This window comes from Armigeres subalbatus, chromosome 1 (genome assembly GCF_024139115.2).
Source record: "Armigeres subalbatus isolate Guangzhou_Male chromosome 1, GZ_Asu_2, whole genome shotgun sequence".
Taxonomy (NCBI): domain Eukaryota; kingdom Metazoa; phylum Arthropoda; class Insecta; order Diptera; family Culicidae; genus Armigeres; species Armigeres subalbatus.
This window is the reverse complement of record NC_085139.1, coordinates 199140376-199284554: the sequence shown is the minus strand read 5'-3', so window position 1 is coordinate 199284554 and position 144179 is coordinate 199140376. Positions and strand designations below refer to the sequence as shown.

At 39.0% G+C, this 144179-nt stretch overlaps 2 protein-coding genes across 6 annotated transcripts; both read right to left on the bottom strand.

Moving 5' to 3' along the window:
* Positions 1-3949: 3949 nt before the first annotated feature.
* Positions 3950-6598, bottom strand: LOC134209748 (uncharacterized). The gene is made up of 3 exons (XM_062685765.1): positions 6223-6598; positions 4480-5192; positions 3950-4419 (listed from the first exon to the last, which is right to left on the bottom strand). The coding sequence occupies exons 1-3, from the start codon at positions 6591-6593 to the stop codon at positions 4226-4228; spliced, it is 1278 nt and encodes a 425-aa protein (XP_062541749.1). The 5' UTR covers positions 6594-6598; the 3' UTR covers positions 3950-4225.
* Positions 6599-24117: 17519 nt separating this feature from the next.
* Positions 24118-138559, bottom strand: LOC134205659 (armadillo segment polarity protein). 5 transcript variants are annotated; one of them, XR_009978173.1, is made up of 8 exons: positions 138404-138559; positions 121608-121668; positions 43474-45104; positions 42754-42957; positions 42273-42545; positions 40847-40940; positions 39738-40626; positions 25387-25484 (listed from the first exon to the last, which is right to left on the bottom strand). XR_009978173.1 is itself a non-coding variant. In XM_062681144.1 (7 exons), exons 2-7 carry the CDS (start codon positions 121636-121638, stop codon positions 25219-25221), a joined length of 2499 nt encoding a protein of 832 aa, XP_062537128.1. In that variant the 5' UTR covers positions 121639-121668; positions 138404-138559; the 3' UTR covers positions 24118-25218. The 5 variants fall into 5 exon arrangements, 3 of the variants coding, with proteins under 3 accessions (XP_062537128.1, XP_062537129.1, XP_062537130.1); XM_062681144.1 differs by lacking the exon at positions 39738-40626 and having other exon boundaries at positions 24118-25484; XM_062681145.1 differs by lacking the exons at positions 39738-40626; positions 138404-138559 and adding an exon at positions 137034-137345 and having other exon boundaries at positions 24118-25484.
* Positions 138560-144179: the final 5620 nt, after the last annotated feature.

The following is a 144179-nucleotide window of genomic DNA, read 5'->3' as shown; positions in this document are numbered from 1 at the left end:
GCTCGAGCCAACTTTTATTGTCGAGTATGCAAACGAAATCGTGCACAACGAGAAATAGATGTGCGTGAATATCCTGAGAGTTTCCGTAGTGTAGAAAGCTACTATTTATATTTATATCTAGGTGATGTTTCGATGACCGTAATCAAAAAAGATAGTATTTTTAATCGCATTCCTTCGTAGCATGTCGCATTGAATATATATTTCGATTTAATGCACGATTTGTGGGAGGGTGTGTGTGTTTATGGACTTGCACATTGTTTGAAGTACTTTGTTACAACAAAAAAAAAGTTTTCACTAGATGAACTCAATGCAAGAAAGAATCTCTTCGTTTTTGGTAGTTTAAATAACTCAAATATTCCTAACGATATTAAAGACGTTAATATAGCTAAAAGTAAAATCAAATTAACAGCTAGCGAGATAAAAACACTGTTGACATTCTTCCCGCTTATTGTGGGAAAAGCGGTTCCAAATGATGATAGCGTCTGGAAGTATTTATGCGGTCTTTTAAAAATATGCCATATACTTATGCTGAGGGAGTTTCCACTAAGGTTGGTTGAAACTTTGCGAAAATTGGTTGAAATTCATCACTCACAATATCAAGAGCTTTTCAATGATACACTCAAACCGAAGCATCACAATCTCTTGCATTATGCATCATCTTTACTCACTTCTGGCACACCGCGCCACCAATGGGCGATGAGGGGCGAAGGAAAGCATCGGGAGGCAAAACAATATAGCAGAGTGAGCAATAATAAAATCAATTTATGTAAATCATTAAGCATCAAAGCAGGATATAAATTTGCTTATAATGTGCTTAACAATGCGTTCATCCCTCCTACAATAGAAATAAACGAATCTGATATTAAGCTGGAATCGTTAAGACCAGATCATCAACATCTACTAGGCGAATTAGGTAATAACATCACTGTGGAATATATTGATCGTCTGATAAAAAAAGGATCGACTTTTGAAAAGGGTACCATATTTTACACATGTCAGGAGAATTTCATAAAGCTGTTTGAGTTGGAGAGTATATTTAGAGATAACAAAAACACACTCACGTTTATTTGTACTAAAATTAATTCAAACGGTTTTAATGATCACTTACAATCATTTGAAGTGTACAAGTCAGGAGTTCATACAATCGTATCAAACGTGGAAGAAACGGAAGTATTTGCAATTAATGAGCATGAGCATGAGCATGAGCAGGATAACCGTACAATTCGTAGTTGCTACTCCGTGATTGACTAGAACTTGCGAAATTGCACAGGGAACCAATTGAATGGAGCTTGGGTTTAGCTATCATTCTCAATGTGCAAATTTCGGAAATTCAATGCATTTTACTAAGTCAATTACGGCGCCGGCCACGTCCTTACGGTCATCAAGGGAAGGAAGGATTATTAGTTCAACTCTCGTTGCTACTAGAGACCGAGTATACCTCTGCATCTCCACGATAGTCTTAGGATAGGATATTGTGTTAGTATGAAGGGATATATTATCTGGATTCACTTTGGTAAGTGATGCGATCTATGGGATAGGAATATATGAATGAGAATTAAAAGTACTAGAGTAATGAGAAAGTATTAAAGTGAATTCTAATGGGATTCATTTTTTACAATTCGAATTTGAATGCTATTGGATTCTTATACCACGCACACGTCTACCACACCATCGCTACCCGCACATTAACCTCACACATTCTTACTTGTATGAGGCCTGCACGAGCATAGCGACCGTATATAGCATTCGTATGCGGGTACAAATGAATACCAATCTATTTTTACATTTTATTTACTGCTACTAAGTAACAGGCAGCTTTTTATAACAATTCTATATTTAGAATCATACTTGCTAGCAATGAGAATTTGATTTGCAAAGAGATTGAGTTATATGATTAACGAAATTATCTAATAGGAAATTGAAAAGGGCCAGGGATCAAACCCTTAATCTCCTGCTTATGAGGCAGAAGCAGTGACACAAGGCCACCAAGCACCCTCGTGGAAGAAACGGAAGTATTTGCAATTAATTTACATAAAGTAGATGAGACTTTTTTTTTTAGATTCTGCAACTTTGTTGACTTAGTATAAAAATGTACGATAATAAAATAAAATAAAACTGAATCACGTCTTTCCATCAAAAACTGTAATCGTGATATGCCCTAGTTTCAATTAGCAAGCGCATTAGAAACAAATAGCATCAACATAATTAGCCGCGGTATTTTGCTGATTGAAAGTAGAGCACATCACGATGGACAAAAAATATTTCAATGAATTTATTTTAATTGATTTAATAATAATGACTGCATTAAAACAAAAATGACACATTTTTATTCCAATGCATGAATATTATTGTTTCAACAAAAAAAGTTTTTGAATTAAAAATTATGTTTGTTGATCTACCTTGATTCGAATTGACAAATATAATAATAAATTTTATTGAATCAAATACAAGGTGGTTATAGAATCAATTGAAAATTATTTTAGGTCGCCATACAATGCAGTATTATTATTGAAATTATACATATATTTTTTGAAATCAAAATTTTTTTCTGTGCGTGAAGGTACCCCCTAGGGCCAGCGAAGGTACCCCCAGGGGTACATGTACCCCAGGTTGAGAACCGCTGATGTATGGCATGATGGCCTGGTGTAGAAACTACAACGCTACAATCTTCCCAGCTACCTGGTGAAAATCATCAACAATTACCAGTCGCAAGGACATTCCGGGTCTCAATCAGCGCCAGCGGAGCTAGTTCCAATGCGCACAACATTGTCGCAGGCGTCCCCCAGGGCAATATTCTCGGGCCCCTGCTTTTCAATCTGTTCACCTCCGACATTCCAGAACCTCCAGAAGGCGGCATTCTGTCTGTTCGCATATGACACCTCCATCGACAGGTTGACAAGACGGTGAAAAAGTGTAACGTTTTTGTGGAAACTACTGTACCCTTTGATCAACCGCTGGTCGTCATTGTCCCTGAAGAATAAGCTTGTTGTCTACAAGCAAATCATCCTCCCTGTTATCGAATACAGGGTGTCTGCAAATTATCCGTATATGTAAACGGACCATTATGGCCCGTTTACATATGAGCTAGTTCTAACGGACAATGCACTATCCGATAATACTAGCGCGATATAAGCACAATGTAAACAGGAATTGTCCTCGCTAATAAGCGTTTACATTATGCTAATTTCGTGCTAGTATTGTCGGATAGTGCATTGTCCGCTAGAACTAGTTCATATGTAAACGGGCCATTAGCTTCGGATCAGGTTATCAAATTTTCAATGTAAATATTAGTGAACATAGTAGTTAGAATATCAAATTGTGGTTTTAAGATTACACCGAAACAGCGCCTATAAAAGGCCAACTTATAGAATCATTCTAAGAGTCACTTTTAAAATGCCGAACTTTAAATTCAAGTTAAACATAAATTATTATTTTAAGATGAAGGGCTATGAAGCCGATCACTCAAAATGTACAAACATTGTTAAAAACACAAATACAAAATAAGTAATATTAAAGTTAAAAAAAAGTTCGCTTATGGATCATTTCTATCGCCTATCGTATACTTAGTTTATACGAGAAAGGCAAAAAGACTTTATTCATCTTACTACTTATTATGGCTCATCGTTACAACCAATCATATCGGAAAAGCAAAATTACCAGTAGTACCTTATTGAGTTTTGCGAAACTTGGGAAGGATGTTACATCATAATTGTTCGCACAATCGAAGGATTCGGAGTTCATCGCACTGTAGACAATTGTCGGTGGACTCGATGGCCAATTATTGTGTTGGAGCTTGCGTAGAAATCTGAACCTTATGGTTGTCTCCCGGAATGTGATATCATATACTGGTAAAGTTATTATTTCAAATCAAGCGGTGAACACTGAACGGCATCTAATAGGTACTATGAAGACAAAAATGTATTAGCCTATTACAATTAGGTACTTCAAGTTATTTTTTATTGCTATGGTAATTTGATGTTTTTACTTAAAATAAGTTTATAATTTATTGCTGAGCGTTTTTCATGCAGGAAATATTTTAACATATCAAAAAGGCATCTAGTAATATGAAAAATCATCATTTAATTATAGTTGTCTTTGATAAATGATGATGTTGCATATCTACAAGATGAGAAATAGTCATATCGGAAATTACCGTTTTGTTTTTACATCGGATAATTATCTTGCAGGTAGAGTGACTGATAATCATTACATTGTAAACGATCATTCAGTCAAGCAATCCCTCACGATCGAATCGTTCCAACAGCACAGTGATAGATTTGCGGTACCGCCCTCCATTGTACTGCAGAAGGCGTAGTTTTTCTGCTTTCTGCTCGTCCACCAAAGCGTCGAAGCTGATGTCTACTTCCGTTGAGGTGTCCATCATTACGATCGGCAGAATGGATACTGCTGCGATAAAACCTGTAACAGTTGAGACGTTTTAGTAACTAATCGCAAACGTAAGTTGTGAACATGTCGAACCAAAAAAGCCCATTCTTTTGATTTCAAGTTTTACATCGTCCAACGTTGGTATATTCTCATAATCTGCTGCTTCCAAGCTTGACTTCAGGGTAGTATGGTACACATTTACCAAATCGTCTCTTCGATTCTCCCGTACCTCGAAATTTGGACAATTCACCAGAGAATAGTTCAGATCTATCCCTGGGCTTGTGTAGCAGCTCAGTTGATAATCGACGAACATGGCATCTTTCGAGTTTCCGTTAGTGTCGTACTGAAACAGAATGTTGTTCATCCATAAGTCCCCATGGTTTACCACTTTATACCCGTTGGCAAACTTTTGATTCAAGCAACTCTGAATACGGGTCTTGTAGCGTGGCGACATCCGTTTTAGTTTTGCGATGATATTGGGGCTGAAACCTGTCCAGTACTTCTCTGCACAGTTTATGAGAGATGTTAAACCATTGGCCAAAATGTCCAACATAGTATTGTCCTCCAAGGCAACATGTGGATTCATAAACCCGTACTCCAAGCGTTCAGTTAGTTCATTGAACTTAGACTTACTGCTGCTTGCCAGCATCATCGAAGCAGCGTGGAACTTGGCGATCTTGCGCATAACTGTAGAGCAATGGTTGTAATCTAAGCCTCCTAGACTGCGATCTGCCATCGTGAACTCCAAAGCCTTCAGATCTTGGAAGATGATCAATCGTACTGGGTCGCTAGTTGCATAGAATATTCTGGAAGAATTTTATTATTTCGATTACTTCGTTGATAGTCAATATCCGCACTCATACTATAGTTATGTTGCCACTGAATATGAACTATTTGCTATTATCATAACACCTAGAAATGGAACAGAAAATTACCCGAGGTTGCGGATCCATCATGACCGGTAGTGAAAAAATAAGGGTTGAAATAAAAAGCGCATGGGCTTACAGTCTAAGACCTGAAAATGATTAACCGCACTGTACTTCTATACCTTGTACGCTTCTATACAGATGTCCGTGAATGCTACTCAACAAAGGTTAAAGAATCGTACCCATCTGTTCTATCAGTTTACAGTTCCGTCCCGAGCTGTAGGTGTGAATATCACTGCGATTAATACGACTTTATCTTTGACCCTCTATGCAGCCCAAGATAGGTACCTTAACGGAGCATCAAAAAGTTAGAAGCGAAAAATAAATAATTCCAAGCAATTCAGCATTTCGACAGTTCAAAAATGCAATAAAATAAAAATTCAACATACTATCTAAGTGTTCACTAAACCAGGCAGGATTTGTGGGCGAACGCTCTACTACGGATCATGTGTTCGCCATACGCCAGATGTTGCCGAAATACCGCGAATACAACTTGCCCAACCCACACATCACCCATTCATTGACTAAAACCGCATTATGATACAATCGATCGAGACTGATTATGGCAGCTAATTCTGTAATTATTTCCGGAAAAACTGTTTGAGGTTCACAGCAAGGTGATGACCTTTCGTGCCTGATATTCAACATCGCTTTGGAGGGGTAACACAAAAATGAGAGAGTGACACAAGTGGTACGATTTTCACGAAGGTCGTTCAGCTATTTGGCTTCGCCAAAAACATTGATATTATGGCCCGTAACTTTAAGAATATGAAGGGCTACATCACGGATCGGACTTGTCATCAACACGCCGAATACTAAGTACATGATAGGAAGAGTCTCAATAGGAATTTGAAATATCATCGACTTTTGATGTATAAAAAAAATCAGAAACATTTACTGCAATACTTACTTGGCGGCAAATTTTTCTCCATTCGCCAAACGGGACAGTTCAGGAACCACGTTACGTACCATGTAGACTTCCTTTTCGTACGCATTAAGCATTCCAATGACGGGTCCACGGAAGCCGGTATCCGGCATGCACTTCACAATCAACGATATTTCCTCGTCCGGTTGTACCGAACCAGAAACTCTCTTAAAACACACCCAAACTCGAAACACATCGCTCAAGTAGTTGTCTCCAGCGGTGGTGGCCGTTCGAACGATGAATTGATCGATTTTGACACTGATACGCGTGGGATACTCAAGACCACATTCGAGAGCCTCGAGAATCAGGGATTCGTTCAAGTATTCAGGAAAAAGGTTTGGTTTGCTGGCAGCCATGGTGGAGATCGAAATGCGAATGATAGTAAAGTTTGATCATGATGTATGAATTGTGCTCTGACTGTCCCGATAAAACTAAAAACGTAGATATCATTTTTAGTAATTACTAGTCATCAGTTGATATGGAGAATCCGATTATGAAGTTTCCCATGGGTAAATATCGGAAAGGGTATCTTAAAGAATATAAAATATTTCTAGACGACTCATTCTCGAACAATGAATGATTATAACGGATTTGATCACACAGTACCTGGTTCACATACTCGATTTTAAAAATAGTTAGCATAAGTGCTACATCATTAGCTCATTAGTGTCTAATCATGCCAGTAGTTATAACATCATATTGTGGCAGTAGGTGAAGAACTGACTGTGTCAGTTAAAATTACCGCAAATAAAGATCTGAGAAATAATTCTGGCAGTTCTCTATGTAATCTGCTGTCATAAATATAAGCCAATTCCACAAGTAGTGAAAAGAAAAAAACTTAAACTCCGCTGTTTGGCTGTGTACTAAAGCGTCGATAGCCAACATGCAGACATCCTTGTGGTGCCTCAATGAGCATCTCGACTCTTCTTGTGGAAAAATTTCATCGTTTTATCGGAATTCTTATGTCAGTTTGCATTTTTTTTCACACTTTCCTGAACATTGCTTCATGAAAGGATGTATTGAAAGAGAATGAAACTTTGATTTAACAGAACTGGCAAGAAAAGAGTTACCCGATCTTTGAACGTGATCGACTTTTGGCAGAAGGCTAGCGAAAAGGAAAAACCATTATGTCGTATCAGAAGAATATTGAAAATTTGAAAAAAAAATCACAATCTTACAGTAGGTTGGCTCCAACATATGCCGGCTCCTGTTGAAAGATCAAACCTTTCAACTGCCAGATCAGATGCAATCGATGATATGAAGAGTTATGAGGTTTGGAGTTTGTCAATAGCTTTCGGATACCATCTTCGTCAGTCGGAAGACTCGATGGGCTACAGCAGGACCACTGGTTCACGAAACCATTGTTGGCAAACTTGGTCAACGATACCAGACTGCCTGTTACCAAATGGTGTCAGGCCATCTGGCCGAATGCCGCTTGGCCGAATGCCGTTTGGCCGAATAATTAAAAAAAATTGACCTCAGTTTAAGAGTGGTCCTTTTTCCTACTTACTTCTTCTTTCTTCGTTCTTCCTTCTTTCTTCCTCCTTGTTAATTCTTTATTCTTCCTTCCTCCTTGTTCCTTTTTCTTTCTTCCTTCTTCATTCTTCCTACTTGTCTTCCTTCTTTCTTCTTTCTGGTTCCTTTTTCTTCTTCTTTCTTCCCTCTTCCTCCTTCCTTCGTTTTTCCTTCTTTCTTCTTCGTTCTTCCTTCTTCCTTATCCATTCTTCTTCTTCCTTCATTCTTCTTTATTCCTTTTTCTTCTTCCTTCGTTTTTGTTTCTTCTTTCTTTTTCCCCTTTCCTTCTTCATTCGTCCTTCTTCCTTCTTTCTTCGTTCTTGTTCCTTCTTTTTTCTTTCTTCTTTCTTCTTCCTTCTTTTTTCTTTTTTTTTCCTTCTTCCTTATCCCATCTTCTTTTTCCTTCTTCTGTCTTCCTTCTTCCTTATTTCTTCTTCTTTTTTCTTATTCCTTCTTCCTTCGTTTTTGTACCTTCTTCCTTCTTTCTTTCTTCATTCTTCCTTCTTTCTTCTTTTTCTTCCATCTTCCTTTTTTTTTCCTTCTTCTTTCTGCCTTGTTCTTTCTTCCTTCTTCTTCTTCTTCTGAAGAATTCTTCATTCTCCCTTTTTCCTTCTTCCTTTTCTCTCTTCCCTCTTCATTCACCCTTCTTCCTTCTCCCTTCACTCTTGTTCTTTCCTCCTTATTCTTTCTTTCTTCATCCTTCTTCTTTCTTCCTTCTTCCTTCTCACTTCTTCCTACTTGCTTACCACTACTCACTTCTCACTTCGTAAGGAAACGTATTTCAACTATTCGGCCAAACGGCATTTGGCCAAATGACCCTAAACCTATCAAATATATTATATAAATATAATATATTTGATAATATATTAAGAATACGCTTCTGAACTAAAATCTTGAATTTGAAAGTGCGGAAGCCTTCATTTGAGAGGCATGAAGGCTTTTCTTTATAAAAGCCCAAGTAACCGTGAAGCTATATATGCTTGTGAAAAAACAGCCCTTAAAGTTTACTTAAAGTGGAAAATTGCACTTATAAGACAGAATTAATGGTTCATTACAATGACATGTTGAAATAAAGCATCAGTTATGCATCGCTGCATTCGTCATGCTGATTTAGAGTATCGTTGTCTGACAGTTGATAAATAAATGAAACGTCACCCCGTTAAAACTGATCTAATGCAGTTAGCATTTAGCATGCCGATTTGAGATTGATTTATGTGCAATATTGTAATGCTTGGTGTTACTTGGGAGCTCAGTTGCTTCGATGCAAGAGGCTGGAAGCCTCCTTCACGCGTGTCGGAAACCTCCTTCCATGCAGGTCGTAAGCCTTCTTTTAAAAGGCTCGGAGACCTTTCTTCAAAAGTCTCCTTTCAAGAAGCTCGGAAGCTTCCTTGCAAGAGACTCCTTCTTTCAAAAGACTCGGAAGCTTCCTGCCAGAAGGCTCGGAAGTCTCCTTTCAAGAGGCACGGAGACCTACTTTCAAAAGGCTGCAATAAAGGAAAATATTATCCCAAATTTGTTTCTACAGAACTGCCGTGGATCGCATATCTGTCCCATCTTTGCTGGGTTTCCTATTCATATGGGACAAATATACGATTCACGGCAGAGAAACTCCCAAGGTTCCAAAAACTTTGGTTTCAAAAGAAGAAAATTATTTATGTTTGATTCGTCGTCTATTAATGACAACAATATCGACCCCACCACAGGCGCTGTCAAGACGATCATTTCTATAGATAAAATAATTTGGATTTTTTCTAATGGGGCTCTCCAGGTTTTATATACGTTTCAGTTCAGCTGCCAATAATAGAACAAAACCTGCCAAAGCCGTCTTTCCCCCTACCTAAATCAGTAGCATGACCGTTATTTTTAATTCAGTACCAGATCCAAACCAATCCTGAATGACACAAATGTCCAAGCTTGATGCATCTTTTCTCTTTGAAACCAACCGCGTCACATTATGCATCGGTGGGATCAGCTGTGTAAAGACAGTGTGAAACAACACTCCGCACGCCATTATTATTTAATAGCATAGGCGTAACTAGGCGTGGAAACCCATTAGCGAACGTTTCTGGGTGTTGAGGATACGGGGCAAATTCTTCTATTATAGTCTAATCTCTTCGATGAATTTTTCTCATTAGTTCGTCAGGAAACCTTGATCGGCTGGTAACAAAAATGGACAAATGGGGAGATGGGTAGATGGTTGTATTCAATTCGTCAACAGGTAGCGAGGCGACCATGGTTCAAAAAAATTGAATTTGGGACGAGATTTCATTCGAACCATGTGTCTAATGTCCAATCACTACTCTTTAAATGCACATCTTTTTCGAGTGGGGCTCTCAGAAGGCAATCTCTGTGTTTGGGGCGCAGATTACCAAGACATTGACCATGTCGTGTGGGCGTGCGAGGAGCATCGTGGCCCCAGAACTGTGCTAACTGAATATCTGCGGGTCCGAGGAACGCAGCCGAGGTCTATTAGGGAAGTGTTGGCGGGTCTTGATCTCGAATACATGTCCCTTGTCCACCATTTTCTGAAAGTGGCTGATATTAGACTGTAATTGTAGTCCACCCATCCCTTTCGTTGACGTAGTCCTTTAAGAATGTCTCCCTCTTGTTGTCTACCGTTAAATCTCACTCGTATGTCTTCCTCACGCTGCTATCTTCCAAAACATGTTTATCTCGTTACAGATATGAAACATCGCCAATGATATCAACTATGTGAATATCAACATCATATGTAATTAATTTAAGCACCCTAAATTCCCTTCCTTTTCTTCAATATTATTGTATTCCCTAACCTCGACCAAACCGCGAGTCTTACGGTTCCCCAAAACTAACATTAGTGTATAAGAATCATAACAAACTGTATTTAAAAACATGATTCCGGCTCCGTAACGCTTCACGGCAAATGAGCCTTCCAAATAAATGATAGATAAAAAACAGTCTAATCAACGTTTACGCACCGACAAACGATAAATCCGACGACGTGAAGGACATGTTTTATGAATGTCTTGATAAAGCCTATGGAGAGTGCCCAAAGCATGAAAATTGTTATCGGAGACGCTTAGGTCGGTAGAGAAGACTTTTTCCGTCCTATAATTGGTAGGGAGAGTCTTCACTCCGCTACCAGTGAAAACGGCCTACGTATAGTAAATTTCGCTGCTGCCAGAGGGATGGCCATCAGTAGCCCTACTTTGCACGAAAGAACATCCGAAAGCACACCTGGAGACACCCAAATGGTGAAACTTGCAACCAGATAGACCCACGATGGGCGCCATTTCACGGATGTTATCGATGTGCGGACGCTCAGAGGTCCGAACATTGACTCTGATCACTATCTCGTTGTCAGTAAAATTCGATCACGGTTGTCAACTGTATCGAAGGAAAGATCACAGCTAACAATGCGTTACAATAACCAGCGATTGCCGACGGAAGGAGTGTCGGCTAAATAGCGCCAGAAGTTCGACGAACGAATAAGTGCAATCAACGTTAGTGACAACATCAACGATCTATGGCCATGGGAATCGATCCAAGGAGCGGTGAGCACAACAGCAAGAGAAGTGGTAGGCACTGCACAGCGACGACCCAGGACGGGTTGGTTCGATGTAAGTGACAGTGAGTGAGAGTGACAGACGAGAAGAACGTTGCCAGAAGCCGGGTGTTGGTGTCGGGTACCCGATCGAATAGAAATCGGTACAAGGAAGCAAGAGCAGCCGAAAAACGAACCCACCGCAGGAAGAAGAAAGAGTACCTATGAAGAACAAGTGTGCGAGGTGCAGGAAAAAATGGAGCAGAATGATATGCGGAGGTTTTAAGAGACTGTTAATGGCGTGCGGAGAAATACAGCGCCATCACCCGTCATGTGCAACGACCAAGAAGGGAATTTACAGACAGATAAAACCGAAGTAGCTGCTAGGTGGAAGCAACACTTCGAGACATTGTTGAATAGTGGAAGTGACGGGGCATCGGTGAACAGAATAAATATTAGCGACGATGGACAAGCTGTGGAGTCGCCTACTGAAAAACAATAATGCTGCGAGGAAGGACCAGCTCCCGGCTAAACTTCTCAAGCATGGCAGTGAGCAGCTTTATGAAGTTCTGCACTATATTATGTCGAAAATATGGTAAGACGAGGAAATGCCTGCTAGCTGGTTGGACGGCCTCGTTTGTCCTCTCTTTAAGAAAGGGCACCGACTGGAGTGCGCCAATTACCGAGGAATAACCCTCCTTAATTCGGCGTACAAAATTATGTCCTGTATTCTGCTAAACAGATTGAGACCGCTTGAAGAGTCCTTCGTCGGCGAATACCAAGCCGGTTTTCGTGAGGACCGATCAACGACGGATCAAATGTTTACCCTGAGACAAATCCTTGATAAATTCCGGGAGTACAACTTGCAGACACATCATCTGTTGCCCAGGATCGAGTCCAGCGCGCATGGATTGCAATTGAAATTGTTTGATTAAGTTTATCGCTAATTCGTCCTGGAACTAACATTAAGAACTTCGCGAAAAATACAACTGATTTCCAATGATGCTGTGACTGCCTCAAAACGCTGTGTCTGTGTCAACGTGTCTTCTCCATATAAGTGTATATAAATGTTTGTAGGCCGTGGGATTATTGGGAAATTTCCAGTTAGCCTTGCGAGCAAAGGCGAAGGATTGCCAGCCCGGAGATGGCGAGTTCGATTCTCTAAGATGTTTTCGGGTGGGAAAAATTCTCGTCTCCCTGGGCATAGTGTATCCATTGTACTTGCCACACAAGCTTTCAATGAAACTGAGGAAATGCTGATAGAATACTAAGTTGAAAAGCATTTAAAGTTCCATGTGGGCAAGGATGTTATCGATCATTTAGTAATCTGCGTGCTATCATTTAGTAGTTTGTCAATAACTCATTCCAGAGACTAAATTTCAATGTGTGTTATATGGTGGACTTCTAGTGCAAAGGTTTACCTACAGCTCTGCCTAACAGTTCGTTGTATGATTTTCAAAATAACGGAGCTATAGCTCCAGTAGCAGTAACTTATACTAAATGATTGACATTTTGTTATCATTTATTTAGTATAAGTTACTGCTACTAGCGCTACAGCTCTGTTATGAGTTAAATTCAAACATTGACCTGTTAGGCAGAGTTGTAGCAAAACCTTCGCACTAGAAGTCCACCATACAACACATTTTGAAATTTAGCCTCTGGAATGAGTTATTTACAAACCACTAAGTGATCGATTTGGGGCCCTCCTTAGCCGTGCGGTAAGACGCGCAGCTTCAAAGCAAGACCATGCTGAGGGTGGTTGGGTTGATTCCCGGTGCCGGTCTAGGCAATTTTCGGTTTGGAAATTATCTCGATTTCCCTGGGCATAAAAGTATCATCGTGCTAGCCTCATGATATACGAATGCAAAAATGATAACCTGGCTTAGAAACCTCGCAGTTAATAACTGTGGAAGTGCTTAGCGAACACTAAGCTGCGAGGCGGCTCTGTCCCAGTGTGGGGATGTAATGCCAATAACAAGAAGAAGTGATCGAACGCAGATTATTAAATGATCGATACCATCCTTGCATGTGGGATTGTAGAGCCATTGAAGTAGAAGAATAATATACAACCATGGTGACGAATCTAAGAGCACGCGCCGGACATAGGTTTTCCAGCTCAGGATCTCCAGGAAATCCAGGAGGATAACGGCTGCTAGGGTTGACCAACTACCAGAAGAGCTCCTTAAACAAGGTGGTGAGGCTCTGGTTATAGCGCACCACTGAATAATTGATTTGGGAGTTTTGTCGCAGGTATGGATGGAAGGTGTTGTGTTCCATGTACAAAAAAAAACGAAAAGCTGCATAGTAGCAACTACCACGCAATCGCATTTCTGAACGCTGGCTACACGATACTCTGCAAAAGAATTCGTGTAGCTGTGGCCGGCGGGATTCTTGGGTGAATAATGGATCCGGTGACTGTCCAGACATTTGGTATCGCCGACGACATTGATATTATGGCACGTAACTTTGAGAAGATGGAGGAATCATTCCCTGTGTCGCATCGGATTGAGTCAGACGTAGGATCTGTATCTCTTCACGCGAATTAGAGTTTCGTTTCGAAGTGCGCTTCAGTTAAACGCGCGGTTTTGCTACTGCCGAAAAACGGCACCGGACTCTTCGCAAGGTGAATTCCTGGCGGCCAGAAGGAAGCGGGCTGCAATTGGTAAATCACCAACTGGTGATCATTGCAGTGCCGTGACGGAGTATCATCCACCCCAAACGACGACGTCGTACCCGGTACCTACAAGCAGCAACAAAAAAGCTAAGTACCTAACAGCATTCTATTGTCTGCATACGGCATCATTCCACGCTGTTCTGCTTCCACAGCGTAGAGTTGGTTACACTTTTTCGCAAACAGAAAGAATCGGGCAGTGCAGAAAGAGTGGGCATTAGCCTGGTCCAAAAAAAAAGTTTTTTTTTCTTAAATAAATTTATTTAAGTTTTGTTTTTCTTTTGCGTACATGGACGAAGCGAGTGAAGGCGATTCGCCTTCAACAGACAATGTTGTTCGCACGCGATTTTACCAGGCCACATCACCTGGTCCCTGGGTTGTTTATTTCCGGCAGAAAGCGAAAAGCCTTGATTTTCTAGGCATCAAGCGTGATTTGACGCGTCGTTTTCCGAAAACTGATTTTCATCAGATTAATCGGAACAAACTACGCATAACCGCATCTACATATCAGATTGCAAATGATATTGCTAAAGGCATACAATACTGAATATTTAGTTTATATCCTCGCGAGAGGTCGAAATTGAAGGTGTGATAAACGCAGCGAGCCTGACCTGCAAGGATGTACTTGCAGGAAAAGGTCGTATTAAGAACGCCCTGCAATCTACTGTGGATATTCTGGATTGCAAAGAGTTGCATTCAGCAGCCATGGTAGATGGTAAGAAAGTGTATTCTAAGTCAGGTTCGCTTCGGGTGACGTTCGCCGGTTCGATTCTCCCAAAATATGTAGACATTGAAAATATGTTATTTCCGGTGCGACTTTTGTGCCAAGGGTGTTCAATTGTACCAACTGCAAACAGTTGGGGCACACTGCCGAGTTTTGCGACAACAAGCCCCGTTGTTGCAAATGTTTTGAGAAGCATAGGGAGGAGGCCTGCCAACAACAAGCAACAAAATGTGCTTATTGTGGTTTGGATCCTCCCATGGTTTGCAAGAATGCCCGGTGTACAGAAAGCGCACCCAAAAAGTGAAGCGCTCGTTGGTACAGCGCTCCAAGCAGTCGTATGCGGAAATGGTTAAGTCGCAAGACACATCCGCAACTGCCAACGCAACGGCTGCTATTTCAGCTGCCGTTCAAGTTAGTGATTTTTATGATGTTATTTCCATTGACGAATCGGACTCTGACGTAGCCGATATGGATGATTCTGCGGAGGTACACGTACCCGAAAGAGGAAGAAACTGTCTTCCCAGGATTGCGCCGTAAGAAAACAAAAATCATCCCTAGAAGCTTGCCGAAATCTGATGGTAATGGGGATTATTTAAAATTCCGAAGCAGCCTGTCTATACTGCTCCTTTTGACCCATGTTGCAGTAAGACATTCCCGCCATTGCCTAAAACTGATGTTACAAAGAAACATCTGTCAAAGAATATCTCTGAGCAGAAAACTGCTACTCGCATTTCTAAGAAAAGAATCTCGTCCAAGCGAGGATTGATATCCTTTAAGGACCTTGTGGATCGTATTTTGAACTTATTCAATATTCCGAATTCATTGAGGCCAATCATTGACCTCCTTATTCCAACAGTTGAAAGTTATCTGAAGCAATTGACTGTTTCATGGCCCTTCTTGCAGGACTTGTATCTTTCGATGGATAATACGGCCATACAAGATACAATCACTGTGCTGCAGTGGAACTGTCATAGTCTGAAAAATAAATTGGACGTGTTCAAGTTTTTAATTCGCAACTCCGATTGCCAGGGTGGCCACTGAAATTCGATTTTCAAATTCCCGGTTTTTTCCCGCTTTTCCCGGTATTTTTTGTAAAATTTTCCCGGTTTTAATTTAACTTGAAAAAAAAATCAGGGTAAGAGTTTTTATACTTTAACTAGATATATTATTTTCTGACCAAGCTGGAGGTCAGTTTTATATCGAAGCAACTGTTAATTTGTAACGAAACTTTGAAATGGATACATTAAATTACCAACAACGTGTTATGCGAAAATGGTTTTATCAAAAGGCACACTGGAATTGTGCGCTCCGTTGCCATGTAGTTAGTTAACCGGCATTTAATCAATGTCGAATTGTAATTCTACATTGGCACCTAATTACAATGATTTAATTCTTTTCTTAATTGCAAAACATTCGTATTTTTTTTTCTTGGATGCACAACTTTCGTTGACAGTGCCAATGGAAATTGCATGCCAGTCTAGTGTGGTTCTTCCTTCTTAGAGCATAATGTTCACAGAAAGCAAAAAAGTTATAGTTATATGTAGTATAGCCGACATCTTTTTAATGTTCAGCTCTCGATTTGATCTTAATGAGACTATTTCAGACTAAGAATATACCTTCCTGAGTAACTGAGTGAGGAAAGACACAATTCTTTCTTATAAAGTAAATTACAGTTTTAAACTTAGGAACTTAGCATGAAGTAAGTAATGCACTGTATAACCTCATTATAGTGATTGGCATCACTTTTCTAAAAATCTACAAAATTATTAAACAACTAATTTGAACACAGATTTAACCCGAAGACAATCTTCGTTTTCGATCAAAATAATTATTCAGTTTTCTAAAAAAGATTTAAACACATTTTAGGCCATTAAAACATTCGATTCGTAATTTATTGAACTTTATTTTTTTAATTTCTAGAATTTATGTCTAGAAAGTAAACCTTGGATGTTTTTTTTTAATTTGGACGTCCTCATTCAAACCTATTCATTATTCCCCGTGTAACAAATAAGAAAACTATCTTAAAGTACCTTTTTTCACCATCATAACCTTCTATAATATTAAATCAGTTGTGGAAAAATAGTAAACTTAAGATATTTTACTCTTTAGAATATTACAGACATATTCACGAAGTATTAAAAAATTACCATTTTCAATGATTTGTAGAATTTTCAAATATAATTCCAAACAACTCTTGAACATGTGTTAAAATATATATTATTTACCATATTTTTCTCGAATTGTGTGCAATTGGAAGTTACATACAAATTACAGAAGTGCAAAGGCAAACTTGGACATTAGAAGAATTACTTAAAGATGAGAATATTCATTCGAAAGAATGAATATTTCGATATTCGATTATATTCTTTTATGCCTTATTACATAATATTTATGATATATGGCCGGGGTTTTACCAAATAACACCAAGCGCCAAAAAATAACTCATATTTTGCCCAAGTTTTTGTTTAACAGATTTAATTGATCACAAATAGTATAGGTCCTATACTATAGGATATCCTACAACAAATGTATGCATGAATTGATTCGAAATAATTAATGTTTTCCTTTTACGTACAAAATATCACAAATCAGTCAAAAAGGCGCTTACTCGAAATTGGAATCAAAATGATCAAGAGACAATTGGATCTACTTATTTTTTAAACCTCACACATTATGTACTAAAATCAAATATTTCAGTTAGAATGCCATTGAAGAATGGATATTAAAGAGAAAATCTTTCCCTTTTAAATCAACTTCATTAAAAACTTTGAAGAATTTTGAATGTAAAATGTCAAAAATTTGTTTTTTCCCGGTTCATGTTCTGAATTCCCGGTTTTTCCCGCTTTTTTTCCCGGTGACTTCAATTTCCCGTCTTTTTCCCGCTTTTCCCGTTTTTCCCGGTTCGGTGGCCACCCTGGATTGCGATGTATTTGCACTCTGTGAAACATGGCTTTCTTCTGAAGATGAAATCAACTTCCACGATTTTAATATTATTCGCCAAGATCGGAATGATCATTATGGTGGCGTTCTTTTGGGAATCAAAAAATGTCACACTTTCTACAGAATTCCCATTCCGACTGTTAATGGTTTAGAAATCGTCGCTTGCCAAGTAAATGTAAAGAATAAAGATCTTTGCATAGCTTCAGTATACATTCCTCCAAATGCCTCTCTTAATCGTCGGCATCTTTGGAACGCAGTCTCTCTTCTCTCATCCCCAGTTTTAATACTGGGTGATATGAATGCACATGGTATTGCTTGGGGCGAAACTAGAGACGATAACAGAGCGCCTATTTTCCATGATTTGTGCGACGATTTCAACTTGAATATTTTGAACACAGGTGAAGTAACTCGAATAGGACCGAATGGTCAACAAAGCCGTATTGATCTGTCTTTATGTTCAAATTCACTATCATTAGATTGCACGTGGAAGGTAATCCAAGATCCCCATGGTAGTGACCACATGCCGATAGTCACTACAATCAAACGTGGCTATCAAAGATCAGAGCCAGTTAATGTTCCTTTCGACCTCACGAAGAACATTGATTGGCAAAAATTTGCATCGGCGGTAAAAACTGGTATTGAATCAACTGATATTCTTCCACCACTGGATGAATCTCGATTCCTTACAGAATTGATTCATAAAAGCGCATTAGAAGCTCCAGAAACGACGCGTTCCAAGTACATCTGTCATAAGAAGACCAGCCACTCCTGGATGGGATGATGAATGTACTAAGTTGTATTCTGAGAAATCTGATGCTTTCAAGGCTTTCCGTAAACACGGAAGGTCTGAGCTTTTCGAAGAGTATTTGAGGCTTGAAAGAAAGCTGAAAAACCTTCTTAAGGCTAAAAAGCGTAGCCACTGGCGACGTTTTGTCGAGGGACTGTCACGAGAAACCTCAATGACAACTCTTTGGAAAACGGCCCGCAATATGCGGAACCGTATCTCCACCAACGAGTGAAGAATACTCCAATCGATGGATATTCAACTTCGCAAAAAAGGTCTGTCCAGATTCCGTACCAGCTGAACCGCTATTTAGAGAATCAACTACTGATCCCGGTTCTCTGGGTGGACCATTCTCAATGCTGGAACTATCTATGTCTCTTCTTTCATCGAACAACTCTTCCCCGGGATGCGATAACATCAAATTCAATCTTCTTAAAAACCTCCCAGATATCGCAAAAAGACGATTACTTGACCTGTACAACTGTTTCATGGAGTACAACATTGTGCCACCAGAATGGCGACAGGTGAAAGTAATAGCTATTCAAAAGCCTGGGAAACCAGCGTCTGATCACAATTCATACCGACCGATTGCCATGCTATCATGCATGAGAAAGTTATTGGAGAAAATGATCCTTTCAAGAATCGACCATTGGGTCGAACAAAATACATTGCTTTCAAATACTCAGTTTGGTTTTCGAAAAGGTAAAGGAACAAATGATTGTCTAGCGTTGCTCTCTTCAGATATACAGCTGGCCTATGCACACAAGGAACAACTGGCTTCAGTATTTTTGGATATTAAGGGCGCTTTTGATTCAGTTTCCATAGAAGTACTGTCAGACAATCTGCGCAGTAGTGGATTACCCGATATTTTAAATAATTTCTTGTACAATTTGTTGTCAGTAAAACATATGAACTTTACTCTCGGCACTCTGACAACTTCCAGAAATAGTTACATGGGCCTTCCCCAAGGATCATGTTTAAGTCCCTGCTTTATAATTTTATGTTAAAGATATTGACAATTGTTTGGAAGGACAATGCACACTCAGACAACTTGCAGATGACGCCGTGATCTCTCTAAGAGGTCCATGTGCATATGCCATGCAAGGACCATTGCAAAGTTCCCTAGATAACCTGACTGTTTGGGCCTGACATTTAGGGATCGAGTTTTCACCGCAAAAACTCAATTGGTTGTGTTTACTAGAAAGCGGAATCCAGCTCAACTGAAACTAAAGCTGTTGAATGATGACATCAACCAATCTTTATCTTCTAAATACCTTGGGGTCTGGTTTGATTCCAAGTGTACCTGGAAAACCCATATTGATTATTTGATAGATAAATGCCGGAAAAGGATACATTTTCTACGTTCTATATCCGGAACGTGGTGGGTGCTCACCGGAAGACCTCATCAAACTCTATAGAACGACTATTCTCTCTGTTTTAGAGTACGGCTCTTTCTGCTTCCTCTCAGCAGCTGATTGCCACCTAATTAAATTGGAACGTATTCAATATCGTTGTTTGCGTATTGCTCTCGGCTGTATGCATTCAACGCATAACATGAGCCTGGAGGTACTTGCTGGAGTCACTCCTTTAAAGCACCGTTACTGGGAACTCTCACTTAGAATACTGATCAAATGTGGGACAAGTAACACACTTGTCTTAGAAAATTTCGATAATATGCTTGAACTGATTCGTCAGTCAAGATTCCTGAGGGTCTACCTTAACTACATATCGTCAGATCTTTGTCTTCCATGTTGTAATCCACCTCGAGTTAACTTCATCAACGACAGTTCCTCCACTGAATACGATCTGTCCATGAAACACGTTATTCAAGGAATACCAGATCATCTTCGACAAATATCTATTCCTCCATTTTTCTGAAAAATATGAACATGTCAATTGCAACAACAGATATTTCACTGATGGTTCTCGCATCAACGGATCCACTGGCTTCGGTGTCTTCAATGTAAATTCAACCACCTTCCGAAAACTTCAGGAACCGTGTTCGGTTTATGTTGCTGAGCTGGCAGCAATTAACTTCGCTTTGGGGATTATTTCCGATCAGCCCGTAGACCATTATTTCATCTTCTCGGATAGTCTTAGTTCTATCGAGGCACTCCGGTCGATGAAACCAGTTAAGCACGCATCTTACTTTCAGATGATGCGTGATTTGGTCGAAAGATCATTCAAGATTACCTTTGTATGGGTCCCTTCCCATTGCCTAATCTATGGCAATGAGAAAGCGGACACTCTAGCAAAGGTGGGCGCACAGGAAGGTGAAGTTTATGATAGACAAATCTCAAACAACGAGTTTTTCCTTCAGAGTACTCTTCAAAATTGGCAAACGATTTGATCACCCAATGAACTTGGACGGTGGCTATTTTCCATAGTTCCTTAAGTTTTTGCGCGAGCGTGGCTCAGAGTTGAGGACTTGAGTCGAGCCTTCATTCGCGTGATGTCGAGGCTTATGTCCAATCACTCACTAAACGCACATCTCTATAGAATAAACCTTGTCGATAGCAACTTATGTAAGTGTGGAGCCGGTTACGATGACATCGATCACGTAGTTTGGTTCTGCTCGGAAAATGACGCCTCCAGAGAGCAATTATTGGATACCCTTGTGGCCCGAGGTAAACAACCCTTCAGGGAAGTAAGAGGTGTATTGGGAGATCGCGATGTGGATTATATGCAGGCCATCTATGCCTTTCTTCGCTCGGCTGATATCAAAGTCTAATGCCCGTGTTTATCTCTTTCTCAGTTTTTTCTCCGTTCGATTCTGTTTTTCTGTTCCGTGTACCACAAAGCCCTGGCCATCCGGAAGATGCTCCATGCCGAACAAAAATCGAGCACGACGCCACGCAAAACCGTTTCCAACGTCAAATGCCCGGATGAGCAGCTGGAATAACCCTAAACCCATACTCCTACCCCGTCCGTCCTGAATTAAGTAATTGTTAACCTTGAGTCACCACGAGTATTATGGTCTACGTCCCCCTTCCCTACTAACTGTTAATGATAAGATGATACTCATTGTAAAAATATCATACTTAAGAATAGCGGCTCCGCAAAGTGTCACACACGACTGAGCCTACCAAATAAATGAAATGGTAAAAAAAAAAAAAAAAAGATGGAGGAAGCCTACAACAGACTAAAAAGGGAAGCTAAACGGATTGGACTAGTCATCAACACGTCGAAGACGAAGTACATGATCGGAAAAGGCTCAAGAAAGGATAATGTAAGCCACCCACCACGAGTTTGTATCGGAGGTGACGAAATCGAGGTGGTTGAAGAATTCGTGTACTTGGGCTCACTGGTGACCTCCGATAACGATACAAGTAGAGAAATTCGGAGACGCATCATGGCAGGAAATCGTACGTACTTTGGTCTCCGCAAAACGTTCCGATCGAATAGAGTTCGCCGCCGTACCAAACCGACTATCTACAAAATGCTTATTAGACCGGTACTTCGCTACGGACACAAGACCTGGTCGATGCTCGTGGAGAACCAACGCGCACTGGGAGTTTTCGAAAGGAATTTGCTGCGTAGTGCATACCACTATGGCGGGGTGCAGATGGCGGACGGTACGTGGAGGAGACGAATGAACCACGAATTGCATCAGCTGTTGAGAGAACCACCCATCGTTCACACCGCGAAAATCGGACGACTCCGACGGGAACAAGAAGGCGAGGTGCACAGCGAGCAAGGTTAATCGATCAGGTAGAGGATGATTTGAGGACCCTACGGAGACTGCGTGGTTGGCGACGTGCACCCATGGACCGAGCTGAATGAAGAAGACTTTTATGCACTGCACAGGCCACTCCGGCCTAAGTCTGAAAATAAATAAATAAATGCAGAACAACGTCCGCGTGCTGGGTCATTTAGTAAACAAATTAGAAGCAAAGAAGTATAAACGGCTGCTGGCAAGTGATGAGATGCATGAGGTATATAATTTAGGCCTCCATCGCACTATGGGGAAAAGGGTGGCCATTAATCGAAAAATTTATCATCTCCAATTTGTCTAATTTATATATCATATGAAAGTATATACCCTAGATAAGAGAATCGGAAAATATTGAAGCGCTATGTTTATTCAGTCAAAAGATATGGGCTGGCAAAGTGGAAAAAGCTGAGAAAAATAAAAAATCGTTCCTTACTTTGATTTGTATGTTATGAAGTCAATTTTTATCCAAATATAAAGTTTTATATACCATTTCAAAGCCTGAAACCTTAGCTTTTCTATAGTTTCTATAGTTTATTTTGCACTTAGCACTTGCACTTAGCATAGTATAGTTTCTATAGTTTATTTTGCACGCAAAGATTAATATCAAAAAGTTGTAGAAGAAAAACTTCAATTATCATAATTCTTTGCTATAAAATGGTCCCGCAAACCTAATGTCCCCAAATGTCCCCTCATCTGTAAATGAGGAATTGAAATATAACCCTAGTACCATCTTTTAGTGAGTGATTTGCTTGCGCATATTTGCGCTTTTGCGAGAACGCTGCAATAAAAGTTTTCTTGAAAATCGTGGTTTTTATTCTCTATACCTCTTAATGATTAAAAAATGAACAACATTATTACTAGAAATATGGTTGCTTTCTATTTTATGCATGCTGTACTGGAAACAACCAAAAAAAAAAGAAAACAAATTTTTTTTTATTCGCGGGAGACATTTTTTGAAGGGTTAACGATGGCCCTTAAAGGGTTAAAAAAGGTTCCTAAATATTTCTTCACATAATATATATTGCCTAAAAACAGTTTTCATTGAAAAACTATTTTTGGCCGCCCATTTGTATGAGAATTCCCCATAGTACATCGTCGCTGCCACCAAAGGCAACGAAAATGGGACAAAATGGCCGCATCATACGTAAACTGCCGTTCAACGCATAATTGTCCCATGTACAGAAGTCGACCGAAATCTAACCTGGCAACAGGTTAAAGCGATAGCCGGGCATCGCTCAGGATGGAGATCTTTCAAGTCGGCCCTTTGCACCACCGGAGGTGTACAGGATCCATAAGTAAGTAAGTAACATAGGAAATCTTATTGAACATGGGACAAATATGCGTATGACGGTAGTAAAGGCGAAAACGAAATCTGCCAAACAGAATTATACAAAAATACAAAAACAGCCGGATGACACCATCTATGCTTCTGGCTCCAGCATAAAATTCTCGTTATTATTTTGCTGTGGGCGTTATTTTCTGATACAATATTGTTACCAAATATTCAAATTTGTTTTGCACCGTACTAACCGTGTTGTGTTGGATGACGGTCTTATTACAATTAAATTGAAAATCGAACACATTTTTCACGGCACGGAATAGGTGGTATATAACGATAATAGTAATAAAATCATTCAAATCGCTTAACAACAATTACTCCATCACAGAAAATTAGTCCTGAAATGATGTTTTTGTTTACTAATTTTGAATTGTCAGTGGGGCCCACCGCGCGCTAACCCCAGAGATGTTAGCTACCATTTTTTCCCATTGGATAGATAGGCGATGACAGTAGGGTGTACAAAAAGCGTTACAGTGGAAGAAGATTGAGAGACCAGCAAGTCATCGCAGTAGAAGCAGACTTAGATGCGCACGGCGGTGTACTCTCCACGATAAAAAAAATCGAAAACAATCCAACAGGTTCGATCAGTTTTTCCGGAAGATCATGTTATGGAGATTACTGATTTTGATATGGCTGTCATCAGTTTTTCAATTGAAAATTTATACCATATCTGTTGTATAGCATTTAATATATTCTCTTCACGTTCTCTTATATACTGAAAGGAAGGTTCGTTTCATTTCATCATCATCATAATGTATAATAATTTCAATATAGAATTAATGTTCAAAATCAGTAGTAGTTTATCATTCAGCGTGATGCTTTTCGAGTCTAAGGATCGTACGTCGGTCGGGTTGTTATAAAGAAACATATTTCGAATTAGATGCAAATACAAAAGTAAAAAATGTAGATCACAAATAAAATAAGGGCGATTAAATGTTCTCATTTTGAAACTACATTGTTCATCATAATGGAATTGTATAATAACTTTTTCTGCCACGCTTCAGCTTACGTTTCATTCGTAAAGAATCGCGCAAACTGTGGCGCTGCTTGTTTTGCTTATGATTTCGAATTGATCATAGTTTACCCTCTAGCTGCATTATAACATTTATACTATTTTTTGTCTTATTTCTGTAGACTTATTAATTTTGCGTTCAGGTTTTTTTTCTATAGTGCCTCCAATACTGAATAATAAACTCGTCGAAGCAAGTCATATTGCGTTTGCAATTTCCAATCAGATGCTCAGTTTTATCGAATAGTTGCAACTCTATGGGCTTGTTTTAGCATACCAACGTGTTATGCAGTAGTAAACATCAAAGTATTTTTTAAAATATGAGAAGCTGCTGTCGTTGTGTATAAATATATGTTTCTAATAAAAAATCTAAAGTAGTTCTAAACTGATTTTTACCTTCCTTATTAGTTTTAGACAGTTGTTTGATTTCGTTTGCTTTATTACGTAAAAAATACATAAAGTACTTATATGTTTAATAAGTATAAAAATAGGTTTTAGAGCAAGCTTCCAACATAAATTGATACGATACAAGCTGCTTCAGAATTGAGAAGATAATCAAATATTTTGTATCACAATAAATCTAATAGATAGACGGAAACAGTATGTGTTAGAAGCTGCACTCTCCCTTTCTCGTTGAGAAAGTCTCTCAATATGTGTTGGAAGCACATCGTGTTACGAATAAAATGTGTGTATGGATAAAGAGACAAAAATAATACGCTATGCCGAGAAAAAAAAGTGTAAAAATCAAGATCGAAAACCGCTTACAAATCGGTGTCGTACCAGGCGGCCACCTGGTTGTTATCCTGCGGTGGCGATGGCATCACATCCAGATGGTCGAACGTCAGTTCGCTGGCATCCATCTCCCCGACGTCCATGTCCATCGCGTAGGGCGACGTTGGCTGGCCGGATGGGGGTCCGCCAGCGCCCGGGTTGTTTCCCGCGTTGGGGTTGCCACCTGCCGGGCCGGCGTTGCCGCCTCCGCCGATCTCAAGACCCTGCATCGAGTCTATCGGCAGTGTGTCATATCCTGGAGAAAAATATCGTTGAAATATGTTCAGTCAAAGTTTTGAAGAAATGTATTTGGTTTCTTAATACCGTGACCTGCCCTAATTCCGCGCATCGCCTAATACCGTGGTTTTCATCAAAAATCAGAACCTGGCTATCATGTTTGAACATTTCACCAAATAATGTGATGTCCATGATAGCCAGGTTTTAATTTTTTTTGAAAACCACGGTATTAGGCGATGCGCGGAATTAGGGCAGGTCACGGTATATGAAAAATCAAGAGAAAAAATATTAATAAAGGTATTAGCAAATATATACAATCATATCATTAAAGAAAAACATTAACATAAGGAAATAATTATAATTTTGAAGTACTGGTAATTAGAATTAAACTTTTCGTTAGAATTTTCTATATCTAAATCAAGCGATAAGCCTAGCGGAATGAGTTGATCCGAGAGAGCGATAAATAATTATTCATGTGATTTTCTGACATTGAGTCGGATTTAGGAATGGGCAATACCGATACGATACATCGGGAATCGATATTTTCACTCCAATTAATCGATATTTTGTATCGATTTTTTTTATCGATCCGGCAGTATCGATAATTTTTCGAAATACGCCTATCGGATTATTGTCTCGTTAACAATATTCCAGAATGAGTGTTACCTCACGATCTAAAAGTGTCACATAAATGAAAACTCTACGAGTCTCGATGAGGCTCCAGAATCGGAACTAGCGACTTTCATAAGAGGTTTCTTAAATTTATTTTCTTAAATTATGATACGTTGCAAGCTGAATTTTGTTACTGATCGATAATTAGCAATTTGAGCGAACCAGATTTTTGGCTTCCGGACCTTCCCTTTTTTAATAGGGTAGTACGGGGCAAAATGAGCACCCTAAGACTGATACTCAATACCTTCTCAGCAAGTATGCTTTGCTATATTACTATACGACAGTTCTTGTTTGATGTATCTTATCTAACATCTAGACTAAAAAGCGAATTTAAAAAAAGAAGGGTAATTCCGATAAATGTGACTTAACTAAAACTCACTTGTTCAAATAAATATATGTACTACGGGGCAAGATTAAAATCATTTTGTCTAACTCAAATGCATTCTTCTTCTTATTGGTATTATATCCCCACACTGGGACAAAGCCGCCTCGCAGCGGCGTTCGTTAACTGGGCTGATGTTTTAGCCCAGTTAGCGAACGGTTGCTGTACTACATAAGTGAGTAAAAATGGTTGTATGTCAATGCCCAGAATAACAATCCCCAGAATCAGTTCCCCAGAATGGTATTTCACAGAATTCCATTTCCCAGAACGACGAATTCTCCAGAATGATATTTCCCAGAAAGCACCATTTCCCCGAAAAGAAATCCCCAGAATGACCCATTCCCCAGAAAAAAAAAACCCGAATGACCCGTTCCCCAGAAAAAGGTATCAATCTAAGAAACTATGTTTTTCGCTGTCATTTCTATAAATTAAAAATACTAGATACTATATTTCTATGCAAAAATATTTATATCGAATTTGCCCGGAATAAGGCAAAACGACATATGCTGCCTTTTTTTAAAGCACGCATTTGCCCGGAATGGAGCCCATTTGATATGTTTGTTAGGGCTCACATATAATACGAAGGAGCATATAATCCATTATAGAAATACTAGAATAAAAGATCGACGAAGACGCCATCTTGTTTCCAATCGAACCGTCAAAAGCGGTTCCAATTCGACTTGTTTACTTTTTGCATCCATAAGAAGCAAGCAAAAAGTTCAAGTGCTGCCAGTATTATTTTCGCGATTTCATGCATTTTCATACGTTGCCAATTCGACAGTTTTTCACTCCGCCGGTCTGTGGTTATAGGGTTGCTAATCCATTATACTCGTTGTTTATATTGGGGGAACACCGTATGGCATAATGCCATTTGGCATAACAACCATTTGGCATAATCGTAGTATGCGTTTGCCCGGAAAAAGGCAAACGAGTAGATAACTACTTCTTCAAAAGTATGCATTTGCCCGGAAAAGGTAAAAGAGTAAATCACTCATTTTTTTAAAGTACGCATTTGCCCGGGATAATGCAAAAGAGCAGATGACTTCTTCTTTAAAAGTAGGGGAAGTGCACCGGTTTTGGCCAACTTAGTGCCTAATTTGGCCAACTCTGAAAAATACATATTTTTCCAAAATAATCGATCAGTTGAAAACAGCGTTGAAGCGTGAGCGATATATCTCTTGTTGGAACTAATAAAACCCTTGCGAGTTACTTTATTTTTGGAGTTATTCGCAAAACCAAAACCGGTACAGTTCCCCTATGCGTTTGTCCGGGATAATGCAAAAGAGCAGAGAACTTCTTCCTTAAAAGTATGCGTTTGCCCGGAAAAAGGCAAACGAGTAGATAACTATTTCTTCAAAAGTATGCATTTGCCAGGAAAAAAGGCAAAAGAGTAAATGACTCCTTCTGATTGTATGTCATACCCCAGAAACCCATTGCCCAGAAAGTGATTCCCCAGAAATTAATTCCCCTGAATGCACTACTCCCTAGAAAACCATTCCTCAGAATACCACAATCCCTAGAAATACATTCCCAGAATGCCCCTATCCCCCGAAAGACATTTCCCAGAATGCCTCCATCCCCAGAATGTCCTAATCCCCAGAATACCATACCCCAGAATGCACCATTTCCTAGCTTAGACTAAATACTTCGTAATTGCTTCATCCCGGGCAAATGCGTACTTTTAAAGAAGGAGTCATCTACTCTTTTGCCTTATTCCGGGCAAATGCATACTTTTAAAGAAGGAGTCTACTCTTTTGCTTCATCCCGGGCAAATGCGTACTTTTAAAGAAGGAGTCATTTACTCTTCTGCCTTTTTCCTGGCAAATGCATACTTTTGAAGAAGTAGTTATCTACTCGTTTGCCTTTTTCCGGGCAAACGCATACTTTTGAAGAAGGCATCTGCTCTTTTTCATTATCCCGGGCAAATGCGTACTTTTAAAGAAGGAGTCATCTACTCTTTTGCATTATCCCGGGCAAATGCGTACTTTAAAAAAATGAATGATTTACTCTTTTACCTTTTCCGGGCAAATGTATACTTTTGAAGAAGTAGTTATCTACTCGTTTGCCTTTTTCCGGGCAAACGCATACTTTTAAAGAAGGAGTCATCTACTCTTTTGTCTTATTCCAGGTAAATACATACTTCTTAAAATGGAAATCATATATTCTTACGACCCATTGCATTTCATACTCTTTTCAACGATTATGCCAAATGGTCATTATGCCAAACGGCTTTATGCCAAACGGCATTATGCCAAATGGCATTATGCCATATGGGCTTCCCCCAGTATGAACAACGAGTATAATGGATTATATGCTCCTTCGTATTATATGTGAGCCCTAACAAACATATCAAATGGGCTTCATTCCGGGCAAATGCGTACTTCAATATAAGTATTTTTGCATAGAAATATAGCATCTAGAATTTTTAATTTATAGAAATGACAGCGAAAAACATAGTTTCTTAGACTGATACCTTTTTCTGGGGAACGGGTCATTCTGGGTTTTTGGTTTCTGGGGAATGGGTCATTCGGGTTTTTTTTTTCTGGGGAATAGGTCATTCTGGGGATTTCTTTTCGGGGAAATGGTGCATTCTGGGGAATATCATTCTGGAGAATTGGTCGTTCTGGGAAATGGAATTCTGGGAAATACCATTCTGGGGAACTGATTCTGGGGATTGGTATTCTGGGCAATGACATACAACCCTCCTTCTTTGAAAGTACGCATTTGCCCGGGATGAAGCAAAAGAGTAGATGACTCCTTCTTTAAAAGTACGCATTTGCCCGGGATGAAGCAATCAGAGTGTATAATAATCGAAAATTTTTGGTGAAGTCCTTTTTTCTTCATTTGTCAGTTCACTTCCAACACATTCATAGTCGGCTCTGGACAGTCAATATTCAGTTGAATATTAGTCATTGAAAATTTATGCACATTTTACAAATTGATAAATTATCTGAAATCTGAACACGTTTCAAATGAGTAAAGTGATTTATCACATAGAACTGAATCCGATTTTCATCCGCGAGGCACTGTCAACGGGAAACATCAACATAAACAATGCTAATTATGTTTTTTTCTGCACATAGTAAACACACTCAGTGACAGTCGAATGAATGAGTTCGTGGAGTAGTCGTCTGACTATGTCATTCTATGTTTTGAATATTCATGCGATGTTTGTCAAAATTCGGACCGAAGTTGCTTCATGAAGATGAATATTTTAAGCTCTGGAAGCAATTACGAAGAACTTCCAAAAAGAACGTGATGAAATTATTATAATTAGGATAAAAAATCACGAAAATAAAATTACAATGTGAATATGTACGTTAGAGTGGCTCAAAAAACACTTTTTCAAATTTTTTGATGGGCCGCCCTCTTATTCGGTTCTATTTGGTGCCCTGATGCTCTGGACAAAATTTCAGGCAAATCGGTCAACGTTTGGGTGGTGCTAAACTCATTGGAAGTTTATATGGAAAAATATATGCAGAAACATCCTTAAACAGTGATTTGCAATTGGACGCACAATTTACGATCAAGAAGCATGATAATCATTCAGTTCTTTTTTTTTTTTTTTTTTTTTTTTTTAACTAATTTTATTTGCTAATTATCTAATACATGCATTCATCTCTTAGACTAGGTGTTCCGTGTTTTCTTAACACTATCATCCTTATTTGCTATGTTACTTTTAGTTATTATTAATACATTTCAATTGCCTCTGGCAGTTACGATATTTCCTCTGGTTGAATTAAACCATGTAGGAATTACAATGTTTTCTACTTAAACTAAACTTAACCTAATTTATACTAAGGGTACAAGGAGTTAATCGTTGCAATAGAAGATTGCAACGATTTTTGTCTAAAATTGGAAATTATTTTGTTGGACATTTGTTGCAATGTCTCAATATTAGAAATTCTATGAAGTTCATTGGTACTATACCACGGAGGCAACTTCAGAATCATTTTCAAAATTTTATTTTGAATCCTCTGGAGTGCCTTCTTTCTGGTATTGCAGCAACTAGCCCATATTGGCACAGCATACAACATGGCTGGTCTAAAAATTTGTTTGTAAATCAAAAGTTTGTTCTTAAGACAAAAATTTGATTTTCTGTTTATAAGTGGATATAGACACTTAATATATTTGTTACATTTGGCTTGAAGGCCTTCAATGTGATTTTTAAAAGTTAATTTTTGATCTAGCAGAAGTCCTAAATATTTAGCTTCGCTAGACCAATTAATTGGAACCCCATTCATAGTGACAATATGTCTGCTAGAAGGTTTCAAATAAGAAGCTCTCGGCTTATGTGGGAAAATTATAAGCTGAGTTTTGGAAGCATTCAGGAAATTTTCCATTTTGCAAGTAAGTGGAGAAAATATCCAAACTTTTTGCAATCTACTACAAATGACACGAAGGCTTCGCCCTTTGGCTGAAAGGCCCGTGTCATCTGCAAACAAAGATTTTTGACACCCTGATGGTAAATCAGGTAAGTCAGAAGTAAAATGTTATACAATATGGGCCCCAGTATGCTGCCTTGGGGACACCAGCCCTTACAGGTAATCTATCAGATTTAGTATTCTGATAGTTTACCTGCAGTAAACGATCTGATAAATAATTTTGAATCAGTTTAATAATGTACAGAGGAAAATTAAAATTCATCAATTTTACAATCAAACCTTCATGCCAAACACTGTCAAATGCTTTCTCTATATCAAGAAGAGCAACTCCAGTCGAATATCCTTCAGATTTGTTGAGCCGAATTAAATTCGTTACTCTTAATAACTGATGGGTGGTTGAATGCCCATGGCGAAAACCAAATTGTTCATTAGCAAAAATAGAATTGTCATTAATATGAACCATCATTCTATTTAAAATAATCTTTTCAAACAGTTTGCTTATTGAAGAAAGCAAACTGATTGAGCGATAACTAGAAGCATCAGCTGGATTTTTGTCCGGCTTCAAAATTGGAACAACTTTGGCGTTTTCCATTTATCTGGAAAGTATGCCAATTGAAAACATTTGTTAAATAAATTAACTAAAAGGATAAAGAGCTCTCAGGAAGTTTTTGATAAGTATGTAGAAAATACCATCATCACCTGGGCTTTCATATTTTTAAATTTTCTAGTAATAGATCTCACTTCATCCAAATTAGTTTCCCAACGAAGGGTCAAAAACATTCTCTTGATTGAGAATGTCTTCGAAGCTCCGTGTAACCTGATCCTCAATTGGACTAGTGAGACCTAGACTAAAATTATGGGCACTCTCGAACTGCTGAGCAAGTTTTTGAGCCTTTTCGCCATTTGTTAATAAAATTTTATTTCCCTCTTTAAGCGCTGGAATTGGCTTTTGAGGTTTTTTAAGAATTTTTGTTAATTTCCAAAAGGGTTTCGAACTGGGATCCAATTTCGAGACATTATTCTCAAAGTTGGTATTTCTCAGAATAGCGAAACGTTTTTTAATTTCATTTTGCAAATCACGCCAAATAACTTTCAACGCGGGATCGCGAGTTCTTTGGTATTGCCTTCTTCTCACATTTTTAAGACGGATCAGTAGCTGAAGATCGTCGTCAATAATAATGGAGTTGAATTTAATTTCACATTTAGGAATTGCAATGCCTCTGGCTTCGACAATTAAATTTGTCAAAGATACGAGAGCATTATCAATATCACTTTTGGTATCGAGAGGAATATCAACATCAAAATTCCTATCGATATACGTTTTATATAAATCCCAATCAGCTCTATGATAATTAAAAGTAGAGCTGATTGGATTATAAATGGCTTCTTGTGAGATTTCAAATGTCACAGGAAGATGATCAGAGTCAAAGTCAGCATGAGTTACCAATTGGCCACACAGCTGACTTGAATCCGTTAAAACTAAATCAATTGTAGAAGGATTTCGACTGGAAGAAAAACAAGTTGGTCCATTGGGATATTGAATAGTATAATATCCCGCAGAACAATCTTCAAATAAAATTTTACCATTGGAATTGCTTTGAGCATTATTCCATGAACGGTGTTTGGCATTGAAGTCACCAATTACGAAGAATTTTGATTTGTTGCGAGTCAGAATTTGAAGATCAGCTTTCAACAAATTCTTTTGCTGCCCATTGCATTGAAAAGGCAAATAGGCTGCAATGAAGGAAAATTGACCAAAATTTGTTTCAACAGAAACTCCCAAGGTTTCAAAAACTTTGGTTTCAAACGAAGAAAATAATTTATGTTTGATACGTCTATTAATGACAATGGCGACCCCACCACAGGCGCTGTCAAGACGATCATTTCTGTAGATAAAATAGTTTGGATCTCTTTTAATGGAGAGTCCTGGTTTTAAATACGTTTCAGTTATAATGGCAATATGCACATTATGAACTGAAAGGAAGTTGAATAATTCATCTTCCTTACCCTTTAGAGAGCGGGCATTCCAATTTAGAACTTTCACACAATTATTTGGAGTCCGATAACAATTTTTTGTGTGTACTTTATACCAACCTGAACAGCTTCAGGAATGGTATTTGCTTTGAACATTGCATCAATCATGTGATGCAATTGTTCAGTTAAAAAATCAAAATCGGAAGCAGTCATGCTACCTGAATCGGCAACATGACCGTTATTTTCCGTTGGGACATGGGTATAAACCTCATTTTGAGAAGAGAAATTTTGTCTACCAGCAGCGATGTTTGCATACGTAGGTACATTGGAAAAATTGGAATTTACTGAAGTGCTTGCTACCCGTTGACGAGCGGCAAAATTTGTTTGTGAATTGTGGTGGGTATGAATTGCTCGACCGGTAACCGGTTTCGAAATTTGAGCGTTTGAAAATTTCTACCCGTCGTATCTGGGATCCGATTGGAATTTCCGTCATCAATTTTGCACGGGAATTCAAAACTTTTTGCGTGAAGGGCATTCCCAAAAATTGAATTTATGATTGCCCCCACAATTTGCACATTTAAATTTATTGGAATCTTCTCTCACAGGACATGCGTCCTTGGCGTGAGAGGTTCCACCACAAATCATGCATTTAGCATCCATGTGACAATGTTTGGTTCCATGACCCCACTTTTGGCACTTGCGGCACTGGGTGGGGTTTTGGAAATTTCCCCCAGGCCTGCGGAAATGTTCCCATGTAACACGGACATGGGACATAATACAGGCCTTTTCCTAACCTTTCATATTATTTAGTTCACTTTTGTTAACTTTTGTTTGAACTAAATAAAATTCTTGAGAAATGCCCCTCTGGGAAGTACCAGAGTGGGATTTCTTTTTCATCTTAATTACTTGGACTGGTGAAAATCCAAGTAATTGAGAAATTTCAATTTTAATCTCATCCAGTGATTTGTCATCACTGGGAAGACCTTTCAAGACGACTTTGAACAATCGCTCAGTTTTGTCGTCGTATGTGAAGAATTTATGGCGCTTCTCAGTTAAATACTGAAGAAGACGTTTGCGATCGTCAAAGGATCCCGGCAAAACGCGGCAGTCACCCTTCCTAGCAATCTGAAATGAAACCTTGATCCCCTGAAGGTTACTCAAAATCTCATTCCTAAAGCCAGAAAACTCGGCAACAGATACCACAATCGACGGAATCCTTTGCTTTTTCGCATGAATCGAATCACCTGGGCTAGATTCGATTTGCTCAATATCATCATTAATCAAATCGAACTGATTGCTCAGTTCGATAGGAGAAAAATTATTTCCGACATTAGAGTTTGAAGGAATATCTGAATTCTCCAGCTTCCTTCTATTTTCCGCGCTTTGGCAGGACGGTCTTGAAACCTTGTTTCTTAGAAGGAAGTGGAGAATTCAAAGACTCCCCCTTCCTCTTGTTTTTATTAATACTCATTGCTGAGCGTGGAGACGTGACCTTCTAAGAGGTTTTTTCCCAGAACGGTGTCCCTGCAGGATTACCACCGCTTGTCGGAATTTTACTTCCGCAAACGGGTCCAACGTAAAACGAAGGCACGGGTCCTTGCAAAGATCGTAACGGGATCAGTGGGTACAAATAGCGCTGAGAAGCACAGTTGAAATTAAAATAGCTTCGGGTAGTATTAAAAACTTCCTTCCGCAAAGAGAGAACGAACCGCACAGCACGAAAGCACGATGCGGTCTGATCATTCAGTTCTTGTAGATTTAAATACATCATGTTATGCTGAAAACCGCGAGAAGATTAGAGTTTATTAGGCAAAGATATTAGCATTTTACTGGAGTGTTGTAGGGGTGAATTTATTTCTTTTCAAAGGTAAAAGAAACGAAATTTGCTCAAACCCCACTTCAGAGAAATGCTAATAACTTAGCCGGGCAAACTCTAATCTTCTCGCGGTTTTCTGCATAACATTCTGTATTAAATTCTTCAAGATCTGAATGAGTATCATAGTTCTTCATCGTAGGTTGTGCCGTCCAACTGCAATTCACTGTTTTTGGATGTTTCTGCATACATTTTTCCATATAAACTTCCAACGAGCTTAGCACCACCCAAACGTTGACCGATTTGGCTGAAATTTCGTCCAGTGCATCAGGGCATCAAATAGAATCGAATAAGAGGGCGGCCCATCAAAAAAAATTGAAAAAAGTTTTTCCCATACTAATTTGAGCCACCCTAATGTACGTTATGTGGAAGATATTGATTTGGAAAATGTATTGGAACGACAAAGTATATCGTACTTTTTTTTTAATGCGGAATAAGTAATATGCCGAAAAACTTAACTCATTCGTGCAATTACTCCGAAGATGTATTTAGTAGTAGAATAAATGAAGCTCCAAGGAGCCTTTGTGGTTTACAAAAAATGCCAAAACTTGGGTCATAGGGTGAAAGAGTGAAAGGGTCATATAGCCGAATAGGACATTTGGCCGAATAGCAGAATTGGCCACTGAAACTCGATTTTCAAATTCCCGGTTTTTTCCCGCTTTTCCCGGTAATTTTTGTCAAATTTTCCCGGTTTTAATTTAACTTGAAAAAAATCAGGGTAAGAGTTTTCTTACCTTTATACTTAAATTATTAATTAACTAATTTGAACAAAGATTTAACCCGAAGACAATCTTCGTTTCCGACCAAAATAATGATTCAGTTTTCTAAAAAAGATTTAAACACATTTTAGGCAATCAAAACATTCGATTCGTAATTTATTCAATTTTACTTTTTTAATTTCTAGAATTAATGTCTAGAAAGTAAATCTTGGATTTTTTATTGGAAACTTTGAACGTTCCCATTCAATATTAGTATATTGAAATGTTCTAAGCTATGGAACCTTTTCATTATTCCCCGTGTAACAAATTAGAAAACTATCTTAGAGTATCTTTTTCGCCATCACAACTTCTATTATATTAGGTTAGTTGTGGAAAAATACTAAACTATGACGAGCTCGGTGATCTAGTGACTACCGCTTCGCCTTATAAGCAGGTGATCGTAGGTTCAATTCCAGACTCGTCCCTTTCCTACTTTGTATTTCTATCTTAGTTATTTCTGTGTTTTACTTTCTACTGTTAAATCCTTCCACACTAACAATTCCAAAACCTCCTGTGGTACCTATGAGAGGTCGTAGAGTTCTCTGCATCTTTCTTAAGTAGGTGTCCAACTAGCCATCCTTCCTCCTCCTCAGCATTCACAAGGACGTGGCTAGGACAGATCTCGTCTATTGGAGAGTGCATTGCTTTCATCTAAGAGATGGTGATTAGTCTCAAATCATTATCTGTGGTAACGGATGAAAGTGATGCTACTCTCATTCGCGAAGTCGAAGTAAATTCTGCTCTCCCCTTCTATGGGAAACCCCATTGCTATCTGTCAGAGTTTGAGTGAAACATGGCCGCCATCTCCTCCTCTCTGTTGCTCTACTGTAAAAACCCATAAAGAACTGTCATTGTTTGTGTGAAGAATTTGGCTTGTACCTCCTACGAATTTGTGCGAATTGCTCAATGCTAATGCTAGTTGCGAAAAAAATACTAGACTAAAGATATTTTACTCTTTGAAATATTACAGACATATTCACGAAGATTTAAAAATCTACCATTTTTAATGATTTGTTGAATTTTCAAATATAATTCCAAACAACTCTTGAACATGTGTTAGAATATATATTATTTACCATACTCATTTTTTTTCGAATTCTGTGCAATTGGAAATTTCATACAGATAACAGAAGTACATACAAATGAAAACTTGGACATTAGAAGAATAACTTAAAGATAAAAACATTCATTTGAAAAAATGAATATTTCGATATTCGATTCTATACTTTTATGTCTTATAATATGTATTATATATGGCCGTTTTTGTTTAACAGATTTAATTAATTACAAATCGTTCAGGTCCTATACTAAAGGATACCCCTTAATCCCATAACTGAGGATATCCTACAACAAATGTACGCATACGTATAAAATATCTCAAGTTAGTCAAAAAGCCGATTACTCGAAACTGGAATCAAAATGATCTAGAGGCAAATGGATCTGGAAAAAACTACTTATTTTTTTTACCTCACACATTATGTACTAAAACCAGATAACTCAGTTAGAATGCGATTGAATAATGAAAATTAAAGAGTAAATATTTCCCTTTATATCAACTTCATTAAAAACTTTGAAGAATTTTGAATGTAAGTTGTCCAAAATTTATTTTTTCCCGGTTCATGTTCTGAATTCCCGGTTTTTCCCGCTTTTCCCGTTTTTCCCGATTCGCTGGCCACCCTGTGAATAGGTTATTTGGCCGAATAGATCATTTGGATGAATAGGTCATTTGGCCGAATAGGTTATATGAAAAGTGAGAAAAGAAATGTTAAAAGTGAGACGTCTCACTACTCACTTCTCATTATCCACAGTGAGAAGTGAGAAATGAGTGAGAAGAGAGATGTCCACTTATCACTACTCAATTCTCACTTCTCACTGTAGAAAGTGAGAAGCACGTAGTGAGTAGTGAGAAATGAGGAGTGAGAAGTTGACATCTCACTTCTCACTCCTCACTTCTTAATGTGAAAAGTGAGTGGTGCGAAGTGAGTAGATAGACGTCTCACTACTCACTTCTCACTTTTTACAGAGACCAGTGAGAAATGAGAAGTGAGTAGTAATACATCTCACTTCTCACTCCTTATTTCTCACTGTAAAAAGTGAGAAGTGAGAAGTGAGTAGTGAGATGTCTTTCTTCTCACTTCGCACTACTCATTTTTCACAGAAAGAAGTGAGAAATGAGGATTGCGAAATGAGATGTCCATTTCTCACTTTTCACTGTGAAAAGTGAGTAGTGCGAAGTGGGTAGTGAAACGTTTCACTTTTCACAGTGAGAAGTGGGAAATGAGTAGTGAGAAGTGAGACGTCTCAATTTTCACATCTAATTTCTCACTTGCAAATGACATATTCAGCCAAATGATCTGTTTGGCCGTATCTCGTATTCGGCCAAATGCTTTTTCGACTAAATGACCATTTCGGCCGAATGACCCGTTCGGCCAAATGGGTTTTGGCCAAACGAACCTTCCCCACTCATAGCATACACGAAAAAATGGTTAAATGTGCAAATCGCCTTTATTTTTTTTTGTGCAAGGAAAAACGCGAGGTGAAGGCTAGGACGGCCATTGTAGCAGCCATTTTCAGACTCTGTCGTGATTATCCTTAACATGAGGAGTAAGTTATTGAAGAGAACATTGTTCCGGATGATTGGAGGGGAATGCAGATGATAGTCATCCGAAGGCCTGTGGAGTCAACATAGGATTCTAATTCATATTGTTCCTGCTATTTTGTGTTGGGAAGCTGTTGAAGAATCTAATTTTCTCCCGGAAAGATAAATAGCCTGAATTAAACTCTTTTTGTCATGTACACAGTTCGGCTTCTTGCACGAACGATAATGAAAGGCTTTTCTCGAAAGTAAGCCTACAGTCAAAATGGTAAACAGATGTTGCAAATGATCCTAAAGAATGCATATAAAAAAAACAGACAAACCAAAATATTAAAAAAAAAAACGATTTTCAAATTGAAATGGAATTGCTCTATAGCCTAGCCATTCAAAGTCAAACAATCACGCAAGAACTTATGGTACTATAAAATGAAACTAGCGAAAGGATTGATCATAACAAAAATGGTAAAACTGAGAAAAAAAATCGAAATTTTGAAAATAGGCTAGCAGAACTACTAAATCGCTGTCATCGAGATGGAAGAAAATTTAACACAAGAGATTATAGAAAGTTGCTTGTGAATTACCTTTTGAAAATTATAAAATGAAATTTGATTGAAAATGATTTGAGGACAGAATTGGACATTTTACTATTTACATATTACATATTAATTTTTTTTTTATATTTTATAAGTTTTGACTTCTTTTAAAATAAAATCTAACTTTGTAATTAGAGTTAGAAAAACATAATAAATAATCCGTTCTTTCCGACGATTTTTTTCAAAGAATTCGATAGAAAGGAATCACTTTTGAAAAAATGCTAGAACAAAAGTTGTTTGACATAGTGGAAATTAGTGAAAACGAAAAAAAGTTTTTGATTGTAAATCAATAGTTTCTTGAATGTTTTCAGTAGTTTCATTATTTTTTTTCACAAAATTGATTATATAAGCAGTCTAGCAGTCTATCATAGAGATGTGCCAAATATTGCTTTTTGTTGTTGAAACAATTCAATAAAAGTTCCCATGGTAGTAAAGTACCCCCTAATAGCATATTTTGCCATTTGGTATTAAGTAATAGATTTGGGGGAGCTCTACTACCATGGGAGGAGAGGATTAAAAAGTTTTTAAATACAGAAGTTAAGTTCCTTTATCCTGTTGTGCTAAATTCCTACAACTCTACAACAGCGCCTTGAGAATAGGTCGAATGTGCAAAAAAGAGGCTCTCTTTGGTTTCTCTTCAACTTATTATAAAACTACACTAAAGTTTACTTCGGATTTTCTTGGCAGATACCTATCTAAAAACAGTAGCGTACTGAAGTCAAAATGTGTCAAAAAATACAAAACTAGCCTATCTATTAGCAACAGAACGTATGCAAAGAGAACCTCACTATTGCATATACAACCTATTTTCAAAGCAATCTAGAACTCTAGTTTTCTCTGATTATTCATAATCATAGCCTGTGGTGCAAATCTGGTGCAAACAATTCTAAAGCTTTTAAAAATTGTGTAAAACACACAAAACACAACTCAAAGGATAATCAAAAAATAACAAACCCAAAAACGGTGTGTGTAGGCAGTAAAAAAAGAGAAAGCTCAAACCAACATCCTGAACTTCACTCATGCAAAATAAGGCAATCACCTTAATAAGTTTAAGCCGAATCCGCATTTACAAACACGAACACTCACAGACGCGCCCTCGTAATCTGTAACCGCGAGGCGATGTGACATGTGATGTTTACTACTGCTCCGCTCCCGTGATGCTCCGACTTCAGATATTTTCTTTATGTGTGTATACTTTGAAAAACGCATTTTTGTTATGATGTATTCCTTCTAACTCCCCTAGTTCCGTACCGCATCAAAGGGGGGTTCGCTCGTTTCTTGTCGAGAAGTATTACAAAAAATGGCTCCACTTCATTTCTCGACACTTTCTTACACATTTTTTTTATATTAACAAACAACTTGCTTTATCTTGAAATTTGTTTTACACCATTCTTTTGTTGGTTTTTAATTCATGCATTATCGTTAGGTTGTTTTACTACCATTTTCTGATTCTACTGATGCTAACGTATAAGAAATATCGTATAAGGGAGAAGGACACGTTTTGCAACGACTAAACAAAAAAATGGAAACTGCTCTTTTGGATGGAACACTACTTCAAAATGACTAAATTTTCCTTTATTTTGCTGTGTGCTTGCATAAACGCTAATTTAATGCTATAATAAACTAGAGTTTGTACATTAGCAGCATATTAGCATTGTAACCTCACACAGTGTAAAAAGAGTATTAATGAGTCAGTCCCAAGTTTGAAACATAATTATCAAGAATAGAAGCCGCATTCTAAATGTCACAAAATTGGAATAAATAGAATAAATAATAAATTAACAACTTCGAAGCGAAAATAATAAGAGAAGGAAACTATTTCTTGGAAGTATTACGAACATAAAAATGACTTTCTAACGCGTTAATCTAGTATTATTTCTTGTTAGACTTTTGCTTCTTCAGTGATGATATATGTTAGGCTGGTTTAGCTGAAAGTACATGAGATACAGAGAAAACATAGATCGGTGGGTTAGTATTAAGTAGTTTTTCTCCGTTAGTAGCTTGCGCAGCATGTTTCAAGATAAATATGTTGAATAGGTACACGTGGTAATAGTGGTAAACATCTACAGTTGATTAATACGGGTTGTCTTAGTTAATAACCATTATTTTACACCAGGTAGAGCGGAAAACCACGATAACTTTACGTACCTTGCTGGAATGCACGTCCGCCGTGCGAGCTGTGCACACTGGGGGGACCTTGTCCGTAAAGGCCCTCATATGCTTGGTCAGGCGAGAGGATGTCCTGCACCCGATAGGTTGGTAGTGATTGTGTTGGAAGCGTTTGTGTGTGGTGTGGATTTGGATGTGCCGATTGCGATGTGGGAAAGTGTAGTCGAACATAAAATAACCGAAGAGGAAAGAAATGAAAAAACGAAGGTGAGTTGATTTTAGATATAAGACTAATTTGGGCAATTCAAAACAGCCCATTAATTCATGACGGTCCCATGTTATTTTACGTTAATTTTTAGATAAGTTTAAAAGACGAAAACGTACCCCAGTTATTTTTATTAACAAACTGAACAAAAATATGTGTTTCCAGATAGTCCAAAAAAACATATTTATATGTTTTCCGCTTTGGTGAGAAAACATCCAGATTCATTTATTCTTAGCAACAGAAATCATTGGACAAGATTAATGATAATTTGTGTGTGAGAAATTTATCACGGTGAGATTAGGGCTCAAACTTTATGTTCTAATTGCCCAGAAAGTTTTTTTTTTTCAATGGGATAGACATGAATTTATGAGCAGTAAACGTAATTGGAACTTAAGCTCTTACGGATTATTTTTTTCAATTTCCAATCGTTTCCAATTTTGTATATTAAATCATAAAACAGACTGAGGATCCGTACGTCATTTCTCAGTTCTTAATTCATAAAGTAAAAGGCCAAAGTGTAATAACCCTCAAATCAGTGTCTGATAAAAGTTGTCGTTGAAGTAATGAAATTTGAGGCTGGACACTTTTCTCTGGCGGAGAATGTTTTGAAAAGAATGAATTAATTTCGAAGTGATTCTTTGGATGTGGTAATGTTTACAAATGGATACAATATTTCATGCGTCGTGTCACTAAGGAAATGACGCGCCGCGCCTGACAAAATATCGCAATGCTATTCTGGAACAAATCCTGCTATATCTAAAACCTTAATAATTTTTAAATAAATTGTGGAATGAATTGCTAAAAAACTTTACCAAGAAATGACGTACAAGATTGAGAAAAAAACAGCCCACAGAATTCTTAAAAGTAGGTATTATAGGACATTTTTTCAAACCTGAATACTATTTTTGAGTTCAAGGACATTTTATAGGCAATACAATTATATAAAGACGATTTTTACAAACGAGCTTACTGAAATATTGACGGCAGAATTTACCTTTCGTCATAATACTTTTAAAGTGAATGAACAACGAATACCTATAATACATTCTATACAGTAACCGTAAGATAATAAAATACTACCCATCATGAAGCGATTGGAAACCATTTTGATCTCTCCAAACTTCCACGGCCTCGGCTTTACTCATACTTGAACGATTTCTAAACTCTACATTCTAAAGCAAAACAGCGTATTGCGTTTACCTGTAAATCCGGCCCTATCCCGAGTTCACCGTTGTTCCACATCGTATCGTCACGGAACACCGGCAGGGTGGTCAGTTCACTAGAGAACCGTTTCTTGTAGTCCATCGATTTGTCCTCGCTCATCTTGAACAGGACGGCGGCCGCATAGGTGGCAACGCCCTCGTTGGCGGAGTTGAGCAGTTCAGTCAGCGGTGCGGTGGCACCCTCGGCTTCGATCATCTCAGCCACTTCCTTGTCGACGGCCAGCTCGCACAGGACACCGGCGGCGACGCGCTGCAATGGAATTTCGATTCGAGGGGAAATTGTTGAACATTATTGCATTCAGCAGAAGTACATAAGCACAGGATTGGCAGCACCCCGTTATCAAGGGGAACAAACAACGCATGCGCTTAGGCAGGAAACGTCGACGCTGGGGAAAGCGAGAAACCTGTAGCATTCGGAAGGAGCGATAAAAGTGTTTTGAAATCGTTCCGCACATTACCTGAATGTTTTCGATGTCGTTGTAGAAGAGCAGCTGTACGAAGATCGAAATAACGTTTTGCTGGCGGATGAGCTGCCGGTTCAGATCCTCCTTTGAGAGGATGTGCAGTGCCCCAACCGTTCCCTCGACAATTTCTTCCATGCGTACGCCATCGGCGTATGCACCCGGTGGCTGCGAGCCGTTAGTGGCCACAGATGAACGTTGCTGCGAAAGAATATTATTTTTATTGCTTATAAATGTGATAATAAAATCAAGCGAACATTTTTTTTATAAAACCGATTTCGTAAACGAATAATCAAACGAAATTTGTCTAACCTGACTGCACAAAAACGAAAACCACGGTGTACATAAGATTCGACTGGTGTGAGTAAACTGCAGTCATATCAAAAAATTATTACTAAAAAAACGCAAATTAGGACGGAACTAATCAATGAAAAAGTAGTTTGAAATAGATTTGACTAATAATTTAAAAACAAATATTTGAGTAAAATTAAATGTTTTAGGCAGAGACTAAAAAGTAATGCTCTTTAATATGATTTTCGAGCATCATCTGTCGATAATTTAAATAATATGTTACTTGAAATGTAGGCTGAACATATACTGCCGTGATTCGCATGTCAGTCCCATCTTTGCTGGGTTTCCTATTCATATGGGACAAATATGCGATTCACGACAGTATAGATCACGTTCGATTGGCTTTCACTTAAAGTTAACACTTACCCTTTGCGTTTCTTGGAACGCCTTGAAAAGCAACCGCACCAGCAGATGGATTGCTCCGTGCTCTCGCAAAGGTCCAGTGTTAGCTGGACACAGCGCCACATTACGAATCAAACCGATAACGGCCTTGATTAGCGGCCAGCGCGATGGTGGATTAAGCAGCTTTACGATCACCGGCAGTCCGAAGTGAATGCGAACGATGTTCTGTGCGGATTCCGATTCCGGATGGCGCGAAGTCAGGTGTCGGAGAGCGCACACCGCTGGCTCTGTGATTTCCTCTCGATCACCCGCATTGATGATGGTACCAACCAGGGCTTCGACGCCCCCGACTTGACACACGGTCACCTTATTGCGTTGGTTGTTACATGTCAGGTTGGAAAGAATGCCGGCAGCGCACGTGACAACGTTCACGTCCGACGAACCCAAAACCGTGACCAAGCCAGACAAAAGCGTATCCAAACCATCAACCTTTGTAGCGGCATCGGAAAGGTTACGCAATGTCCAGAGGCAGTTCTGCACGAGACGCTGGGATTGGTTTCCTAAATGCATTGCCAGAGCCTGCATGCCGCCAGCTTCAACGATTGCTGGCTTGTTGCTCGAACAAACGGACAAAACCTTCAGCACACGCGATGTTGTCCAAAGTAGCTTCTCATAGTCGTATGAGCGCATGATGCGAACCAATTCGCTCGGTCCAGTGGAAGCAAGGATTATAAGTTTACTTTCTTGATTTCCGTAGGCAAGAATCTGCAAACAATCCGTGACAATGGCCAGAAATTTGACATTGTTGCGCTGCAACAAAGCGACCATCTTTTGTAAACCACCAGCCAAACGAACTGCCATCTTACTGCCATCCTGATGGAGCAACAAGTTGTGAAGCGTTGTGATTGCGTAAAACAGCACAGATTCAACCGGTGATGAGAGCAGCTTGACCAGTGCTGGAATGCCTCCGGATTTGAAAATTGCTAGCAAACCTTGACGATGGTGCGATAAATTGTGCAACGTTCCGACAGCTCCTTTGGTGGTTTCCAGATCGTTGCTCTGTGACAATGCACGCACCAAAGCGGCGACCATCTGAGGACTGTTCATAATAGCATGACGCGAAGCTTCCTTCTTGGACAACTGGTGAACCATCATGGCGGCTTGGGAAACCACAACCTGATCCTCATCGTTCAACAGTTTGATCAACTCTGGTATAGCACGAGTGGCCAGATCGGCATCGTCTTGATAGTTGATCAAGTTGACGACAGCGTGCTTGAGCATCTGCGATGGCTCGGACAGCCGCTGTACCGCGGTTGGCTGCTGTGGATCGAACTGTGTCGACGGGATTTCGATGCCCTCTTCTAGGGTTTCCGGGAACATGGCGGCTCGTACACGCTGCGAGCGTGTCTGGCTGAGCTGCTGATTCATATCGTCGACCTGATCTTGGGTGAAGTTCTGCGAGAAGCCCTGATCCATGTCGAACATCAAGGGGTCGTCTTCCATGTCGTCATCTTTTCCACTGAGCGATGGAACCTGTGTGACGGCACCCGAGTGGATACCAGAATCACCCAAGTACGAGTTCTGTTGCCACATCAGCGTTTGCTCCTTCGCCGAGGGCATCGGCATATCCGATGTATTGTAGGGGTTGTGGGACACTGTTGACAGATAGAGAAAAGGGAAATGAAGAGAATTAATAATTGATGATACCATGCGGTTTCCGCTTTGGGGGTTGGTGTTTCATTCTAGGGGTTCATTAAAAGGGTTTGTCACCACGTGCGAAAACACTACACATTCACAAGAGTCACACAAGTGCGACATTTCGCAAAATGCAATTTACTGCAAGAAAGTAAAAAGGTTCGGGGAATCGTGCAAGTATTGCTGTATAAGCACTTACTAATAGAGACATGAACGCAAATTATTAAATATGTATTAGCCTTGTGGTTGTGCGAAAAATTGTCATTCCTATCAATTTGATTGAGACTTAACATAGATTTATAATTTATTTTAAACGGCACAATTTTTTTGTCAATCTGCAACAATATGCAACGTGAACGATACAATTAAAAAGATCAATGTTTTCTTATTTCCATCGTGCAGTGAAAAACTGGGCTCCGCTACCAAACCGCACGCAGAACATTAACAAGAATACAAAACGGATATAAAGCGCAACATAATTTCAAACGGTATTTTTTCATCGAACTCAAATACTTATTTCAAGTTATTGAAAGTTTAATTTATCTAAAGCATCTATTATCCATTATTGTTGTAAGGTCCATCAGATGCCGAGCACTGACTTAAATTATTTGCTTGTTTTTGCGGAAATTCAGGTCCAAAATCAAGAAACAACAAGGCGAGGGTTTTACAACACAACGAAATAGTGTTGGTTTGATGATGAACATCACCGAATCACAGAAAAGATAAATGTTGCAAGGAGTCGAATGCTTAAGGCTGGTACCCAACTAAACAGACAATATTTCAATGTAGCAACAAGTGCAGAAAAAAAAACAAATTGACTGCAGAAAAAAGAGGCAGCATGAAAAGTGTCCTATAGTTGAAGACAAGAAATCATGAATCTGCACGATATGCGCAGATTTTACAGGTCTAACAAAAGTATTAACCACATTCAATTACTGAGAGGATAATTGGATGACAGACGAAACTATGGTGACAGACAGCCAGGTGGAAGAAGCAGATTTGTTTAACGATGATATCGAATGGCAAAAATAAAACCTTAAATGAGCTGAAAAACAGTGAAACCGCTGAAAAGAGCAACACCCTGGTAGAACTACTCGAGTTTGGTGTGAGCAGATGCATCAATCGATTCTTCATATTGGAGGATGAAGAACTGCCTACCGGCTGGTTGGATGGCCTCATATTCGCAACTAAAAGAAAGGGCACAGGCTGGAGTGTGCCAATTACAGTGGGATTACTCTTCTAAACTCGGTGTTTGAATTTTGTCATGCATCCTGTTCAACAAACTGATACTGCTGTGAGGCCTTCCAACGACTCGTTTGGGACCTTAGATGGACCATCGCCCAAATAGTTTACTCGAGGATGCGATTATGAAATCTTGTTGTAATAGTCTTGATCTTAGGATGAAGGTTTGTCCCACTGAAGAAAGCAGGCTTGACAAAACTCCTCAATGAACGACAAACTAGCTTTTTTTTGGCTGTTTTGCGACGCATGATGAGTTAACGGCAAGCCTGATAAACTGTCTCTCGTTTGCCGCCTATAAGGTCGGACTCAACTCGCACAGGCACAGCGAATTGAATTACAGAAAAACTGAAAACCGGGATCTGGCAGCTTTGTTGTATTTGTTTCGAATTGCAAAGATGTTACTTGATGCCGATCAAGTGTATGCCTTAGCTAAAATACGTCTGAGAAGTGACGACATAGGTTACCCGTCTTGAAGTGGGTAGCTTCATTTGTATCCTTCAAAGTTGGGATGAGTATGGAATTGATTTCTAAAGAATTGCCAACCTCAACATGACCGAAAGGCTTGTCTTCCAGGGATCATCAGCCGTTTCTCAGCGTCTGCACGTCTGATGGGGCCTTCCATCTACAGGCAAGTACAGTATTCATTCGCGCATTTGTGTCCCTGATGTATTCGTCGCTTCTAGTCATCGTCCATCAACAAATCAGCTGTATTTTTCTTCTAACTTCATACATTGCACAATTTTGGTATGCAGTCCCGATGAAACCCTCTCCTTCCCTGGATACTTCGTGTACCATTATCCAATAGTCATTAATCGCCCTGCTTCATCAATTCCACCATTTGATGGTTGATTTAAATGGGATAGTACACACCTGTTTCAACTCAAATGAAGGCGCTCAACCAAAAAGTTCGAAATAAATTTCTTATTTTTTTTTGTGCTTTTTTGCGAATATTGTTTGAATATTGCTAATATATTTTGTTCGGGCGAAACCAAATGTCAAAATCTATTATGTGAATAATTGCGTCACCTATCGATAACTTTCAAAACATCGGCAATGTCGTTTCATAAGGGCGTGACAAGTCTTCCGTTTTGATGCAAAGTTATTGTGTATAGTTTATTTGTAAAAAAAATCCATCTGGTATATGACTTGTTTTAATAAACATAAATGTTAAAATAAAAACGCAGTTCACTTCATGACGGTCCGTCTTGAATACAAAATAGTGACTTCCAAATATTTGTGTAGAGAAGATGCGATCACTCAACCAGGTTTAAGTTAATACGAAAAGTAGCGTATGTTGCTCAATCCTTGGCCCAATATGCTACGGTTGGGCACATTAATCATTATAAATCTTCATATATTGCAGTTCCAACCAGAATTATTTCACCAGCCGGCCTTCTTACTTTTGGTTTTGACGTTAAACAGCAAAAAAAAACGACGTGAATGTCCACAATTTGCATATGTTAATTATTGGCTGCTGCGTAGTTTTGAGATTTACTGCTAGTTGAAACTATGGCAGCTGTGTTGCTCTCGCAGTGCGATACCCACAAAGATATTTTTTCAAAAACGTAAACAGTGCTTTAAGTGGGGATGATGCATAAAGCACTACTGCAGAAATCCGATAATAAAACTTATTCTAGGTACAATTAATTGCTTGGTATTTTGCATAAATAATAAGAACTATGCCTACTTCTTCTTCTTATTGGCATTACATTTATTTATTTATTGTTGCTACATCAACAGACTAATTTGTCACAATGATGGTTTGATAAAAAAAAATATTTGGGCAAATATAAAACAAAACTGAAAGTTATACATTTAAAACAATTTACAAAAACATATCAGTCTTTACGTAGTCTACTGTGCTGTAAAAAACTGGTAGAAACGGCGGCGCAGCGTCTGTCGAGGAATGTTAAAGTCAAACAAAGCTGAGACACGATTGAAGTTTCTCTGCAACCCGCTGATAGCACTAGAGTTTCCGTCCCGGGACATCCCGGGACAAAAAATCCCGGGATTTAGGAAAATTCGAGATTTCCCGATTCCCGGGATATTATTTTTGAAATCCCGAAAATCCCGGAATACCCGGGACAAAAAATACTGTTTCATTTCCGGTTCGCAAACAGTGTAATTTTTCTTCTTAAAAAAGTTATTTGTTTTGAACGCGAAACCCAACTTAGGTGATAAACTCATATCATATTTTTATACCTCCCATCAGACACGATTTTTTTCCAAGTTCGTTTATTTGGTAGGCTCGGGCATGTATACGGAGCCAAGGTTCTTTGTGATGCACAATCGATATCATCTTATTATTAAATTAGAAAGAGAGGAACAGACATGAAAATATCGGAGATAGTTAATAGAACACCTTCACAAAAAATATTAGATTCCCCTATACCACTCAATGGCTACTGACTGATACTTTTTCCAGCAGCTACAGCTTTCTATTAATTTAATGACAAGTATCTACAGTGACAGTTAACTTTATCGGCGATAACAATAAATTAACGATTAGCATCAAGATTTGGAAGCGATCTGTTCAAGATTAGGAAGAGCTGCAGCTCTTGGCAAAGGAATCAATTAGTAGCCTGCCATGGGTTGGAGGATACTCTACTATTGTGTTTTCTTTGTGAGGGGATTCCTATATCTCCAATAGGTTATGGGCCCAGTACGATTCTACTGCGCATCTTCCATCTTTCGTCACTAGGGTACTAAATGCAATCCCAGCAACTGTCTAATCCCAATGCATATTCAAAACAATGCAAACAGTCAAGCCAACTTCAACCGCCAGCGAACCCTTCTTCTCGGACTCTGCGATCATATATTCCAAAAGTGTACTCTACCTTCCGAGAAAAGCGTGAATATTATTTGCATCTTGAAGTCGTTTTTTTTTCGAAAGAATCGATTCAAATTAGAATTGAATTGAGTTCCAATTTGAAATCTGTATTATCTGGCCTTTCTAAAATATGAACTTTACCCCTGAACATTGAATAAAATCGTTTTTAAATCAAAAAAAAAGTTTTCTAAGGAAACATCGAAAAATCCCGGGATATACGAACAAGTTCATCCCGAATCCCGGGACAACGAAAATGGCCGGGAAATGGAAACTCTAGATAGCACCATGCATGCTGTAGTTAGTTCGGCTGAAAGGCATTCTTAGCATTGCGCCGATTCGTAGTGCTCTGGGACGGACGTTGATGCTAATTTGATTCAGGATAGAGCTACAGTCAATTCGGCCTTGCAAGATGTCAGCAATTAGAAGAGCTCGAGTTGTCTCCCTACGGTGTCGAAGCGGTTCCAAATTTATCAACTGACATCGCGATTCATAGCTTGGAAGGCTTTGGGGATCCCTCCATGGAAGTTTACGTAGTGCAAAATCGGCGTTGCACCGACTCGATTCTGTCGGAACCGTTGTTATAGTTCGGGTTCCAAACTGCGGAGCCGTATTCCAGTATAGAACGTACCAGCGAGGAGTACAAGGACTTCAGACAATAAATATCGGAAAAGTCCTTTGTAGTGCGAAAGATAAATCCTAACGCTCTGGAAGCCTTGTCCACGACATATGAGATGTGCAGCTTGTACGTGAGTTGGGAGTCGAGGATAACCCCCAAATCTTTCACCTGAGTCCTCCGTTCGATCGTGGAGTCAAGTAGCTTATAATCGAAATTAATTGGTTCTTTTTTTCGGGAGAACGTAATCACAGAGCATTTAATCGGGTTGACCACCATTCGGTTGATGGAACACCAGACAGAAAATAATAGTAGTTGATTTTGCAAAAAGCGACAATCGTTTATCCAGTTGATCCGGAGGAACATCTTCAAATCGTCAGCATATGAAAGCCTTGGACATTTAATTATGAAATTCACATCCCCACACTGGGACAGAGCCGCCTCGCAGCTTAGTATTCATTACGCACTTCCACAGTTATTAACTGCGAGGTTTCTAAGCCAAGTTACCATTTTTGCATTCGTATATCATGAGGCTAACACGATGATACTTTTATGCCCAGGGAAGTCGAGACAATTTCCAATCCGAAAATTGCCTAGGCCAGCACCGGGAATCGAACCCAGCCACCCTCAGCATGGTGTTGCTTTGTAGCCGCGCGTCTTACCGCATGGCTAAGGAGGACTCTGCCTACTACCTGATATTATTACGTCATCATTCATAAATACAATGATTTGATGCTTGTTTTCAACGCTGCTTGCATTGAAGTTTCATAATTGGTACGTGCGTTTGATTTTACTCGTCTCTATATCGAAAAGCTGTTGTGAATCCTCTCACATCAAAGCTCTCACGTGTTTCAACTTCCAGAGTTGAAAACATACTTTTTCGGTATCATATTACAGATGAAAATACTTTTTACAAGCAATAATAGATCTAAATTATTATGAAGGCATTTGTTAAGTAATTTGACTTGAAACTATTCACATTAAATGATGTTGAAAGTAGACCAATTTGGTTGCAGCAACTCAAATGTAACTAAATTTGGTTGTAAATGGGTTACAGTAACTTTTGTGCAACAGGTGTGCTGCTCGGAATCACGATATCTATCTTTGATTATCATATGAGAATTTGTTTGCACGATTGGTGCAAACGCTGATAAAACTAAATATAAGGGGCGGCGAATGATGTTCGTTGAATTAATAATACACTAATTCAGCGGTTCTCAACCTGGGGTACCTTCGCTGGCCCTAGGGGGTAACTCGGACAAAACTGCTTAATGGCGGGTGTATTACAATTCCAATAAAAAATTATATGCACGAAAATTGGAAGTATCCTTCTACACCTCTTTCCAAGCAGGTCGGAAGCCTGCTTTCAAGAGACTCGGATGCCTCTTTCAAAGCCTCAGAGGACCCCTTTCAAAAGATTCGGAGGCTTCCTTTCAAGAGTTTTGGAAGCCTCCTTTCAAGAGACTCTGAATCTTTCTTTTAAGAGGCTCAGAAGCTTCCTTTTAAGAGGCTTGGAAGCCTCCTTTCAATAGGTTTTTAAGATTCTTCTCTAGAGGCTCAGAGGACTTCCTTCAAGAGGTTCGGAAGCCTCCTTTCAAGAGGCCTGGAATTAAAACATGCTCGGAAACATTCTTTGAAGAGGCTCGGAAGCCTTTTTTTTAAGGCTTGGATGGCCTTTCAAGGTGCTTGAAAAGCTCCTTTCAAGACGCTCGGAAGCCTAATTTCAAGCGGCTCAAGTGATTCGGGAGCACCCCTTTCAAGAGGCTAGGAATTCTTCTTACAAGAGGCTTTGAAGCAACCTGTCAAGATGCTCAGAGGCCTTCTTTTAAGCGGCTCGAAAGCCGCCATTTAAGAGGATCGGAAGCTTCCATTCAAGAGGCTCTGAAGGCCTGAAGGCTCCAATAGTTATGAAAGTCCTGTAGGAAGCTATAAACTTACGGAGTGATGAAAATTTCAGCCAACTTTTTGGAAAGCCATAGATCCCGTTAGGTTTCAGGTCAATTTTATTTTCATATATGTTATGAGCTATGTTTTTTTTTATTCACAGCAAAAAATACGGGGTACTTCAATTAATGAAAAAGTTTGAATGGGTACTTCTCAAGAAAAAGTTTGAGAACCGTTGCACTAATTGAATCATTTATTTGAGAAATTAAATGGAGAATTGTGTATCGAACCATGAAAGGTTTTGACTTTAGCGACCAACACTGGTAAAAAAGGGATCAAATAGTGACTTTCAGCTGACCAAATAGTGACATTGAATTTCATTTGCAGTGACAAAAATTGACTTTTATATGAAGTTAACAAGGCCGAAACAAATGATTTTCAAAAAATATATCTCCCTCTAATATCTTATGGCCGAAAACTCCAATTTGAAAGGGCAACAAATTCCGTAAAAAATATGAATTGCCAAAACATTATTCAACCAATTCGATGAAAAGAAAATGGTGTGAGTAATGAATTATTTAATTCCATTACTTTGCATTTTTTACAAGTATACGTATTCGACCTCAACAGTAATGACGGTAGTCGTCTTTAGTCTCTTAAGTCGAGTCAAGTATGAGACACTGATCAATGTTTACAAAGAGATGGAATGAAATAGGAACTGTTCCATAATTCTTATGACAACTTATGACAAAAGAAATCAGAGTTTGTTTGTTTTATTTTATTTTTTTAAATATTTATATTTGTATTTTCCGCCCCTTTCACCACTTAAAAACACAATTTGAGGCAAGTCATACAAAATAAGGTGCAATAACGTTTAATATGGGTTCGAACTTATTCGGAAGATCTTTGCTTGTGTGTGAAAATGGCACTTTGGTATGCTAGAAATTTATTCGAATGATTTTTCGACATAGATTTAATTTGTTCAGAATTTTGAACAGCCAAGAAGTGTCGAGCTACCAACCGTTGCGTCAAACTCAAAATAATAAAAATCTTGAAAAATTCACGATTTTTCTTATCGGAATTTTCAAAGTTTATCCAGTCTCGAATGTCTCAGTTGTCATCAGAATATATTATGAAAAATTATTAAGTATTTATCGGAGCAGATGTCGAGATACCATTCATTTAGCTCATTAGAAAAAAAATATATCTTTCTATGAAGGATTCCTTACGTAATAAATGTTCGTCTCCCAAAGTCCATTGCAGTATCAAGCAGAGATTAAAATTTGTCTATTTTTTTTTCAAAATATATATGTTCGTGAATAAAACATATTTGTTATACAAAAAACGAAAAGCTTGTTAGTTTTGGGTATGCACTAATGAGCATTAGATCGCTCACTAATGATGTCCCCGAAACAACAGGAAATATATCTAAAATTGTGTAGGATTGAGATGAAAATATTAAAAATTTATTGAACAGATGAATCTGAATACTCAACAGTTTGATTGATTAGGAGTAGATTTTAATAATTTTTAAAAGAGGTTTTAAAATATAAGCAGGGTCTGCTATTAGCCTAGTGGATATATTTAGAATTTCAATCCCCTGTGCCCATCCTGCTTGCATCACTATATACCCAATTGCATCACTGTGACACAAGGCCCTTGAATTAATCGCTGTTAAAAATCTAATAAGAGCACCAGAGCGAATTTGAAGTTACTAAGAAGTTGCGAAGAAAAAACTCTTGCACAACCTGCCTGCTCAAGTCAACGAAAGACGGCTACTAAAAAACTGAGTCAAAGTGATTTTTAGGCAAGTTTATTGCTTTTAAGGTGAAGGTGGGTTGAGTACCAAAGCAAAGCTTTGAAAGTATTGGTACTATACAAACTGTCATATACTGTAGTAGTATTGGTGTCGTATTTATGAAAAACAAAGAATATTAGTAGGGTGGTTCAAAAAACGACTCAGCTTCATCACGCTCACTTGATTCCGTCCCATGCTCCGAGTGTCCTCCAAAAGCCGATTTGAACAAAAACTGATTGAGAACAAGCCGGTTCAAGTTTGTATGAACTATTATGGGAAACTAAATCTTTCATTACACTGGCTACAGCGCCTCACCCTCATGTCACATTTTTTGTATGAAGTATCTGCTCCTGGTGCGATAGATATGTATCACAGAAAAAATCTGGCTATTTTGTTGAATTACACAAACGCAATGTCAGCGGAACGGAAACGGCAAATTTGACGGAAAATATATGGGCTAACTGTCAAATTTGCCGTTTCCGTTTCTGTTCCGCCGACATTGTATTTGGGGCTTTATTATCATGCTAAAGTTTGCAACCTCGATTAAAATCGACTCCCAACTATTGGAACGTCCATTCAATATGCATTGTCTAAGGAGTTAAAGCTCTAGAATTTCATCCAGTCATATGGTCTTCCCCTCGTCAGCGCCCAATCTCGGAGTGCCACAATCAGAATACACCCAGGTTTTTTTTTACACGGTTTGGTTTTAGTCGTTTAAGACCTTCAGCGTCAATGAAACAATGAGTTAACCCCACGAAAAAATTCACAAAAAATCAAAGAAAAATCAGGTGGTATTTTAAAAGCTGTGAAAGTTCGGGTTAACCGAGAAATTAATGAATTCCAACCGTGTAAAAAAAAACCTGGGTGTAATGTAAAATTCAACCTCGCCATATCAACTGCCATACAAACCTGAAACGACCTGTGCACGGTAAGTCCCTATTCAAACCGACCGAAACCAGCGAACGACACCCAAAATATGAAACATAATCGACTGAGCGTGGCGGAGAAAAATCAGTTTTGAATCACCCTGTTTATTAGTTTGATGCTATCGGTACTGATGCTATCGCTCCGCGATCAGTTTTTAATCGTTTTCTTCGGGCAAAAATTGCAGTTTATATTAAGTTTTCGCTTTAAAGAAGTGACTTAATCCAAAAAGTGAAGTTTAATTTGCATTCTATCAACATTTCGGGCTGCTCATGTGCGGAGAAGTGTGTAAAAAATTGATTTTTTCAATGCCCTTTGAGAAGAAGTGGAGGTTGTATGACATTCGCCAGAAAGTCATTTGCCAGAAGGCCTTTTGCCAGAATCAATTTGCCAGAATGGACCATTCCCCAGAAAGTCGTTTGCCAGAATGCACCATTCCCCAGAAAACCATTCGCCAGAATGTACCAATCCCCAGAATGCACCATTCCCCAAAATTGGTCGTCACCTATTTGCCATGCGCGCGTTTGCCCAGTATGCGCAATAATTCTTAACGCCATGAACTTTAGGCATAACTATGAACAGCTTTAAAAGAGAGCTTCATTTGGCATAAGGGACATTTTTTATAATTTTTTTTTTGTTGTTGTTGTATAGTTGTTTTCTACTGAGGAATAAAACACCGCACCTGGATAATAGAATTGAAAATACCTAATCTGTACATAAGACGTATGCATACATAAGCCGAGTATAGCAGCTTGCCTGAATTAAGGCAAAAATGGCGGATGTTATCCTTTCTTTCAAAATAGGTGCTTATTCGGATTAAGGTAATGGTGGATGTGACTCCTTCTTTAAAAATAGGCGCTTGCCCGTATTAACGCAATGGTTGATGTAATTCATTCTTTAAAAGAAGGCGCTTGCTCGGATTAAGGCAATGGTGGATGTGGTCCCTTCTTTAAAAGTAGGCGTTTGCCTCAAATGAAGCAATGGTGGATGTGATTCCTTCTATTAAAGTAGGCGCTTGTCCAAATTAAAGCAAAAGTGGATGTGATCCCTTCTTTGAAAATAGGCGTTTGTCAGAAATGAAGCAATGGTGGATATGATCCATTTCTTTAAAAAAAGGTGCTTGCTCCGATTAAGGCAAGGATAGATGTTATCCCGTTGTCCTCCTTAGCATAGCGATAAGATGGGCGGCTATACAGCAAGATCATGCTGATGGTGACTGGGTTCGATTCCTGGTGCCGGTCTAGGCAATTTTCGGTTTGGAAATTGTCTGGACTTCCCTGGGCATAAAAGTATCATCGTGTTAGCCTCATGATATACGAATGCAAAAATGGTAACTTGACTTAGAAACCTCACGGTTAATAACTGTGGAAGTACTAAACGAACACTAAGCAGCGAGGCGGCTATGTCCCAGTGGGTATGTAATGCCAATGAAGAAGAAGATGTCATCCCTTTTTTAAACGTAGGTGGTTGCCCGTGTCCGTGTTTGAATATGTCAATTGTGGATATGATTCCTTCTTTAGAAATATACATTTTGCCTAGACTTGTAGATATAACAATATTTAACTTCTTCAATGAAAACAAATGGCGTATAGTATGACTTGAAATGATATTATCCAATTGTAGATATGATTTAATTTTGAAAATAAGTCTGCGTCTGGAATGAGACGAAGAAATATGATATCCATTCGTAAACAGTTTTTTTTGGTATTAGACAAATATGATTTTTTTTTTGATAAATAGTATCCATCTTTTTGAAAATCGTCTAATATGTTGAATAATCCCTTTTATGAAAATTAATTATACCGCAAATCCCTTCATTATTAAATAGTGTCCAATCCACCAAATAATGCAAAATTACCTTCCTTATATATATATTTTTTTTTCTATTCTTTAGCCATCAATAATTATAGGAATTTCCAGTTATACTATTTCTGGGGAATGGTACATTCTGGCAAATTGCATTCTGGCAAATGGTCTATTCTGGGGAATGGCTTTCTGGCATATGGTCCATTCTGGCAAATGGGTTTCTGGCAAAAATCATTCTGGCAAATTGATTCTGGCAAATGGTTTTCTGGCAAATGTCATACAATCATTTCGAGCTGAAATGCATAGGACTTTTTGAAGAAACATGTTAATTATCACGGGAAGTACATAAAAATACTGTGAACAGGTTAGTAATCTGACTTTTGTTCGACGCTGTTCGATGCATTCGATTGTTGGTGGGAGAGGAGTGCGGGGAGTGTGGGCTTGACTCGTGGAAGGTCCGGTGCCATATTGACTGCCATCGTGATACTCTTCCAACTATGTCCTTAATAGTTGGTTGAGTTTGAGTGCATGAATCTAGCGTAATAAGGCTGATATATGTTTGATACACTTTTTTAAAAGAAGCAGTGATAAATATCTTCCCACAAATCGACGTATTATGGCTGAAATATTAATAAATTTGCGTGATGAGCCATCGCTACATCCATGCCTAACATTACCTCCCGTCACTCTACTCGGTCTCTAGTAAATAGGAAAGTAGATCTAAAAATTCTTCCATTCCTTTATTGTAAACTATGTGACGTCGTTATTGTTGATTTGATTACGACCATTGAGTTTCCGAAATTTGTACATTGTACAATTTTCTTAAAACCAAGCAAGGCCCTGGAAATATTGTTTAAATCTGAAAATTTAAATAAAAATAATCAATAAATTTCTAATATTGAAAAACCAAACAAGTCAATGAATGAATAATTGGAAAACAAAAAGAATTTGTAAATACACATGAATTTAACTACGTTGGGAATAGAGTGATAAGTCTCAAGCTTCATCAACTTTGTTCTCCGTAATTTATCGGTCAAGGTTCTGCAAAACCGCACCAATAATGAAGTAGCAACTACAAATTGTACGGTCATCCGGCTTATGCTTGAAATACCCCCAATAAGATGGCATAGGTACACCATGAACCATTTCAAGTCAACTACCCCTGCAAAAGCCCGTTCCCACAACAAATCACGACAAAAGCCATACCAAATTGACGGTACGCATCATTACAATTATGAATTTTATGACAAATATTTGTCATGTTCCGGTTTGGTGTTTTGACCCTAAGATGATGTATTGGTAAACGCACTACCTAATAGCGGAACTTTTCGTCATAATTTCCACTGCCTCGTGTTTCCCGTTTCGATGACAGCATCATTAGAAGTGCACACACCCTCCATGTTCACTTTCAATTTCAACCGTACGGGGCCAGCAGGGATCTGTCGGCACGAGAGCCTTCATTCGAGAGGGAAGAATGCGTGCACAACCCCGTATTTCGGTGGATGCTCGAATGGAAATTGCGATAATCAAGCCCGGCACACGTTCCTTTTGATGCTCGATCCAAAACTCAACGAGATTCTACGGGATAGGTACTCACTCCGACACATGACCAATATTAAGGGTGAAATGATATAGTTTTTTATTATCTGCACAATATTTGCTTTTATCTTTCTTTTTGAGCTGAACCCCTCTTAAATAAAAACTGTCATTCGATGGGTGATCCGTTTCATGTTTGCCTATGGGATAACTCCTTTCTTGTTGACAAGATTTTAAATCCGGTCTTCTTGGTTCCCTTTCTCCCACAAAAGCAAAATACATTCGTCGGAAGGGTCGTGTAATTGACGGCCAGCGCTGTTGGTTTTGCCTGGAGGGGTGGCCCATCGTTTGAAGCACTACCGCACGGATTCCCCCGGCGACACTGTCGGCAGCGGGTATTGTCGTAATTACTCGGTAATTGATATTTCTAATGCAACCCATATTATCAACCGTTTCGCACTGTGACTGTACAAATTGAACGATTTTTCTGTGTGGCAAAAGGACACGGTTATCAAACAAATGTATGTGGCCCATTTAATAGGGAGACAATGTGGTAAGATGGGAGTGAGTTACAGTCTACTTGCACTTGTAGTCGGTTTTAATGATTTGCATTCAATTGTCTTGACCACATATATTTTAGAACATTTTTTCTATATTAACAAATCTCTACAAACTGATCAATCAATAACATTTCCTTCTAACGTAATTATCATTCCTACCGTTAGGCAGCTTCTAATGTCCAATTTCCGGTCTCGTTTTCCATTACTTACCGGCAAGGACGAAAGTCTCGAGGAGCTCTCTCGCTAACGACATCAATGAGACGCGAAAAGCCAAACATTATTACGAGAATTAGCTCACCCTCATCATACCAATCACGTTCGCCGAAAAAGTCAAGAGCCTCCACAAAGCAGAAGACGGCCTTAAGAGGCAGGACATCCTCATTGTGGAGAGCTGTTGTTATTTGGCTACGATTAAACGCTTCGTAAAACAGACGTCCTGCTAGCGAAACGAAAGATGTTTGCTCCATTCTTTATCTTCTGTTCAAAGACCGGGCTGGAATCTCTTACTGAATAGAAAGGAAATAATTTAATAACAAGGAGATTATGAAAAGGGGAGATGCTCCCAAGGGTGATTCCCACGATACAATTTGGTCAACTACGAAAACCACGGTAAATACTCTCTCTCTATTCACTTTTATTTCGTTGCCGTCCCAGGAACCCTTCGAGCAACCTGCCGGCATCGACTAAGGAAAGAAAAGATTTATCTTCTTATCCTTGGTCCTTATCCTACTTAGCTTGTTTATGTCGCTCTTTACATTTCCGATTGGAAGCACATACAAGTATGTTTGCCTGTTGCAATCTGTCTTTCCTGGCTCACAACCGCATAGATGTCTGTCTTCGTTTGTACGTCGAAGTCAGTATAGGACTACAGTTGTAGGAAGAGATTCGTTCTGCCGTTTATTCCGATTGCATCGACCAGAAACGATTGTTTTCCCATTTTGCGCCTCATGAAATTCAATAGCGAAAATTTAAATGAGGTTCGACAGCGGGAGACCGAAGGCAGTTTTCCCTACTTTCTACGTTTGAAGTGAAAAATCAACATATTTTTGAATTTTACTTTCAAGCTTCTTCCATTGACATAATATGTTCTAGCAATTACCTACAATAAATTAAGCAATTTATGTTAGAAACATCATTATTAATTCAAGGTGCTTTGCGGTGTCCTTCAGTGTGACATTTGAACTCGGAAAATTATGTCATAACTAAATGTCACGTTAACCTATCATTTGCAAATGTTTGTCATCTTGTATAATAATATGGTGTAACATTATGCCATATTGCGGAAAGAAAACCGCAATGCATCAAAACATCTTTGCAACGAAGCACACGGAATAATGCTGAATCATTCTACTGCCACTGCACGCAGTTCAGTAGAGGAAAAGACTCGGATGTGGGCACCGTTCTGTTATGGATAACCCACGCCCACGTATTATTTGACAGAAAGCAGATGCTGTCATTCTGATAACTGTCATTTGTATATTATAATACTATGAACATTTTTTAACGTGAAAATAGAAACGAAAGTTTTTTTCATCTCTTTCAAAGTGTCATGAAGTGATTTAATTAAAAAGTGAGTTTAGTAAAAAAAAAATGAGTGAGTATAATTAGAGTAAATTTTCACTTTTCAAAAAGGCTGCGAAATTCGATTGTTGGCACTCTTATTGGTTCAGTTATGGGCACCTTCGATTTATTGACACATCATTCAATATCGGTGTAGTTGTCACCTAGATTATTTCAACGACGTTTTATGGATGTTTCAAGAATTATTTAGACATAACTGATTGAAATAATGAAATTAACTTGTTGCCGATTTACGCGCAACAAGACGCATTGCATATTGAAAATTGGACCAATCGGACACATTGCCTTCCCAAGTAACATTTTTGGTTTTATAACGGTCTTCAAAACCATAACATAATTAACTCTTGGCTATCATAAAACCTTCATAAAACTAAAATGCTACTGGGGTTTTGAAGTAATTGAAAACTTTCGGGCACTTTTTCAAATCGCCATTTGTAACATTTTGAACAAACTGAGAAGATTAAAGCTATGTCCATTTATAATCCGGAATGATAAAATCATCTGTATCTCGGTAACGGATTGACGCACAAAGAAGGTTAATACATCAAAACAAGAGTAATTCACTGTACTTTAAGGAAAAATTATTGATACAAATAATTTCTTCTTGTTTCTAGTGAAAATTCGTACCTTCTTCTTTATTCCTCTCATCAGAACCACCTCCGGAGTCAACTTCCCTTGCACATTTGTTCCACATTTTGGTCATCTGAGTCGCGTCCCGAGCTGTTTTTCCACTTTTTACACTTTTCTTAAGCTTCCGCTTCATTATTGCCCAACATGTATCGATGGGCCGGAGCTGTGGGCAGTTGCGTGGATTTATGTTTTTATCGATGAAATCTTCTTTATTATCCCGGTACCACTGGATGACTTCCCGGCTGTAGTGGCAACTCGCCAAATCTGGCCAAAACTTCACGGGACCTTTATGGGCTTTATGGAAGGTCGACCGCGGTTTTTTGAGACATTCCTCCTTGTACAGCTTCGAGTCCATCGTCTTATTCGTCACAAACACTTAGGTCTTTGCCCCACAGTTGCATATCCCTTGCCATAATCATCCGTTTTTTTGCAAGTTTGTCCAAAAATCAAACTTAAACTTCGCAGGAACTACTCCTCGTGCCGTCACAATGTAGAATTTTTGGCTAGGAAGCTGTCCGAAATCCATTTTGACGTAGGTTCCATCGTCGATGAGCAGGATTATCAACGAGGGTGTGCAGACTTTTTCCTCTCCTTTCGGCTTCCATCTGTAATAATTTTTGACACGCTGCACGAAACTTCGTGAAATTTATACCACAGCAAGTGGGCGCCTAGGTAGACAAACCGCTGTAAAAGAATTCTTGCAGCGGTCACTTTCCGTGCCGCTGCAATACAATAAATGATTCCAGATTCTAAATGGACATAGCTTTAGCTTGAAAGTTTTCCAAGTTTATTTTTATTCCTATTTCCAAACTAAACATGTTTATTGTCATTGAATTCAACGCCCGCCCGACCAACCATAAACATCTCGGCATGAACCGTCAAGGTTGAGACACATTATCCGCGTCAACTTCGACGTTCCATCATTGTAGGAGATTGACGCAATCATCTGAAGCATAAACCCCAACAAGGTTCCTTGGGTCGATAGCATTTCTGCAGAGATACTCAAAGCTGATCCCATGCTATCTACGCGAATGTTGCATCAAATGTTCTGCATTATCTGGGATAGCGCCAATGAATGTAGGGCGTCTAGGTAAAGGTCCCAAAAAGGGGGAACTAACACTGTGCGACAAAAGGTGGGGCATCATCTCAAAGCATTGTTCTCAAAGTTCTGTGCAAAGTTTTACTAAATACAGGAGAAAACAGACACGACTATCCGACAGATTCCACTCCGAAAAATCATGAGCGAATCTTATTGCTACGCTTCGTACTATCCTGGAGCAGGTCAACGCAGTACGAAGGTTTTACGTGCAGAGTCCTGCACAACAGAGCTATGTCTGACCCTTAGTGAGGCAAGGATATATTTTATCTCCGCTACCGTCCTCATCGTAATTGACGAGATTATGGTGGGTGCGATTCACCTGTACCAAACCGTATGCTGCTCTGGAAGCCTATTACTGTGGATCATCTGAACGACTTAGATTTGACTGATAATATTGCTCTACTAGCGCAACGGTGCTCAAATATGCATCAACCAGACCAAATCGTTGGATGATAACACGAGCAACCCCTACAACTTTACGGAAGCCAGCCAAGCAGTGGAGAAGGTTGAAACCTTTCAATATCTTGGCAGACACAGGGGCACAAAGTGTCCATTCAGAATTCATTTTCAGATACCCAGTTTTTTTTTCCGGTTGGTGGGACTTACACCAAAATTATCACGAACAGACTGGAGGTCGGATAGAAAAAACGTTCAAAGATGTTTCATATAATTTGGTTGGGGTTCTGCCACAACACACCAAGCGCCAACAAAAAGTCACATTTTTTTTCTGTCCAAGCTTTCATTGGGTGGCTTTATTTGATCGCAAATCGTATCGAATATACTTCAACCCCACAACTGAGACTATCATACATCGAATATACGTATGAATTACTATGAAATGATTCCCGTTTTTCTTGTGCGAACAAAATATTACAAGTCAGTCAAAAAGCCGCTTGGTGCGGTTTGGGTGAATCCCGACTATTTAGTTTTCTTGTCCTGAGATACATTCAATCGGGCGATTATCAAAATCAATATTTGTTCTTGGGGGTCCCGTAGCGTAGTTGGCTACACGTTCGCCTTATAAGCGAATGGCCATGGGTTCGAATCCCAGCCCCTCCACCAAACCTTTGGCAGTTGCCAGAAGCGCAGTCTGTACGGTGGCGTTTTGGGGAACGCGCCTCACCGACACGGCTGCCTGATGACGACTGACAGACCTGTTCTTCTCGGAGGCATTCCTCCAACGTTCTTCGATTAAGGTGGTTATACAACAAAGCCACAAATCGGCCATCTTGGAAACCACGTGCTTTTTGTAGTGATTTTTTAAGAGCACGAATTGAAAGAACCACAACGCCCATGGGGATGAAAGATCCGTATATCGTTTTCTTACTTATGTTAAACAATCGACTTTAATTTCAGCATTGTACGAAAATTATTACGCTAGATTTGATTTTTTAGAATAGGAGTAGAAAACCGTGTGGTGAATTTGAAATTCACCACATGGCTCGATTGTATAATCACCTTAATGGCAACCGAACAAAGCAACGATCACTGGATTCACCACATGGACAAATGAACACAATGGACTCACGATGATATGGACTGGCAACGATAACGAGCACGCAGCACGCAAAACGATCGCGCTATTGTCGGAACAAATATTTTGTTCTGCTTTGTGCGGGTGAGTAAATCAATTACAAAATGAAAGTTTAGTTCGCGTCCGGTCGTGTTTAGTCCAGCACGCAGAACGATCGCGCGATCATCGAAATAAATATTTTGTTCTTAGTGTGCGCCAAAACGGATTTTGACCTGCTACACTCCCTACCCCATATATCCAACATCCCAGTGATTTCTCGTGGAAGTGCAGATAACTCGTCGGCTTCCATCAAAGCGAGTATTATGTCAACATTTTGCAGAAGCAACCGTGTGCGGTCAATTTCTCATGCTCAAGAGATTACATTCAATCTATTCTACAAGTATTTTAAGTAAGAAAATTATTTCCAAACTAATAAATTATTAGTCTAGTCAAGGAGCCCTTCTTAGCCTAGCGGTAAGACGCGTGGCTACAAAGCAAGACCATACTGAGGGTGGCTGGATTCGATTCCCGATGCCGGTCTACGCAATTTTTGGTTTGGAAATTGTCTCGACTTCCCTGGGCATAAAAGTATAATCGAGTTAACCTCATGATATACGAATGCAAAAATGGTAATTTGGCTAAGAAACCTCGCGATTAATAACTGTGGAAGTGTTGAATGAACATGAGACCTCGAGCCAAGAGGCGGCAACGTCCCAGTGGGGAATGTAATGCCAATAAGAAGAAGTCTAGTCAAGTACGAGACATTGAAGACGTCCTTACTGTTGAGGTTGAAAACCTGTTAAAGTTACAATCAAGTGGTGGAATTAAATGGGATAGTACGAACTCTAGGTGGGGGGGGGGGGGGGGTCTCGTAGCGTAGTAGCGTAGTTGGCCACACATTCGCCTTACAAGCGGATTACAAGCAGCCCATACGGTGGCATTTGGGGTACGCGCCTTACCGTCACGGCTGCCTGATGACGATTGACAACTTGTTATGCTCGGAGGCATTCCTCCAACGTTACCCAGATAAATGGCAACCGAACAATGCAACGATCATGGGATGGACAAACGGGCACAATGGACTCACGATGAGATGGAGTGGCAACGACAACAATAATGAATAATGGAAATCTAAAAATAGATTCTGTGTGAATTCTGTACAGCAGTATACCACAGTAGATCTCGGCACAGTATCGGTTAAGAAACACAGAGTGCCTACCAAATAAAGAAAGGAATAAAAAAGTGCGAACTCTTCATATGACAAGGGTATTCTAAGTAGTTGATGCAGTGACCAACAGTTTGACCCATTGTCACCCCCGTTAGAGGTGTGCGCCGCCGCCGACATTTTTGCATCGACGCGCCGCGGTTCAAAATTTGTCACGCCACTGATCTATAATTTTTCACGCCGATTAAAATTTGTAGAAGTAACAGGATTGCATAAGTCCAAAGGAAATTTGTAGAAGTCCGAGGAAATTCCAAAGATTGAATGGAATTCCAGTACAACTTCCCGATTGATATCCCCACAGCATCATAAAATTTTTCGTTGAAATTTCGTTTTTGACTAATCTCAGTCAATCATTCAGTTGATTCTTTGTGCAATTTCACTGATTCTAGTTAATCAGAGAATAGCAACCATAGATATTAACCATTTGAACATGTGATTTCTTTGGAACTTGCACACTGTGAATGCTTGAATAATCTCGTTCAAGCATGGTCAAACATGGTCAAATGGTCAAAAGCGGCGCCGGTCACATCCTTGTAGTCAGTTAGGAGGAGGGAATGAATATTAGTAAGTATTTTTTTCTATTTGAAGGCCGTTTTTACCTCTGCGTTTCCACAAGAACCACAGAAATGATTATCAGCTAGTAGGTAGGCATCGTTGGATCTGGATTCACTCTGATAAATGATGCAACCGTGCCAGTTTTTTAACTCGATGATTTCAACAAACTATTATTCGGATAGTCACGAACTTCCTGCATGTCGAGCAGAGAGCAGAACACGATCAAACGCGCACCAATTGATTTATTTTTCGACCGCACAAAGCACAAGTATACCGGATCGTGTGAAGTGTCTAAGAACCGAGCATGAACACGATCAAACGCGTACTCCATATCATGCATGCCCAGTGGCATATGCAAACTGTGAAGGGTCGAGCTTTCAACGACCGAAACGACGCGTAACATTAACGCACGATCCTCCAAACACAAATCCAATTAACTTCGTTGTCCCTTGACGAGAAAAAAACGCCCGGTGCAATTTGACCGAACGAGGCGCACGATCTTCCAAACACTAATCAATTACCTTCGCTGCCCTCGACTGCCCTCGAGAAAAAGTAACACCATGCATGCCTGGTGACATATGTAAACTGTCGACGAACGCGTCCAATCTTGCACTAATTTATTTACTCTTTGACCGCATAATGCACATACGTGTATCTCGAGACTATTCCGCGTCCTGCTACAAATCTCGCGACTATTTTGCGTCTTAATACGCACGCGTCCAATCTTGTACCTCTGTCGTTCGACGAAACACCGACTTTTTCAGCAGTCGGTTTGCCAAACAGCTAATTTGACCGAAATGGTCGTTTGGCAGAAAGAGTCATTTGGGTGCAATAGACCTCAATTGGCCTTAAGTATCGTTCGGTTGAACTGGTCATATTGCCGTTGTCCGAAAAGGTCTTTTCGCCGAATAGTTTTTTGGTAGAAAAAACATTTTTGGGCCAAACGGCCAAAAGACCAAACTACCAGACCATTTCGATCAAATGACATTTTCGGTCAAACGACCATTTTGGCCAAACTGCATTTTCAGCCAAATGACCAGTTAGGACAAACAATTGCTTGGGCCAAATTACCAGTTTGGCCGAATGTTTCTTTCGGCTGTATGTCGCTTTTGACCAAATGACATTTTCGATCATATCAAATCAAATGAAGTAAGGTTAGATATGTTTCGGCTTAACGTGTTATTCGGCTAAGTGGCATTCGAACGAATGGCTTTCCGCCGAACGACTTTTTGGCGGAGGCCGGTAGATGTTGAGTTGAATTTATTATAAGGCTGAAACCCATCTGGCTGAAAATGTCATATAACCGAAATCGAAATAAGGCCGAAATGTCGTTCGCCGAACTGGTCCTAATCTTTTCGCCAAATAGGTCATTTGACCGAAAGCGCCGAGCATTCCATTTTAACGGCATTTTCGACCAGATTACTAAAACGATTATTTTGACCAAACGACCTGTTGGACAAACGCTTGGGCCAAAAGAAATTTTCGGCCAGACAGTTTTCGATCTAATAATCGTTCCGCCCAAACGTTTATTTGAGCCAACCGTGTTGTCTGGGTAAATGACTTTTCACCGAATGATTTTCGGGCTGACAACCCTTCTCTCTTTTAAATTTTCAGTGGAATTTCCGAAGAATTTATTATGGACAATACAAAGAAATTCCTTAATAATTTCCGATTAAATACCAAAAACTTTTCCGTAAAAATAAAAAATAAGAATACGTAAAAACTCTGAAGAGTTTTAGTGGTAATTTAAGAAATTCCCCGTGGAAACTCAAAAGAATTTTTCACACAAATTAAAAAAATCAGAATAATTTTCTTACTTACATTGACTACAAATTATACTTGTCCTAAGGCGAGTTTATACAATCCCATTGAATTCCACCACTTAATTGTATCTTGACAGATACGTATTTCGACCTCAGCAGTAAGGCCGTCTTCAGTGTCTCGTACTTGACTCGACTTACGTACAAGACACTGAAGACGGCCTTACTGTTGAGGTCGAAATACGTATCTGTCAAGATACAATTAAGTGGTGGAATTCAATGGGATTGTATAAACTCGCCTTATGACAAGTGAAGACATTCCACTAAAAAGCTCAAATAATTTTCTTATACAAATAATAGTTAATCAAGAATTACAAAAAATTGGATCATAACTATGGCAAAGAATATTTGTCACTTTGATCTATATTGAATTTCCCAGTCGTGTCCGATTCCCGCTTTTTCCGACTGGATGTACACCCTGCAGACAGTAATCGTAGAATGGTGGAACCAAGATCGACATCGGAGCGGAGCACAGATCAAGAAGCCTAGGGTTGCGAAATATAAGAAGATCCAATCAGATTAATAATCAATCAGAACGCACCAAATTTCGAACATTCAACTCTAAGGTAAAATTTGTCATAAGACGAGTTCATACAATTCCATTCAATTCCACCATTTGATTGTACATTTTACAGATATGTATTTCGACCTCAACTGTAAGGCCGTCTGTTGAGGTCTGAAGTCTACTGAAAGCTCAAAATAATTTTCTTATTAGTAAAATCTGGGCAAGTCCATTTTGCCTTTCTCAGGATATAAAGTAAAAAACTTGTTGAACTTGAGACAAAGCTATCATAGCTCGCTGTCAACCTTCGAGAAACCGCACTGTTGTAAAAAGTACAAAATCAGCTGGCGAAGTACACTTCCTGTACATTACCATGGTCTAAATTGTGCGGATGATTCAGGACGATGCGAATCCTGGAAGGTTAAACTCGGAAACCATACGTACCGCACACAACCCTTCATCGCAATTCCTTCTGCCAAACCCGTACCCACAGGACCAAATCCGCCACCACCCGTGCCACACTTCCGCCCTCATTCATAATGAAAGCATTGAGAGTTTCTCAGTAACACGAACATCAAAGCAATATACGAGTGTATTTCGTAATTATAGGCTTTGGTGACGACGACTGCTTCGTTCTATTAGTATACATATTGCAACAGGGACCATGCGAGAGGAGAGCAAAGCCCCTTCCCAAGTTCCGTGTTGATTGCAGAGGGTTCCACGGGGTAGGGATTACAACCTCTTCGTTTAATAATGAATTCGCACACATTCATGCACGTTTAAATGGGAGTAAAATTAATTTAAAATCCTTTTGTAACGCTTTTTGTTAGCACTGGTGCCCTGCGTAAGAAAAGAAACTAATAGTGCACTTCCAACGGCAAAGTACCGCGAAATGCAACGATTTAAATAATTAAATGCTTCGGTGAAATTCGCTAGTGAACAAGGTCGTACCCGTTTGGTCAGGAGCTGCCTTCATTCATTGCTTGCTACACACACCTGATCCATAACAGCGTTTTTTTACTCACGGGATAAACTATTTCAATAACAATGAACCAGCAAGTGAGGAACCTGCTACTGAAAATGAAGCCATTCGACACCTTATTTTTCACGGATACTTGAGTGCGGTGTAAATTTACATGGCAACCCCTTTTCAGGAAAAAAAACTTGAACAGTTTGCTTTAACCCTTGGCTCGTTTTACACAGCAACATACATGGGAATCGTAAGGAAAAAACAGGATTGCTCCGGGTCGGCGTGGAAAATGATTGCTGAATTGATTTCTATGCAATCATGGTGAAGGAAATAATACATAATGCATGGAACGTCAAATTCTTTGATCTTTGAACCCTTCTATTTTTATTGTGGCATTGGAATTGCGTTAGAAAGAGCAAAGCGAGCAAATACGAATTCGCTCTACACAAATAGGATTGTGTTTCGAATAGAGCAAAAATAAGATGCTTAAGGAACAAGTGAAGAATGTGAACGACTAAAATAAAAACTCCCCTTAAAAATTAGAAATTTTTCATAAAAAATAGGATTGCCAATGAAGAAATAAAGGATTAATAAGTATAAAATTTCCCTAAATAATGCAATGTTTCCATAATCAATTAGGAATTTTCCACAGAACAAAAATAAATTAGCACTTTTAAAAGCAAAAGTTGCAATTATACAATTTTCCAAGAAAAAATCAATATTAGCAATAAACAATTAAAAAAATTCTAACTAAATATTGTATTTTCCACAAAATAAATAAAACTTTTCACAATAAAATCAATAAAGAGCAATAAAAAATATGAAAAATTTCACAAAGAAATATAAAAAGGCAATAAAACTGAGTATTTTTTCTAAGATGACCCCTTCTTTAAAAGCGTTTATTGTGAAATGCAAATTTTATCAAGTAGTCAAGTACGAGACATTGAAGACGGCCTCACAGTTGAGGTCGAAATACGTATCTGTAAAGATAACAAAACGTGGTGGAATTAAATGAAAAGTACTAAACTTGTCTTAGACAGTTGAAGACATTCCACTAAAAGAGCTCAAATAATTTTCCTTGAATAGAAACAATTTAATTTAATTCTGACAAAGAAACATATAACACTAAACGAAACATATAACACTGCAGATTCCATAGCTAATATATTTGTATTTCGAGAAGCAGGGATTCGCGAAAGAATCTTAGAAATAAAAGAAGTATCGGCTATAGTTTCTTAAATCTTTAAACTGGCAAATTCATTGAAAATTCCTGAAATCTCTGACTCGAAATATGTTTTTTGAGGAGTTTTTACATTTAGGATTGTAATTCTGGAATTCCAAAAATTCCAAAAGAAATCCTATGCTTTGAGAAAGATCGATGAATTTCTGTGAAAAAAAATAGACAAAAAGTTAGTTAGTCTGTGGAAAAAACATGAAAATTTGTCAACATCATTCAAATTCCCGGTTTTTCCCCGGTTCTATCGGATTCCCGGTTAATTTCCGGTTCTCCCAGTTTTCTCGGTTCAGTGGCCACTCTGCAATTGGTTACCAAGATGGCCGTCATGTGTTATATTTTTTGCCTTGAAAACGTGAAAATAGTTTCACTAGGTCGTAAACTACAGCTACAAAGCTGTCATCAGGACACGGTGTGTCTATGGGAAAATATTATTTTTCAACAATCAGTATCTCTAAAACACCCACCATGTGAAAGTATATGATCTCCTCTTTCCTATAGTGGGTAAACTAAAATGTTCTATAGGGGGGATCGAGAACAATTTTTTTTTTCACTATTTTTGGTGCAAACTCCATAGAAATCTCAATTGATAGCCGATTTAACCCCCCCAAAAATGTATGGAAAAATGACCCCCGATAGAACATTTTGAAAATGCACCTACGTGAAAAAGGAAAACCTATAGTTTCGTGTAGTGAGTGTTTTAGAGATACTGATTTTTTGAAATTAAGCTTCTTCGGACAAACACACCGTGAGGAGTTTTGAGCGTTCCAGAACTAGGAATGGAGTACAATTAATTTTGAAATAATTGCGTATTAGGTCTTTACAAATATTTAATTAACTTTTTGTCCTACTGGTCTCCGAAAGGTCCCCCCCCTTTGAATAATAAAAAATAAAAATTATACTTCCTCGGATTTGTTGAAGAATGTTTTAACATTATCAGAATTATCTTTTGTTGTCCCCTCAAAATATTATTTTTTGGCAAAAAAATCCGAGGGGGGGGGGGCAAAATAGATTTTAAATATTTGTATCGGCCTTATTAGGTGTACCACAAATCTTTTTTTGTTAAATATCTTGGCTGTGATTATGCAAAGCCCATGTTTCCGCCCAAATTGATACCAAATTTGCGAAAAATAATCCACGTGTCTTGGTGGGACTCGAACCCAAAACCTCATACTCTCTAGATAGGCGTCATAACCGCTACGCAACAAGACTACATAAAAAAGTCACGTTTGCGGAAAAGCAATAAGAATCCGAGTACCAACCTATACCGCGGTTAGCCCTTTTTGCAATTCGGAAAATCTTTCCGAAGAATATTCAATTTGCAAATAAGAGCTGACCGCTGTTGAGGTTGGTCATGTGGTGTTAAAAAATGAATTTTCAAATTTGGGTCTTGTTTTTACGCCTTACGGGCTTAGCTTTTTGCTAAACATTTTCATCTAATCATACTTTTCAGACAATGGGATGTGAGTAGTCTGTTGCAAAAGTCAGTTCATCACTTCATTGTTAGACCGTATCTGATAAAAAACAGAAAAGAATGCTCTTTTTTGATACTGTTTCATTCGTATCAAACAATCATTGCAAATGAAAATCTCGTTAAACATTAAATTTGACCTTCAGAGTTTTGCTAATTTCCGAGAAAGTTCCACTCCTCAAAATGAGTCCATTATCGATCGGATTTCAGTGCTGCATGCAGCCTTCATATCCTGGACTGCCAGAGCCAGTTCGGCCCGGCTGCGATGGAAACTTGTCATCAAAAGTATCGTCCCGGGCTGCCCATGCCATCCCTCGTGTTCCATCAACCGTCCACACAGCTTCCATTGAAAGGCTCGCTCGCTCAATGAGATGCAGCACTTTCCTTTGATCTTTTTCCACTCCACAGTCTCTGGTGCGCAACGAACCCCCATCCACGCTATGGAAAAGCGGTGGCGGCCTTCAACGTCGCTCGTGGCGCAAACTGTGGCGTGGGACGCCAGCCCTGGGGTATTTTCAAGTTTTCATAAAACCGTGTTTTGCAATTTTACAATGTTCAACGATGACAAACGAGCGGCGGAGGCAGCGCTGAACGGTGGATAGTAGGAGAAACTGCGAAGGGTGTGTTTGTGTGCCGGTGGAGCGGAGCAGGATTTTCATTTCATTTCAATATTCTGCCACGGGTTTTCCAGGCTAGACACATAACGACCAGCCGAAGATACTGTGTGTTGCTATTGGAAACCACTTTTTCCGGGCATTATGTGAAATGTGAAATGAGCAGCGATGATGCTTGTGCTCCTCCCTTTAAAATGCCTTTATCAAATCTGATTTATGTACACGGCAACCTGGAAGGACGATGAAAGCAGGTACGCCAGTAGTAAACGTGTTGCCGTAACAAATGTCGTTAGACTCTGTTTTCACGACCCTATGACTTCTATTGGCAATTTTCAAAGCTGCTAGCCCACCAATTTTGTTCGTCAAGTCCGCCCAACGAATGAAACGGGAAATGAGCAAGGAAGCATTTGGGCGTATTATTTCATTTGGAAAATTGAACGACGGAAATTTCTTATGAAATTCATAACGCTTGAAAAGTGTAGGAAATGATGACTTGATGTCCAACGACTTATTTCATCTTCGGTGGCAATAATGTACTGACAATAAAATCAATTATACAAAATTTGAAACATAATCAAATTTAAGATTGAAAGTTATATAGCAGGGTAGATAAATAGCAGTGTAGAAACACTATTATCCGACCTAATAGTTTACATTATCTAAATGCCTATTACGATGGGATGGGATAGTATTGCCTTTTAATTTGTTCAACGGAGGAAATCTGGACATGTTGTCGGGCTCAGGTCGACACTTAGGCTAATAACACAGACAAACAGACGCAACAGCTAGAACAAAATCCTGAAGAAATCATCGCCCAGTTACTTTATCACCATCTCGCGTGCATGTTGTACAAAATATTTTTCAGTACGACAATGTCAACAGACGGAACTAGTGTCAAATGTCAAATTTGCAGGTAAACGATTCGCGCGCCTCTATGTATGGAACAAGTAATCAGCGTGATATAAAACGACCCTTCAGAGCATGGGCGATGATAATTTCAACAGTGTTACGTCTGTTTGTCTGTGCTAATAATATAGCTTCCCTAAAACCGAGTCCCCAGGTGTCAAGCGACCCGTGTCGAGGGAATTCATGAACTGGGGTCAAATAATTCGCCAGGTCATTAGCTTCAGCAGAAACGTGGGTAATATATTTGAAGTGCAAAAGGAGCGGTTGGCGACGTGCAGCCATGGACCGAGCCGAATGGAGAAGACACTTATTTACTGCATAGGCCACTATGGCCTTAGTCTGAATAAATAAATAAATAAATTGATTTAAGTTCAGAAAGCAAGAAAATGTCGCAAGGTCCAACGGGATCAAAATCAAGTTGGGTTACCCTACTTCGGTTATCATTTCTCAAGGCTCTCGTAGATGATCAAAATTGATCATTCAATGCTGTGGCCCTTCTACCTCGAGGGCGATTTCGATTCCGACCACTTCAAAGTTATATTTAATTGACCCAACGAAAAACAATAGTGACTTTAAACCACTGACAAACTCTTTCTAAAGTTGTTTTTTTTATCCGAAATCCGATAGCGAATGCGACAACGTATTCAGAGTTGGTTGTCCCAACCATCTGAAATTTGTAAATGATTTGTCACGATTTTCACATTCCCCTTCACCGTGAAGTACTTTAAAGTACGTTAAGTTTATTTTTGTAAGAATTCAACAATAACGAGACTAATTGCCAAGCAACATTACCACAGAAAAAGACAGATACGATCCTCTATTGGAGTTTTCGGCCTTATCGTTAACGTAACTTTTTACTAGACACTAGAGCTTGTATACTATATTGTCTCTGTTTGGAATTTCTCTTACCGCTGTCTCGTCCAAATTGAGTATTTTCTCAGGGTTTTTGGAACTCCGGATAACCAACTAGAAGTTTTTACAGGTTTTGGTAATCCTTATGACCATTCCATCCCATTTGTTATCTTCTCCTGAGGAGAATGTGTACCAAATTTTATTGAAATCGGTCGAGTGGTTCAGAAGTAGTTAGCGAACATACATACATACATTCATAAATTGGCTCCTCCCAAGGGACTGTTCACAAATTACGTAACGCTTTAGGGGAAATAAGGAAGTCAGACCAAGCGTTACGATCCGTAAAAAATTAAACCTTCCATAAGTTACGAGAGGGAGGGTGGGGTAACAAAATTATCAAATTCAACGTTACGGATTTTGTGAAAGAACCCTAAGGAAACGGAAATCAATAACATTCATAATTGGTCATTTCATGAATTTCAATTCAAAGCACCGATATTTTTTAAGCATTCGTATGTACATTCTGAGTACAGCATTGACATTGTGATTCATGCCACCAAATGGTCCTTCGGAATATCCGGAATGGATTCATTCACAAATAACGTAACGCTAAATTTGAAGATTTTGGACCTCCATCCTCCCCCTCGTAACGCTTTTTATATGGAAGGTTTAATTGGTTTGTATGAATCGTAACGCACGGTCTGACCCCCTCCTTCTCCTTCCAGCGTTACGGAATTTGTGAACAGCCTCAATACTTATATGAAAAAATAATTATTTCATTAACGGTGGTCAATGTATGGATTAAAACACCAGTTCTATATTCATAGTAACAACAAATGGCGCTGAAAATCCTTGTGCTTAGGGAACATCCGTAAATTACGTAACGTTTAGAGAGAGAGGGGGGGTTTCCTAAAATGTGAAAATCCATACACATTTTTTAGATAAAGCTATGTCCATTTAGAATCCGGAATAATAAAATCATCTATATCTCGGTAACGGATTGACATACAAAGAAGGTTAATACATCAAAACAAGGGTAATTCACTGTACTTTAAGGAAACATTATTGATACAAATAATTTCTTCTTGTTTCTAGTGAAAATTTGCACCTTCTTCTTTATTCCTCTCATCAAAAGTTGCACACCTCCGGAGTCAACTTCCTTGACACATTTGTTCCACATTATGGTCATCTGAGTCGCGTCCCGAGCTGTTTTTCCACTTTTTCCACTTTACTTAAGCTTCCGCTTCATTACTGCCCAAAATGTCTCGATGAACCGGAGCTGTGGGCAGTTGCGTGGATTTATGTTTTTATCGATGAAATCTTCGTTATTATCGCGGTACCACTGGATGACTTCCCGGCTGTAGTGGCAACTCGCCAAATCTGGCCAAAACTTCACAGGACCTTTATGGGCTTTATGGAAGGTCGACCGCGGTTTTTGAGACATTCCTCATTGTACAGCTTCGAGTCCATCGTCTTATTCGTCACAAACACTTAGGTCTCTGCCCCACAGTTGCATATCCCTTGCCAAAATCATCCGTTTTTTTTGCAAGTTTGTCCAAAAATCAAACTTAAACTTCGCAGGAACTACTCCTCGTGCCATCACCATGTAGAATTTTTGGCTAGGAAGCTGTCCGAAATCCATTTTGACGTAGGTTCCATCGTCGATGAGCAGGATTATCAACGTGGTTGTGCAGACTTTTTTATCTCCTTTCGGCTTACATATGTAATAATTTTTGACACGTTGCACGAAACTTCGTGAAATTTATACCACAGCAAGTGGGCGCCTAGGTAGGCACAGAATTCTTGCAGCGGTCACTTTCCGTGCCGCTGCAATACAATAAATGATTCCGGATTCTAAATGGACATACCTTTACGTCATACAAAAAGTATGACTTGGGGGGGGAGAGGGGGAATGTCGGGCAATGACCCGGTGAAAATGGTTCCTTATAGGGATCCGCAGGGGACAAGAAGGCGAGGTGCGCAGAGAGCAAGGTGGATCGATTTGAGGTCCCTCCGTGGAGTACAAAGTTGGCGACGTGCAACTATAGACCGAGCTGAATGTAGGTGAATTTTATCATGTATTGCAGAGGCCTTAGTTTGAATAAATCAAATGTAATTCCGATGTTAGAAGTTCAAATGGTGCTATGCAGGGAATCAATATTCGAGCAACGCCTAACAATATACTCTTTGTCATCAACAGAGTTTGTTACTGACAAACGCACCTAGCGACAAACCTTTATCAGAACCCGAACACAATATGACAAGAATCATTTGCCTTGCATGCTCTGAAATCTCCGAAAATACGCTGCTAATTTTGTAATCATTGTCCGATTCTCGAATATTTCCATAAAAGCAGAAACTATGACAGCATAAAACCGACATTTGTTCTTGAAATAATGCAAAATAACGGGATGAAAAGTTAGCAACAAGATTGTTTTCTTTTTTGTTGCTGACAAAATTTTTCGGATCTTTGTCATTATTATCTCCGACAAAAACAAAGCTTTGTCGTTGATTCTCTTTTGTCGCTTGTTTCGCAGGCGCATTCCAAAAAAATTGATTCCCTGGTGCTATGCGATGAAATTAATTATTTTTTTGTTTTATTTCATGGACGTTCCGGAATTTTCGGAAGGCCACGACATGTATAACCCACAACATCAAGTGCATCTGAAAAATCTTGATGCTTAACGATAAAATTTAGAAGTTTTCTTTTTTTGGATCCTCCACACGGTGGTTAGAGGTATGCGCCGTCGCCGCCGACAGTTTATGGCAATCCCGTTGAAACTTCAGAGGATTTCTCGTGAAAAAAGCTATTTTTCTTGAAAATTCCATAAATTTTTCGTTGAAAAATCGAAAAAGCTTTTCGTAAAACTAAGAACTTTCATTGAAAATTCTGAAGAATTTCCTTCGATATCTCGAAAATACAACCGTTGAAATTCTAAGTAAATTTTCTTAAAAATTTGGAAGATATTTTTGTAGGATTTAAAAGAAAGGATCACCGTCTTTGACCAGAGGTCGCACTGACTGAATACTTAAAACTTAGCATTAGACAACGGACAGGACATTCACACAGCACCCAGTGAACCAGCGGAGCGTTTTCCGCTTCACGAAATGTTTTCTCCTTACTAGGGCGGGAATCAAACTCCCACTCTATGGCTTGCAAATACGCTTAGACGACTGACACCACTAACCACACGGCCATGAAGCCCACCAGCTGCATATTCCAGAAATTTCACGTTGAAATCAAATGTTTTGACGAGGAAGGGCCGTTTGTTGTTTGGCCGGTGAAAACTTTAGAGCATTTCCTGTTGAAAGTTCGAAAAACTTCAGGGACAGTTCATTAGATTTTTCCGGCGAAATAAAAAGATTCTCCCGTTAATGTTTTAAAAATATCCTGAAAAAAAAACTTTACGTTACGAACGTAATAAATAAATCGCCAAGCCTTCGCCGACCAAAACTATGACAAACGTCGCCGCTGACAATTTTCGGATCGGCGCTGACCTCTAACGGTAGTCAGAACCCATGAACGGACCAACGAGATATTTCATTAGATTTTATATAACTAGAATAAAGATTATTTGAGCAAAAGTTAAATTTTCAGCGACAACAAAAAATGGCTCGATTATCCGGAGGGTTTTTCAACACTCCGGATAATCGAGTCCGGCCTGTACTAGAACTTTGGTCACCGATGACAGCCGTATGGAGCCCCTGGTCTGCGTTTGCTTGTTATTATATCAATTGCACTGGTCGGAAGCGGACTGGTCCGTCAACATACTGATCCGCGGTGGTCCAGATGACCTCCACGTGGACGAGATCCACCAACCGGTCGGTCAATCAACCGGCCAAGAAGGCTAGCGAGTAACCTGAATCGCGATCACGTTTCATCGGCTTCATTGGGAAATAATTCCTGGCCGTTAAAAAACCGGTAACATCGACGCCACCCAGCAGTAAACACCAAATCCTTTTTTGTCCGGAAGGCCCTTTTGGGAATATCATCCGGGCAAATTAAATTAGGCCGTGGTCTTATTTTGTGAAGTGGCGCCTAAGGCATGATCTTTTAAGGCGGATCGCTTCGTGCCAGTTACATGCCTCTGTGAAAGTGCGTGCAGGTGTGTGTGGATTTATATGCGCAAAAAGTGTCACTCGATTTCCTCGTAACGTGTCGACGGGAATCTTATCTCATTGTTTTCCTATCGTACTGGAAGACAGCGACAGTCATCCCCATCCAGAAGCTCGGGAAGGATCCTTCTTCCACCAAAGGTGGAACTTACCCAAAAACTGACCCGATTCACCAAAGTCCTCATACGAAAAAAGTTTTTTTTTTTCCAAAATCTGCGCCATGGTTTTAGAAAGGGGCAGCAGGGACTATGTCCAAGGGCTTGACGACCCCTCCCCATGGCCACTGCGAGTTAGGGGGCCTGCCTAGGATGTGGTGGTTTTGACAGTGGGCTCTGTTAAACCTCTACAAAAAGCTGCATGTGTCTATAAGCAGGCCCTATCTACGGAAGCAACGCACAACTGTCATTTTTATTGTTTCACGCATGCTGCGACGCAGCAAAGCTAAATCAACAAAAATGACAGTTGTGCGCCACCTCTGTATCGAGTGGTGTGCCCCCGAAAACGCGAGCACTTTGAAACTTGGATTCCGTCAGGAGTGACCTGAAGTGGAGGCGATTGAAGTACTTCTCCATACAACATGTATGTACCGTCGTGCGGGGCTTTTTTTGACTCCGGGGGCTACTTTGTATTTTTGATTTTCTAAAACAATTGAACGCAAAAAATACCAAATTTGTAACAGGAAGTTGCCATCCAACTATCAACAAGACACCCAAATGGTGATAATGGCAATTTGACTGTAATTTACGAAATAATTCTTGTTTCAAAATGTCCAAAGTAGTTGTCAAAAGAAGCCCCGCACGACGGTATCTCATCTCCAATTTGCAATCTTGTATTGCACCATATTCGATTTTATGTTGACTGGGAAGCGACCGTGTGCCGCTCAAAGCGCACAAGCCCAACACGAGTGCCAACCGGCACATCAGGATTAATACCAGTGAGAGATCCTGATTACGGTATACTGGCCAAGGCAAGCGACACACAGACGCGCGCGAAAGTAATGCAAAATAAACGACATGTAAAATAAACGTAAATTAACATTTAACCTCAGATAGAGATAAAATAAGGGTTGCTGAATGGCATTGGCTTTCCGATTACTATAAATGTGGTTGAACAGTCGTGAATATTACTTTATTTTAAATTTTAATCCCGTTTTTTTACTTTCCTTACGTTAAAGAAATGATGACGCGGGCGCCTAATTCGGAATTCCAATGAACAATCGCTCACTTTGAGCGATTGATTGTGTATTCTCGCGAAGAATGAACAAATGAACAAATTTAGGAAATGCTTATACTGTTGTGTAGAAGTTGCATGATGAATCCCGATCTATGTTACTGATAACCCCACCCAACACTAATTCCTTCTCGTGGTTATTGTGGAGACGCAGAGGTATTCTCGGTCGCTAGTAGCAACAAATAACCACACACTAACATTCCCTCCTTTTCCCAACTGACTGTACTTGGCCGGCGCCGTTGTTGATCAACATTTGCGAGCTACTGAAACGTGCTTCGAGAATAGGTGGTAAATCCCAACCACTGTTCACTTGGATCGTAGTGCAATTTGCACCAGTTCTGATCAATCACGGAGTAGTGACCATCACCTCCGACAAGCCAGAAGGTGGCATTACGTCTCTGTTCAGAGAAATTACGTCGATTCAGAGAAACGAAATGAATTGTGACAAATGGCTAGAACTTTGTTTTCCGGCGAAACTCATACGGCTGATTCGTGTTACATTGGACGGATCGAAATCAAGTGTAAGGATTGCGGATGAAATTCCGACATCATGTGTAATCATGTTAGATGGATTGAAGAAGGGTGATGCATTATCAAATTTACTGTTCAATATAGCGCTCGAGGGAATGATTTGAAGGGCCGATGTACCTCGTAGAAGGCCACGTACACGATGGATTTTTGCAGTAGAAGAGGACCTGAGGGCGCTAAACATTCAGGGCGACTGGAAGCTATTGGCCCAGGATCGAATCCAGTGGATGATGGTACTCTATTTGGCGTAGTTTCATCGAGTAGCTGTATAGCCCATCAAGTATCTAGTAAGTAATGATTGTACGAAAATTATGCCTCCCACTCTTTTACCGTTTATCATTTTCAATTCAAAGCGAATTCTGCAATCCCGGTTAGATAGTAATCCAAATGAGACATTAAAAATGTAATCAAATAGCATTGCTCCTACCGACACTACATCTAAATCTCAAAGTAAACAGCTCTGTTTGCCAAGCTTTTTTATACTTCTACATTACAACTGTGTACTCCTTTTCACAGAACATAAAGAACGATACTCTTTTTTACAAAGCCACACTACAAACAACAAGCTGACCATCCCTGCTGGTGAGTGTCCACTTCAGATGACCCAAGTGGACGCTTCGTTTTGCCTGATTAGAGCCAATTTGCGACCATCCCCATAAGGTATACTATCTCACTGGTCATTTTGTTTTTATTTATTTTTTCTCAGCCCGGTCCCGTTCATAGGCACGTAGACATGTTTTGAATTTTAACTCGCCAAGAAGCAGCTTTGGAGCAGTTTAGGGATTTCACCTTCCAGAGAGTGTTTTCGCAGTCTGACATTCTCCCCTCGGGAAAATCTCCGATGATCCTTTCTAAGGATTCGTTCGTTTCCAAGATTAAAATTTTGTCTGCCTTTGCGTTTCCAAGACGGTGAGAGGGGCGAAGGGAAGGCACAACTTATTCTCTAATGCCCGAAATCGCTTTAGAGTCCTGCCGCTCGGGGCTGCTGTTTTTGTTCCTTTGAAGTTAGATTGCAACGGGGGATGGATGTAAAGGTAAATATTTACAAATTTCTCCCCGCTTTCGTCGGCTTCGTACATATTTGCGAAAGCCGCCTCTGTAGAAGGTGCCGGAGCTGCTAGTGGGGATGGTTAGTCAAGAGCCCGATAAAATGGGATGATGTTTTCCACTGTAGAAGGAGGAAATGGGAAAACGCTTGCGCTTTAGCGCCATTTTGAAAATGGATGGCGTGTCTGCTCGTCGGCGCTGCAGGTGAGGACATCCAAGTGTAAAAAGTTAACCGAAGTCAACGATTAAACAGCCGCCCATGGTACCCTGGTAAGTGGTAGTAATGTGTAGTTGAGTATGAGGTAAAATATCTAAAATGCTGTAGTAAATGGGTTTAGCACTAACGTGCTGTTTAAATATAAGTAAATAAGCACTCAATGCATTTATATGTAAATCATGTGTTTCTTTCTAAATGTCGATAATTAGGGCAGATTTCAATCGAAAACTTAAGGCAGTGAGGAACAATCGCTGGTTGTGAGACTATTTGAATTAAAATTAATTTGAAGAAGCATCCGATATCACGATGCACATTTCATTTCGACGCTGATGAATCCACATTTGATTATTTTTACACTACCGCAACAATAGGTTTTTTTCTCTCTCTTTACTGTTTTTACTGAACTAGCAAACCTTCAAAACTCGCGTGAACGTGAATGTCATTTACGGAAGCAGAACTACTTTCCTGGTCTAGCAGATTGTATTTTTTTAAATACTTTTCAAACTTATGTAAAGTTAATTTGATGAAATCTTTACTCGTGCTAAAAGGAAAAGTTACAACGCAATACCATGCTGTAGGTAGCTGGGCTTGATTCCCGGTCCGGTCTAGAAAATTTTCGTGTTGGAAATTTTTTCGTCTTCCTTGGGCATGAAAGTATCATCGCGTTACCCTCATGATATTCAAATGTAAAAAGGATAACTTGGCTTGGGAACCTCGTAGTTAATAATTGTGAAAGTGCTGCATGTACATAAGCTGTGAGGCGGCAATTTGCTTGTGGGGGTGTAATTCCAAGAAGACGAAGTAAAGTTAAAATTGTGTTTAATTCTGGAAGTCAGACAGAGCCTTAATGCTGACATTCCATTGCAACTGCTTGTTTTGAACACCACAGAACAAACTAATGAAGATACTGTGGCATCGATATCATCCGGCTTTATTAGACACTCGTCTTTTGCCACCAAAAGCCATTTTTCTCTGAATATTTACATTCTTGAAGTGGATTTTTCTTCAGAAATGCAGGAACATCAACTAGCCTTGTTGAATAGAACTTAACGGTAAGAAATCTAACTTGGTCGCCAAAACAAAGCACCCGTCTGGAAAAGCCTTGGTATCTACATAAGAGCTCTTGATTTGACTACGCGAGGCTTTGTTGTGCCGACTGGTGCAATGTGTGTGTGAGTGGGCCACACACAACGTTAGGGCGTAAGGCACACGACGCCCGTCCTGGAAACGTAATTTTCATTATGAGTGTACTTCTCACATTTTTCATCACTGCTTTTCATTCGCTCTTCCGTTGTTTCTTTTTTGAGGCTGATGATGGTGTGCAAAAGCCTGCATGCAAGTGGCGGCCGCACAAAAAGCGAGGAACCGCGGCTTAGAGGGGGAGGAACAGAAAGATCAAAGGGAATCCTAATCACGTTGATGACGAGATGATGTCGACAATGTTCGCTCCGCTTTTCCGGGGTAGAACCACCGTTTGCTTCCCGATTTTCTTGTCGGTATAATCTGTTTCCTGGTCGTATCAAGCGTATGAGTAGGAAACATGTTAAGCAACTGTACGAGTGGAATCACGTTTCGTATTTGGGCTTTGGAAAAATGTAATGAATGCTATTAGAGATAAAGAGATTTGCGCGGGTGCTGGAAATGGTATTCCTATTTGCTTGTATGCAATATGACAAGACTAGTGTCTTTTTTGATTTCAAAACTATTTAGCGTATCGCATTGAACACTTGGCAGAGTAACATGTTAAGGCGAAAGTCATCTAGTCACTTCCATTTGGGCGAAACGGTTGAAAGGTCGAAAATGGTTTGTCCGAGAATGTCATGTGGCTGAAAGCGACATACGGGCTAAGTAGTCATATATGTACGACCGAGCTGATAATTTGGCTGAAAAAAGTTGATTTACCCAACAGATTATTTTTTTCCAAAACTGGCGTTTGGCGAAAATGTCGTTTGGCCCAATGGGCAGGGCTGGTAGCGACCAATGCCGCTCAAAATAGTGACTTTAGTGACCAAAACTGAAGAAAAAAGGGACCAAATAGTGACTTTCAGTTGCAGAAAAAGTGACCAAATAGTGACTTCCAGTTTCAGTTGCAATTACGATGAGATGAAATTAAGCGTTTTTGGGTCGAAGGAGAATTTTTTTTTCGTAATTTGTGGCGGAAACCATCTCTCACTCACCACTCTCTTATAACGAACTCAGAAAGGAAATGAAAATCGTGCACGCTAACTTTTGCCCTCTCTTTTTATCCCAAGGAAATTTTTACTAAATATCAGTAAAAACGTTGAGTAGTCCTGCGAGCAAATCAAACTTTGCGTCACTGGAAGTGAGCGAAACATGGTTATCTATCACTCATAAGACCTGTTTTTCTTCCTCCAAAATGATTTCTAGGCAAAAATCTGCGCGAATGAACATTCACTGAGAAAGAGTGAAAATTATGATCACTGGTTTAGCTGAACACCTACTAAACTGCCCATGACTTCATAGTTGACGTAACAACCATTGCACTTTCGCATGTATTTCGAATAATTTAGGGACAAGCATCGCAAATTCAAAAACATTCAACCCGTAAGCACTTAAATAAGGTTTTGAGCAAGCAACTTATCGATGTTGCTGCGGTTGAATTTCCCTAGAAAATGTGTAATAAGTCGAATTCGCTAAAATTTCAAATGGTTGATACGTCAAATATGAAATCATGGGCAGTAAAGAAAGATGCATATTTGCTATAGGTTTAGGAAGTTGTTGGAATTTTTAGTAAGAAAGGAACATCAGTAAGAATTGTTTTTGTTGAAAACGAAACAAAAATTATGAAAATTCAGTTACAACGAACTGGGATTGAACGCTCAACCTCATTCTTATAATGCAGGACCGTCGGGCTAATGAATCTAACAAAATATAGAAAAAACACGATAGGAATCTTTTACATTTATGCTATTTTGAATGTAGTAATAATCATCACAATATATTTTGAAAAATTCAAAAATATAGGTCGAATGTTGGGAGGGAAAAACGGCTTTCATTTTCTCATGTTCTTAAGGCAAAACTACATTAGGGATCCCTTACATATTTAATGTATCGCCTTTCAATTCGATTGCAGTACAATCATATTATTATTTATTCAGACTAAGGCCGAAGTGGCCTGTGCGGTATATAAGAGTCTTCTCCATTCGGCTTCGTCCATGGCTACACGTCGCCAACCACGCAGTCTACGGAGGGTCCGCAAGTCATCTTCCACCTGATCGATCCACCTTGCCCGCTGCGCACCTCGCCTTCTTGTACCCGTCGGATCGTTGTCGAGAACCATTTTCACCGGGTTATTGTCCGACATTCTGGCTACGTGCCCGGCCCACCGCAGTCGTCCGATTTTTGCGGTGTGAACGATGGATGGTTCTCCCAACAGCTGATGCAACTCGTGGTTCATTCGCCTCCTCCACGTACCGTCCGCCATCTGCACCCCACCATAGATGGTACGCAGAACTTTCCTTTCGAAAACTCCGAGTGCGCGTTGGTCCTCCACGAGCATCGTCCAGGTCTCGTGTCCGTAGAGGACTACCGGTCTAATTAGCGTTTTGTAGATTGTCAGTTTGGTACGGCGGCGAACTCTATTCGATCGGAGCGTCTTGCGGAGTCCAAAGTATGTACGATTTCCAGCCACTATACGTCTCCGAATTTCTCTGCTGGTATCATTTTCGGCTGTCACCAGTGAGTACAATCATAGATGCAAATATCATTATTTCGATTTGAAAATAAATCATAACTTTGTTAATAACTCAACAGTTACAACCGTGATTGTTGCGTCTGGTGCAAGAAACAATCATCCTTTATCACACCAAACAATTAAATCTTCGGCAAACTACCCCAATTCGCTACAATGATAAAAATAGCATCATCCGACTTATACATAAAGCTTCATTCAAAAATAGTCAATAGTTTCAAAATAGTTGAAAATAGTGACTTTTTGCGAGAAAAAGTGACTTTAGTGACTTGAGGTTGAAAAAAGAGACTTTTTAGTGATTTGCCCGAATAAAGTGACCAAGTCACTAAAAACTGACCCGCTACCAGGCCTGCCAATGGGCCATATGGCTGAAAATGTCATTTGCTGAATAGGTAATAATATGGCCAAAAAAGTCACATTCGTTCGGCCGAGCGACAGTATCGGCCACATGGCTATTTCACCCAAATTAGTTTCGGCCAAGCGACATATTCGGCCAAAAAACTTTCAGCTTTGTGGTCTTCTGCTAAACGGCCCTTCTCCGTAAATAAAAATGATTTCAACGTGAAATTCTTTGGATTTCAGAAGGAAATTCTTCGGAATTTCCGCAAGAAATTGATTGAAATTTCTAAAGTAAATTCTTTAGCCACACAAGACACACATACTCATGCAATGGCGGGCATAGAAAACCTTTCAATTAAGAACTGTGGAAATGCTAATAGAATACTAAGCAGGCCAAGTTCCAGTTGGAATGTATAGCCATAGAAGACGAAGAAGAACAAATGCTGGAACAATAGCGAATGAAACAAATAACCCACACCCAAAACAATTATTTGTGGTATTCGTTGTATTGAGCGTTTTGTATCAAATTTCGCATGCAAACCGATCAGAGAATGTCATACTTGTTAATCCAGCTCATTGCATTGAGTCGGTTGTTATACCATAGAACAAGTATATTAGACCTCTTCATGTTTTAAAAAGTATCAAAAATTTAACCAGTCAGCCCAAAATCACAATTCTTATGCTAAAATAAGCCTCCTGTCAAATTTTCAGCTAATTCGGATAAAATTTCGAGGTGGCTCAAGTCGATTTAGTGTTTTTGGGCCATTTTCAATTTTGAAAAAAATCTAACAAGAGATATAAATGTCGAAAATTATCGCAACAACCTCTTTACGAAAGCTTTTGGTGTGCTCTATAAGTCTTGTGAACATTGCGATTCGTTCCGTTCACGTTTTGACCACGTTAAAGTGATTTTCGAGCTTTTAAGTGCATTAAAACACGGTTTCCCCTAAAAGTCATTGTTCTATGAAATTCTTGAATTCATGACAAATCATTGCTAATTTATAATATTATTATTCCTCTTTTTTTCCCTGGACATTTGAGTAATATAATTTCCAATGTGCGATTTACCGTTAAATTCTTAAAAATCAGAAGCTGAACCTTTCTCATAAATTTGCACGTTACGATTTCGTCAAACAAGTTGTTCGAACAAAGAAGCTTTGATTTCACTTGTTACTACGATGCACTCAATAATAAAAGCATACAGACATATGGTGAAATGAACCAAATTTGGAAGTCGTTTGTTGAAAGCATCAAATATCATATGATTTGATTTATGTTTTGTTCGAATAACTTGTTTGAAGAAATCCTAACGTGCAAATTAATGACAAATGTTCAGCTTCTCATTTTTAACAATTTAATGGTAAATCACACATTGGCAATTATATTACTCAAATGTCCAGGGAAAAAAGAGGAATAATAATATAATAAATTAGCAATGATTTGTCATGAATTCAAGAAATTCATAGAACAACGACTTTTAGGGGAAACCGTGTTTTAATGCACTTAAAAGCTCGAAAATCACTTTAACGTGGTCAAAACGTGAACGGAACGAATCGCAATGTTCACAAGACTTGTAGAGCACACCAAAAGCTTTCGTATAGAGGTTGTTGCGATAGTTTTCGACATTTATATATCTCGTTAGATTTTTTTCAAAATTGAAAATAGCGCAAAAACACTAAATCGACTTGAGCCACCTCGAAATTTTATCCGAATTAGCTGAAAATTTGACAGGAGCATAAGAATTATGATTCTGGGTTGACCGGATGAATGTTTGATACTTTTTGAAAACATGAAGAGGTCTAAAGTATATGCATCGTGTACAGCAAAGCAACTTTGACCCACACAAACTTCCCGAATCCATTTAGCTTGATGACGGAAAAGGACACAAGTTTGTATGGTGCCAATCCCACTTGTATCACTCATTGCTATCCCTGTTACCCTTCCACTTGATTCTCACATCCACATAGCATGAAACGTGGATTATGATAGCCTTTGGTCGCATCTTTTCTCATCTGGTATATAGTCCAGATGGTTGGCGCGTCAGTCGAGACCTGTGGATGATCCAGGTTCAACACCCGTCCTGGGTTGATTTTTTTGGAAATTATTTAAAGTTGTCGAAATACACAGCATTCCACTCCTGGATGGGAGTGTAACAATAGATTCAGTGAATACATAACACATAATCAATTCTTTTTTTTTTCTCTTGACCGGGTACCTAATACAATGGTCTGCCGTTGACTTAATACAAGCTGTGTATGTGTCACAAATTATGGCAAACTGTACGCGTAATTAATGCATGATTGTAATAAAATGTTGTAGTCTCTGGTTGGGTGTAGAATAGGGTGGTTCAAAAAATCGATTTTGCTCCACAGTGCTTAGCTGATTCTTTACCATGTTTTGAGTGTCCTTTGAAAATTTGAGCTCATTTGGATTTAAACTGATTTAGCACAAGCCGTTTCAAGTTTGCATGCAAATTAGTATGGGGAAATTAATTTTTTCATTATACTGTTAATGACGTTCCCCCATTAAGCGCAGGTTAAAAGAAAACCTACATAGCCAAAAGGAATACTCAACATCTTTCACCCAACGAAAATCGCATGTTGATTAATCGTCCCAATAATTAGTAATCGATTTTAAGACAGGTTGCGAATCTTTAGTCATGATCGTTAAACTTCTCTGAGGGCATCACTGAAATGTGCAGTGCAACATAGTAGCCTGAATTTGTGTGTGCTATCTTTCGCGCCACGAGTAGCAATGTTGCCCGTTGATGAGTTATGCTATTAGCTCCAGAAAACCACGGAATAGATTAAATTCGATTACTAATTATTGGAACGATTAATTAAGATGCGGTTTTCACTGAGTGAAAGCTGTTGAGTATTCCTCTTAGCTATATAGGTTTTCTTTTAACCTGCGCTTGATGGGGAGGCATCATTAACAGTATAATGAAAAAATAAATTTCCCCATACTAATTTGCATGCAAACTTGAAACGGCTTGTGCTAAATCAGTTTTAATGCAAACGAGCTCAAATTTTCAGAGGACACTCAGGACATGGTAAAGAATCAGCTAAGCACTGTGGAGCAAAATCGATTTTTTGAACCACCCTAGTGTAGAACCTATGTACAAGCAGTTGGTGTGGTGTGCGTAAAATGAGCGCTTCTCATCACCAATTTTGTTGATGAGCCAGGTTCGAATTCCAATGCGGCCTTACAATTTCCGTAATTGAACATCGAAAATTTTCGCAACAAAGGAGAGAAACGTAGAAATGGTTGCAATTCATATGTGATCAGATTTAGTCGCAATCAAGTTGCTGCAACCAGATTTGCATGACTTGTGCTGCTCGGGTACTCCTGGCTAAGCCTATCTTCATCGTACCTTGGGAGGGGAAGGAAGTGTTGGTATAGTACTTACTTAATGAGAGGCCCCCGACTGAGCGACACCCTCATAAGTAACACGGAGTTGGATATTGGGGAAGGCATTTGTTGGGTCAGGATTTGTCTGTACCTGACAATGTGATTATCAGGGTGACCACTTAACTTCCATTTTAAAATTCCCGCATGTTTCCCGATATTTTTGAAAAAAAATCCGGTATAGTTTTGAAGATCTTATATACATAAAAATGAATTTCTGTCTGTCTGAACCTTATAGACTCGGAAACTACTGAACCGATCGGCGTGAAAATTTGTATGCGGAGGTTTTTGGGGCCGGGGAAGGTTCTTAAGATGGTTTGAGACACCTCCCCGCTTGGGAAACGAGGGCTCCCATACAAATGAAACTGAAATTTTTATATAGTTCGAGAACTAATCAGAGAATAAATCAATTTAAGGCGAAACGAAGTTCGTCGGGTCTGCTAGTTTCAAATAAAAATTCCTATTCTATTGTGAATAATTATATTTTATTCTAAAAGTGATTTTAATTGAAGTTTTCTGCCATAAATTTATTAAGTCGTGCTTCTCCAGTAAGAAGAGCGATTAGCCGGTTCACGAAATTTAGTTCTGCTTTGTGCGGAATAGCCGGATTCCGTGCCGGAAGATCCTGTGTGGACCATATTGTCACGCTCCGCATCATTTTGGAGCAGGTCAACGAATTCCAAGAGTCCCTTTACTTGGTATTCATTGACTATGAAAAAGCTTTCGACCGTCTCAATCACGAGAATATGTGGGGCGCCCTGAGACGCAAGGGGGTTCCTGAGAAAATCATCGGCCTCATCGAAGCACAGTACGAGGCCTTTTCGTGTAGAGTGCTGCACAATGGGGTCCTGTCCGACCCTATCCGGGTCGTAGCTGGTGTGAGGCAAGGATGTATTCTATCACCGTTACTGTTCCTCATCGTAATCGATGAGATTCTGGTAGATGCGATTGACCGTGAACTAAACCGCGGGCTGTTATGGCAGCCTATAACCATGGAGCACCTAAACGACTTCGAATTGGCGGATGACGTTGCACTACTCGCGCAACGGCGCTCTGATATGCAGAGTAAGCTCAACGACCTTGCCGATCGCTCCTCCTCGGCAGGTTTAGTCATCAACGTCAACAAAACCAAATCGTTGGATGTAAACACGGTGACTCCTTCCAGTTTCACAGTAGCCGGGCAACCAGTGGAGAATGTTGAAAGCTTCCAATATCTTGGTAGCCAAATGGCGTCAGACGGCGGTACCAAGATCGACATAGGCGCACGGATCAAGAAAGCAAGGGCTGCCTTTGCGAGTTTAAGAAATATCTGGAAAAACAGGCAGATAAGTGAACGCACCAAAATACGAATTATCAACTCTAACGTGAAATCTGTGCTGTTATACGCTAGCGAAACATGGTGTGTATCAGTGGAGAACACTCAACGGCTGCAGGTGTTCATTAACAGATGCCTGCGGTATATAATTCGGGCCTGGTGGCCTCACAACTGGATCTCAAACAACGAGCTCCATCGTCGTTGTCACCAGAGGCCGATAGCAACAGAAATTCGGGATCGGAAGTGGGGCTGGGTCGGCCACACTCTACGTAGGGGCGGAAACGAAATCTGTAAGCAAGCATTAGACTGGAACCCAGCGGGACATCGCAGCAGAGGCAGACCCAGAGGCTCATGGCGGCGAAGCCTCAATAAAGAAATAAAAGAAGTCGACCGAAATCTAACCTGGCAACAGGTTAAAGCGATAGCCGGGCATCGCTCAGGATGGAGATCTTTCAAGTCGGCCCTTTGCACCACCGGAGGTGTACAGGATCCATAAGTTAAAGTTAAGTTTTGTGCGGAAAGCAAAACGATCGGCCGGTCCCCGAAATTGTGTACTGCTTGGTGCGGGTGAGTAAATTGATCAGAAAGTGAACATTTGTTTCTTGTCCAGCCGTGTTTCTCCAGTAAGTGATACGGTGTTCGGTGGCTCATGAGTTTACAGTAGCAAACGAACAAGTACGTGTTTCAATCGATGTGAATATGATAAATTACGTATCTGGTGTTCGGTGCCTTGTGTGCATTTAGTGCGATTTGTTCCGGTCAAAACAAGCGCGATATTCAATGGTTTGCAGTAGCCATCGAGCAAGCGTTGTGCAGTGCGTGTTTTAGTCGTCGCGAAATAGTTAAGATATCGAATCAGTCTTTGGGAAATACGTAAGACACGCGTTACTTTTCCGTTTATGTATCATCATGAATATGACAGCGTTCGAAAGAAATAATTAGTCGCTTACCAAGGCGATTTCCAATATATTTTCTTTCCAACTAACATACTATTCCTTTACAGTGAGCGCGGAGATGCAGATGATTCCTCGGTTTCTCGTAGCAATGAATGTCGAACTAATTTTCCTCCCCTCATCCTAATTGACTGTAAGGACATGGCGGGCATCGTTATTGGTCTTGAATTAAACTCCGAAGCATGTACAGTGAGAATAGCTTTCTAGTCCCGAGATAACTATTCAATTGGTGAGCTGTGCATTATTTGTTGTTTGTCGGCCAATCACGACTAGCAACTACGATGAATAAGCTAATCTAGTTAAACTAAGCTTAGCTTATCCAAAACTATTAAGTTTCAAAGTCTTAGTGAATTCTTTGGTTAATTTGAGGTAAAACCTCTATCTATTTTTAAAATCGATAGTTGATAAAATGGTATAATAGCCAAAATTTATTATTCTCAGCTCTTTATCTATGTATGTAGACGAGAAACCGGGAGAATAAATGTTGGCTGTTACGCCCTTTTCAAATGTTTATGTAGAGTTAACATTAAATACACTGAAGAATTCGTCCATCTTCTCCAACACCTCCAAATTTCAAAGATGCGCCAGCCTAGGGCTGCAATTTTTTTTTTAATTTTTTTTTTATAGAGATTTGCAGTCTCAGGATTTGGTTCAACTCTGAAACTGCTGCAAATCACTTTAATAAAAATAATAACAATAATAATAACCTTCAAGATCTTCATTGTTTGTTACAGTATCGTTTTCCACATAGTAAAAAGTGAGACGAAAGACGATAAATTAAAATTTGCATAGAGTACATAGCGGCAATCATTCGCGTATTGTCTTCTAAGTGGACAGGAAGCACGTGTGTGAAAAGTGAAAGTATGGATGAGTGAGATTGATCCGCTAAATTGCCGTAGGGGGTTGCACCGTATCTATCACATTACCGCTAGGGTAACTTAATGAGGGTAGTATTAAGTTTACCGTAGCATAGTGGTAGAGCACCCGTCTAGCGTACTGGGAGGTGGGGTTCGATTTCCGGTAGGCAGTGGCCATTTTTGCTAATTTTGTAAATATTCCTCTCCTCAAAATATATGTTTTTGGTTTTCAGTATCGTTTTCCACATATTCGGCTATGCATTGTCAATTTCCGAATAAATATATGGGTCAGTGAGTATTTATTTAGAATACGCAAACTAAGAAATTTCTGTAGAACTAAACACATTTTTGATGATTTAAATAAATACCAACATAGAACTGATTCCGAGGTTAAATTGAGAAGCACTTTTAGCATCAAAGTCAATATAATCAAGCCTTATTATTTGCATATTATCCTCTTCGTCTTCTTCTTCTTCAATGGCTCTACATTCTAACTGGAACTTGGCCTGCTTTTCAATTTAGTATTCTATTAGCATTTCTTCAGTTATTAATTGAAAGTGTTCTATGCCCGCCATTGCATGAGTATGTATCATGTGTGGCAAGTACAATGGATACACTATGCCCAGGGTGTCGAGAATGTTTCCAACCCGAAAACATCCTAGACCGGAACGAGAATCGAATTCGCCATCTCCGGATTGGCAATCCTACGCCTTTGCTTGCAAGGCTATTGGAGACCCTCCAGTGGTAATCAAATGAGTAAGTTTATGCAGTGGCATTTTCCTAACCTGAACTACAGATACACAAGAGCTTAAGCCAAATACGCACACACTTAACCAGGCTTCTGGTGTTCGGTAATTATTTTTACAGATCTAGCTCAGTAAAATATGATTTTACTGAGAAATCAGTTTACCAAATGTCAGAACTGATATTTTTACCGGTGACTCAGTTAATGGAAATAAAATTACTGACGACTGTAAAAAAAATTACTGATTTTTTCGGCAATTATGCTTTGTTCGGCTGTACGGCAAAAAAATACTGACATGGACCGTAAAAAATATATTTTTACCGAACACCCCGTCAAATATGCTTACAAAATTACCGAACACATCTGTTAACCAGCAACTGCAACTTGATAACAAATTTAGTCGCCATTTGCATTACTCAAGGTGTTGCAGTTTTATCTCTAGCGTAGTTTTGCATTTTTAGTTTTTACTTTAAATTCAAAATAAAAAAATCTGTGGACAATCCGGAACGGGACAAATATAAATATTCAGCATAGTAAAATAATGCTTTCCGGTATTTTGTGTTAAACAATAGAGAATTCTTCAACAAAGCACAGAAATATAAGATTTCTTCTTTCTATCGCTCCTCTTCTTTCTTCTTTCAAAAGGGAAAAAAGTGATTTTATAATCGCGTAATTACATACGCTTACATATAAAATTCTATTTGTTATTACAAATATTACTTATTTCCTATTTATTATATTATTTCAAGTATTATTTTCATTTTGAATTTTGAACCCAAAAAAAAAATCTTTTTACCGATCAATCGGTAATAAAAATAAAGTTTTACCGAAAATATTGGTAAAATTTTACCGGCGTCCTGTTATTTTATTGACAGCCACGGTGAAGAAACAGCCTCAGAAATTACTGAACACGTCGTCAATTTTTTACCGAACAAACTGTAATTTTTGACAGTTCATATTGATTTTTGTTTGCTGAGCGTTCGGTAATCCAAAAAATTACCGGGCTCATTACCGAACGCTCAGTTGTTTGAAAACCCGGTAAAATTTTACCGACCCCAGTAATCTGAGTTTACTGTGCAACATATTTTCTATGGTGTAAATGAGACTATCATCTTATGTAAATCTGCTCAAAAATGAGTCTCAGATTTTATTACATATAAACACGCGACGAACCTACACAAGAAAGGTGAATTTTCAAATGATTTGAGCAAACAATTTCAACAGCACTTTTCAATAATCGTCGTATTTATCTGATCTAGTAATTTAACGTTTCTTAAAAAAAATAATAAGGCTGTGCGGACTACATAGACCTCATTGAAATCGATTGCAGGGCAGTAGTTATGGTTTATCTCCAACTGAAGAGGGAGACGGCGAGGATGCTACAGCATAAAAAAGTGTATTGTGGCAATTGAACCATTTCCTTCCCCGGCAGGAGCCATAAACAGAATACCAAAACAAGATATTGACTTGATTGATATAAGAGCAACAATATCGAAAATTTGCACCGAAATATCATTTCAATATCAATATAGCGAAAATGATTCATGATATCGTTACGATTTAGTTGCGTTACGATTTAGTTGTTAAGAAAATAAAAGTTTAACAAAGGGCTCGGACTTGAGTCTACTGAGTGAGAGTCCGGCGTGCTACTTCTCAGCGGTTCTTGCTTCTTAGGAACGGAGTGTTAAAAGTATAACCGGTTATGCATTATGTCGACTGCACAGTACCATAAATAATATTCCTGGAATCATGAATTATAATCATGATTTCATGAACATGGCAGAATATGATTTTCATGACTTTTAATTAATGATTATGGGTATGCATTTGTTTCCGCGAATCTAACAGCATATGATATTGATCACTTCTTACCAATAGCAATACTTGATCTGCTCATGGTATTTTAGTATTGATATTGTCGTCTTATATTTTATTTCTTATTTCAATCACGCCATATTTCATTTTGCTATCTAATCAAGATTTGATACTATTGAGTTAGTTCCGTCTGCTCGGGTTTTCATAATAGCTGTACTGCCGTTATACGCATAATTGTCTCATGTACATAGGAATCCCAGCAAACATGGGACAAATATGCGTATGACGGCAGTGTAGAGCTCCATCAAATTTAGCACCCTTCAATTTTCATCGAATTGTTTCAACAACAAAAAGCAATATTTGGTACATGTTTATGATTCTTTAGACTGCTTATATTTTTTTTCCAATTTCGTTTATTTGGTAGGCTCAGGCGTGTATAACACTTTACGGAGCCATTGTTCTTTGTGATATATACAATCAATATCATTTTATTATACGGTTAGTAAGAGGGGGGTAGAAGCCAGCGTACTCGTGGTGACTCGAGGATAGACTGCTTATATAATCAATTCTGTTCAAATTTTTTGAAACTATTGAAAACAATCAAATAACTATTGATTAACACAAAAAACCAATTTTTCTACTTTTTTTTTGCAATGCCACAAAACTTTTGTTCTAGCATTTTTCTCATAGGTGATTTCTTCCTATTGAAATCTTTGAAAAAAGCCTTGGGAAGAAAAGGGTTAAGGACACATTGATACACCTTACTCTTGCTATTCAAGACAACCTCGCCTTGCAACAATTGATTGTTTCAGCTTGAATATGATAAGACAACGATCTTATTCATGCTTGTGAAAAATGTAGATAAATATATTTAAAAAAATGCATGGTGTAATGAAAAAGTCTATCGTCTAGGCTAAGATCCTTAATTTTCGAGTAGTAATGCACGTCTTCTAAGCTAACAGTGGTTCAAAATAATTGAAAATTTAACCTTCCGAGACTCGCAATCAGACCGAAGAATATAGCCAATTGTAGCAGCCCATAAAAAATTGGCACACGATTTTTTAATACGTGAATTGAAACATTGATGTCTGCAAAACTTGTGTGTGTTTGATAATTAAAAAAAAACTTCACAATGCAACACGCATCACAATGAGCAACTTGTTGATTGAGACTGTATTGGCATTTATATTTATCGGTAACGATACCATCTAAGTAAGGGGCATCTTTTTTCAGTATGATGGAGAAAAAAATTAAAAATAATCGTGAGGCTGCGACAAGTTTGAAATCGTCAGAAACGGTTTAGATAGAACCTTACCATACGAAGTAAGACAGACAACAAACATGTTTCTGCCTGTTTATATGTTGTATGGCGTTTGAAAATTCTTCTAGTGATCAGTTTTTTCAGACATGTAAACAAATTGCAAGGCTTTTACAAACTAGTCGAATTCCAATCCGCGAAATCCGCGACTAGCAAATTGAAAACCGCGACTGTAAAAACAAATCCGCGACAAACAAAAATATGGTTTCTTACTTTTAATTACACGTTTTATAATTTTAAATTTTTCAATATTTTTGCTTTTAATCTATTGGCATTAGGGATGAATCGATACTAGTAAATACGAGTAAATACTCGATACTTTTGATTCGACACCAAGTACTTTTGGAATCGATACTTTGATATCCGATACCAAGTAAGTATCGAATTGAAGTACTTGAATCAATCAAGTACTCGATTTAAAGTCTATTAAATTCAATAAACCTTAATAGAAATTATCGTTTTTTTTTTCGAAATAATTTTCTATGTTTTAGTATTTAATTCAAATAAAAAGGATTCATTTTTTGCCGTTCAACACTTATTTGTGCTAATTGCGGTATATTATTAGTGGAATCCATAAAAGTGTACTAAGCTTTATTCTATAGTTTTCTAATGATTCACGTAAATGTGGCCTGGCCTATCCTCAATCCTAAAGTGACCATACGTCTCGTATTATGCGGGACAGTCCCAGACAGTGAATTCGAGAGACTAGGAAAGCCGTAGAAAATCCTAGGAATCTAAAAGCATTTGAATAACCTTAAGGGTCTGGAGAAAGTGGGAATGTTGAAAATAAGTATGATGCACGGAATATGTCAAATATTCTGAAAAGTTTAGGTCATAACTATGATCTGAGCCGGAAGGTCTTAAGTCACTTCAAAGATCCGAAAATCGGGATATCAGAAAATGTGTAAAATCTTAAGCATCCATAGATCTGTAAAGATCTAAAAAATCTTTAAAATCAGGAAAACGCCTGAAGCACTTGATACATACACATAATAAATATCATACGCTCAGACGACCGGCGCCGCAAACCGCATGGCCACGAGATCAAGATTGTAAAACATTTCTTTTAAAAATATTAAGAAAATTCAAAGTAATCGTTTCTAAGAATTCGAGTAGTTGGCATCATACTGGGTGTTGAAGGTTGATAAAACACAAAATTCTTTTGAAACGGTTGGATTAAATTTTGAATAAATTATAATTAATACTAATATTACTAAAATTTATTAATACTAAAATAATTACTCATAGTAATATTGCTCAATATATAAAGCTTTCAAAATAAATAATTCATAAATTGTAAACTTATCACTTTACTCAATCCTATATTGGTTTGAAATTTCCGCAAACTCGATAGTAAATGGCTCAAAGATCTCGGATAATCTCGGCTTTGAACGAATATTTGAAATTGTTTTGCAAAGGTCCCATCCCATTGAAGAAGCATCAGAGAGATTCGCATCTTTAGGAACATGAATTAAAAATATAGAAAAATGCATTTAATGTCAAAAGATGCAATTATAACAGCTTATAATACACTCTCGAGATAAGTGAATTAAAGTATCGTCGTATACTGTATCGAAGAACAAAAAGTAATGAAATGTGATTTATTCTTTACTGTTCCATTCAGCATACATAATGAATAACTACTTGACAGTGACAAAACAACCGTTTTCGAATTTAACTTAAAATATATGAGTACTCATATGATACGAGTAGGTATCGATATTTTTAATTCGATATTTAGTGGTATCGATACTTTTAAACGATACTACTTCCAAGTAAAAGTATCGATACCTTAGTGGTATCGTTTCATCCCTAATTGGCATATTCGTCAATAGAAAACAAAACCAAAGAACATTCACTAATTTATGTAATATCTAAAACTGCATAGTTAACGCTTTAGCCATATCATGAGCCACAGAAAATATATGTGCAGCGTTGAACTATGCCCGGAAGTAATTAAATGTTTAATGTTGCCGGGAAACCCCCCATATGAATCGATGTTGTATTATTGTATTTCTTTATAAGTAAGTTGTGCAGATGGCAGTCTGTTGTCATACACTGGCCGGCATAATAAAGTGCCCACTTGCCGTTTTTCATACAAAATGGTCAACTTTGGAGCTCTAGATCTTGGGTTCCCGTGAACCGATTTGGCTGAAAATCGAGTTCACGGGAACCCAAGTCGAGTCAAGTACAAGACACTGAAGACGGCCTTACTGTTGAGGTCGAAATACGTATCTGTCAGGATACAGTTAAGTGGTGGAATTCAATGGGATTGTTCAAACTCGTCTTATGACAGGTGAAAATTTTACCAGAGCTCAGATATAACTTGAATTTTAACATATCTATGTTTCGAGCATATTGACTCACAGGGTTAAAAATTATTGCGGTAATACCAACGTGAATTTTTTGGCAAAAAATTGTTTTTCAAATACCTCGAAAACTACATCTCTAAGTGTACAGGTATATATATAGCAAACTTTTTTGTATTGGCAAAATACGCGTTTTTGCTGAATATGTCATCAGTCTACAACCTATAGAATTCAAGATATTTAAAAAATAAATTTTTGCCAAAAAATTCACTTTGGTAATACCGCAATAATTTTTTAACCTGTGAATCTTAGATATGTTAAAATTCAAGTTATATCTGAGCTCTGGTAAAATTTTCAGCCAAATCGGTTCACGGGAACCCGAGATCTAGAGCTCCAAAGTTGACCATTTTGTATGAAAAACGGCAAGTGGACACTTTATTATGCCGGCCAGTGTAGGTAAATACCAGTTAGATGCATGGCTATATTTGAATTATACTTTTTGGTACGCTATATAGTATTCTTCTAATCTCTACTATCGTTTTACAAGGGCTTGGACGCATCAACAATCCGTCAAGCTATTTATTGATCAGTCATTGCATTGTGTACTTCCATAAATCCGCCAGTTAGGAAATGATATAAGACCAATTTTTTTTAAAGCAAGCGATTCTCTACAGAACTCTGCAGAGGTCCAAGCAAAGCCTGACGAATCTGATTTAAAAGCACTCAGGCAAAATGAAACCAGAGGTGGACAGGAACGGTTCTAAGGCCTGCGAATTTTTAAGAACTTGGATAATATTCACGATTTGAAAAATGATGTCATTATCACTACGTGATGGGTATTGCTAAGCTTATACAACACGGCAGTCTCGACACGTTGTTCATTTCACGGAAGAGCGTCAAGCGAAGATAACATGCAGTAGACATCCTAGAAGAGGCCATAGGCTTCATGGTAGGCCGCGTACACGATGCCGTTTTGCCATCTATAGTGAGCATTAGAACGTCGTATATTTGGGCGTTTTTCCCATTTATTTGCTTGTTACACAATAAAAAAGAGCTTTCTTCTAACAAGTTAGTACTTGGACGAAAGCTTTCAAATATATCTATCAGCTGAAGGTATTAAAACAAATATTGGTATTGAAATCACTCCGTACGACTTGGTCAAAGTAAAATTACACTGCGGCCGCACCTTGATCGTTTCCTACGGAATGAATTTAACACCAATATCCAGTTTATTACCATCAGCAGAAAGATATATTTGATTGAATGCTTTAGACCAAGTGCCAATTTGTATGGTCAAAACTTATTTTTATTGTGTGAGAAGCAAATTGAGGAAAAAAAAACGCCCAAAGTGCTGAGCACCACGGGCTTGGAGTCTCAAGGCTCGAGTTCAGTCAGACAGTTTGCTGCAACTGAGTAATCACGAACGAACTCTCAATGGATATAAGAACAGCGAGGAATTTTGTAGCGAATGTAATTGAACAAAAACTAGCCTACCCAGTGCTGCAAAGTGTCACCGTACAAGTCACGCAAAGCGTGACAATAACAAAATCCAGGTCATGTGTCAAGCACTCAATTGTGATGCTCAATGTGGATCTCACATGCTTGGTGTAACGATCACCATGAAAGTGACATTTTAGCAACTAGCGCTTGGTCACTCACCCACCATGTCTTCACTTCTTCTGCCTGTGATCACCAGCATGAATGATAGGAAAACTTTCCTGATGTTGTGGTTGTCATATCCATGTCATCTTGACTATCGTGATGATCACTTGACCTATGTGGTGTTTGGTTCGAAATCAACGCTCGACAGCAATGGAATAATCCACTTAGCGGAATTAATGGATTTTTGCTGTGATAAAAATGCATGAAGCCAAAATAGAATTTTTGGGAACATTTAAGTGTTCTTATTGTTTATATTGACTTTTTGTGCAATATTTTAAGAGGTGCTATTAAAAGAAAAGTACATACATAGTTTTTCCAAATTTGATCCAGACTATCTTTTGAAAAGGCCAAATTTTTTTGATTTTTCAAATGGATACAATTAAAAACGACGCATCCTACAAAAAAATGTTGTATGGGTGACTATCGCAAAATCAGTCAAAGTTTCTAATAAAGATATCGGAAACAATTCAAATTGAGCCCTACACTGAAAAAATCAGTTTCAACAGTTTCAAAATTAAAACTCGATTTGCGAAAAAACGCTTTTTTTGATTTGTATGAAATTGTGTCTCAAGATAGGTGATTATGTTCCTACCAACCGTCCATACATCGCAAGCTTGACACTTTTAAGGAAAAAGTTTTTCTAACAAAAAATTTTTCTTGTCGGAATTGATTTTTTTTCTCAGTGTCAAGGAGTGCCAGTGGATTTAACATATATATACATATATTTAAATATTCCTGTACAGTCAAGCAGAGTACAATATTTAGGTCGTAACTAATCGCAACGGATAAAAATACACTGAAAATAATTTCGACAAGAAAGAGTTTTTGTTAGAAAAACTTTTTTTCCTTCAAAGTGCCCAGCTTGCGATGTATGGACGGTTGGTAGGGAACAAAATCACCTATCTTGAGACACAATTTCATACAAATCAGAAAAAGCGTTTTTTCGCAAATCGAGTTTTAATTCTTGAAACTGTTGAAACTGATTTTTTTCAGTGTAGGGCTCAATTTGAATTGTTTCCGATATCTTTATTAGAAACTTTGACTGATTTTGCGATAGTCACCCATATAACATTTTTTTGTAGGATGCGTCGTTTTTGATTGTATCCATTTGAAAAATCAATAAAAAATTTGGCCTTTTTCAAAAGATAGTCTGGATCAAATTGGTAAAACTTAGAGCCATTCACAAATACAGCCCATACAAATTTCAGAACCCTCCATACAAAATACGTTACGAGAGGGTGGGTGGGGCTTTCAGCCCCAGGTCCATTTTAGCGTTATGTAATTTGTGAATGAACCCTTAATTTAACTATTGATTTATCCAATTTATCAATTAAAAACGACGTCAGTCCAATCAAACGACAACAAAATCAATCAATAACGGTGCTCACCTGCACTTTTGACAGCTGACCGACCTGATGCTCTTTATGGCTCTCAGCTTGTGGTTGTCAATCTGGGTGTCACGCTTACCGAAGGTACTCACGTGTCAGCTTCTACATGTCACGATGCGCTTGCAGTGATTGTCAGTAAAGAACATCGTTTAAAAGCGTGGTGGTTTTTGTTTTCATATCTGATCATCTGGTGATGGTCACGACATTTTGCAAGACTGAGCCTACCATAAAGCTATTGGAATGCATTATAGAACAAAGGATGAAAACTGAATGGTTTGAATGAGATGCCTGCAATAGTTATTGAGCATGGTACAAAACTAGACGCAACTGATGGTCGGGTAATTAAAAAAAACCTCTCTGAATATGGCCCCAACCATTGAAAGGCAATCTGATCCTTTCTCACAAAAAGAAAGGTCGAACAATCCACAAGGATTTTCTGTTTGGGAGCTAATATTGGCGAGAATGGTCAAAATGTGGCATTCCCAACCTAGACATCAATCTTTCAGCTTCAGCAGCAAGTTAACATACCACCGGAGAGCAGATATACAGAACCATATTTGCACCACCCTTAGGAAAAAAAAAGCTATACAAAGCGGCAGGAGCCCCACAATTCCAGTCCTCAGGGAGAAGCCGGAGCCGTCAGACCCTATCATCGCAATTTTTGTCTAGTTTATTGGTGTTCTTGTGTTTTTTTTCTACCAAATTTTATCCTTACAATCATTTTAATGTGACGGTCCGTCTGGTCTTCCTCTTAATTAAAATTGCTAAATCCTTCTAATTCCTTTCCGCATTGGCGTTGAACCCAAAATTATAAATTTCAAAACACCTAAATAAAGACAGCTTCGATCAGCTATCAGTTCCGTCCCGGCAGTTGCAGGTGTGAATATTACTGCGTTTGATCCGACTTTATCGTCGACCGTCTATGCAGCGCAAGTAATCATAATTGTAATACCGCAATTTGCAGCACAAAAGTTCTAAGCAATAAAATAAATAGCTCTCGGCATTTCGGTAATCCAGAAATGCAATATGATCGATCTGACAATTCGACAGACTTTCTATGTGTCCACTTAAACCAACATCCATACGACTATTGAAAGATTATTCAAATACCATGTGTTTGGATCTCGACGGGTTGCCTATTTTGCAAACGCCCACATAAATGGCGTGTTGAATTAATCCTAAAATTAAATTGAGGGAAATCGAGATTTTCGCGAGAGTGTGATTAAAAATCCGCGATTTTCGCGACAATATTTGACGGAACCGCGATTTTCGCAACTGGAAGGGTAAATCCGCAACAAATCCGCGAAATTCGCGAAAAACGCGAAAATCGCGAAATCCGCGACTGTTGTAACAGCCCTGAAATTGGTGCAACTTATTGGATTTTTTTTAACACTACAATCTCTCAAAATATGTCATGTTATTAAAGAACACGCTATTCACCGCACAATCAAATCAATCAAACAATATTAGATCATGAAGGTGACATTTTGCTGTTTGTTTCACATTATGATATACATTATAACTATTTATAATAATTATTTATTGGAATTTATCGATGAGTACAATATTAACTGCTCAAAGTATGAGGGACCAAAGCAATGTAGTATAGAATGGATAAATATCGCAAGGAAGCAGCGAGTGTAAAGCGAACAGAATTTGATTTTTGGCAGAGGGCCAATCGTAAGAACATCATTGTTGAAATCGCTGTTATTCTGTCAACATCAACTTAGGAACGGCTTGGGTAGTAGCATGGTGACTCCTTGTAAATCACTAAATTTCACAGTGCTATGACACACAAACATTACAACGGGGCCTGCCACAATATATCAATCAACTGATCGCAGTGGAAAATGTACCCAACAGGGAAAAAAAATCAAGTTCCGCTTCTAAAAACAAGCATACTTCACAAAATAGATGAAAATAGATGTAATAAAATTAAAGTTTTAACTAATCAAAAGAATCCAACGCGCCTGGAACTAATCAATCATATCGATAAATCATTTCTCATAAAAAGAAAAAAAAAATCAATCACAATTCCACTCTTGAAGCCGATCGCAAGAAAAACAAAATCAAACCATCTTACTTTCACCTAGATACTGTATAAACTCCATTATGCTCCGGTCCTGATCATCGCCTAACTCCACACTGCTTTCTCTATTTCTATTCTTACATCCGACAGGCTTAACTCCGAACAGTATCCATTGAACGGATGCAAATCGTCATCCCATCAATTTGAGCACTCATGCCAACGAAGTATTCACTTTGGCGAAACTTACTTAGCATCACTGATCCAACCGTGTATCTACTGTTTTCGAACAGATTCCAGTCTCGGTAATTCCGGATGCCGAAATTGTCCACGCACAAGCAGTGTGTTCGCACTTTTCCCAGAATCTTCCCGGCCAGTTCACTGAAGCACAACGAAATTTCCCGGTGATCCGAAACCCGACAACAGGAGCAAGTCCTTCGCTTATCGAGCGATAAAAGTTCAATACACAATTTTTCCCCAGCGCTGATTTAATTTATACGACGCGTTGTGCCTGATTTCCCTGGCCAATGTCGGTTGGTTCGTTGGTTGACAGAGGGTGCATGCCTGGTGGACCTTATCCCTCCTCCCTCGATGGTAGTTACCCTGGCGGCAGTAAGCTCTGTGTTCCCTCTATCTCACTCTGTCGTGCGCGACACCCACGACGCCAAGACTTATTCTTTTTCTCGCTTCCCGCTAGGGCGCTCCTGAACGGTGGTATGGTGGGGAACCAACCCCCACCACATCGGGTTTGTTGCAGCTTTTTTTTTTTGTTATCCTGGCTGGTTGCTATCGGAGTGTGCAGCGACAAGGAGCGATGATGGAATCAACAAACAGCGTTGCCGTGGGTGAGAAAAAATCCTTGGGCTTCCGCGTTTACTTTCGAGATGTTGGAATGCTGGAGGATTATTCTACGGTATATGTCCTACGACGCTATCGGTTAGTTCATACAAACAATGTTGTCATCCATGAACGAGTTAATAGATCGGCGTTCTTCTGATATGGAACCGATTACTGCATCATTACTTGAAGGTATATTACCTTCCTAGATGTGATGAAACATATTCTATATAAATTACAATTACTGCGTCGAAGACTCGTAAAGGCCAAAAAGCACGGTCGAAAAAATAACGGAGTAGTTTCGAGTAGCAGAAAATCTCTTAATACCGTTTTAACTCAAATGCGAAGATGACTTCAAACAATCGATTTTGAATTACGATTTTATCTTTAAAAGCCTGATCTTCACAATCTATAGGACGTTTGGACTAAACACTAACTATCTCCTCCTGAGCCGACGTTCTGATACCTGATGAAAGGCATAACAATTGGAATTGTTTTGGTGGAACGCAAAACAACAATAGAGCAAAGTATGACGAGACTGGGATTGAAACCACGACCTCCTGCATGAAAGGCAGAAATGGTAGCCGACCATCGTACCCGTAGGATTCTACTTGCACATAGCAATGCACAAAAAATCATGCGAATTTGCTAGAAAGAAGGCACTGAGTAATGAAGACCGGAAAGAAACGGAAATAGAAGGTGCTCAAAATAGGGTTCTGTCAGGATTTGAACCAAATAAAATCTCCGCAAATAGATTGAAAAACGAATATGTCATTTGGCCTAAAGCGACATACGACCGAACTGGTAGTTTGGCAGAAAAAGGTTTTGATCTAATAGGACATTTGACCGAAAAATAATGTTCTACCAGACATTTTCGGCTAAATGACTTTTCTACCAAACGAACATTTCGGCCAAACGAATTTTTCGGCTAAATGACTTGTCCGGTAAAATAACAGATGCGACAGTGTTTAAATTGTCCATCTTGGATATAATAAATAGTTCATTTTTAAGGAATTTTTGAAATCAATTTTGTTTTGACGCGGCGCTTAACTTCTCCATAATAGGTTGTTTTACCCTACTTATCATACAAATCTCTACAAAACATTTATTATCGAAAAAAACAAACAGAATAATCTCTTTCAGACGTCGGATTAGGAGCCTAGTATCATGGCACGAAAACATGAGCCCAATTTGATAAATTACAGCTCCCGGACATGCTTTTGTTAACAAGTGTCATTTTGCGTTGGACAAAACAAATGTTACTTTACGGTCATCATTGTTTTTTCGCAATGTTTGGAAAATCAAAGCCACAAATTTGTCATTTTACAGCAATGGTAGGGTAAGGGAGGTATTTTGGACCACCAGTTCGACGGCTCATATTTTGAATCACTGAGTGCAAATTCCTCTTGGTGGTCCAAAATAAGAGCCCCCGTAAAGGCCATTTTTGGCCAAATGACCTAATCGACCAAACGATATTTTCGGACCTATGTTCATTCAGGCCAAATGGGCAATTCTACCAAACGACTTTTTCGACTAAATGACCTGTTCAGCCAAACGACATTTTCAGCCATATGACCCGATCAACTAAATGACATTCTCGGCTAAATGGCCATCTGTTGAACGACCATTTCGTCCAAACGGCATTTTTGACCAAATGATCAATTCGGGCAAACGACGAGCTCCACCGAACGATATTTTTGTCTGTATGTCCATTTCGGCCAAAAAGGCATGCGGAAGGGTTGCGACCAAATGGCTTTTGGCCAAATAATTTTCGGTCAAAGCCCTTTTACCTTTTTGTGGATATTTCAGTGAAAAATTCGGAGAAGTCACAAAAAAGTTCTAGTACTGAAGAAGTTTTTTGGGGATCCTAAGATGACAATATAGAGATTCTTTTTTCTTCTCGGAGAATTCTGAAAAGTTTTTCCTTATAGAAATTTCTGGAGAAAAAAGCAACAACACTCATATGAATTTCTACTGGAACTTTTTGATAAATGTCAAAATAGTTTTGAATAGATGATTGAACGAATCATAAGAGATTCGTGCGTTCGATCGAGTTAATTGATACGCGTTTGATCTTGTTTTTATTTTGTATGCAGTCATTCGCAAGATTTGGAACGTTTTGTTTTGTACGGTTTCAACAAACTATATAGTGCATGATTGATCGGAGTTTGCAGTAGCCATCGAGCAAGTAAGTGCAGTGCGTGTTTTATTCGTCGGGAAAATAATAAAATATCTATTTGGTCTTCGGTGGCTAATACGCACGTATTGCGCTTTGCTCCGGTCGAAACAAGCGCGATCTTCAATAGTTTGCATTAGCCATAGAGCAAGTAAGTGCAGATTAGCCATCGAGCAAGCGAGTACAGTGCATGTTTTTTGTCGTCGCGAAGTAGATAAGATATCGAATCAGTCTTCGGGAAAATACGTTGGACATGCGTTGCTTTTCCGTTTCTGTATCATCATGAATACTGCGTCGTTCAAAAGAAATAATTATTCGCTTACGAAGGCGATTTCCAATAGATTTCCTTCCCAACTATCATACTACACACTTAAAATAAATCACCGAATTCGGTAAATTTTTACCGAAATCTCAACAGCAGAACTGTTCGGTAAATAATTTTACTGATTTTCGGTGATTTTGACAATTGAACAATGGAAAAAATTACAAAAAATCTGTAAAATATTTACCGAATAGTTCTGCTGTTGAGATTTCGGTAAAATTTACCGAATACTGTGAAATGAGTTAAGTGTGTATTCCTTTCCAGTGCGCTCATGGAGATGCAGAGGATTCCTAGGTCTTTTGTAGCAATGAGTGTCGAACTAATTTCGTGATTGGTCTCGCATCGTGATTGGTCTTGAATTCAAGAAACTCCGAAGCATGTACAGTGAGAATAGCTTTCTGGTCCCGATAAAAGTATTCAATTGCTGTGCATTATTTGTTGTTTCTCGGCCAATCACGACTAGCAACTACGATGTGTACAGTCAATCAAGCTAAGCTGAGCTAACTATTTAGTGCATGTTTGATTTGTACACAGACGTTCGCAAGATTCGGAATGTTTCGTTCTGTTGTGTGCGGCTCGAATAAATTAAACGATCCTGGTTTTGTTTTGCACCCAGTTTGTTCGCTAGATTCGGAACATTTTGATCTTTTATGACTGTTTAATCAGTTCAATTAGTGCGTGTTTGACCGTGGTTTTGTTTCGCACGCAGCCGTTTGCAATATTCGGAACGTTTTGTGCGGTTCGAATGGGAAAAATACTAATTGTTGGCAAATTGGAAATTTGCCAATATTTATCCTCAATGAACAACTGGTATACATTTGTATTCTCTTCCTTGGTGATTTGAGTTGACTAAATAAAAGGACTATTACTTTTATTTTTTATTTATTTTTTTAAATCTTTCGTTTATTTGGAAGTCCTTTTACTATTACTACAAACTTAGTAATTTCAATATATTTTTTTAGCAATGCATTTTCAATTAAGGTACACTGGGGGAAGTGGAAAAGGAAAAATCGATAGTTCATGTTCAAATTATTGTAAAACCAATTTAAATGATCTAAATGCATTCAATCATTATGGGCTCCCAAAAACAGTCCATTTTGCACCAACTGTGCGGTAGTTCATACAATTTTAGCTGCTTGAAATTAATAAAAATATATTTGAAATTTGAGAGTTATTTTTCCACTTATCCTAGTGGAATGGGGTAAGTGGAAAACCGAAGTTATATTGACCTTTAATTGTGATGAGTAGTGATATATGATTAAAATCAAGACGGAAATCTTTTGTTGAATAATTTCATTGGATTAAAAGAATAGGTCCCCAAGGAATTCTTGAAATAGCTAGCTGAGAGCTGGTTGTGTCTTCTCGAACACTAAGTGTACGTAAAATCTGTATGTTCGCCTCAAAGATGAACTTTTTTGAAAGAGAATGGGACTTACAGTGTTATAAACTTATCGACTCAGTTTAACGAATTGATATGATGTCTGTGTGTGCGTTTTTGCATGTATGTGTGTGCGCAATACACGTACAAAATTATCACCTATTTTCATGCACTTGTCCCTACCCGATTTGTTCGCAACAAATTGCATTCAATGGCGAAACTTGTTATGAATATAAATGAATATATGTATTATGGAATATATTTACCTATCAGTGCTATTTTATCTTTCTCGTACTTTTTTTTCATATGTAAAACATGTGAAAGGCATCAATACCGATAAATGGATTAATCAGGCGTTTTCTTATGTATGTAAGTCCAATCACCACTGAAATCACGATGATAACAAAGAAAGAATATATTAAGCTATGATAGCTATCAAAATAAAACATGAAGGGAAGGAAAAAATTGCGTGATCAGAACATTATCCACTTCCCCCGCAGTGTTCGATAGCAGGGGTAAGTGTAAAATCTTTAAAATATTTGCTTTCATGGTACAAACCACTACAAATTGAATGTGACTAGTTTAATTGTATTATAATAGTCACCTGTGGTGCAAAATCACCGGAAAAAGGAACAATTTATGCTTGTAAGAATTGATTTTATGAACGCAACTTCTCGCGAAACCTAAAATGACAGCTCTAGCGTAAATTGTGTTAGTGTAAGTATAACACAGATTTTAACATAGTATTAGTGTGAACATTAAACTATATTTTTGCACAATGTTACGGTGTGTAAAAAACTGTGAAGTCTGCACAATTGAATTTTTTCGAGTCGATTTTTACACTTACCCCCTTTTTCCACTTCCCCCAGTGTACCTTATTGGTAATGAAATTGCTTTATTTGTCAACCAAAAATCAAATCAGAAAACTGTTAATGAATAGGTGCCATATGCTGTTAGTTAATACTATGCAGTAGTATAAGTCACTTTGAAGGGTCATATGCTCATCTGGCTCAACTCAAGTTTATTGAATAATAAAAACTGACTTGAGACAAAAACTGAATTTGTGGCCTTGACATCAACTTTGAGTCATGTAGGCGGATAGGCAAAAACATTTCACACCACATTGCAAAACAAATCCAAAATAGGTAAGGCTTCTGTGGTGTCTGAAATAAGGATTGGGATGGGTGTTTTGCATGGGCAATTCACAACCAACAATCACGCAAACTATGCAAGACAACGTATGCCGGGTTAACTAATTGTTTTTTTTTCTTTCGCAGTCAAATCGAGAATTCTTTGATAATTTTGTAATTAAAATAATTTCAGGATTCTGGTCTGTAATTTTCTTTCAAAATCGGTTTAATTCGTCTCAAACTTGATCTAGATTCCTAGGTAATCCGTATCTGAAAAATATTGTTTGGTTATCATACTCGTACATCTATACGACTCGCGATTGTATATTATGTGTTTTTTATAAAGCAAAATTAAATTAACACTTATCACATGTATCTTTGAAAATACATGTGAAAGATTAACACGACAACTGGCTTTTGAAACTGGCATGTCCACTTATAATTTAATACATTTTAAAATCCCTATTTGATAAATTCAATTGTAACAAGAACTAGTTATACAATATTCATGTAACTGATTTAAAACCATTTTAGATATCTTCTTAGAAAAATCAATATATGTATAGTCGACTGAGAAATCAGAACCCCCAAAAAAAATTATCATGCGATGGGTGAGTGTTAGAAATTGTGATATTGTGTGTTACAAAATAAGGGAATTATATATTTTTGGTTTGTTGATTATTTTCAGTGAAAAACGACAAACGACATTTCCGTTTTTGATAACGTTTCGGCTTACTCCATACATCACCAGATATTGAAAAACTTTCACTTCCCACCAGTGTGCTCAACTCTGATTAGACCACACACGGAAATTGTGTGTGTGTGTGTCGTTTTTTACCGAAAAAATCAATAAACTAAAAATATAAAAAAATCACGGTGACCAAAACCCTACTAAATGAAAGTAAGGGAATTGTTCCTTATTCCATCTTATTGTTACAAATTCCTAGCATCTCGAAAAAAGAGAGTACTTTCATGTATAACATTCTAAAGGGTATATGATTTCTTGTGTATAATGATTTCTTGTGAGTTAGATTTTAGTGTCTATGAATTGAAAGTATGCTGTTCTTAAATTAATCATAATAGTGATGAACTCTAAAATTGTTCTGAAAAATCACTTCAATAAAGTACCGAAACCCAAAATTCATGATGAAATCATGCTCATTTTTTGACCCATCATTACCATAAGGAATTCGAATATCATATTCCAACAACTACATTTCGGAAATTGATTGCACTCCAGAAAGCTTACCTTCCTTTCTCTTGCGTGTATAAGCAACACTCCACCGAGAAGCGAAGAACTTTCCGTTGTTATCCTTTCTTATGGGAAGCTTCACGAATTCCACCAACCGGTATGCTGGCGTATTAGATACTTTTTCACACACCACCGCACGTGTTGACTTTCGCGCGAGCGTTAATGCATGGAACACGGCAAATCGCTGAGCGAAAAAAATGTAACTTCACCAAGACGTTACGTCTATGCTTCTTCTTCTTCTCCCGCGCTGCCCATGTATGTTTCCCGTGACTCTTGAAAATAATAAAAACTGTCACCAAGCTTGCACCAACTAAACGACCGACCAGCAGCAGCACTGCTCTTTTTTCGACGCCTAAATGCACTTCCTGGATTTTTTCGCACACTGCGTCCGCTGCAAAGACGTTTATAGCCAGCGAGGAAAAAAAAGGTCCCCTATATCCTTGTATTCTGCCTGGAGCTAGCTTGCTGGACTATACTTGCACTATACAGCACTAACGCTCACTACGCCCAAACAGGACTCACCGACACACCAACCGGGATATTCTGCAGCAGCAAACGAAGTAAAAGTGGCCCCTTTAGCCGAGTGGGACACAAGTCCTCTTGTGAAGACGATCCCGGGGTCAAGTGCGACACCGGGCATGCGCAAGGATACGCCATTTTCCTTGGCCGGGCGTCACGTGCCATATGAGGAAAAACGCCGGGTGAGGGTGAACGTACAGGGCGAATGCTCCACCCCATTTTTCACTGCCATTGCGCTTTCCCGGCGGTGTGCTTTTAAGGGGAAGCATTTTCCCCAATCGGTGTGGCGAGGATGGGTTCACATAATGTACGAACTGCGAGCAGATCCTTGCTTGTTGCCAGATATTTTCAGGGGAAACTGGGGTCAGAGAGCGGTGGTGGTAAATGGTTGCTCAGTAGGGTGGCGGTAATCTTTCCAATCAGATTCATTAACGTTCTCCATTTGATACAATTTGTAGTCAAAAGTCAACAAAAGGGGTTTGGCTAGGGTGGATCTAGGGTTTTCAATGAAAAGGCTGTCAATGCCGAAATCATTTGTTTTATTCTGAAGATTGAAGGTGGATTGACGCACAACAATCTTTTGTTAATGCAAATAACCATAATTCACCGTAAAGCATATTAATAATATATTGTCCCACAAGGAAAAAGGACAGTGAGCATTTAAAAATTCATACAATTCAAACATTGAAATCCACGAAAAGTGTTCACGCTATTTTGTATCCTTTTAATTTTTTTTTATGCATTTTCATGTCTACTATGCAGTATAAGTGATCCCAAGTAACATTTTTAGTTTTATAACGATCATGAAAACCATTATTTGCTCTTCATGACATCCATAAAACCAGCATAAAGCCAAAATGTTACTAGGGATGCCATGCTTAAATGTAGAAAACATAAAATCTGACACGTCTGAGACAAATCAAAGTTTAGACGCGTTCAATATCGTGTCTTTATCGTTATCATGGCTCGGAATTATGAACTGATAAAACAATCTCTATCAGTAACATTTATTATTTAACTTGACTAAAATCTTGCAAAATGTCTTAGTATATGGATGTTCCCCGTTTATTTTTATTTTTTCAGTCGATACTTGAATCATTCAAGGCTTTTCCAAAGAAACTCTTTTTTTCTTGCATTTATTTTAAAATTTATAATTGTGGAACCTTAGCCGTGCGGTAAGACGCGCGGCTACAAAGCAAGACCATGCTGAGGGTGGCTGGGTTCGAATCCCGGTCCCAGTCTAGGCAATTTTCGGATTGGAAATTGTCTCGACTTCCCTGGGCATAAAAGTATCATCGTGCTAGCCTCATGATATACGAATGCAAAAATGGTAACCTGGCTTAGAAACCTCGCAGTTAATAACTGTGGAAGTGCTTAATGAACACTAAGCTGCGAGGCGGCTCTGTCCCAGTGTGGGAATGTAACGCCAATAAGAAGAAGAAGAATAATTGTGGAACTATGAAGCAATCTTCGAAGGGATGGAGTTCACAATACCTCTAAATGTAACACCGCCGATGCCCAAATGGCTGTCCAAGCACATCTAGGGTAAGACGGTATAATGCGCCCCATCTGGCCAAAACGCCCCCCTTTGATTTCTAGAAAACTATAACTAATTAAAGGTCAAAATCAGTTGGTACTTATAAGTATTTGTAAACCCATCATACTATGTGAATGTGGAAGTATTTTTGTATTACACAATGAAAATAATAGCAAAATACAAAAAGTTACAGTTTTGATGTAACTTTTCATGTTTGTTTGCGCAACATTCTGGAGTGACTCTGGCATACTGTCCTCAAAACTTGCAATGGAACACTCAGTTGGGCAACAAAATAACTTTTCTCAGTGGTTAATAAGAAATAAAATTGCTTCCATCTTCAAAAATGTAACGATTCTCGAAGACATGTTTCAGACATGTGACATGTGTAGGCAGGACGATATGCCCTTACCAACTGGACACAAGCGCAGCGAGCCTGCAGCAGTTGCTTCCAAATTGTATGGAAAATATTGAAATGTAATTCACAACTGCTTGAATGGACCTATGTTGGTTTTTTAATGTCAAGCGCATAAGGATTTGTAGGCTTTTTATTATGGGATTGATAAAATACTAAAGAAGGGCTATTAAACGTCTTTGGTTGAGGTGGGGCGTATTGCCCAGGCACTTTTTAAAATTTATTTTTTCACGATTTTTCAAAAAAAGCTTTATTACGTGTTATCTGTAATATTTTTATATGACTACTCACGAGCAATGCATTTGCGACTTCTTGGACTACCAAATAACACAAAGTTTGCATAAATTGCGTTGAAAAGTAAAAAGTTATCAAGGAGTTGCCTTAGGGGGGCATATTATACCGTCTTACCCTAATCAGTTTTCCGAAGGATATTTTCAGCTCCAGCCATTGCAAGCTGTGTCTTATCCGCCTCTACGTGACGAACACAACAGTATCTCCCGGAATCACAATGCCAGCAACCAGATTGTATTCGAACAAACAAATGCTGCGGAGGTTTCTAGGAGAATCTATGAGATAACCTCCAATGCGACCAATTCCGACAGCATTCCCGTATCATTCATTGAAACGCTTTGTCAGTTTTTTCTGCCTCTTCTCGTGCCCTTGTTCAACGACATCATCAATTCGAACAAGTTTCTGTGCGTCTGGAAGAAAGCCATCGTTACACAAATGCCAAAGACAACGGTTCCGACTGAACCAAAAAACTTCAGGTCAATAAGTGTGCTCCAGCAGCGATATCAAAGGTGCTCCATAAAGTCTCCGATTACTCGGAACCAACAGATCCACCTCTTCTGGATAATAACCAGTCTGACTACAGGAAGAATCATATTACCACGACCCCTACTGCCAAAGTTGTCCACGATGTAGACAATGCGCGTCGGGCTACTTGTAGATTTTTCCGTAGTCTTCAACAACGAAAGCTTTAAAGAGAACGTACCTGCCTACGTACTCGTAGGTAGGTGAATGAAGACTTGGACCCTATCGAACGTTAGGCATCTGAAAAACCATCTCCTCTCCAAAACAAAGAGAACACAAGAAATAATCCTCAGCAAGTCTGGGCAGGTCATTCCTGGGACGGATTTCTGCGGAGAAGTTATCATCATTAACAGTAAAGTTATCAACCTTGGGATGATGATGGATAACAACATCAAGTGGACCAAAATCTATAAATTCGATCTACGTGATTTAGGGATGATTGTTTGAAAAGGTCGTACATTAAAGTAATAAAAGGTTGCTGCATCGATTTTCTTTCCATATTGCATTACAAAGGATTCATAGAAGATCTCTAATTTATGATATCTTAGAATTGGCCAAGCAATGACGTAGGATTGCCTAGGATGGATGTTTTCGGGTTGGAAGCTGTCTGTACACCCTGGTCTTAGTGTATCCATTGTACATGCAATGGGGGGCATGGAAAAGCTTTCAATTAATAACTGAGGAAATGCTGATAGAATACTAAGTTGAAAAGCAGGCCAAGACCCAGTTGAAATGTAGAGCCATTGAAGAGGAATAAGATGAAGAAGAAGAAGAAGGCTATTCAAAGTTGAAAGTTCGAAAGAAAACGAGTCCCGGATTTTACAACTTTTTGTAATGATCCAGATCCTCTCCAAAACAAAGAGAACACAGGAAATATTTTGGAGAAACACTTGCTGGCTAACAGACTGATATAATCAACAATTTAAGCCATGTTTCTGGAGTTTTGGATTTCCCGGAAGACCACATGTTTCAGGGACAATGAAAGGCTGTGCTCCAAATTAAAGGTTTTGTGCTCAGATTGGGATAATTAGGTGACTAAAAGAAAATTGGCGCTCGTTAGAACAACCAATGGCGTCTCGTGAACTTTTGGTACAACTGTTTCATCATTTCTCAGAAAAAAAAAGTATTATTCATCAAATTGAGTGTTCTCAAACGAATTTCAGGAAGTCAATTTAATGATGCAACATTTTCATACACCATTCAAACAAATATTAGAATCAACATTTTCGATAGAAAAGATCTACAAACAATAAATGTAAACAGCTGATAGTTTATTTTTTTTAGCAATGTCTTAGATAGAGATTCATTTTTCTAAAACATTTCTCAAGCATAATAGTAGTTTGTGCAACTGGTTGCAAAAAGAGCACGAGTTGTACGTGTATCCTACAAGGCTTGCCGAGTTGCTGCAGAGAACTATCAGATTCCATGGTATCGTGCTACATTGCATAGCTCTACAAGCCATGAAGCGATAGATGAACCTGCATTTGGAAAATGTTGATGTCATATCCATCAAACTTTTCCATTTAATACGCGACGCAGAGGATGTGGTGGGACAGTGGACCCTGTTAAACCTCTATAAACAGCTGCATGTATCCACAAGTAGGTTCCGCCAAAGCGACCGTGTGCCGCTCAAAGCGCACAAGCCCAAGTCCTGGTGTTAGGTGGGACGCTTAACAGCCCTGACACGACGGCCCTCCGACGAGACAGGAGGTTTGCGCAGGCCCAATAAGCCGCCTTCAAAAACAACCATTACGAACGACATAAAAGATAATACGACTCGATACAATCGGCAACGACCTAGGCGACGAATAAAGGATCACGATTGGAAGCTTGGAACATGGAACTGCAAGTCGCTAGGCTTCGCAGGTTGCGACAGGATAATCTACGATGAATTACATCCCCGCAACTTCGACGTCTTAGCGTTGCAGGAAATCTGCTGGACAGGACAGAAAGTGTGGAAAAGCGGGCATCGGCCACACCAAAACTGTGGCACCACCAACGAGCTGGGAACCGGCTTCGTAGTGCTGGGAAAGATGCGCCAACGCGTGATTGGGTGGCAGCCAATCAACGCAAGGATGTGCAAGCTGAGGATAAAAGGCCGTTTCTTCAACTATAGCATCATCAACGTGCACTGCCCACACGAAGGGAGACCCGACGACGAGAATGAAGCGTTCTATGCACAGCTGGAGCAGACATACGATGGATGCCCACTGCGGGACGTCAAAATCGTCATCGTTGACATGAACGCTCAGGTAGGAAGGGAGGAAATGTATAGACCGGTCATCGGACCGGATAGTCTGCATACCGTATCGAACGACAACGGCCAACGATGCATTAACTTTGCAGCTTCCCGCGGAATGGTAGTCCGAATCACTTTCTTCCCCCGCAAGAATATCCACAAGGCCACATGGAAATCACCTAATCAAGTAACGGAAGACCAAATCGACCACGACGGTAAATTCTTCTCCGACATCACGAACGTACGCACTTACCGCAGTGCGAATATTGAATCCGACCACTACCTCGTTGCAGTATGTCTGCGCTCAAAACTCTCGACGATGTACAACACGCGTCGGAGTCGTCCGCCGCGGCTAAACATTGGGCGGCTACAAGACGGTCATGAGAAGGGTGGGCATACAAGTTAGACCCGCACGGCATGACAGAGGTGCAACAGAGTATGTAGGGTGTGTTTGAGGGTGCGATAGAGCGAGCACCCAAGTCAGTCTCGCACGGGACGGGTGCCTGTGTGAGCGAGAACGAGCGAGTACGTTTAGTACTGCCATCCCCCAGAAGTAGTACTGAGAGGTAGTTCCTGGGGGAAACGATGGTGGAGCCCAAGGGAGTTTAGTCGGTATTACCGGTATGGTCGAGTCCGACACTCCAGTACACTTCCGTGTGGTGGTTTGGCAACTACAATGCACGTGTACTGGGTTAGTGTGTAAATGCATTCTCCCTTGTAAAAAAAAAGACTAGCCCAAGACTACGTGCAGCAGCTGGAAGTGGCACTCCCAACGGAAGAGCATCTAGGCGCAGCATTTCTTGAAGATGGCTGGAGAGATATTCGATCCGCCATTGGAAGCACCGCAACCGCTGCACTAGGCACGGTGGCTCCGGATCAGAGGAACGACTGGTATGACGTCGAATGTGAGCAGTTAGTTGAGGAGAAGAATGCAGCATGGGCGAGATTGCTGCAACACCGCACGAGGGCGAACGAGGCACGATACAAACGGGCGCGGAACAGACAAAACTCGATTTTCCGGAGGAAAAAGCGCCAGCAAGAAGATCGAGACCGTGAAGAGACGGAGGAAATGTACCGCGCTAATAACGAACTAAAGTTCTATGAGAAACTGAACCGTTCACGTTAGGGCCAGGTGCCGCAGCCCGATGTGTGTAAGGACATAAACGGGAACCTTCTTACAAACGAGCGTGAGGTGATCCAAAGGTGGCGGCAGCATTACGAAAAGCACCTGAATGGCGATATGGCAGACAACGGTGGCGGTATGGTAATGAACCTAGGAGCACGCGCGCAGGACATGCGACTTCCGGCTCCGAATCTCCAGGAAATCAAGGAGGAGATTGGCCGGCTGAAAACAACAAAGCCCCTGGAGTTGACCAACTACCAGGAGAGCTGTTTAAACACATTTGTGAGGCACTGGCTAGTAATTACCAAGGTTTGGGAGGATGAGGTTCTGTCGCAGGAGTGGATGGAAGGTGTCGTGTGTGCCGTCTACAAAAAGGGCGATAAGCTGGATTGTAGCAACTACCGCGCAATCACATTGCTGAACGCCGCCTACAAGGTACTCTCCCAAATTGTATGCCGCCGACTAACACCAATTGCAAAAGAGTTCGTGGGGCAGCACCAGGCGGGATTTATGGGTGAACGCTCTACCACAGACCAGGTGTTCGCCATACGTCAGGTATTGCAGAAATGCCGCGAATACAACGTGCCGCCACATCATCTATTTATCGACGCATATGATACAATCGATCGGGACCAGCTATGGCAGCTAATGCACGAAAACGGATTTCCGGATAAACTGATACGGTTGATCAAGGCGACGATGGATCGGGTGATGCGCGTAGTTCGAGTTTCAGCGGCATTCTCGAGTCCCTTCGAAATGCGTAGAGGGTTACGGCAAGGTGATAGTCTTTCGTGTCTGCTATTCAACATCGCTTTGGAGGGAGTAATACGAAGGGCAGGGATTGACACGAGTGGTACGATTTTCACAAAGTCCTTCCAGTTATTTGGTTTCGCCGACGACTTTGATATCATGGCACGCAACTTTGAGAGGATGGATGAAGCCTACATCAGACTGAAAAGCGAAGCTAAACGGATTGTACTAATCATCAACACGTCGAAGACGTAGTACATGATAGGAAGAGGCTCAAGAGAAGCCAATGTAAGCCACCCACCACGAGTTTCTATCGGTGGTGACGAAATCGAGGTGGTTGAAGAATTCGTGTACTTGGGCTCACTGGTGACCGCCGATAACGATACCAGCAGAGAAATTCGGAGACGCATAGTGGTTGGAAATCTTACGTACTTTGGACTCCGCAAGACGCTCCGATCGAATAGAGTTCGCCGCCGTACCAAACTGACTACATCTACAAAACGCTTATTAGACCGGTAGTTCTCTACGGACACGAGACCTGAACGATGCTTGTGGAGGACCAACGCGCACTGGGAGTTTTCGAAAGGAAAGTGTTACGTACCATCTATGGTGGGGTGCAGATGGCGGACGGTACGTGTAGGAGGCGAATGAACCACGAGTTGCATCAGCTGTTGGGAGAACCATCCATCGTTCACATCGCGAAAATCGGAAGACTGCGGTGGGCCGGGCACGTAGCCAGAATGTCGAACAATAATCCGGTGAAAATGGTTCTCGACAACGATCCGACGGGAACAAGAAGGCGAGGTGCACAGCGGGCAAGGTGGATCGATCAGGTGGAGGACGATTTGAGGACCCTCCGCAGATCGGCGTGGTTGGCGAAGTGCAGCCATGGACCGAGCTGAATGGAGAAGACTTTCATATGCAGCACAGGCCACTCCGGCCTAAGTCTGGTAATAAATAAATAAACACTTATTCAAGCTAAAAAAACGAAACGTTTTCATGTAACTACTGTGCTTATGTTGGTTTTTCATTGAAGCACCCAAATAGTCGATTTTATGCAACCCATTTGAGTTGCATAATGGTCATTAAACCACCCATTTTGTTGATATGGAAAAGTAGGCCGAACTGTAAACCAGGTATTATGATTAACAATTAATTTTTGCAATTCCTGATCATAATACCTGGTTTACAGTTGGCGTTTGAGTAATAAAATTTTTCCATACCAATGAAATGGGTGGTCTAATAAACAAAAGCAAAAGAAATTTAAAAAACCGGATTAATCCACCTACAGTGAGTTTTGACTCTTCCTTAATTAAAAGGAAATATTTTCAGACTCCAGTATTTAAAATGAGATAAAACTACTCAACCTCCCAGGGCGATTGAAAGTGTAAATGACAAATTAATTGCCTACCAAAAGGCGGATTCCATGGGATGAGTGACAACAAAACGAATGATTCCGCACTGTACGTCAGGTTGCCTATCTATCAGGCGCTCGTCGGATTGAATAGCTATTGTAACATGTGGTAACATGGTTGGTTAGAAACTATCGTAACTCTGGCAGCGTGTGTACTCGTAATTTCCGATATTAATTAATCCAGAACTAACTTAATCAGTCATTGATCTGAACGAAACTCAATAGCGTTCAATAATAACATATATTTTGCCTTATGACTAACTAATTTTGTAAAACTAATGATGTTTAATACCTTAAAAATGAGCGAGATTTATATGGAAGTTAATTTTAAAATTTGCACACATACGCACACATACATGCATATAAGTGGTCTATTAGTATCTCAAAACATGCTCACATTTGTTATCTAGCTTCCATAAAAGAAATTTTTGAAATCCCTTCAAATTTTTACGTTTTTGCTTTTCTGAGAAAGTTTTGTAGTACATGCTTCTATCTGTTCTTCAATTAAAATCAATTGTTTCTTTAAAACAAATCCGAAAATTAAGCATATTTTCGTATCATATCACTTGTAATTATATTTTCAATATTAAAGTGAATTTGTTTCAATTGGCATACATTTTATTTCATAATTCAAGAGATTTATTGATAGATTAACCCTTAAATGCGCAATGTTGTTTTAAAACAACAAACCGAAAATACGTTTAATGTTAATGATTTCAATGATTATTTACGTTAAAAATATTTCCGGCGATTTCTAAAAAAATCGCCTTGCGCCTATAAGGGTTAATACATAACACGCCTGCGTAACGCATACAAAGTGAAATTATAGACACTTCCGAAGGAAGGGTAAAAAAAAACAAAATAATCCACCTAGCGGTGATGATGCCTTTCTCGTGTATTATAAAACAAGAAAACACATAAAAGTAACCAGAAAAGCGATCGAAATTGCACTTTAGGGAGATAAATTCAGTTATTTTCATCAATTCACATTTATTTGCGTTCAGTTGAATGCATTGGAGCAGTTTTTGAAACAAAAAAATATTTCTCGGGTACTTATTCAAATGGACGTATGTGATTTTGTAAGCAAAGATTCAAACGTCGATTTGTCCAATCTGATAGTACTAGTTTATTTGTGGACGCAGTAGCGCCCATGGCAAGTGATTTTTTTTTCAATATAAATGGTTCATTAATTCATGCATTTATCTCGCTAATAAAGACAAAAAAAATCATACGTTCATAAAAATCATAATTTTCAACGTCTGTTGTCTGTGATTTCTTTCATCAAATGATGTGTCTGGTTGTCTAAGGTGTCACTGGTTTGGTTTCTGCATCTGATTGAATTGAAGTGTCAAATATTTTATTTTTTATGAAAAATTCCCCGCGTGCTGCGTCTGGTTGGCTAGTCAGCGGACAGACAAACAGGGCTATTATATATATGACTCCCACGCAAACCATCACCACAGACAGGTAGGAGAAGCCTTCGGCTACCTGTTGGTGGTGTTGGTTTGCGTGGGAGTGCCATCAGATTGGACAAATCGACGTTTGAATCTTTGTTTACAAAATCATATACGTCTTTTTGAATAAGTACCCGAGATTTCGATTTTGAATTTTTTTTTCCTACAATATTTTTTAATAGCTCCGAAATGCAACGGCCGATTGCGCCAATTTTCAATAGCAAAAAATTAGGAAGAATTCCGCATCGAATGCAACCTGTTGCAAGCAAATCGGATAAGGCTAAGTATAAAAAAGTGTGTCTTACATTTTTTTGTAGACACAAATACATATATACAGACATCACCTTAATTTCTTCGAGCTGAGTCGATTGGGGCATAACACTATGGGTCTTCTATCAAACTTTCGGTTTTGGAGTGATCCTAGCCTCTACGTATACTTAGTATACGCGAAAAGCAAAAATCGTGGGAGACCATTCTAAAATTCCTCGACAATCTCACAAAAATAATGGATGATTATTCAACGGGATATTGCATAGAATTTTCAAGAAAATCGTCGGAATTTTCACGGAGAGTTCTTTGGAGTATTAACGGAAAACTTTAAAGGTTATCAATCGGGAAATTCTACGAAATTTCCACGAAAAACTTATTGGAATGTAGATTTGACAAATTCCATAAATTCCATCAAATTTGTACCGGCGTTGAGAATTATAAGTCAGATGCGTGACAGATTTTAAACAGTGGCGCGCTCATGCAACAGTGTAGGCAGCGGCGCTCACCTCGAATCCAAATCCAACAGAAATTAAATTAATTGGCTTCAGATTTGTTTTCAGAAGCTGTAGACAGAGGATTAAATTTTACTTAATTTTAAATTGATTTTTGTATTATTGGATTTTGTTCAGATTGATTTTGTAATGTTTGAAATTTTAATTGTTTTGCCTTAAATGTTTACATACTGAAATGGATTTAAATCGCTGAATTACTTAAAACGTGGATATTTTTCCAATCACATATGATATTTTGTAAAATTTTGACAAGTCAGACTTCAAGGGGGGTGGGGATCTTCCGAAAAGTCTACTAGGGGAACGGGGGGGGGGCTTTGAAAATGTGATGTGTGGGGTGGGGTGTGGGGTGTGACTCTGAACAAATCTGCCCCGATTGACTGATCGAGCGTTTGTCCACCAAAGAGATGCACTCAAGCAGCGTCTGTACTGGTAACTAGCAGCAGAATATGAAATGCTATTCCCCGCTGCTATGTCCTCGGAGCCAGTGTATTGCCCTATACTATGTGCAAAAATATCTGAGTGGGTTAGAAGCAGAGGGGTGTAAGTGACATTTTTGTCAAATTTGAGTTGACTATAGCGAAAAATACTCTGGTTTTAGAGCTTTGCGGCAATATATTGATATAGTTTGTACGTTCTTTGTAAATAAACTGCCGGAAGCTACACTGCAATAATAAGTAAAGGAGAACACGAGGTAAAATGGCCCAAGTCATAAATTCACTCATATAATGTTTTAGAACATTTCTTAACGAATGTTACTATTACAATTCAATATTAGTTATTCATTATCGAGTTGCAATAGAAAAATGGAAAAAAAATCTTTCATTTTTACTTAAACTCCGTTAAAACAAAACAAACAACCATGCGTTTACCATTATTTCGCATGCAATTGAGTCATTTTACACCACCTTCCGGGCGTTTTCCTCTTGGCTAGTTTTAAAAACATATTTTAAATGCGTTAAAAAGTCACAAAACCTTGTAGTTATGAACAGGAGATCATTGTGAAATGTAGCTGGTTGAGTGAATTTTGCATCTGCACGTTGACATGATTCGGTATTCTTGTTTATATTGGTTTATACACTGATAAAGCTTAAGGGGTACATTTTTTACTGTTTTCTCCTACATACGTGGTGACATATTTATTTGGCAGTTAGTAAAAAATAGAAAAGGGTACTCACTTGTTCGATTTTGCGGCATTTGATAGCTCATATTGGTATCCACGGGCGAAATAATCCACACCTATATATTCACGAACGAACCAGGAACCAGGAAGAAAAAAAACATACAAATTAATTGATTTCGTCTAGTTTTTTAACACTGCTCTTATCGTCGTCCACAAGCATACAGAGAGAGCGCGCGCGACTCGCGATCAATATTGTTCGGGAAACACTAGCATGGTAGCACTTTTCTACGAGTCTCGCTTGCAGCTCTGCATGACATGTTTCTCCCTTCCTCACTGGCTGGTGCTGCTGACAGCACACCAGGGACGATACATCCGTTTGATGGTGTTTTCATGGCTTGTATAAACACCGCGACAAAGTTTTTCTTCACCTATAACAATATCGGCATTTTTCTACTTTTCATTTCATGTAAAGCGCATGGTGCGAGAACTGGTTGTGTACGTGCGTATGGGCAAGTTCTGTTCTATCCTTATTGTAATACACTTAACACACTGCTGGAAGAAGCCTTAGTCATACCGAAGCATCGAGATATGTTTATTTAGATTTCTTTTAACTGCATTTTTGGTGGAGTATCCTTTTGAAGCACTTGCATCCCTGTCCCAAACCGATATATAGTATATTAACACCACTTCGTTTTTTGTCATTGAATTTTTTTTCGTTTCTAATCATATTTTGATATCTGTTTGATGGTAACAACCCTGCTCATATTCTACTAAATTTCCTCGATCGGATTTTCTTATAGAAGGTATCAACGAAAGACGTGATTAGTAGCTCAGTAGGGAAAGCACCTGTCTAGTGTACTGGTTTCGTGGGATCAAACCCCACTGAAGGAAGTGGTTACCCTCCAATACATTTTCCGAACTAAATCTATCACATATTGTGCATATATGCATGAATCGAGTTTCAGACATAGCCACCACTCCTGGTGGCTCAATACCTGGAATATTATTTTATTAACTTTTTGAACAGCTTTGAATGAACAGAAGGTATATATTAGGGTGGCTCAAATTAGTATGGGAAAATCTTTTTTCAATTTTTTTGATGGGCCGCCTTCTTATTCGGTTCTATTTGATGCCCTGATGCTCTGGACAAAATTTCAGCCAAATCGGTCAACGTTTGGGCGGTGCTAAACTCGATTTAAGTTTATATGGAAAAATGTATGCAGAAACATCCAAAAACAGTAAATTGCAGCTGGACTACACAACTTACGATGAAGAACTATGATACTCATTCAGATCTTGGAGAATTTTTATCATAGTTATTATCATTTCTTTGAAGTGGGGTTTGAGCAAATTTCGTTTCTTTTACCTTTGAAAAGAAATAAATTCACCCCTACAACACTCCAGTAAAATGCTAATATCTACGCGTAATAAACTCTAATCTTCTCGCGGTTTTCAGCATAACATTCTGTATTTAATTCTACAAGATCTAAATGAGTATCATGGTTCTTGATCGTTAATTATGCCTTCCATCAGCAAATCACAGTTTTTGGATGTTTCTGCATACATTTTCCCATATAAACTTCCAACGAGTTTAGCACCGCCCAAACGTTGACCGATTTGACTAAAATTTTGTCCAGAGCATCAGGGCATCAAATAGAACCGAATAAGAGGGCGGCCCATCAAAAAATTTTAAAAAGTGTTTTTTGAGCCACCCTAGTATATATATATTTACAGCAATTAAGGTAAAATGCCCAATAGTGGACCCCCTAGTAGCAAAATTTTGCTCTTCCAGCCATAAGTAGTAAAAATTTCAACAAATTAAATTCGCTTGATATCTAATATCAAGTTTTGCATCTCCTCTTCACGATACATACAAAAAACACTCAAATACACGACGTTATTCGGTAAAATTACATTCAAAGTCTGACTGAATTTGCCCTATAGTAGACCCCCCGGGGATCCATGTTAGGAAATTGTTTCCCTATAGTCGACACTTCATTTGATTTTCATGTTCCGTTTCGGAATGTTCTTCTTCCCTATTATGGATCCCCCAAAATATTCCTTCAATTGACACTCTCGTATTTATTTTTAACAAAATTATATTTAAAAACAATCATCTATTTTTATTGTCTATAGCATTTCTAATGTATGTAATCAAATCATTAGATGTAAGGTAGGTTCTCTCGATGGAATTTTATAGAAAAATGTTTATATTATGCTGTAATAATGCAAATATGGCGGAAGGGTCCACTATTGGCTAGGGGTCCACTATTGGACATTATACAATATTTCTTTTACTTTTCTTTTATTGGTATTACATTCCCTTGTGGGATATTGTCACCTCGCTTTCACAACAATTTACTGCGACGATTCTAAGCCAAGCTACCATTTTGCATACGTATACATCATGAGGCTAACACGATGATACTCTTAGGGAAGATCCATCATTTACGTAACGCAAAAATTGGCCATTTTCAACCCCCTCCTCCCTTTTGTCTAACTTTTCGTATGAATCATTTAAAATTTTAGTATGAGTTGTCACACTTCGAGCCTCTTCTATGAGTTACGTAATTTATGGATGCTCTCTTATAGTTATAACCACTCATACGATTGTTTTTACCCGGAACGGGAATCGAACACTCTGATGCATAATAATGTTAGGACCACACTCTCCACAGACCCATCTTATACATCATGGAAGTAATGGCATGTAATATTTTAAGTTTATGAGTTTGAATCTGTCTTTCCATGACGATTTTGGAAATAACATTGAATGACATTAGAAACTAAAATTGTAACATGTTATGAGCATTAGTGGTGCGAAACCCCATTCCCTATAGTAGTTCGCCGATTCGTCTATCGTTACTTTCTTTCGGCCATTCATGGTAGATTCATTCCGAAGAACAACAACTTATTAGCGCTTAATATCAAAGACCAGCCGACAAAATAGTGTGGATTCTCGTAACTATGTTATGTTTACATTTGAGTGAACAAAATAAACAGTCGCCGAAAAATGACTTCAACCAATTTACACCAATTTTGAGTAAGTGTGAAACGATATCGTGGACGGAATTAGCACCGAAAAATAAATTAGCTACGCGTACAGATCAAATTCCATGGCAAACCAATGAACAATTGTCTAGCATGTTTTGTCATTACCATTCCGGAACTTAGATATGGTTCTGAGATCCAGCAATCCGGAAATTTGACAGCTAGTTTAAATACATGCAACTATACGTAGGAACGAAAAAGAATGCCATCAACCCGTCGAAGATGAAGAACATGATAGGAAGAAACTCAAAAGAGGACAACGCAAGCCACTCACCACGAGTTTGTATTGGTGGTGACGAAATCGGTTGATGAATTCGTGTACCTGGGCTCACTGGTAACCTCCCATAGTCCGATAACGATGCCAGCAGAGAAATTCTGAGACGCATCATGGCAGGAAATCGTACGTACTTGGGACTCCGCAAAAAGCTCCGATCAAATAGAGTTCGCCACCGTACCTAACTGATTATCTACAAAACGCTTATAAGACCGTTAGTTCTCTACGGATACGAGACCTGGACGATGCTCGTGGAGGACCAACGCGCACTGGGAGTTTTCGAAAGGAAAGTGTTGCGTACCATCTATGGTGGGGTGCAGATGGCGGACGGTACGTGGAGGAGGCGAATGAACCACGAGTTGCATCAGCTGTTGGGAGAACCATTTAACGTTCACACCGCGAAAATCGGAAGACTGCGGTGGGCCGGGCACGTAGCCAGAATGTCAGACAGTTATCCGATAAAAATGGCTCTCAAAACGATCCGACTAGAACAAGAAGGCAAGGTGCACAGCGGGCAAGGTGGATCGATCAGGTGGAGGACGATTTGCGGACCCTCCGCAGACTGCGTGGTTGGCGAAGTGCAGCCATGGACCGAGCTGAATGGAGAAGACTTGTATGCACTGCACAGGCCACTACGGCCTTAGTCTGCTAATAAATAAAAAAAACCCTGATTAATCCACCTAGCGGTGATGGTGCCTTTCTCGTGCAAATAAAAAAATGTATTTTGGCCATAACTTCTGATCTAATACGTAATGGTTAATGGAAACAATGGGATAGAAGTCTGCGTTGAATGCAACTTGAGGATAAGTGCCCGAAAAATAAGTGACATTTTTTACGCGATTATTCCGTAAAAAAAGTATTTTGGCCATAACTTCCCATCCTATGGTCCGACCATGCCAATTTTCAATAGGAAACAATGGGATAGAAGTCTTCGTCAAATGCAACTTGTTGCGAGCAAATCGGTTGAAGATGAGTGCCCGAAAAATGAGTGACACTTTTGCTACATTTTGGCACGTGGGTGCGCACAGACACACACACATACATACAGACATCACCTCAATTCGTCGAACTGAGTCGATCGGTATATTGTCGATGCAGATTAAATCAAGAACATGTATGAACTTGTCTCAACTACGTCGCTCGACTGAAACGTCGCTGGTCGCTGGCGTCCCTTTCCAGTAAGTGCTCCAGCGACGCAGGCAAATTCAATGCGTCGCTACAGCACCAAACTGGAAAGCGCTCGCTGGTTGAGCGACGCGACGGTCCAGCGATGACCCGCATAAACAATATAACACTATGGGTCTCCGGGTCTTACATAAAAAAGTTTGTTTCTGGAGCGATCATATAGCCTTTACGTATACTTAGTATAGGAGAAAGGCAAAAAATACACAAAAATGTTGACCAACATTTGAAAAGGGCGTAACAGCCAAAAATTTATTCCTTCTAATTCTTCGTCTACATATATGCTTATATATGTGGACAAATAATCAGAAGGAATAAATTTTGGCTAACGAACAGATAACGAACAACGATAAAAGAGAGACAAAAGCCTCTTCGAATCATAAAAAGCCACGAAAACAAAACTATCCCACGTGTATACAAGTTGAAAAAAAAACTGATTCGAATAGGCGCCCCCCCCCGCTCATTTAATGTTGGGGACCAATTTTTTTCGCACAGCTGTGTAAAACAAGTTTAAATGCATCATCAGAACCGGTGCCCCCCGCAATTCGGGCCTATTAAAATTATTAAATTATAATTTTTCATGGGTTGTAGCCCCCCGAATCAGTTCATTATCGTAACAGCTACCGAAAAACGTCTCTCAAGGTATGCTACCCATCGAGAGTATATACGGACATGATGAGTGAGAGATTTTCTCATTCTCCTTTGGATTCAAACCCTGCGAAGGACAGAGTTTTCAAAGACATTCAAACTAAGACCGGAGTGACGTGTGTCGTACATAAAATATGTCTCCATTCCACTCGGCCCACAACTGCCTGCTGTCAACCACGCAGTCTACGGAAGGTCTACAAATTGTCTTCCACCTGATCAATCCCAGTGAGCCAACCAGGAAGAAGACGAGCCGAAAAATAGCTTGCGCCTAGTGCAACGGGAGCAACCACAATGTGAATGACTTATGCAGGAGTTCATCGAATTCACTCACCCGACGGATTTTGAGCAGGTCGTTTTCTCGAACAAAAGTTCATTTTGCGTTCATTATGCGACCCGCTCAAACGTCATAATTTCTTGAGGGAGTTAATTTTGCGTTAGTCTATACACGCTCGTTCGGCTGAACTCAAATTTGGGTCAGTTTAACTCAAAATCGTAAAAACTGGCTCAAGACAAAATTGAGTTATGGCCATCGAACTCAATTTTGAGTAACGGAAGAAGATATTTTATTTTGAGTTGCTTCAACTCAAATTCACAAAATTTGATATATAGGATTTTGAGTTTGTCAAATCGAGAAAACCAATCTTGCTCATTAGAAAAAGAATTAATTTGGAAACAGAGCGCATTCATTTATTATCAAATAAATATAAATTGTAATACATTATAAATACAAATACATGCTCCGATTACTATAATAATAAAAACGTTCCTGAAATGGCTGCTGTGGGCTGCTGAAAGATCGTTAGTTAGGGTTCTAACCGTGGACCTCTTCGTAAACCTCCTTTGAGCCTTCATATCGGATTTGAACAGTATCTGGGTGTCTTAATATAGCGATCACTGATGCTGATATCTAACGTAGTGTATGAGGGCACCGCCAAATTCCCAAAACTACAATCTATAAAATACCGAGAAACTACTTGATAAATTTATTCATATTGAAACAAGAAATGCGGGTTACCTTGTTTGAATAGTTGTACTTCAGTTGCAACGAAAAAGATCCAAATATTCAATTTGGTTGAGACTTTAGGCAGGAACTAATAATTATTAGTTCCTGCTTTAGGTTAAACTTACCGAGAAACTTACATGAATTTTATCAGCGGCCGTTGGACTTCTTCAAATTTTCACTGTGAACTCATTTTCTAGTTCTGCTTCGATTTATACAGAATGAGTCAAACTAACTCAAAATAATAATTCTCAGTTACTCAGCGTTTGACGTCTCTGAAGAAGTTATTATTTTGAGTTAAAGCGACTCAAAATTGAGTTCAGCCGGACGAGCGTGAGACTAACGCAAAATGAACTCCCCCAAGAAATTATGACGTTTGAGCGGGTCGCATAATGAACGCAAAATGAACTTTTGTTTGAGAAGACGACCAGCTCAAATGTCAAAATCCCAGGTGAGTGAATTTGATGAACTCCTGCACAGGTCTATTGTGCAACGTTTAATCGTGGGAACTAGGGATCGGGGATCCTATAATGAGAGATATGCAAAAGCAGCCATTGTGAGCCAATCGAGCATTAGGGTCTTGCCGACATTTCTCATCAACACGAACGCACGGTTCGTGGTTGCAAACAATCTCATTTGATTTTGCCGTGACAGCTGCTCGTGGTTGCAAACAAACCGAGTAAAAGTGTGAGTGAAACGTGCGTGTACGTACACGATCGCTGAAAGCCTAATAGACTAACGCAAAATGAACTCCCCCAAGAAATTATGACGTTTGAGCGGGTCGCATAATGAACGCAAAATGAACTTTTGTTCGAGAAGACGACCCGCTCAAATGTCAAAATCCATCGGGTGAGTGAATTCGATGAACCCCTGCATAAGTCTATTGAGAACTGTCAAAACATGAGCCAAATGAGCGTTGTTATTGTTGAAAATTGAGAGGTATTGAGATAGATTTTAAGAAAAGTTTCATCGATTAAACAATTTGTTTTACTTTCGCGAGTAGAAGTAATCTAGTTTATGTATCGTATTTTGCTTATTTGTATTCCACTTTTATTTTAGTGACAATGCTTTTTTAAACACTGTTAGTGGACAGACAAACATATTCCAAATTGTTATCAAATGCAAAGTCATATACAAGCTTCAACATTTTGCGCTGCGACAAGTGCTGGAAGCATTTGCTAACAAAAGTAACAGCGTTGCTAAATCGTCTGGAAAAGTATTTGCGTATCTCTCATTATAGGATCCCTAGTGGGAATCAGAAAGCCGCTGCATTTTGCATTTTGCAGTTTGCACAAATTCGTAGGTGGTACAAGCCATGACTATTGTATGAGAGTAGTGTCACTTTCATCCGTTACCACAGATATTGATTTAGGACTAATCACTAACTCTAAGATGGAACCAATGCACTCTCCAATAGTCGAGATCTGTCCTGGCCACGTCCTTGCGAATGCTAAGGATGGGGAAGGATGGTTTGTTGGACACCTACTTAGATGCAGAGAACTCTACGACCTCTCATAGGTGCCACGGGAGGTTTTGAGATTGTGTGGAAGGTTATAACAGTAGGAATCGTTTTGGTATAAACGTGAAACACAGAAAGAACTAAGATAGAAATACAAATTAGGAAAGGGACGAGCCTGGAATTGAACCCACGACCTCCCGCTTATAAGGCAGAAGCAATAACCACTAGACCACCGAGTTCGTCTCTGAAAGCCACTGCAAAGTAGTACAAAATCATCACTTGTGTAGCACGTCCCTAAAGAAGCCCGGATGCCGACCTTGCAAACTGCGGACGATAGAACTGTGCAGGAGTTCATCAAATTCACTCACCCGATGGATTTTGACATTTGAGCGGGTCGTTCACTCGAACAAAAGTTCATTTTTCGTTCATTATGCGACCCGCTCAAACGTCATAAATTCTTAGGGGAGTTCATTTTTTTTGGGAGTCTATTTGCAACGTGGAAGGTTGTCAATATCAACTTTTGCTTTCTGGGGCCCATAGACCTTTTCATGTGACACTGCCGAGACTGCACTTGTTTACAACCGCTGAACAGGCCCGCAACCCTGAAGCTGTCACTTTCATAGCAGAACTGTCAATTGACGGTAAAATCAGCTGATTTTAAACGTCTCGTGAAAAGGCCTATTGCGGGGGGCACCGGTTCTGATGATGTACGAGAAAAATATGGCGCAACAGTAAATGATCAAAAATTAAGCGTATCATCATGGGGAGATGCATCGAATGAACACGTTTGGGCGGTGTACTGTTTACTAAAAATGAACATTTTTCCATACATGGAGTTCATTCAGAATGAATTTCGGCATCGCTCAAACGTCAAATAATGAACTTCTGCACTGCCCCATAGCTTCTTGGTGGGAGCTGTCTATCCGATTCTATTTTGTATACAAGTGCTATAAACTTGTTTCCATGGCTTGTGATTAGGTTCTGCAGCGTCTGTATCTAACCTCAAACTGATGACAGATTAGAAGTACTTCGCGTTGGACTCGGGGGCAGCCAACCAATCACGAACTTGAACCTTGTCGGAGTCCGCGTCGGAGTCAGTGGAAAGTACTACTGAACTGTCAAAAAAGTTCATTTGACGAGGACCGAATTCATTCGTGACGTCATGCTGCAGAACCTAATAGACTAACGCAAAATGAACTCCCCCAAGAAATTATGACGTTTGAGCGGGTCGCATAATGAACAGGACCCGCTCAAATGTGAAAATCAATAGACTTATGCAGGGGTTCATCGAATTCACTCACCCGATGGATTTTGACATTTGAGCGGGTCGTCTTCTCGAACAAAAGTTCATTTTGCGTTCATTATGCGACCCGCTCAAACGTCATAATTTCTTGGGGGAGTTCATTTTGCGTTAGTCTATCGGGTGAGTGAATTCGATGAACCACTGCACAGGTCTATTGGGCAGTGCATAGGTTCATTATTTGTCGTTTGAGCGGTGCCGAAATTCATTTTGAATGAACTCGATGTATGAAAGAGTGTTCATTTTTAGTAAACAGCGCACCTCTCAAACGTCATTGTGTTCATTCGATGCACCTCCCCATGATTCAAAGAGGTATTTGCTTCTCTTTAATTTATTGTTGTTCGTTATTTATTAAAACTTGAGAGTGAATGATTACTTCTAACACTAGCTAACACACTAGGGGTCGTACACTTATGGTCCAATGCACCGAATGAACACAATGACGTTTGAGCGGTGCGCTGTTTACTAAAAATGAACACTTGAATGAACTCGATGAATGAAAAGTATTCATTCTTAGTAAACGTCAATGCATTACGTAAGCACATATGGTCCAATGCACCGAATGAACACAATGACGTTTGAGACGGGCGCTGTTTACTAAAAATGAACACTTGCATGAACTCAATGAATGAAAAAGTATTCATTCTAAGTAAACAGCGCACCGCTCAAACGTCAATGATGAACTCGGTGCATTGGACCATAGGGGATGGGGGTTCTGTCATTTTCTCACGTTTCATATAAATAAAAACCCAAATTAATCCACCTAGCGGTGACGATGCCTTTCTCGATTAAATCGTTTGGTTTCGCCTTAGTGTGATACACAACATATAATTTCTAAAGAGAAACGTATGATGTTCTTACGACCAGTATCCTCAGTGTAGGAGTTTCTTCCTAGGGGTCGTACACTAATTACGTAAGCACTTAGGGGATGAAGGGGGGCTACTATTTTCTTACGCTCCATATAAATTAAAAATAATTTATATGGGAAAAATCCAGGGCTGTTACAAAATAGTCGAATTCCAATCCGCGAAATCCGCGACTAGCAAATTGAAATCCGCGACTGTAAAAACAAATCCGCGACAAACAAAAATATGGTTTCTTATTTCAAAACACGTCTTATAATTTTTAAAAAATACAATACTTTTGCTTCTAATCTATTGGCATATTCGTCGATAGAAAACAAAATGAAAGAACATTCGCTAATTTATGTAATATCTAAAACCGCATAGTTAACACTTAAACCATATCATGAGCCACAGAAAATATATGTGCAGCGTTGAAGAAATTCAATTTTTAATGTTTCCGGGAAAACCCCCATTTGATTCGATAATATATTTCTTTATAAGTTGGTTGTGCAGATGGCAGTTATAGGTAAATACCAGTTAGCTCAAGGACTATATTTGAATTATACTTTTTAGTACCCTATAAAGTATTCTTCTAATCTCTACTATCGTTTTACAAGGGCTTGGACGCATCAATATTATTTTATTATTGATCGTTCATTGCATTGTGTACTTCTACTTCCATCAATCCGCCAATTAGGAAATAATAAGACCAATTTCTTCAAAAGCAAGCGATTCTCTATAGAGCTCTGCAGAGGCCCGAACAAAGCTTGACGAATCTTATTAAAAAGCACTAAGGCGAAATGATATCAGAGGCGGACATGAACGGTTCTAAGGCCTGCGATTTTTTAAGAACTTGGATAATGTTCACGATTTGAAAAATTATGTCATTATCACTACGTATGAGATAATGGATGGGTATTGCTAAGCTTATATTATCAATTCAGTAGAAACCCGAATTAGCCGCCAGTGAAGTTAGATTTTTCTCACAATTATCACAAGATTCGTCAAGCTTTGTTCGGGCCTCTGCAGAGCTCTATAGAGAATCGCTTGCTTTTGAAGAAATTGGTCTTATTATTTCCTAATTATTTCCCAAAAGACTCGACACGTTGTCCATTTGCCGGAAGAGCGTCAAGCGAAGATAACATGCACTAGACATTCCAGAAGAGGCCATAGGCTTCATCGTAGGCCGCGTACACGATGGCGTTTTGCCATCTGTAGTGAGCATTACAACGCCGTATGTGCTATCCATCGTAGGATTCGTTTGGAGTCTCAAGGCTCAAGTTCAGTCAGATAGTTTGTTGCAACTAAGTAATCACGAACGAACTCTCAATGGATATAAGAACAGCGAGGAATTTTGAAGCGCAGGTAATGGAACAAAATCTAGCCTATCAAAAAGTTAGTTAAATGCATAATAAAACAAATGACGAATACTGAATGATATGAATGAGACGCCTGCAATAGTGGGAGTCATTGAGCATGGTACAAAACTGGACGTCGTTCAACCGACGATATTCGGATTTCTGAATATCGGCCCAACTATTGAAAGGCGATCTGATCCTTTCTCACAAAAAGAAAGGTCGAACAATTCAAGGATTTTCTATTTGGCAGCTAATATTGGCGAGGATTGTCAAAATGTGGCATTCCCAACCTAGACTTCAATCCTTCAGCAGAAATTTAACATACCACTGGAGAATAGCGCGCAAAGAAAAGATTACAGCGAGACACTCGAGGGCAAGATGAATACACCACTAGATATTCCAATCTGCCAAATTCACTATTCAGCCATCTTGTATTTTAGTATGGGAGAAGCCGGAACCGTCGGGACCCTATCATTGCAATTTTTGTTTATTTTATTGGTGTTTTTGTGTTTTTTTTCTTTACTAAATTTTATCCTTACAATCATTTTAATGTGGTAATTTTAATTCAAAATAATTGGCGAAGCCCTTGGTTGACTTGCAAGGCGGCCGCCTTCCTCTTAATTTCAATCGTTAAATCCTCCTAATTCCTTTCCTTATTGGTGTTGAACCTAATATTATAAATTTAAAAACACCTAAATAAAGAGAGCTTCGATCAGCTATCAGTTCCGTCCCGGCAGTTGCAGGTGTGAATATTACTGCGTTTGATCCGACTTTATCGTCCACCCTCTATGCAGCGCAAGTAATCATAATTGAGGGGGTTAGAAGCAGAGGGGTGTAAGTGACATTTTGGTCAAAATTGAGCTGACTACAGCAAAAAATTCTTTGGTTCTTGTGCTTTGCGGCAATATGTTGATATAATTTGTACGATGTTTATAAAAAATGTGAAAATTCACAGAAAATCAGTAATTTATTTAACTTTTATACGATTTGTATGAAGCAAAAAAATATTGGAAAACTTTGCACTCATTTTTCTCAAAACTAACTTTTTGTCACTTACACCCCTTTGCGTTTGGCCCCGTCAATTGTAATTCCGCAATTAGCGGCACAAAAGTTCTAAGCAATAAAATAAATAGTTCTCGGCATTTCGGTAATCCAGAAATGCAATATGATCGTTCTGACATTTCGACAGACTTTCTATGTATCCAATTAAACCAACATCCATACAACTATTGAAAGATTATTCAAATACCATGTGTTTGTATCTTGACGGATTGCTTATTTTGCAAACGCCCACATAATTGACATGTTGAATTAATCATAAAATTAAATTAGGGGAAATCGCGATTTTCGCAACAGTGTAATTATAAATCCGCGATTTTCGCGACAATGTTTGACGGAACCGCGATTTTCGCGACTGGAAGGGTAAATCCGCGACAAATCCGCGAAATTCGCGAAAAACGCGAAAATCGCGAAATCCGCGACTGTTGTAACAGCCCTGAAAATCTTACATGGGGGGAGGGGGTTGAAATTGCTTACGTAATTAGTGTACGGCCCTCTAGTCCTTCAAAAGTCCAACATGAAAAAGTTAAGAAAGTCTCAACCAAAAATCCACCACAACAATCCTTCGAAAATTTCCCCAAGAAAATCCCTACGAGTTTCAAATAAAGTTATTTCGGTTTTGGATAGAATTTGGAAATCCAGAAATTACTCCAAATAGTTCTCAAGCATTTCAACCAGAATTCTTACAATTCACCGGAAACTCCGCCCGGAAATCTTCCGGTTTTCCTTCGGAAATTCTTCCTGAAATTCCTCAAAGAAATCATCTGGAATTTCAACTGGAGTTCCTTCAGGAATTGCTCTCGAAATTCTGTTAGTAATTCCTCCGGAAGTTTGTTCAGGAATTTGCTCGAAGTTTCCTTCAGCAAGTTTCATATATAAATGCCACCGAAGATTCTTCAAAGACTTTCTCGGAAGTTCGTTCAGGAGCTCCTCAAGAACTTTGCTCAGGATTTTTTTAGAAGTTGCTTCAGAAATTCCTCTGGAAGTTCCTTCGGGAAGTCTTTCGGAAGTTCCTGCAGGAATTCGTCTTGAAGTGCCTCGGAGGAACTTTTGGGGGAATTCCTGGAAGAATTTCCGGAGAAATTCCTAGAAGAACTTCCGGAGCGATTCCTGGAAGAGCTTCTGGAGGGATTTTCAAAGGAACATCTGGAAAAATTCCTAAAGAACCTTCCGGAGAAATGGATCTTCCGGACGAATTCCTAAAAGAACTAATGGAGAAAATTCCGGAGGAATTCCTTATGGAGCTTCAGATAGGATTCCAGAGGGATTAAATGAATTGGGATGGAGGAATTCTTGCAGAAATTTCCAGATAAATTCCTGAAGCAACTTCCAGAGAAAGTGCTCAAAATATTCCTATAAAAATTACCAAAAGAATTCATTGAAAAAAATAATTAAGGATTGATTGAAAGATTATACTGAGGAATTCCTGGAAGATATCGCCAAGAATTCAAGAAAAAAATCCTAGAAATTTTTTTGAAGGAACTTGTGGTTGAATTCTCGAAGAAAATCCTAAAAGAACGCAAGAAGTGTTTTTTTTTTCAATAATTCTCGAAAGATTTTTTTGGAAGAACTGATAAAATAACCAAAGCCCTTATATTTCCGTTCCAATCAAATACTTCTAAGGAATCACTGGAAGAAATTAACAAGGAATTCATTAAAAAATTCAAATAAAGATGAATTTCATGAGAAATAATATATTATCTGATCGGTATTCCTCACATATACTTTTCTGACAATTCTTATCGGATTTTCTGTGGAGAATACCCAAACAAATTCTAAGTTGGAAAAACAAATTTGACATAAGTGAAAGAGTCTTGGAACCCCTATGGTTACCGGAAGAGGACGCTCTTGTCTTGCGTTGCGTGATAGTTCGACTTTCAGTACGCGCTGGTTTCGATGGACTAAACTGTTCGGAGTTGACCAGATGAAGCTTCCTAGGGCATACTTTCCAGAATTCTGCACCGCTGAGGTTGATCTGGTAGAACACGTCTATACAGATGCGAATGAGAAAACGCTATGGAAAATTATATCTGAAGCTGAGTCGATTAATTCGAGACCATCAACCGCAATACCACTAAAGAACATTAATCAAGAACGGAGACGAACTAGCCAATACCAGACAACCAGACAATAAAAAATAATAATAGAAGCGTTAGCTTCGACCCTGCGTTTTAATCGGGTCGGCCAATCTTCTAAATTGTGATCGGAGCCGATGAAGGTCACCCGTACAAACTTGAATCTAGCTAGTAGACAAGTCGATATATTCGCGATTATCTTCCGTCGATTGCCAAAATTTTTTCCACATCTGAGTTGAAATGCATCATCGGAACCGGCTCCCCCGCAATTGAAGCTGTTTTTAGAGGAATTTACCATGGAGTAGAGCCCCCATAATCAGTTCCTTATTGTAGTAACAGCTTGCGAAAAAACGCCTCTCATGGTATAGTCCATGTCATCAGTGCATACAGCTATGATAATTGAGATATTCTTTCATTTAATTTTGCATTCAATCCCTGATTTTGGATCATAAAGGATATAACTGAATTGGGGTAGAATATTGTTATAATCTGACATTGAAAATTATAGTTTTTACTTATTATAATATAATAATTTATAATTGTAATAAATGAACCTGTAATTAATAATTTGTTAATTATAACAAAAAGTATATGTTCTAGATTTTAGTGTCAAACGCTCAGAAGATAATTGCTAGACAGAATCTTGACTGATATCCGATAACGAAATCCATTCAGAAGATCTTTCATAATTTATTTTTTTGCCCTCCATTCTACAGGCAGTTTATGTATTTGAAATATGTCCCATTCTCACCCTCATTTGGCCCATTGGCTCCCCAATGACGGTATATTTTTTTATCTGTTGTGAGCTTGACAGAATGATAATCGTATTTAAAATTCCCAGACAATAAAATTTGTAGATACTGAAATTGTTGGTGAAATCACTTGATAATTTCGATTTTCTCGAGTGAGATTTCCATGATACGAAACGTTTTCGATAATTGCTGATTCTATAAGAATAATAAATCCATCCGATTATGCTGTCTTCCATTCCCATAGAATTCCACAATTCAAGTTAAAAGCGATAACGCAAAAACTAAGATAATAAATGATACAAACGATACAATGACTCAAAAATATCTCTTTGGTAATTCAGTGCTATGAACATAGTCCTGTTTCTAACAGGTGAATGAAGAAACATCTAAACAGGTAAATGAAATTCAAAATTAATAAAGGAAGGACCGAAAACGGAAACAAAGATGCAAATAAGTCTATATTACTGATGAAACTTACTTTTTATGACTGACTTAGCTCGAGCTAATCTGATCTGTGGAAATGCTGAAAGCGGGTTTTATGACTATTCCTCCTAGTTTTCTTCCAATCTCTGCCTTTCTCCGGACATTCTCGATTGCTTCTACTGGTATGGGTATGTCAAAGCTTGTTCTCTTCTTCACTGTTGCAACAACGTATAGTCCAGCGAAGAACTACTACTCCATTTTGAATGTTTGCTGGATCGTCTATCGTTCCTTCTTTTCACTCAGCCGTATTCGCCGTATTAGATTCCGATGAACGGGCTTACTATCGAAGAGCATCCGACCCCGTGGTTTTCCGTAACAATGTTTGCCTTTATATAAACAAATAAACACGACAGCAGAATGCCTTCAATCAATTCACACTGATTCCAAATATTCCAGATTTCAGGATTAGATTTCGATGAGAGCGAATTATATTTTACAAATTCAAAAATAAAAAATTAGGAAAAGAGATTTTTAAGGAAATCAATTTATTGCTGTACAAAAGAAATGAGACGTAAAACAAATTACTTAAAAATTCGTCGTTTCTGCTGAATGCTCCAAAATAAGAGTAAAGTAAGGCAACATGTTTTTCTTCTAGTAAAGATTCATTCTCATTCTCAGATTCTGATATTCGGGACCGCTTTGCGATTTGGGCGTAACTTATTTTGTAAACAAACATTGGAAGGCGAATTCCTGCTCCAGGAGGCATTTCCCGAGAAAACCACGGTATGTATTCAACAGAGTAGGCTTTCCTCTATCAGATAGGGGAACTAGTTTTGGGGAAAATCGCTTGCATTCTGCTGAATCCATGAAACAATGTTTGTTTACAAAATAAGTTACGCCCAAATCGCAAAGCGGTCCCGATATGAGATTTACTCTTATTCATTGACAATAAATAATTTTCCCGGAATTCTATTAGTCACCATAATCAGACGCTAGAATGTTACATGTTGGCATAACTTATCCACTCAGTCGTGCATAAATTCAGCATAATTCATGACATTGAACAGCATTAATGGTCGTACAGCTTGTCTCATTGAATTTCGCTCGAATAGTCACAAAACGGAACGAGAACTGCACTACTGAATAAAGCACTGAAGCAGCAGCCATTTTGATTTTTGTTTACTACTTGAGTGCACTCCTCCGCGTACACCCTCGCACCGATCCGACCAACACAACGCACCACACAACCAGCCCCGTTCAAGAATGCTCGGCCAGCGGAGCCCTAGGAGTAAGCATAAAAATCGGTCGCCCCCTTTTCAAGTTGTTCACCACACCCGCCCTGCTTGCTATTTTTCGACGCGATTTTTGTCACGAAAACACCATCAAACGGCACCAAATTTATCCAGAACGCGTTCCACAACTCACCGTTTACCGAATTACTGCAATTTCACTAGTTTTCCTAGCACTTTTCACCACCGAATTGCACTCTTTAAACTTTCTACTCCAAAGAAAAAGTTCGCCTGCCAACCAGCGAATGATGATTGAATGATTTTTTTTCCTTCGCCACTGTCGACCAATTTTGTCTGCTGAACGCACACACGGAGTTTGCAGTTGGTAAACATCACACGCACACACGGAATGGCGTTTTCTTTCGCGGTGTTTGACATTTGGCAGTCCGAGCACTCGGCGGTTTTTGCCGAGCCGGTGACATGCGTGGTGTCATCATCATCAATAGACATAGACCGCTGTCATCATTGAAACGCACCCGGTAAAAATCGTTTACTCATTAATGGGTACTTTTTGTCTGCTATCTCGTTCTCTCTGCTGAAAAATTTACCCATTTTGGGAGAATAAGTGGATTTACTCATTTAAATGAGTAGATCCACTTATTCTCTCAAAATGGGTAAATTTTTCAGCAGAGGAAAAGAGATAGCAAAGAAAAAGTACCCATTAATGAGTAAACGTGTTTCTCCGTGCAGTATGAAAAAAATTTATAGCCCGGGACATCCTGGCTATGATCTGGTGATGGGCTAAACAATAGGATGTCAATAGCCTGGTTTTTGCCTGATGAGATCTCAGCTTAGCGAAAAAATGAACACGAAAGAAAAATGCAGCTATCCCGACCGGAAAGGCATAATAAGGGTCTGTCTCAATTGGATAATTAAACTGAAATTAAACTGAAAAGTGACATTTCAATAATTATCGAATAACCCTGCTCGCAGAGCAAGATTACTTTTGACAGATATCGAATCATTTTCCATCGATGTCCTATTGGAATTGCTGGGTAGCACCAGCCATTCTTATAACGGGGTGATTTTTTAATTTTCGAACTGTCACTTTTAAGTTTAATTCTCCAAATGAGACAGACTCTAAATATGTATGAATTCAATACCAAATTTTCAAAACGACTTATCTGCTTTTGTAAATAAAGATTCAAACGTCGATTTGACGAATCTGATAACACTCCCACGCAAACCAACACCATTAACAGGTAGCGGAAGCCTTCGTCTACGTATTGATGGTGTTGGTTTGCGAGAGAGTGCAATCAGATTTGTCAAATCGACGTTTGTATCTTTGTTTACATAAGCAGATAAGTCGTTTTGAAAATTTGGTATTGAATTATTTTTTTCCTTCTAACCTTAATAATGATAAATTTTAAAGTTGAGTATACGCGAGGAGAAGTGGATGAACGCTGTCATCAGAGGAAAAGTACAGTCGCGATTCGCTGGTTGGGCCACGACCTCGGCCCAACTAACGAATTCGATTTTTTAGTTGGGCCAACTGACAGCCATTTGAGCACGTGTGTTTCGACTTGAACGTCACAAATGATGTCCAGTGACGCCCAATCCCGTTTTCCGTGTTAACATTGAATTTTGACGTACGGTTGCTTTTTAGTTGGGCCATGGCCCAACCAGCGGAGGCCCAACTAAAAAGTGACCCAAGTATTAAAATCCCAACCAGCGAATCCCGACTGTAGAATCACTGAAATTTAACACGGCAAGGTATAGCCAACGGAATTGAAAATAATTTTTTAAAATTACAAACAGAGAATTTTTTAAAAATGATTTATTAGGCGGGATTAGAAATTCAATAAACATTAAAAGTACTACCATCTCCGGAATCATTTCAAGAAAAAACGAGGAATGGGTAATGTTTTCAACATAACCGCGAGTAGACGTAGGACTTGTAAACGTAACGTATTTACATTTAACTTCTAACTTTTGGATCTATGGAGTTTGATTATAGGTATTGATATTGGAAACGACAACTTCCATGCTATGTAGAATTATTAGCAATTTGTTTATTCAAAACTTCTGGAAATAAAACTAATAATTAAAAACAAAATTAGAATTGCTTTGTTTTTTACTATTAAGCCCTTATTTACTCAAGCAAATATAGGGCATTTTAAGAATTCTTATTGATAATAGTATTTGAAGTTTAAAAATTCTGTTTATAACATTTTCAGACTTTGCAAAATGTGCTATTTTAGAACTGTCCCGTTTTCCAAACAAAGAAATACCGCAGCAATTTCGTAGCTTCTTTTTGCTAACATGCGTGCTTAATGCTGAAAAAATCACAACAATAAGAAACAAGTCAAGGAGCAACAACCCTACTAAAATAGAGGAGGTACAGCGAATACGTCAACGAAAAATTATTTAATGTTTTGATTCCAAACTCCGAGTCTACGTCAAGTCGTATGACATGACTCGTACCCATCCCGGGATCATGTGGATTATGAAACCAATCACCTGGATGAGCAGACCAAATCTCCCTAGTTTTATTCTTTTTCATCCACCACCGCTGCCCTCGCTGCATCAGTCATCGTCGGTCTCTAGCCGTGAGCTCCGAGTGATGCGATGGGCGATTGCATCCATCGCAACCGACACCACTGCATCCGACCATCATCAAGCACAGAATGACAAAAAATGCGCCCACTTCTTTCATGCATATTCGCAGATCCACTGGCAGTTCTACCGCTGGTGACTGCATGCTGTCGCTGTGTAGGTGAACACAGCGAACGAACGAAACGAAAAATGCGCGAGCAAAAAGCACGTCAGTACGCGCTGATGTCACAAATTGTAATGACTCGCACACGGCAGGCACTGATTCTTTAAAACACAAAGAAAATCTTCTGGTAGACCCGAAGGCCCGTGACATACCGCATTCTGATGTCCGTGTTAGGAATGCACGGGGTTAGTAACATATGAAATTTTTACTGGCTTTGACAAGAATTGAATTTTTCAATAGCTTATCGTTAATAATCTTAAGTTTCAATGAAATAGGCAAAATGGTGGAGAGTGTCCGAGTCGATTGATATATAAATCTTAAAAATCCATCGAAAGATAAAGGCGCTAGTAAAGTTCAAAATCTTCCCTTCCAGCGTAACACTCTCGATTTCCAAAACTCTAAATGACACCCAGTATAATAAAGAAAGACGTAAGTCCTACGTCAAAACTTCATTGTCATTAACAATCAAATTAATATATGTATAATGTAGATAATCAAATTTCTAACCTCATGCTATAAATTATTTGTAAATAAATCATTTTGAAATTTTGAAAATTATTTTGAGAGCTGCATCCCATACCTCGCTGTGAATTTTTTTTCATGATTCTACTTTTTCTTTTGATGACAGAATTCATTCTTCTCTTAACGTATTATTTGAAGACTTCAATCTACAGTAGATGATATCATTTATTTACAAGAGATAGTTCTGATGTTCTGAATCAAAATTTACACGAAATGAAGAACCACAGACAAACAGACATAACACTCGTCAAATTTCCATCGTTCATTGATTTACTGGTCAATTCAAATAATCATTAGTTGGCCAATCGAACACTCGTGGCGCGTGCATCGTTTTTGCTTGAGTTTGACGTTTGCTCACTACCGCCATCTGGTTCGTGATTTGCCCAACTAACTGAAATCAACAGATGTCGTTAGTGTTTGAACGACGATGTATTTGATGAGTAAATGTTCAATGTGTTATGTCTGTTTGTCTGTGGAAGAACATTGTGCTTTCTCGAGCAACATATGATGACGGCCGAAAAGCCAACCGAGAAAAATGAGGTTCAAGTTTTCTACGACTAATTTAATTCATTTATTGAAGTAGAAACACATTCCTTTGCCAATAACATGTCAATGCTATACGTAAAGATATTTTAGTTACTAGATAAAGATTGTCGCTTCGGTTCCCTTTGTTCTGCTGTCCGGAACATGTTGGGTACCAAGCTGTCAAATCGTATGGATTTTCCTTCTTTGACATTTAGCTCCCCTATCCTTGCCAGCAAAATATGTTCCGGACAGCGACGACAGCGACAATCTTTATCTGGTAACAAAATATCTTTTGTAAATGGTTATATTATAACAGCAAATTTAGATTAATTGAAGCACTATACAAAATTTACAATATTTCAGCTAAAACAAAAATCGCGCCGTTTACTCGCATTACCGGCAGCACGTCTGACTTTTAAGGCTGTGAACCATTCCACCGATTCGTTTAACTTTTAGTTAAAATTTGACATTTTGATGGTTATTTTCTCATCGTGGTTAAAATTTTACTCTGAAGCCGACCCATTTGTGTTTTGAAAGATTGATGGTTATTTGAAGCGAAATGGATTTGGCGCCAATTTTCTCGCGAACAAAGTTTAACTATCGAACTGTCAAATCTAACCATGCTCCGGAACAGGGTTATTTTTAACCACGGCGAAATAACCATCGAACTGTCAAATTTTAACTAAAAGTTAAACGAAGCGGTGGAATGGTTCACAGCCTAAGCCGTTCGTTCAAAGCTAGTAATATCATATCATCGGGTTTGTTTAGATTTGTTAGCCAGAGCACTTCTGCTATGCGATATATTGATACCTAGTAAGAATATTCATTTTAAAATAACTTAAAGCCAGATTTTCAAATAAACAATAAAAAGTGAACGGCCTAAAAACCAAAGCAAAATGCTCAGCATGGTAGTTAAGGGCGCCAATCTAAGGACTTAAAAACCACTATGGTGCAAATGGTTCATGAGACGTTGACTCAAAATAGCAACAGAAGTGTTGTTTAAAGAATATCAAGACAAGAGATTTACCTAGCATGGAGATTCATTAACAAGGCAATCATTAATTTAAAAAAAATAAAAAATCATGGTTTTGGTTTATAAGCCGTAATCATATGTTACGCGAGATTTTTACTAATATTAATATAATATACTTGTTGCGACTAGGGTGACCATATGGTATCCTAAAGGAGGACATGTCCTCCTTTTTCATTAAAAATCAGATGTCCTCCTTTTGCGCTAAAATGTCCTCCTTTTTGGATATTTAAAAAAATAACTTTCTTCTGTAGTAATTCTAGTTACTGCAACAGAGATCTATTAGCAGATATGAAATATTTTCTTTAAGTTTTTGAAAAAAAACTATGTTAATATCGGAAATTAAATGCTTGAGTTGCAGTAACACAGATGTCAAAGATAACAGAAGATTAGGTATTGGATTGGATTGGAAAATGGATTAGGAAATGCAATTTATTTATTTATCATCAGACTAAGGCCGGAGTGGCCTGTGCTCCACATAAAAGACTTCTCCATTCAGCTCGGTTCATGGCTGCACTTCGCCAACCACGCAGTCTGCGGAGGGTCTGCAAGTCGTCCTCCACCTGAAATCAGGAACCATTAGGAAATGCAAATGCTTCTCAAAATTTTCTACGAGTAAACACCCATTGAATTGCCTTTGGAACGCTTCGCACGGTACGTTTCTTGAATATGTGCGACAAAGAGCAGTACCTATGCCATACCTAGAATGGAATAGAAATCTGAACTAATCTGAACAGTCGAGTTTCTTTAGTCTAAATCTGAACAGTTTAAAATTTCTTCAGTTAAAAATAATAATGATTCTTTATGGCATTCAAGAAACAAAATTCATTGGTCCCCTAAGCATCTTGTGTTCCGTTCTTATAGAACCTAATGTTCTGTCAGTTATCTATTTACAAATATGTATTCAGAATTGTAAGCGATGAGCTGTTCTTGTTAAAATTCTGTTCACTGTTGATTTCAAATTTAGTTAAAGCGAAAATCTTACCATTACAATGAAGGTGCTGGAAGTTTATAACTGGAAAGTGATATAGACTATAATGTGCTATAATGACAGTTGGGAATATTTAATGTGACCAGCAAGCGTCCTGCGAAACGCGGGACGCCTATCTGGATTGC

Coding starts and splice junctions, on each gene's coding strand:
- LOC134209748 (XM_062685765.1), bottom strand. CDS start 6,593: ATGGCTGCCAGCAAACCAAACCTTTTTCCTGAATACTTGAACGAATCC. Junction 5,193..6,222: donor GGAGAAAAATTTGCCGCCAA/GTAAGTATTGCA, acceptor AAATTCTTCCAG/AATATTCTATGCAACTAGCG. Junction 4,420..4,479: donor CAAAAGAATGGGCTTTTTTG/GTTCGACATGTT, acceptor CAACTGTTACAG/GTTTTATCGCAGCAGTATCC.
- LOC134205659 (XM_062681144.1), bottom strand. CDS start 121,638: ATGAGCTATCAAATGCCGCAAAATCGAACAA. Junction 42,958..43,473: donor CGTTCCAAGAAACGCAAAGG/GTAAGTGTTAAC, acceptor ATTCTTTCGCAG/CAACGTTCATCTGTGGCCAC. Junction 40,941..42,272: donor GGATAGGGCCGGATTTACAG/GTAAACGCAATA, acceptor TATCGGGTGCAG/GACATCCTCTCGCCTGACCA.